The sequence below is a fragment of the Cannabis sativa genome, chromosome 4 (genome assembly GCF_029168945.1).
Source record: "Cannabis sativa cultivar Pink pepper isolate KNU-18-1 chromosome 4, ASM2916894v1, whole genome shotgun sequence".
NCBI classification, from domain to species: domain Eukaryota; kingdom Viridiplantae; phylum Streptophyta; class Magnoliopsida; order Rosales; family Cannabaceae; genus Cannabis; species Cannabis sativa.
In genome coordinates, this window is record NC_083604.1 from 80,928,561 (window position 1) to 81,055,766 (window position 127,206).

The window sequence follows — 127,206 nt, forward strand, 5'->3', positions numbered from 1 at the left end:
GGTGTACAATGCGGTGACTAGTTCATGCCACTTGTGATATTGCTGATATGACTTTAGTTAGTTAAAACAATTAAATTCACTTATCTTAAGCGTAGTTTGGTAATGAAATGGAAAGTTATTTTTATTTAATTGCATTTTAAAATATTAGAATAGAACAATTTTTCCATTTTGTTAGAAAAGAATGAAAAAATTATTTTAACGCAAGATTTGAAAAAATTTAGTAATTTTCTATCAATTTTCTTTTCATGCATTTAAATTTGTATTCCATTTTTCATTACTATTCCGGTGATTTCATTCCTCCAAACCAAACGTCACCTTCGTGTTTATTAATTCAGTTAACCTTCTTTGGGATTTTAAAATCAGAGAAAAGTTTTGAGACTTGATGTGAGTATTTTTTTAAACAAGAACAAGACTTCTTTGGTGCTCGATTTGTACTATTCTTCTTGATAGTAAATGAAATTCATAAGCCATTGTTGTGGCCTTAAATGTAAGTAGGAAAAATTCATTGTCATTTCCTTGTTCATCATTCTACACTTTCTAGTTTTTATGTTCTTGATTGGTGTTAGTTTGATTATATCACATACAATTTCACTAACACAAAAAATAAGTGTCATAAAAGTAAAGTCATAACCAAAAATTTCACAAACCAATGTCAATGTCCTTGTGCTTATATATTTAAATAATATATAGTAAATTTCTTTTTACAACAAAAAATGAGGTGGAGAGAGCAATTCCTCACTCCACCAAACTACAAAACAAATTCACCTGAACTCCCTAAAAAACAAACCACTGGAAAAAGAAAGAAAAGAAGAAGAAAAAAAAAACTGTATACACACCTCAAAATATATTGGTGCCCCTTTCAATGCCAAAACGAGAAAAGAATAAATAAATAATTTTACAGCAGAGGCATGAATATAAGGGGAAGGGTTCTTTTGCAATTTTGTTTTGCTTTTTTTTTTTTTAATTTTTTCAGCTTTGGGGAAAGAAGGATTTACAATAACCAATGAAATTGCTATAGAATTATAAGTAAAGCCTACCTTTAACTTAAAAAAGAAACACAGAGAAAAGAAAACAGGAGCTTCCTTTAGCCTCAGTCGTGTAAAAATTCGAAGGCTGGCTGCTCAAGAAGTTCCTCTGCTGGTGTTACATCTGAAAAATCCTTCACATGCAGCGCCGTAGATAGGTCGTCGACCGAGAAGGGTATGCTGTCATTTGAAGCAAAAGACCCTCAAAATCCGATTTTTTTTTCTTTCATACACTTTATAGCACGATACCGATTCCAGTTATTCATGCACAAGCATTGACATATGAGAAAGAGAATGTATATTGAGATAATAAAAACTAACCTGGAATTGTCATCCAACAAAAAGGAATTACTGACAGCATTATTGGAGTCCTCAGTCATGAGTACTCTCATGCTGGAAATGACCTGAAAAGTGAAAGAGGGTATGGTTGCTAAGCATTGGGATTCAGATACAGTTACACATATGTTAATGGCAAAGTAACTTACATCCGGCGATACACTTCGAGTATTATAATTGTCGTCCCAGTAGAGAGTACATATTCTGTATAGTTGCTGAACACTCAGGATCTGCAAAATAAGTTATGATTAGACAGGAACTGGTGTAATGATTTTCTGTGTTTTATAAAGATGTACCAAAGAAGAGAGCCAAAAAATATGTGCTTGGAATTAAGCACGTGAAATTGAAAATATTTCCAAGAGATAGTTATTGGTTTTGGCTGTATAATTTTGAAACATGTTGTAAAAATCCTCTTTTTAATTGAATTTGGTAGTCTATCATCATTAATGTCCAACAATAGAAACTACAGAATGTGAGATGGAGAAACTCACAGGACACAAATCATTAGTGATTTCATCGTAGGAGATCCTATATTTCTGATGTATAACCTGCAGATAAGGATTTGTGGAGATAAAGGAGTAAGCTAAGTAGCTGCAGAAATGTAAAATACTGCTTTGACATTAAGGATGGGAAACATACCAGGAATCCAACAGCCTGTCTGATGTGTTTCAGTTCATCCCAAGATGAACCAGCATACTGCAAACCAAGGGTAGCTCGTGAAAATCCGAACATTAATCAAGGCAAAATAAAATCCGTCATGTGCATATGGATGGCCAATAATGCATTGAAAAGGTTGAAATTTAAATTAGCTAAGAAGAGAAAATCATTTACTTCATCTTTTGCCTGGCAACACCATAATTCCAACTCAGCTAATCCAGATTTCACATACTCCCCGTTGCTGAATGTACAACACTCACGACGTAGAAGAAGACTGAAAAGAATAAAGGTTAATTATTATTTATTTTTTCATTAAACTCTCCATTTTAGTGTTTATACAATTCACGTATGTATTATTGTTACCTATTGAAAAGTTGCACATTGATAAATGAAAATGTCTGAGTGAATATCTTCTGTACAAGAATTGGAGGCACCTGAAAGTAGAGATTCCCATAAGAATGATTAAATACTACTTCTAAGTGCAGAAAAGTAAGTGATGCTATAATTAAGCACAATTGATTCTTACAAAGTTTTCTTTCAATGTGCTAAGGAGAGTGTTAAGGCTTTCAATAATGGTTTGCCAGTGACTGGTGGGAGAGTCTTTCCCAAAGGATCTCCCAGATCTTAGTGCTCCCTTTGATGCTCTTGGCGCCTAAATATTATGCCATCCAAATGAAACTCAGCAAAATTTCAAGGGTTATATTGCATAAATCAGACCAGAAGACCAGAGTTGGAGCTTACGTAAAGGTAATAAAATGGCAAGAATCAGTAACCTATTATACGAAATTTGGATTACCTGAATACATAATGAAATTAACGAAGATAACTCCTTTTTCAGGTTATCTCGAACTATTCCATATATTTTTTCAACATATGCTGTCAGCTGCTGCTTGAATAGCAAAGCAGGATATTTTGCTTCTACTTGGCGTATTACATCTACTGCAGGGGCAGGAAGGTTTGCAGAAGAGGGAGATGAACGGAAACCCTGAAATGTAATGCAAGAACATCGTAAGTAAAATGATAACTTAGCAACACAAAAAAATCGGGTGAGCCAAAATAAATGGATAGAAGTGAACCAAATGAAGAATTTTTAAATACCAAGGTCATCCTTCCAAAGAGAGATGTTGCAGGAGGCAATTTTCGTTGTTGAGTTGCACCACTCCCAGCACCCTTCATACTTCGTTGGAGTAAAAACAATAGTGCAGATGTATTTGATAGCCAATAAGCCATATGATCGTTGTTTTCTTGATTCTGACGTCCAAAACAAATTAACCAAACAAAAAACATCAAAAATCTCTCGTTATTTTATTTCAAATCTAGATTGATCTGACCATAAACAAAATTCACCCAAGTACGCATTTCTTTTTACCTCAATTTGTGAACCAATCATTTGAATGAGACGATCAAAAACACTTGTCCTTTCAGCCTCAAAAGATTTCCAGTGGAGAAGACATTTGTAAATGGTAAAAGCTGCAATAGGCTTTCCCTGACTGTACCCAATGTTTTTAACAACACAGTTGATTAGAGCATCGACATTCTCCTGCATAGAAATGTCAGAATTTATAATGTTAAAACTCATAAACAAGCACTTCGTTACTGAAAAATAAAACAAAATAAACAGACACTCAAACCACATACATGTTGACGTTCAATAAGAGATCTCCTCAACTTGCTATCAGCTTCTGTACCGAACTTCTTAACTGGAGTAGTACTTTGTGGTTCCTGCAAAGAAAACTCTTCAAAATTATCACAAAATTGAGAGGATAATGTGGACCTTTTAAGATCATAAGAATATAACAGAAACATATATTAATAAATCAATTACATCTGCTCTGCTCTCCTCATTAGCATGATGACCATTTGCAATCTGAGATAAGAGGTGAAATAATTCACATGAGAGATAAATTGATAGAAGATGAGGATCTATTTCTTAGAACATAGTAGCTAATCATTACCGGAGTAGCTGGAGTTGCCGGAGTTGGTGGAAGTCCTGCTGTACTCTTAACAGGTGTTTTTAACAAGGTCTGCTGCCGAAGAATTTTGTTTTCAGTTTCAATGTCAGAAAACTTTTCTTCAAGCCTGTTTTCAGTTTCAATGTCAGTTTCAATCACCAAGGCAAGAAATTAACTATTCAATTTACATTTATATGCATTATAATATATGTAATGATATGTACACCTAAAATATGTACCCAAACATTACAAAATGTAACGTGCCACTGTTTTAGAAAACAGTGATCAATGGTCTCAGTTTAGATAAATGTGATTGGTTGAAAAAACTATCATATCAGTGTGTGTATATACATACACACAGGGAGAGAGGTCGAGTTTGAAAATATGGAAACAACATTAATTATTAAATTCGTTCAAATCTCATAAAAGAAGTTTAATTGTACCTCTGCATCACAGTCTTCAAATGAATGATTTTAGATTCAGCATCTAAAGCTTGCTTCAACCTTTCTTCACTAATTTTGTTCGACTCTTCATATTTCTTCTCTGTTTCATCAATTTTCTTTTCCAATGAGCTGACCAGAGCCTACATGGATTTCAATAAATTAACATTACAAGAAATAAATTAAAAATGATACCGCATTCAAAATATTTGGAATTACAAATGCGACCACCTCACCTTGAGTTTTTCATTTTCACCATTAAGTTTCTCCAACATTGCATGGTCAATAACTGGAACCTCCTGTATAACTGGAACTTTTACAGCTTCTCTTTTTGCAGCCTCGCGTTCTTTCTCAAGCATTGCTTTAGTTTCCTTGAATTGATTCTGCATTTCTTGCAAAGCAGAATGTAGTTTCTCATTTTCTTGTGTTTTAGAGTGTTCCAGGTCAGCCTGCAAGATTACAATAGAAGGGCAAAGAGAAGTCAACAACAAATATAAACGTTCGCTGCAAAACATTCTTAAAAAATGTGCATTAAAATACAAATTTCCATCAACCTCTTTGGTCTCTCGCCTGTTTTCTAGAACAATATATACTACATTCTATGCAACTACAAAGCTCATCCTGAACTGTGTAAGCTTAACTGAAGTAGCATTTATAATTTAGAGAAAGACCACATTTCTATTGAAAGCTACACATTCAGAGTATGGCACAATGGAAGTCATGAGGAAGGATTCACACAAGTAAAGAAAAATATATAATTACCCTTATGCGTTTCTCCAGTTGTAATCTCAATGTCAAATCTTCAACTTGCTTTTCAAGTTTATTTTTGGCTGCCTGAAGTGCTCCAGTTTCTCTTGCAGCCTGCATATGAAACATTCAAGATTTAAGAAATCCTAAAATCAATCAAACAAATATCATTAACAGTAGGGTGCTTTAAGAGACAACAACAAAAGAATATTGAGTATGCTTCATGCAATATATTTTTATTTTTATTGAATTCTGATAATTAATATATATGATGCACATGTTGACTAGGATTGAAACATATGGTAATTTCAAATAAAGAATAAAATAATCACCATCTTGAGCGCCTTAAGTTCTTTACGAGCAACTTTTCCTCTCCATGCGCACTGTGTAGTAATTGCTGCTTTCTTCAAATTCATGAAATGATTACGTGCCAAGAATTTGCGGCATTGACTCTGCAATAGAAGAGAAAAATGGTCAAAATTTGGGTAGAGAAATACATCAAATAAATAAAGATTGGAATATGTATAGCAACAGAAAGGCGTGAAATTATCTCTAACCACCTCTACACTTTAAAATTACTTCTTCGCATTATAAATATTTTGCCTCACCTGAATAATAATTGCTGCTTTGGTCTGCCTTCTGAATCGTAACACATTACGAGCAGCCATACCACGCATGCCTGTCTGGATGGAGACAGCAGAGAAACACAGTTTTTTGTATGCTGTTCTTGCAACATGCATGTGCCAATTCCTCTGGATCTTCAAAGAAGAAGCTTCTCTCCGCAATCCCTCATAAATTTGCCGAGTAAGTTGTCCTGCAGTTGTAGAATATAAAACCTTATAAGCATTGCAATAAATTCCTACAGCCTCGTTAGATTAAGAGACTATAATACATAAGTCTTCGGATGCTAAAGAAATATGCAACTTACCTCTACAAATAGCTTGAATTTGAATTGCAGATCGACGAAGAGAAATGAAACTTCTCCGTGACAAGTAGGAACGGATCTTCCTTTGAATTATACTAGCTGACTTCCCTAAGACCTCGCTCCTACGGGCATCGAGATCTGCCATTTGACCAGCCCTCAGAAAAACCTTTGTCTTACCAATCTGAAAATGACAATAGGACGTGTTCAGTTCAGAAAACCACATATCACAGAAAAATAAAGCATATATAATAGCACAGACAAATCAGTGACAAAATATACAGCTATTGAAGCAAGACTTGAACAACATTATCAATGAATCAATCAATGAAATCAAGAGAGTTAATTTGATTCAACTGTATGAGTTGGAGGCAATAAAGTACAATTGTGACTAAACAATCGGTGATAAAATTATGCCGCAGCCAAGTTTTCAGGTATGAAGATACATGAACAGACATTCAAGTCACAAAGCATACAGTATACATTACACTTGTGTTGATGCTGTTGACTCAAAAGCACCAAAACATTGCAAGGAATGCATTAAAACCTTACTACAAACTTACAAAAAAAAAGTTCCTAAAATCCAATTACAACAATGATTTCACATGATCAATGAACAAAAGAACAAGGTACATGTATTTTCTATATCATTTGAAATCCATGCTACGGCCACAAGAGTTTACAGCAATCAGGAACAGTAGTAGAACTGCAACTTAAAAAGGATTTTTAGTTGGTGTCAAACATTACCTGATAGCCTTCAAGTCCCACCCTTTCCAAGAGATTCTTGCAAACTGCAACTTCATCAGTACTACTTTGAAAAATACAGAATAAATAAATTAGTCAGTACTACAAATGACAAATGAGAAAATTAGAAATGACAGTACAGCAAATAATGAAACAGAAAAGAGAAAGGTCTACCTCCCATCCAAAACTTCAGGTGCAAGGAGACCAAATCGGTCTACAAATTCATCAAATGTTTTTCTAGTAGGATATCCAGCACAGCTAATCCTAATTGCCTCCATAACACCCTGAAAAATATTTATTGAATATAAGTAGGCAGCCTTAATTACTAAACCAAAACAATATATGCAATGACCAAGATATCGGTATCAGCATCCTTACCCCACACCGCAACTGTTGTAAAACGTTCTTGCTCTCAAAAATTGATGGCTTAAGAAGGTTATTGGGTTTTACACAACGAATGTAATGTGGCTCCGTGGAACTTAAAGTTTCAAGCAATTGTTGCAATTGTGACTGTATGGAGTATAAATAAATGATTCATAAGCCAAAATACTTCAGAAATTTATAATTTGTTACCATTAGAAAAAGAAAAAAAAGAACACTCGGACCTTAAACCGAGAACCTATCGACGAGAACTTTGATGATTTGGATGAATCCTCAGCCAAAAGAGGAAACAATGATGTCACAAAAGAACACTTTGAAGCACTTAGAAGTGCTTGATGTTCAGCAACCACATAGTCTTTGTTTTTGTCCAGGAACAGTTCTGTTTGATAAGTGACCTGAAAGTTATATTATAAATAGCCACACATAAATATCATCCAACTAAAATATTTATCATCACTTACTAAATCTAAATTCTATAGCTTACATCCCCAGCATAATGGCAAATTGTGAAGTCACTACGTGACAATTTTGGTTTGGTAAAGCGCTTGTGATTTTTAAACGTCTGGTACAACTTTTGGGCAAATGTCTCATGTGTTGATCTTGGAAACATACTACAAAACAAAAATACAGATATTTCATCAATATGACATACAAATCTAGTTCATAGAAATGGTATGGAACAACTGAATAATAGACCTAATGTCACATGTCAACAAAAATTATATTAAAAGTCGAACTCTAAAATAGTTTACTTACCAAGCTTCATCTAGAAGAGCAATAATGCCACCGGGTTTCTGAGTTTTAAAAGGATAAAAATATTAAATATATAATATATGCAAGTGGTTGAGAAAAATCAAGTACATATGTACATACGTGGAGTAAAAATCATAAAATAAAAATAGAACCCATGAGTACTAGCAGTAACTCAATGACAAGTGAAAAATCATACAAGAGTTGTACAAAAGAAGTTCTCTATACCTTAAATTTTAAATGAATGGATTAAATAAGAATAAAATAAAAAATCACAGAGACAACTCAAACCTTTTCAATAAGATCAAGGATATCTTGATTATCAACAAACTCAATGTAGCTCCAATTGATTTCTTCTTTTGTATATTCTTCTTGCTCCATTTTGAAGACGTGCTGCCCAAGAATATAATACATATAACAAGGTTACCGTGATATACAAGAGAACGACTAGAACACTAAAGAAATGAGAAGTGTGCACAAACAAACCTGATTGAAATGCTGCTGAAGCTTCTCATTTGTCAAGTTAATGCAAAATTGCTCGAAACTGCAACATGTAAGTGTCAGATGAAAATCAAACTTCCAAAAGGATAAAAGTCACTTTAGACAATCTGTTCTTTCAATTAGTTGACTTGATCTTATTGTTTCTCAGATGTTACTGCCACCAATTTCTACTTACTGCAACAAATATAGGCCATCACCCGAGAGTAATAGGGATGCACGCATATATTGCTTCCCCTCGAGATACCTAGAATCTCAACATTCAGCTCACTGCACCTAATGTCCAGCTTCAACACATATTTTTATTTTAGACCAACTACAAAATAACCTAACTCAAAATATTCTATTGAGCAATTTGAACTTGTAAATGGCATTATCTACCACAAAAACTGTACATAAGAAAACATTCCATGAAACACAAAGTAAACTGCCAGCCACATTTCCCCCTTTTTTTTAAACCATTTCTCTCAATGAACCCTTTTATCTTACAGGGAGACAGAAAATTCTACATAAATTGTAGGTACACAAATTACTTATGAGGAATCAAATCCTAGACCTTAGGATAGCAAACGACAAACCTAACCATTCATCCTAACTCTCACAGGTGATAGGTACATGAATTTTGATCAAATGTTAAAATCATGTACAGAAGACTTGAAAGACATAGGTTGATCATTGGACTATCTAAAGGCCAGAAAAATAGAAGACACCACAAGAAAACCAGCACACAACACTAAGAATTTATGTTCCAAACCAATTGTACTCATACTACTTACTTTTTAAGAGTGATGCCTTTCTAGATAGTTTTAATCCTAAAGAGGAGAGGTACAAGAAGAAAATGGTTCCCCCCAGTACTACTAACTGCTCAAAAAGAGCGCTAAAAGCCTTCAAAGCATTTACCAACGTTGACGCGTTTTATTTTGTTCACTTTATGTTTTATGTCAATTATGAAAACAAAAGGCATACCAGTTAAGCACCTGTTTGTCTTGAAACTCTCAAATCCATAAATATCCAGAACCCCAATTAAATACTTGGACTCAGGATCTTGACCAATTGAAGTATTAATCGTATCCACAAGCCTGCAGAAACAGGGGCAAAAAATTACATCGAAAGATGAAAACAAAACCCATTACCAAATTCAATGATTTTTTTATCTTTGCTAAAGCTAAATTTAAATCAAAATATAAGTAGGAAGAGGAATGGGTAAAACTTACTGTTATACTTAACCATACAAAAGCTTACCAGTCAAACAATCTTGAATAAACAACTTTAGCCAAAGCATCTCTACTAACAGCTGCAGAATCTGGATCAAGCCACTTAGTGATTGTTTCATCACGAGTTACAATGATACGTTTGCAAAGTGAATCTTCCAGTGCCTTAGCATCACACCTGACAAAACATATAATTCAATAGCTAAATTTTTTAAATACAGAAAATATATGCAAAATACAATCGAATTGCATGAGGCAAAGACTGTAATCATGTTAATATATGCATACATTAGAAGCTCAGCAGCAGTGTTAAGATGGAACCGAGATTTTTCATCTTTTGGCGTAGATGAGTCCATTTCCTTCCCTTTTGCAAATTCAATGTTTCCAAGGTGAAGAACAGCAGCCACAACTCGAAATATTGCATCCTAAAAAGAAGAAAGCCAATTGAGACAAGATTTCAAGTAGACATCGTGTTTACAAATAGTAACTATCACTGCTGCCAGCTCCAACAAGTTACCTGCTGATCAGAATTAATTCCAACAACATCCATTGCCTTCCTTGTTGCAAAGTACTCCTTAGACTCGTCAAGACCATCCAATTCATAGCAGTTTGACTGATTCAAATAATGAAATGTTCTAGGATGTCCCAATTTGTATTTTGCAATTTCCTGTAAAAATTGATATGAAATAACAGGAAACTTAGTTAAACAAATATGTTTAACCATCCTATAAAAATTAGAAGAAATCTAGTTTATCAATATTAGATGGCAGGTTAAAATTACCAAATTCCTTCCAACTCAAAAACAAATAAACATTTACACATAAGGATGAAATGCTCAACATGCCCAACCGTTTCTTATAATGAAGCTGAGAGATGAATCAGTCAAAGATCCTTTACCTCTGGTGGTGCAGCACAAAGCATGTAGAAACAATGATAGTTTCTCTCAGGATCAGACAACTGACAAACACGTGATCTTTCAAGCAAATAAGTTCTTATGGCGGCTCCTGAGATTCTTCCATTCTGATCAAATTGAATCTCCACAAACTTACCAAATCGACTGCAATGTGACATGCAAATGAGAAACAAAATGTACTCAAGCATATAAACTAATACCAATTTGTAATAAATGCAAAAGGAACAGATAGATCAATTTTCAAACCTTGAGTTGTTATTTCTCACAGTCTTTGCATTACCAAATGCTTCTAGAACAGGATTAGACTGCAAAACATACAGAAATAAATAAAAGAGCAAAATATTCCAAATTCACAGTACAAACAGTTACAATTACAATGAAATCTCATTGCCACTCACTGCACAAATAAGAATCTAAACCTCAGTACCTCCAGAACTTGCTGTTCAACAGTCCTACTGCCCTCAACAGCAGCTCTCCCTCCCATGTAAGCAAGATAACGCATAAGCAATTTTGTGCTTTCCGTTTTACCCGCACCACTTTCACCGCTTACCAATATTGACTGACTTACTTTGTCGTTAATCATTAGTCTGCAACCAAAAACCAATTTTCGATAAACAAAAAAGAAAAAACACAAAGAATTCAAGGCCCAAAAGCTAAAATATACCTATAAGCTGCATCTGCAACAGCAAAAGGATGCGGACTAAGCTCACCAAAGGCTGCACCTTTATATTGTGCCATCATATGGCTGTCATAGAGGTGAGGCAGTCTACAGAAAGGGTTCACAGCAATCAAAATATTCCCTGTGTAAGTCTGGAGACATAATTTATTGTATTAGACTTATTAGATCAATGTCACTAATAAGATTCTGAAAATTCCACACCCAATCCAAGATACACCCAGCTTCCCCCCACCCCTATCCCCATTAAAACATTTGAACACTTACGTATATCTCGTTGATATCATATCTTGACCTTAAATTGTCTAAGACTCCTGGTTCATGCAAATAAGCGAGTTTTGTCATATCATCCACTCCACATGGCGGAGCTTCTGCATCTTTAGGATAAACATTGGAAGCCTTAACAACAACCTGCAATTTTCCAAGAAAAAGACAGGAGGTAGTCAAGAAATTAACAGAACACAATAAGATCTCCCATATTTAAATTCTCTTGCCAATAAAAGTAATAAAAATAGTAGTCAGAATTGTTAAAGGACCAATGTTGCCAAAAACAAAACTACACCAACGGCCATATGACCAAAAAGAGTGGCTAATTAAGAAGAACTTAGTGAACCAGAGATACATAACATCAAAAAAATGCTTAAAAGTAAATCTTACCGTTTTCCCTGATGTGCAGAGGACTTTAATATTTTCACCATTGATCTCCAAAACTTCACCATCTAGCCAAGCTAAATCGGGATCTTCTATCCAGACTAGAGATCCAACCACAGGGTTGAAGGCACCAGCCTAAAATTACATTGCAAATAGTTGAATTCACCAAATAGATTTGTATAATTGTATTACAAAATATATGCATGTGCAAGATAAATCTTCTACCAGCATGTGCCACTAAATTTCAGTAACATACTATGCGAAAATATAACATTGTTTTTTGCCTCATTTTTAAATAAATAAAAAAATTACTTAAAAAATGTAATTAAAAAGTAAACAAAGTTTATTTCCACATTCAAGGCAACAGGTAAAACAAATTGAAGATTCAGTGGCAGTACTCAAAGAGTGAACAAATAGTTTATTTCCATGCAAACATGTAAAGAGTGAACAAGAAAGCCAAAGTCACAGAACAATCAAAGAAAGCAACAACAAAAAATCCTGGCAGTACTCAAGAAAATGCATTGCCTGAAGCCTCAAAGTTGTTATCGAAAATCCTTAGTATAGAAATGTAAGCAAGCAACAGAAAAGTAGGACGCCCTAATACCCAAAAAAAGTTACAAACCCAGTAAAAGACTTTAAGCTATACTGGCAATGACATAAGTTGTAGAAAGGGGGGAAGTATGTGTACCCGTAGAATGTACCATGTGTTGTAAGATTTCTTGTTCAACAAGTGAGGAAAACCAGAAAGAGTTAAGAACAATACAAAATTAATTTTCTCATACAACAATAAATTCTTAAAAAATGGCCCAGAAAAAAGAATCTAGTATTGTCTCCAAAATTATTCAAGTTCCAGGTTTTTTATTTAATCCTGAATTAAATTTATGAAATTCAGTCTCTACTTCAAATTCACCCATATATCAACTATGCTACTGTACAATCAAATCACTAAGTCTATCCAGTATGACAAGCAGACCGCATTAGTATTTTACAGTTGTGGTCACTGGTCACATCACATTAGTGACACTAGAGCTGAATTCATAATGCAACCATTAACAAAACGTCAAAAACAAAATCTAAAATCCCAAATCATTATCAAACTAAACAATTTCACTATCTTGTCAATGCCATTTCTAAAGTTCCAACTCCATTCTCAGTCAAATAGTAAAAGACAAACTACTCCACAGTTCACAATTTTTCATAAATTCAAATAAATCTGAATATGAATCAGAACATAAAAACAAACAAAAAAAAACATATTACAGCAACACCATTACTACCACAACAACAATCCACTGCCGCTTCATCAACACAGAAAACTTACATCAACAACAACAACCTATTAACCAATCGCAAGCATTTCCACAACATAAATCTTCAAAAACAAAACTACAAACAAAAAGAAAAATACATTACAATACATATCAATATCAAATCAAAATAATACCATATTTTTTTCCACAAGGAAACGAGATTTTTCCGATCAGATTCTCGGATTGCCTTCCCGGATCTACTTCCAATAACAAAAGATCTTTCAAATTCAGTAACCAAAAGCTTCCGAACTCCTTCCAGGACTAAAATTACACCCAAAAAAATTCAAAAAAATTATATAAAAAATTAACGATGAATAATAAGAAGAAATGAGAAGCTTAAACCCTTCAACAAACAAAATTTTTGTTGAAGAACGAAGATTAAGCCTCTTTCTCTGTTTCTCTCTCTCTCTCTAAAGAGTTGAGGCTAAGCAGATTCGGTTCTGTTCTTGCTTGTTTGTTTGAAGAGAAGAGTTTATTTTAGTTTTTATTTTTATTTTTATTTTTATTTTTTTTCTGAGTCTTCTAAATTTTCGCTTACTTGCACCGTCAAAAGGATTTTCTTTGTCCTAAGTGATTTTTTATTTATTTAAACTTAATTAAGAAGAAAATACTTAAAACGTTTAATTATGAGCAATGAAATTACGAGAATAACCTTTAATAAAACTGAAATTACGAGAATAGCCTTTGACATTAACGCTAATTGCGGGGACTTTAATGACAACTCAGACGCGGTCATATTAGAGTCTATCAAAGTTGTCTCAAATCTTTTTAGAAACTCAAATCACGGAGGCGGTGACCTTCTTCTTCTTGTGTGTGTTTCTTTTTCACTTATTACGACATCGTTTTGAAAGAGTCAATGCATTTTCTTTTAGGCTTTTTTTTAGAATAAAAGAAATATTTTAATAAAAAGGCACAAAAGGCAAGTGGATCAAAATATTAGTAATTTATGAGGTAAATATTTAATTTTAATTTATAGTTGCAACTTAATATATACGTAATTTTTTGAATGTAAAAATACTATAGTTATACTTCTTGAACTTTCGTAGGTACCTGTTTGTTAAGTGCTAAGTCAATATCTACGTATCAATTTCTTATTAGTATATTTAAATGAATTTTTTAATAAAAATAAAAAATTTAATGACATGAACCAATCAGGATTGTCATATGGTCATTTTTTGATACTTAACGATTAAGTACTTACAAAATTTTTAAAAATATACCATCAAAAATTAAACTTAAGTATTTATATCGCATATTACTTAAAGATTAATACAAAAACTTAAAAAGAGAAAACAGGAGAAAGACCCGACCACCAAATTATAGGTTCATCCAATAAAAGAGTACGCCTAACTAAAAAATGAGCAATGCAATTATTGGTTTGATTCAAATGAACAAAGAAATAGTAGAGAAAAGTGTCCAAACACAGATAATATCACTCACAATCGTACCAAACTCATAAGGCATCTTTTCATTACTTGAAATGCCTTGCAATAAACAGAGATAATCAGAGAATACCATAAGGTTTGTATAACCAAATGAAGACATAAGAGCAAACCTTGTAGTAAGGCAGCCGCCTTAGCCACATGAGCCTCGAAGATAGGATTGGGTTTGCGGTCGAGTACATTGCGACACCCAACTGGTATGAGACAACTGCCCCAAGACTTACTTACCAAAGCTCTGATTGGATACCAACATTGACAAACAAAATCACATCACCCAAAGCTAACTCATCCTCAGGGGACACCATTAGACGACCTAACAACACCGCTACTACTTACCACATGAGCATGATCAGAACAATATTGAGCCTCCTTATAGTGCCAAAGAAAGCTCATAGACCATTGACTCACCATATCATCTGAAAGTAATTTATGATCATGAAGAAATGTATTTTGCCAATGCCAAATTCTCTAACAAAACGTAAAATTAGATGTATACTCAATCAACAATTCGTAAAAGCTTTAGGTTGCCTTCAAAGCTTCCAAACCCTTTAGACTCCATCCTTGTCGAATCTCCTTTGGCAAACGACAAAACCAAAGAGCATGGACAATAGTTTCATTATTTTGGAAACGAACAGGACAAATTGTAGTAGTATTCAAAGCATGACGAGAAAGATTAGCATAGCAAGGCAAGAAATTCCCTACTTTCCAAATAAAATTCTTAACCTTCTGAGGAATCGAAAGAGTCCACAAACGCAACTAAGGGGACAACAGACGCCTAAAAGAAATAATGAAAATACAAATAATCAATCGCCTAACCGGTCTGGTCGCCCTCCACGTCCACCACAATGACCTAGGAGGGAAGAAAGAGATAATATGTGTACATACTTGAACAGAGGAAGATTTGCTAACCTATTTGAAAGGCGAAGACCTTCCCGAGAGTTACCACAAGAATCAGAGGCTAATACGGCCCAAAGTAGATTGAGGAGTCGGGGGCAGACTCAATCCTCAAGGTCACGCACATAGGAAAACCCACCAAGAGGGGAGAGAACACCTCGATATGAACATCGAGGTGAGCAAGAAAGTATGAGTAACTTTCAAAGTTACCAATCAGAAAGTATTTCCCCAAGTCGATCAGTGAACAATTACGATGATAGACAAGATCGACACCCAAACATGCGTGATCAGCCTGATTTGCGAGACCATCTAAATCGAAGGCGTCCTGATCTATGTAGGCAGATAAATAAAAATGCACGAGATCTTTCTTTGATTGGTTTATTCATTTGCTCGTTGATCATTTCTATTTATAATCTCTCTCTGATGTTGAGGTATCATATTCCAACTAGGGCTCACATTTTTCCACAGTGCTTAGGAATAGTTGGTCGCGTTAATTATGTGAGATGTTTCTCCTTGCTACTACCTTTTATGACAAATTAATATATTAGTTTTTCAAGGAACTCTGAGTGTGGTCGATACTGGCTCATTTTTCTTAATCTTTCAACATACTTAGAGTATGTGGGTCAATGAGTTACAATCTCTTAAAAAAACTAATTATCCACCATTTCTACTTAACTTATTCCTTCATGCTATTCGTTTGCCTCGTTCATACAGTAAAGTTTCCTATGATTTAACTTGTAATTCTGTTATCCTCGTGAATTACTGTATCAGCAGTGTCACACGAAATTATCACATCTTCTAAAGATAATTTAACTCGAGGCGGAACTTTTATTCATTCATCGCATTTATCATTCTTTTTATACTTTTGGACTCATTTGATAATGCATAATTAATTTTATTAATGATTTAAAAAAAAACTATTAATTAATATTTAATAGATCTGCCGCTCAACCTTCTTTGAATTCAAATTAACGTAACTTTAGTTTCATTATAGCTGAAATAAAGGTAAATTGAGTACCCGAAAAACTACAATAAAGTTTGGAAAAATTAATTAGTTATAATAATAATAATAATAATAATAATTAAATACAAAAATTAATAAAAGAACAGAACAGAGTAAGTGTGGCCAGTTAATAATAAAGAATTTTGGATATGATTATGGTTGCCCATCTCTACTCTAAATAATTCTATTTTTTTTTCTTTTTCATTAAACTTTTCATGTCGTGTTTAGAACATCCATGGCAATTATAATTTAATTATTTATTTTATTTAATAGATCAAAAGGATTGGTCTCTAATGTACCACGATGTCATGTTATTTATTAATTAATTTGTATATATTGTGTTATGAATCTAATTATTATTCATATAATCAGATAACGTGTGTCTTAAGTAATAATATTTCATCTACAAACACTAACTCTCTTATTGTAGGGTATATTAATAATAAAAACTTAATATTGTATAATAAAAAAATTATGGCATAAATAGTCTTTTTTACTTTCATTTTATTTTACGATAAGAAAGAGTAATTGTGACACAAAACATAATAATAATAATAATAATAATAATAATAAGTAGGTTAAGTCCTGTACTTAGGACCTACATTTTTCGAGAACCCAAAAATAAAAAATAAAATTTTTTATTAGCCTTTTATTTAAATAAAATTAAGTGTATTATAAATAACAAATATTCATAACTTGATTAATTGAGATGTATTACCTATTACACAATGATGTGGGTTCGAGTCACATTACTCTATAATAATTATTACAGAAATTATTACATATACTATTTTTTAACTTTTATTTTTCCAATTTACGTTTTCGATTTTTCTGATAAATTTTCTGGTGGTTTCTATGTAGGTTACTATATAGATTTTCGTTGCGATTTATGTACTGCTCCGTTAGTTGTTATAGAAATTTCTATGTAGAATTTCGTAAAAATATAAAAAAAAAAAAAAAATATGTTTTAAAGTGTAAAACCTCTAATTATTATTATGCTTCACGTCCTATTAAAAAATCTTTAATTTCTTGAGATTTAAAGTGACCATCTTCTTTTTTCTTTAATTATTTGATAAAAGTGTCATTTATAGATATATGGTCTCTCTCTAATCTATACCTTTTAAAGGAAAATTAGTTAAAAACAAATAAAAAACTTAAAATGTAACGCCCTTACTTACGTAAAATAAGATGCCATAAATAAACTGGCGTTAAGATACTAATGTTGCCTTTATTTAAAAAAAAAAACACTTTTCAAAACATGGGTACCCAGTTGAAAATAAAGTATTACCACTTAGGGAAAAGTAATAGAAAATTTAAACGACAACATCCTCGATAAGTTTAATAAATTAAAAAAAAACTTTCAGCGGAAGATGGCCAAGACCACACGCAGTTACATGATCACACGAGATACACCCCATGCCGCCTGTGACTCAACTTGTCACCGAAAGCTTACAGGCTTACTTATCCGCACATAGGGGGTAAATAAGGGGTGAGCCGCAAAGCCCGAAGGAAAAACACAATACTATGTACCAGCATTCACACATCATAGCACAAACATATACATCAAACATACAACAACCTAATCATAAGTATAAATAGAGGCAGCCACACAAATACTGAAATACCACACACTCACACTCACAATCACACTCCAGCTTCCATACAAATCTGGAGTGTCTTACGTTCTTAACCAGAACGCAGTACCAATAACCAGTGCACCCTTACGTACACTGCCTCACTTACCACATCACCATACATGTGTGGTTTCCAACCACTTCCAAGTACCTGGAACATGATTAAACAACCATATACAATTCATCGATAAAACACTATTTCACCGAAACTATCACATTCCACAGTTTCAATACAATTTATTCAAGCAGTCATACTAGATACTCAAACCATATAAAAAGCAAGTATAAAGTATCATTATTTTTCCTTACCTCAACTCCGCTGTAATTAACTCTTACGATACCTTCTAGGCCCTATAACAATTAGTGAAACCCTTAGTCCACCGATAAACTCAATATATTTATTACTCTTACTGTACAGCAAGTTTAACCTAGAATTTGACATATAAAACGTTTGAATTAGAAGTCCTACTGTTCACAAAGTTTTTAGTTAATTGAAAGACCTTTCTAACGGTATAAAGATCATCAAAATCGGAGCTATAATCTAGGAGTTATGCATGTTTTCTCAAAACAGTTTCTTTAAAATCCTGGATCACGCCGATTTCTGAATACAGCCTAAAAATAAATGTTTTAAAAATATTTACACCCTGATCTAGACAATACTTTCTTCATAAAAAATGTAGCTATTTTCCTAAGCTTTAAAACGAGATAAAGATCTTTTAAAATGGATCGAAATTGAGAGAGATATTGAATTTTTACTGAAGACACTTTTTCTGAAACGAAACTTAAAACGAAATACCATAACCGAGTAAAGATCCTAACTTTTGACTGGTAAGAACTCCGAACTAGGGAAAGGTTTCTTCAAAGAAAATATGGATTATTGAATTATCTTTCTAACAGTACAAGAATCGCTTGAAAATAATAGATATCGAGAGAGATATGACACTTTTACTAAGGCAATATCGAAAAGAAATTTTAAAAAAAACTGTAAATCGACAGTCTGTAAAACATGAATTTTTTGACATCGAAATATTCAGAATTAGGAAAGAGTTTCTTCATAGAAAATATAGATCATTAAATTATCTTTAAAACGGTACCTAGATCACTGAAAACGGACCTATGGAGAGAGAGATATGATAGTTTTATGAAAGCCTATTTCTCTGAAAACGAAAATAAAAACAAGTACGAATTTTACCTGAAGATTTCGAAGACACGGAACGATGATCGGTTGATTGCTAACCCCGAAGCTCTTAAGATTAAAACAATTGATTTGGTTCAATAGAGAGAATAAAAAAAAAGAAATTGAGAGATGGTGAGAATAAGGGAATACGATACTATCTGGCTGCTAGGGTTATAGAGTATATACGTATATAACATATCGTATAATAGGTTTAAAACACCGGGTAAGCTGTGCAATCCCACACCGCCTGGGGAAGGTCAAGTGGGATGATTCTGAGACTGTGTAGGTATGGGACTACACAGTTGAATAGAGCTTAAATGGATTGATTGGTACTACCTATATCAACAAGGTGCATCTTGTTTTTCGGTAGCCCATCTCGAAAGAACTCCACAGTTAAGCGTGCTTGGCTTGGAGCAATTTCAAGGATGGGTGACCTCCTGGGAAGTTTTCCCAGGATGCGTGTGAGTGAGGACAAAGCACGCTGAAAATACTCGTGTTGGTTTGTAGGGTCAGTCATCAATCCAGGAAGCAGCCAGAGTGACGTACTCGTGTATAAGAGCCATTATTCCGTGGGTGTAAGGGCCCAATGGAGGCTTGAAGCGGGGATGTTACATAAAATTAAATATTAGACCATTTTGCACTAATATATTTATTTATTTTTATTTAGAAAAATTTCTGAAATACATCACTTTTTAAAACACTAAACTCTAAAAAAAGAGACTGAGGATTGAAATTTATTTATTAATGAGTTCGGCCAAAATTAAATTTCTAATATATAAAGGGTATCTATGTATCATACAGCACTATAAAATACCGACGAAATAACATATATTTTTTTTTAGTGTAGCGTAATAGTATTTTTACAATTAATTAATAGCTTAAAGCTTAAAGGTCTTGGGTTCGAACCCATGACCTCTCTCTTTTCCCATTCCTTCCTCACCACTAAGCTAGTCTTAGTGACGAAATAACATATTTAGTTAAAGGTAACTAATTTTCTAATAGTTTTGCACTAGTTTATTGACTTCCATCTTAGCCCAAAAGCCTTCAATTATCCTTTTATTGATTTTATTTTCTTTGATATATAATCTACAATAATTTGTGTGAATAGTATTGTGTTTCTTATCTTTTTCAAATAGTTAATTTCAACTTTCCGGAGAAGGAGAAGCTATCTTAATTTCTTTTTTTTATATCTTAAATTCATTGACAAGGGGACAAAAATGTGCTTGATAGGGTCAATATTGTACTTAAAAGGTTTTTTTTTTTTCCATTCTTATGTAAAAAAGAAAACAAAAATATGTATTTTAAATAATCCACAAATGTGGATTCATTCAAACAAGTGAGTGCAAAACCACATTATTTGACATTATTATGGACTATAGTCAAAGAGAGTGAAATTTAATTAAGTATATTCTCTATAATTGTGAAAGAATTTTCTATAGGCCAATGGTTTAACCGGAAGTTAATAATAGTGACAACTAACACCATTTGCTTTTATTCCAACAAAAAAGAAAAGCTCCATCTAATTCCAACAACAACAAAAAAAATCACCTACTTTTACTTTAAAGCTAACACCTTACACTTCATTAAAGGAGGAAAGAAGAACATAAATGAAGCTTATAAAGGCTCTCCTTTGGGCTTTTATTTATGATTGATTTAATAGTGGTAACATTATTTTTCAATTGGTTGTCATCGTTTGCTTAAAAAATATTCCTAGCTTTCAAACTCGATATCTTCTACAGATTTAGACTTTAGACTTAGACTTGAGAGCGAACCCAAATTTTAAATTTATATTCGACTCTAACTTAGATCTGATCTTAGACCTTGACCCGAATCTAGCCTATGGCCCCGAAATTGGAATCAGACCCCAAATCCCAAATCCGAGTATGTAAAAAAAAATGTTAGATAAAAAATAAATTTATTTTTGAAATAGAAAACAATATCAACATGAAGTTTTTGTTTATTTTTTAACTCTAAATTTCATAAATATGTTTCAAAAAAATTTGGCCAAACACCTCTTATTATTTTTTAAAAGTAATTTTTTATTTTTATTAAGTAAAAATAATTCTTCAAGTTATAAAGTCAAACATCCATTCATCTCTAGCTATAATTATATATTAAAGAATTGCTGCAATTTTGCTTTAATAAGTTAATGAAATGTTAATCGAAATAAGTAATTTGTTCAGAATTAAATGAAATACAAAAAATCTTTAAGAAAAAAATAAAATACAAAAATTAGAAGAAAGTTAAGCAAATGTAGCATAATTTCTTTCTTTCTTTTATTTTTTTGATAAACATAATTTCTTAAATGATATACAACTTAAAAGGAAAAACCTATATTAAAAAAAAAAAAAATCCACACAAAAATTTATGAAAGCTAGTTATTTTACTGTCCCTTTTGTCAAATTTAGTGTTATATTTGTCAATATAAAAATTATTAACAAAATTGAAGGGAAAATTTATTTGCACCCCAAAAAGTTCTAAAGGCACCCCATTTTGATAATTTTTATTTTATATAAAATTTATATTTTTAATTGTACTAATTTTTTTTAACTTTTTTCTTTCAATTCATATTCTTAAAAAATATACCTATCAAGCAAAAATAAAGTGTATTTTAAATATTATGATAAAAAAATTAAAATAAAAAATTATGTGAAATTTTTTAAGAAAAAAATAAAAAAAAATACACATGAGTTAGAAAAAATTACGAAAATAAAATCAAAATAAGTATTAAAATTAACATAAAATAATGTGAAGAAAATTTTTTAAAAAAATATTAAGAGTAATTTTTAAAAATTATTTAAGTTTATATTTTTGGGTGATTCTACAATGCACCCCCTTAAAAGGGATGCATTGATACACCCTTGACTTGCTTCGGCATCCAGAAGAATTTTTTAGTCTAATTTTTTTTCATATTCGTGTACGTTATAGCTATTTAAGATAACCTATAAAATTTTGAGGAATTTTGAATAATTTACAATATAGAAAACAATGTTCAAACAGTCTATTTTACACGCGTATAAAATAAAATAGTCACGCGTGCAACACACTGTTTGAACGTAGTTTTTGGCATGTTAAACTTTTCCAAAAATTTTAAAATTTTGCAGGATGTCTTAAATAACTATAACATACATAACCATGAGAAAAAATTTGACAAAAAAATTATTTCGGGTGCTAAAACACACCAGGGTACATCAATGTATCCATTTTAAGGGGGTGCATTGTAGAATTTCCCTATATTTTTTTTTAATAATGGGGTGTATTTATAAATTTAAGGGGTGCAAATATAACTCCCCAAATTGAATTGGGCCTAAAAATTGTTGAGCCGAAACTGGCCCACTAAGCCCAACAAATAAATACCTATCTCCTCTTCTTAGTTGTCTCTTTCCTCACCGTCACAGTCCCCGCCGGCAAGGGAGCAATTACTCTGCTCACTCTTCTCTCCGGCAAGGCAGTTGAACCCTTAATCTCCCTACTTGGTAATAACATTGAATCCAACTCCAGTTTCTCGGTCTATATCAACTGATTATATGCTCTAAATAATGTTTTTTTTGTTGTTATAATATATATACACCAAGTGAGAAACAATATAGCAAATATATTTACCAGAAATCTCACAGTTTTTTTATTGTCGTTAGCTTAGTTGATCGTTCTTGACGAATTAAAAACCCACAACCGAGAAATCTCACTATACACAGTTCAGCATGGCAAATTTTGATAATTATGTGTCAAGAAAAGGCGGGAAATTAAGTTCCGTGTTCACTCTAGCAGAGGTAATTTTGTTTGTTTCATCTTGTATTTAGCAATGGGTACTTTTGTATGTTATTCTTTTTAATTACTTTAGGTTTTTCTGTTTGGGTTATCTTATTTGTTAGCAATTGGTGCATGAATCTTTTAGTTTGTTTGGGTTTTTTTTTTTTTTAATTTTTAATAGTTTTTTTGTGAGGGTTTTGACTGAAACTTTTGCTTGCCAATTATTCTACTTGGGATCAGGATATAATGATCTTGAATGTTAATTTTCTTGCAAATGGAATAGTTTTTTTGCCATTAATTTTGCTTAGTGACATGTTGATGTGATCATTTGAGGCTAAGCTCAATCATGGTTATGGTTAGGTTATGTTAGAGAGTTTCACATTTACAATTATTAGTCTACTCGTGTCGTTGCAGATTGATTTTGAGATGGAATACCGTGTATCTTACAATACACCTCAACGTATCTTTCTCAACCACATTTCCGCACTCTTAGCATAGTATTAGAGCCAAAAAAAAAACTGTAACGAGTATTTAAGATGTTAGAGAGTCCTACATTGATAATGTGTAGGAGCTTAAGTTGCCATACACCTCATCGGATCTTAGTTTCTCAACCGCACTTCTGCATTCTAACATAGACGGGAACATGTGAGTTGTGCAGATTTCAAACAAAATGTCTTAATTGGTATTATTTTGATTCATTTTGATGCAGATTGCTGAAATGGACAATTTATACCAAGAGATAGAAGATCAATCACTTGGTCAGCAGTTTTGTCAAGACCTTGCAATGAGTTTCAGGTGAACAACCATTTCAATTATATTGTATGTTGTAGCCATAATTTGTACAGCAAAAGAAAGTCTTTTCTCTTACCATAAATTTCTTAGCTTTTCAGTGGTGCGGCTAGTCGTTCTGGGAAATCTGCAATAACATGGGAACAGGTTTATGTTTTATACTGATAATTATTTCAATCTTCTTTTCTCCTAATTACAATTTCATTGTTTTGGATTTAATTGAACTTTTAGTGCTGTTATGTTAATTTCTGTATTATAGGTACAGAAATGGTTTTGGGATAAGCATAAGACATTGCACCCAGAAAGTGTTTCCACACCTGCTGGCCTCGAATTAGTTGTTGATCTTGATTCATCAACTCCAAACAATCCGCCTGATCTTAATACATCTACTCTAAGCAATCCGCCTGATCTTAATTCATCTACTCCAAACAATCCGCCTGATCTTAATTCGTCTACTCCAAACAATCTGCCAGATGTCAATTCATCTACTCCAAACAATCCGCCTGAAAGCTCTAAAAAAACTTTTCAAGGTCTTCATTTCTCCTACCACTGTTGAAATTTGATTCAGTTCTCATTCATGATTTTGTTTAAATAAGGAAAAAACATGGTTTTGAAAATAGGTGACAGCGTCATGAGTTTTCACGAGTTGGCATTTGAAGCTAGATCAGCTAAAGATCAGGCATGGTAAGAATCCTTTAAATCAAGTGATACAGAGGTTCGTCTAGTTTAAATTGCCACCTTTGGACATACTTTATTGTTTACTATAAGTAATATCTTTATGAAAATTGTATATCTTGGAGTTGAACATGTAATTATATCACCTTTTGGTTTTTTTAGGTACGATGTTTCTTCATTTCTCACCTACAGAATTATTAATACTGGTGAACTTGTAAGATACATCCATCCATGCTATCATTTTATACTTTTATCTAAGGAAAAATCGTTGCGTAATTCCCTTTTGCTTGATAATTTTATTCTTGCACGCTTTGTTTTATGTGCATTCGACATGTTGCTTGTTTTCCTTTTCTCAAGCAAGTTTTGGTTTTTCGTACTTGATGGATTTCAAGCTATTACTATCTAGCATTAAGCTCAAATCTCTTCTCCCAAAACCCGCATTTAGATTTGGTAGGATTGTCAATAGATGACGGCCGTTACCAAAGTTTCTTTCCAATTTTGTTACATAAGCTAGTGAAGAAAATGTTTTGATTGCATATATGTATGTGTGTTTATTTTCATTCCCATTATAGCATTGAGCAGCTCAATATCTTCTTCCCAAACCCGCATTTAGATTTGGTAGGATAGGATTGACAATGCACGACAGCCGTTACCAAAATTTATTTTTGGACTTTGTTACTTGATCTAGTGAAGAAAATTTTGAACTTTTGACAACTTTTTTGTTAATTAAGGGAAAACAATTAACTGTATAGATAAGGCGAAAAAAAGACATTGTTTTTTAGTTATATATATGTGTGTTTATTTTCACTGCCAGTATAGAATTGAGTGCATAAAGGGTTCATTTCTGTGCTTATTTAGAATTACTAGTTTTACGCAAGAAGGCTCCACAAATGAACTTCATGTCTACAATGTTATAATATTTGGAATGTACTGAAGAATACTTATTAACACTGACAAAAGAGTTTTATGTAAAATGTATCACAGGAAGTTCGAGTGAGGTTTTCTGGTTATCAGAAGGAGGATGATGAGTGGGTGAACGTGAGAACAAGAGTGCGGGAACGATCTATTCCTTTGGAACCTTCCGAGTGTCACAAGGTTCAAGTCGGGGATCTTGTCCTCTGCTTCCAGGTAATACCTTTTTAGCTTTCAGATTTTGTCCAATGATGCATGACAAAGACAATTTAAGTGCTTTAGAGAAATTTACAAGATTGTAATCCACCAACCATAGTCTTAACTTGCCCCAAAGTCTTCCTAATATTTTATTTAATGGCTTATTACAGGAAAGAGACTTTCATGCAGTCTACCATGATGCTCGTGTTGTCGAAATCCATAGGAAACAACATGATCAAAGTAGCTGTCAGTGTGTTTTTGTGGTTCGATACGACTATGATAACACTCGTGTAAGTAAATCCCCCCATCCCAGTGTCACTCTTTTTCTGGTTTCACTTTCGGGTCTTTTGTGCTTGTAACTAAAAATTGTTACTCGGTCATGAATTGTCGTAACACCAGGAAGATGTTCATTTGGGAAGGATATGTTGCAGGCCTGGTTCTTCAGCCGGTGCAATTACCCAAAGCCAGGATGAAATGTGTAAGGATGAGAATTGGAAGATGTCTTTTCTTTACTAAGGCATATTTAGTTCTTGTTTGCTTTTGGTTTTGGTAATGACTTGTAAAAAAGATGTTTTGCTATTGATTTATTCCAATGGCATGCTACTAATCTCTAATTGGAATTGGATAAACTATTAGAGAAATGAATGTGAATAAAATATTTATGAGTGTTCAAATTCGTAAATATCAATGAAAATATAAACTAGTTTAGTAACAAGAGAGGTGGTTCGACCACAAGTGAACATTTATTGTTATGTTGTAACACTTTGATAGTGGTGTCTAGTTGATTGCATTAACAATTAAGTTTTGGATCCTGAATAATTTGGTAAGTAATGCTCCTTTTTTTTCAATGACAAACAATTAGGTTAGAAATTTCCTCATATTATTTTAGAAAGTTCTTAAGAAAAATTAAACTGAATAGGGTAGGGGCCGCGCGAACGCAGGCCCCCGCTACAACAAATTATGACGTTAGCTCTCCCACTTGGGGAGACTATAAGCCAGCACTCCTCCAAAGTGCAATGGAGGCCACTGAGCCTAGGCCACGAGCCTTCTTGATCGCTCGTAGACCCCGTCCAGGTAAGTACCTTAACCATCGCCCTTTCATTCCACTTTATACCCTCACTTTTTTCTTTCATTTTTGTATCATTCCAATGTGGGACTTTCTGCTTACTTTAATTCTTGTCTTTGAAGAGATTAATTAGTAAACACCAATAATATGTAAAGTGAAAAATAGTAAAGAAAATTAGGAAGAAAAAAAAATGTGTGGAATTTATAAAATTTAAGTAACTTTATTTACTGTATCAAGAAAAAGTTGAAATATAATTATTTGTTGTAACACTTTGAGAATGGTGTCTAGTGTGATATATTGCTATCGCTATTGGTACAGTTAAATATTGACTCTTAATACTCCTATTTTTCAATGACACTAGATGTAAACAATTTAGTTAGGAATTTCTTCATATTTTTTTTGTTCAGTTCTTAGAATTTTATTAAGTTGCCACCAAACTTTTTTGAACTGCTGTAAGAAAAATTAAACTGAATAAGGTAGGGGCTGCGCGAACGCAGGCCCCCGCTACAACAAATTATGACGTTAGCTCTCCCACTTGGGGAGACTATAAGCCAGCACCCCTCCAAAGTGCAATGGAGGCCACTGAGCCTAGGCCACGAGCCTTCATGATCGCCCGTAGACCCCGTCCAGGTAAGTACCTTAGCCAGTCCCTTTCATTCCATTTTGTACCCTCACTTTCTTCACTCATTTTTGTATCATTCCAATGTGGGACTTTCTTACTTGTCTTTGAAGAGATTAATTAGTAAACACTAATAATTTATAGAGTGAAAAATAGTAAACAAAATTAGGAAGAAAAAAAAATGTGTGGATTGGTATTGAGGATTATTTTTGGAGTCGATTCAGGTTTCCAACACCAAAGAGCTCATTTTCTAGTGTCTTGTAGCTTTTGACATTTTGTTTTGCACTCTCTTGGAAATTTGGGATAAAAGAAATATGGTTTTGTTCCGAGGCAACCGAAAGTGGATTGCAAGCAAACTTTTACCGAGATTTCTAAAAGGGTAGCTGAATTCTCTCAGCACCAAAGAAAATGTTCACAAACTGCCGCAGCATAGGCTTGCGGTTTGTGTGGATGGTTCCTTGGTGGATCAATCAGGCGTTGGAGTGGCTTTCATCGAAGGAGGTGTCGGCCTTGTCACCTCTCCATGTTGAAGCCATGACAGTTCTTTCTTTTGCCTTGGACCAAAACAGGCATCATTTAACTGTTTTTTCAGATTGCTAAGTTCTTAATTGACACTATTGAATGTCTTAGGGATTAGTCCCAATGCTCAATCGCATTTGGGTGTTAAAAAGCTCGTTTTGAGTCTTGTTTTTTCAAATTTATTGTTACATCTTTGCTTGTTTTGATTATGGGGAGCTGTCCCCTTTGTAGTGGCTTTGGCTTAATGTCTTGCCTTATATATTTAAAGCAAAAATTACTAAAGAAAAAAATGTGTGAAATCATTCATAATCACTTTTAAAATTATATTCAAGTAACTTATATATGAAAGTACTTTTTTTTAGCAATTTAATTTTTTAACTCATATCTTACTATCTTCTAAATTGTTATTTCAATTTTTTCTTCTAAATTATAATGTACGTGCATTCAATTTTTGCTAAAAAAATAATTTGCTTTTAATTCTATGTATTTTCTTGTTATTAGTTTTGGAGGCTAATGATCATAATAAAATTAAAATTATATAAATTACATTTAGAAGTCTTGTGTTAAAATGTCAATATAATATTTGTTACTTCATTCGTTAGAGTATCTCTAACTATGTTCTCTAAACATATTTCTTAGATAAAATAGAGAGTGAGCTTTAAAAAAAATGAGTTTTAATTATGCAAAATATAACTCCCTATAATAAAGAATGAGTAGGGAGTTTTCTATTTTTTTTAATTTTATTTTAATCAAAAGCATTATTATTTTATTAAATTAATTTATATTTAACAAATTCAAAATTATAAAATATAATTAAAATAATCAAATATTAACTAATATATTGGAGCAAAAAAAATAAAAAAAATTGCCTCCTATTTTAACTCAAATTTGGCTAAATAATAAAGAATGTGATTAGAGATGCTCAAACAAATCACATATTTGAACTACACTTTCAAAAGTACAATATAAAGCACTATAATTTTCGAGATTTCTTTCCAAATATAATACAAACTATTAAAACATTTTTTTTTGTGGTTGAAATAAATTGTTTAACAGTCTAAAAATTATTAGTAGCACCTAGTTTAATCCACTATTAGTTATTACTCTATTAAAATTGCACTAAGAAAAGATGAACTAAATAGGTAGGGGCCGCGCGAACGCTGGCCCCCGCTACAACAAATTATGACGTTGGCTCTCCCACTTGGGGAGACCATAAGCCAGCACCCCTCCTAAGTGCAATGGAGGCCACTGAGCTTAGGCCACGAGCCTTCTTGATCGCCCGTAGACCCCGTCCAGGTAAGTACCTTAACCACTCCCTTTCATTCCATTTTGTACCCTCACTTTCTTCACTCTTTTTTCTATCTTTCCAATGTGGGACTTTCTCATTTCTTTAACATCAAAGCTTTTATTCATCTCTTTGATCAGATTAATTATTAGAAAATAAAATAGTAAACAAAATTAGGAAGAAAAAGAAATGTGTGAAATTATAATATTTAATTAACATATTACATTTAGTAATTTATATGTTTGGTGTGATTTTATAAAAATAAAAAAGTAACTTATTTATCATATCAAGAAAAAGTTGAAATAAAAAATAAAATGGGGTATGAAATTATTTTTTAATATTTTTCATTTTTATTCTGAAACATAATGTGCTTTCAATTTATTTTTGTTTTTCTTATTTATTTGATTGATGATGGAATGAAGCTTTATTGTTTCTAAATAAATTAATAAATTAAATTTGCCTATTTTTAAAGGGAAAAATAGAAAGTTTTTTATTTTATTAAATAGAAAAAAAAAAGTTTTATAATATTCGAGTCCTATGTTAAAGTTTCAATAATAATATCACTTTCCACCCAATATAAAAGAGAACTTTAACCTCATATTTAATATTTAATAGAAACAAATCACATACTTAAAAGAAAAGTGTGAGCTTTTAAATTTATTACAAACTATATTAAAGACCACAATAATCATACATTTTTTATTGAATTGTGTATGTAGCCCATATTGTAAATTTTGTAACAAAAATATCAGAGTCTAGACTCTGATGAGGCCAAATAAATCACAATCTTAATGAAAATATTAAATTAGATGGTTGTTCATTGACATTTGAAAGTATTATGCAATAAGTAACATAAATAGCATACTTGATTATCAAGCAAAAAAACAAAAGGCGTGCCAAGTTTAGTTCACATTTCATTCATGTTTATTTTCTTTGCTCCATTTTGTATCTTTCCAATGTGATACTTTATGATACTTTAACATCAATGCTTCAATTTCTTATTAACTAATAACTAGTTCTTTGCATCCCCCAATATCAACAAAAAAATATATGTATAATTAAAAGTGAAAAATATAGTTAACAAAATTGGGGGAAAATGTGTGGAATTATAATAATCACTTTAAATTATATCTAAGTAACTTTTTATTTATTTTTTTAGAAACAAATTGAAATAAAAAATAAAAGAGCATATGAATTTACTTTTTAACATTTTAATGCATACATCACATTCCTCTAATTTAATATGATAATTTATTTTCATATTTCATTCTCAAAAATATTGTGCGTGTTTTTTATTTTTTGGCCAAATAATGGTTAAAAAAGAAAAAATATGTTTTGAAAGAAAAAATAGAGATAACACTGAACAAAAAAAGAAAAAGTTTTATAATTTTCAAGTGTTACGTTTATATTACATAGCTACTAAAATCATAATTCCATAGTAGAATTTTGATAATTGGATCAAAATTTATAAAAAAAAAATGTCAATAAATTATCCCTTACTACACAATTTTAAAGGGAACCTTAACCTCATATTTTATGTTTTTTTTTTTTAGGAAAAATTTATAAATCCATTTAAAAAGGCACAAAGCCAAAGAGAACCCGAGATCAATACTACAAGCATAAATCATCTAAAGTAAGTTGGGCAGAAGATCAGACCACCAAACTTGAAAAATTTCTAATGAAAAAAAAAAAACAAATTTAGCAAGATAATATAAGCACTATAAGTGCTGAGAATTATTTTTCATTTGCATTGCATTGCCAATTGTAAATTTTGTAACAAAAACATCAGATTCTGAATTCTGATGAAGCACTACTATCTAAATGAAAACTACATGAAATTAGAGCATTGGTATTTAAAAGTTTTGTTTATGCAAATAAGTAACACAATAGCATAGCATACTTGATTATCAAGCAAAACAAAAGGGGAAGTACCAAGTTTAGTTCTCAACATCTCAAAGTCAAAAAATAAGATATAATAATTCTCAATAATCAATGTCACTATAATTATTGTTGAAGCAGATCGAAAACATTCTAAATCCGGGCCTCAAGAACTCGAAGAAGAAAAATAAAGCAATTTATACCTCAACTCAACCCTTTCAAGAAAAAAATGGGAAGAATAAGAAACAACTATTAACATAACTACGCTTCTACGCCATGTTAATTTGAACATTGTTTATGGGAAAGGACCGATTTTATTCTTCGTTGTGAAGAGTGACTGAATCTTTAAGCCGGGGCATAAGCCGGTAGGTATGACTCTAAGATCAACTGTTTAGGGGAAGGTGATTTGATATCAACAATCAAGTAAGTAAATTTCCATTGATTGTCTGCTTTGTCTTTGTACATCTCGGCAAAGACTTTCCCGGCTCCATTAGGTCCACGAATATAAAAGTTCACCTATATACTAATGTGATCAGCAATGCACAAATAAATTTCCCACAAAATAAAATGTTTGCTTCTGTTTAATATTGTATGTATTTGCATTACCTCAACATGCTCCACACCCTCTTCATCGGTCCATGCCCTGTTGGGAATGCGTTGGCGAGCAGCCCGATTTCTACTTTCTTGACCATATCCCGTGATAGGGTAACCAACTCTCACCCTGACCTGGTAAATAAACAGAGCAAAATATCAAGTCTCTCCAATTGCCATGGAAATCTTAATAAGAAGGTATATTATCATGTTGACTGATAATGTAAATTTTATGTTTTCTTTTTGGTTCTATGGGAACACAGCAATTTACTCACCTCAACATCATCTTGAACTCTCTTTAGAGCCTTGCCAAATATTTTATACCTATAAAAAAAACATGTTTTCGAATCAATGTTAAACTAAATACAAAACTGCTACAGCAACAGCCAGGTAGCCCACTATGACACTTACTCTTTGGGTTCGAATATGAGCTCCTTGAAAACGGCATATGCTGCAGCTGCAGCAACACCAAGTCCCGCAATAATGAGAAGACTGTAGGAAGCACCTTCTGTAAATGATAATGGCTTCTCGGGAATATTATATGTTGGAGAATCAAAGGGATCCTCAACGGTAGATATGTCCTTTTTAGTCTGTCAAAGGACATGTACAACAAAGTTATGAAGATACTTTAAGGGTTTAAACAACCAAATGCTATAAAAACTGATAATAGAAGGGAAACCAAATGCCAAAATAATAAAATCAAGAAACATGTCATATTCCCATCCCTATTATAAGAATATTTTCCAAGTTTTCAGAAAAAATAAATCAAATTTCAAAGTTTGGAGAAAGAACATATGTTCAAATGAAACAACTAAATTTAGAATGGATAATATCTATGGCCTATGACATAACAAATACTCAAATAACTTATCAACTACAAGAATTCAATTCAGACTCAAACCTCATTGGCCTTTTTTCTTGGTTCCTTTGGAGCCTGTGATGAAATGGATCTAACAAGGGAACAAGTCCTAGTGTTTGCACAATAATTTTTCATGAGTTGTGAATGCGACCACGGACGAACTGTACATTCTCTTGAATACTGCCTTTGATGAAGAAGAGTAAATTCTGTTAAAAACATTGTTGCCAAGAAAAACAAAATCATTGTCCCTCTTTATCTTTGGTATTAGAAACAAGTGAATTGATCTGGCAACAAGCTCATAACCCGAAATACATAATCGAGTGCCTGAAATTGCCAACAACTCATTCTCATCCACTATTTAGCTTCCTCAATAACACAATTCTTCTAATCAACACATAGTAATCAACTAACACAACAAAAGTAGTAGCAAATTCGAATTCACTAACCGTTATTTCTAAGTAGAACCTGCATAATGAAATTAACAAAAAAAAAAACATTCAGTTTGATTTTAACCAATAGAAGAAACTAAAGTAAGGAGCAAAAACCCACAAACCTCACCTTTGTGATATCATTCTTATTTACATTAAAATGTGTTTTTGAGCTTGAATTTATCACACCCGTAAGCTGCATTATTCAACAGTAAATTTGTATTGAATAAATAACAATTCAATATATATAAAAATAAGCCAACAAAAAAAATGGTACTTTATCTGGTTTGATCTCAGTTGAATGGAAAGCATGGTACTCCCGCCATCTCTGTCTCAATACTGTCCTCAAAACATCAGTCTCCTTCTTTCTCCATAACTCCATAGCTGATTTGCATGAACCTAATATCCTTCAAATCCCAGAAATAAGTATATTTTTTTTCCAGAAAACAGTATATGAATTTGAATTTGTTAATTCAAAAGCATTGAATTTGAAGAAGGTGTTGGTCACTTACCCATGGTGGCTTGGAAATTTCGGTTCGGTTGATCACAAATGGTGGTGGTGTTTCGAAACCCTAAGCCCTAACTCTGTTGAGCGACTCGAGAGAAGAAGGAGGACCGAGTAAAGCCCTGATCGGAGCCCCGACTCGTTTCGCTGGACTCGATAAGAAACCCGATTTGAATTGGGCTCGGATTCAATTAGGCCCACTTATTTTTCACTCTTTATTGGTCTCAGACTTAACACATTAGGTCCAAGATTTTTGGGATAAGCTGAGTAATATTTTTTTTTTTTGAGGTAAATTGAAAGATTCTTCTTTTATTTATCAATTAATTAAATCTACCTCTAATTTATATTCAATTAAAATATATTGTTTTTTATATGTATTGTACCTAAAATACTCTGACATAAGGGAATCACATAGAGAGTATATTAAATTAAAAGGGGCAAAATTGGTATAGTGTTTAAAAAAAATAAGTAAAAATGATGGACTTTAAAAAAAAATAAAAATAAAAGAAGATAATATAAAAAGAGTATAGAGTCTAATTTCCTTCTTTTTTTTTGTATCTATTAATTTAAAATATTCTCATATTATATTTCATTTCATTCAAATGGACTAAGCCCAGTTAAACACATTAGAGCCAAGATTTTTGGGAAAAGTTGAGGAATACCTCTTTTTGTATCTATTAATCAAAATACCCTCATATTATATTTCATTTAGATGTACCTACTTTTGTGAGTAATTTGCCCAATATATTCTTACTTTCCACTTAAGTCTAGCACATAATTTATATAAACTTAAAGGTTATAGTAGAGACATCATAATTAAAAGTAAGTATATCTCAAATGATATAAAAATAAAGGTAAAAATTAAAACAAGTAAAATAAAGTGAGTATACAATCAAATTTCCTCAAGATTTTTAAGGAATGGTCTCAGGAATGTTTAGAGAAAAACTAGTAGGATTATAACATAAAATACTTAAGGTAATGATATTTATAGTGTAATTTGCGGTGTAAATACTTAAGTTTAACTCTACTTAAGTTTATTTTTTTACAGTAATAATACTTATAAAACTTTCGTAGATAGTTGGTCATTGAGTGTCAAGTCAATACCCACGTTTTATTTTTTTATTGGTATATTTAAATAAAATTTTAAAAACCTGAGCAATCAGGAACTGTTATGTGACTATTGACTAATGTGTTTATGGAAAATTACACCCAATACTATATTTTCATTTTTTTTATACTGTTATACGATGATTTTTTACTTTTATACTATATTTTGTTTACTTTTACACTATCATATACTAATTTTTTCTAATGAGAACTTACACATTTTATTCTGTTCTATTAATATGTATCAGCCAAAGTTTATTATAACCTTTTTTTTTTATTTTTAAAATTTGTAAAAGTTAAAGTTTTGATGTGAGCGGTCATGTCGCTTTGTGACCGCTTTTCTTTTTAATTAAAATTGATGATTAAAAATTGAAAAATCTTCTCATACACTATTTATTATGTTTTTATCTTTATTTCACGTTCTATCTCATCTATTCATTTTATTCTTCGTGACTTTTTCTTCTTTTATTTTTAATGGTATTTGAGCCATCTCTTTCATGTTCATTATCTTCTTTGTGGGTATTTTTTTGTGTTTTAAAATTATGGTTATTATCTTTTTTATTTTTTTTTCACCGTATTCTTCCTCAAGTTCTCTCTCTCCATTAACACATAAGTTTTTTTTTATTATTATTTTATGTATTGTTCAGTCTTTTTTTTCTTATTTTTTTTTATTTGTTTTAGTGTTGTTTTGCTATGATTTATTTATTTGACGTCGATTTCACTGTTCTTGTTTCATCTCGTCAGAATTAATAGTTGTTTCTAGATTTTCTCATGTTGTTATGGTGTTATGTTAGTGGGTGTGGAAGATAGAGGTTATAAATACATTTCTTCTCCCTTCTCTATGGTTGTTTTTGTGCTTTTTTGATTCTGAATCTCTTATAAATACATTTAACGAGCTCACTAGCAAAAAAATTTTAAGGTGTGTGGTTTTTTTATGTTTTTATAAGTGGTTATATCTAATTCGTTTATTTTACATATATTTTTATGTTATTTTAGTAGTTTTTTTATTCAAACTTTTCAAAATTAGACTTACAAATATAATCATTATTACACCCGGTGTTGAGGATGTACATAAAATAGTTAGTATTATAAAATATTTAAATTAAACTAAAATTTCTGTTACATATAGTACTCAAATTATAATAGAATTTTAGAGGACCCTGGGCTTCCTAGACCAGTTACGTTCAAGATCTATGACAAGCCGCCATTACCGGAGCAACTTCGGGTAGCAGATTTGAAATTGGGTGATGGTACTTGGGATGAAGAATTCATTCAGAATGTGTTTAACCAAGATGATGCTAAACTGATTCTCACACTTCCAAGCTCTGGGTGGGATATTGAAGATAAAATCCTATGGCATTATAGTAAAAATGGGGAGTATTCGGTCAAGAGCGGCTATCGTATGGCAAGTGATCTGAAAGCGGAACGACAACAGTCGGATGATCATTTTGCTGTCCATTGGTGGCGGAAATTATGGCGCTTAAAAATTCCGCCAAAGATTAAGGTGTTTGTGTGGAAATTGGCTCATTCTTGGCTTCCTACTTCTACTGTTTTGGCTAAGCGCCATGTATCCATTCATGATGGGTGTCCGAGGTGTTTTATGCATAATCCTGAAACAATTTTTCATGCACTTTAGGAATGTAAGAAGAGCAAGCTTTGTTGGAAAATTTGTGATTTGCAACACGAAGTGAAAACGCCATGGGAATGAAGATGAGCTTGCCTTTTTGATGCGGCTGTCCACTGCAACGAGTAAGGAAAAATTTGAACTGTTTCTTGTTTTTACTTGGAATCTGTGGAACAATCGAAATGCTACTATCCATGGCGGTTTTGTGTCGTAACCAACTGAAGTGGTGGAGTGGAGTCACAGGTTTCTTGCTGATTTTCAAGGTGAAAAATGCAGCAGGACAGCAGCTGTTCGCAGGGACCAAGGGGTGTGGAAGGTGCCGAAGCATGGGGAAGCCAAAATCAATGTCGATGCAGGTGTTAAGGAAGGTAATGGGTACTCTGGTCTGGGCTGTGTAATCCGTGGAGAACATGGTGAAGTGATATATGCTTCGTCGACTGCTTTGCCTAGGGAATACACTCCATTACAATTGGAGTTGCTGGCTATTTTGAGAGGGCTGCAGGCTGGGTTACAGAGGCATATACAACGATTTAGCATTGAATCGGACTGTTTGGAAGTTATTCAATTAATCCAAAAAAAGGAAGATGGCTGCCGAGATGTTGATTGTCTATTAGATCAAATTAGATTGTTGTTGTCTCATGATAATGTGATTGGTATCTCATTTGTATTTCGCGAGGCCAATAAAGTTGCTCGTATATTAGCCAATTATGTTTTGGTTCACAAAGCTAGCGCCATGTGGATTGGGGTCAATCCCTCTTGTGCTAATCAAGCTATTTTGCTTGATTTGCCTAATCCTGTTTGATGTTACTGGTTAATGAATTCCCTTTCAAAAAAAATTATAATATAAATATAGATATATATATATTAATAAGGGAAACAAATTAAGAAAATGAGTTAGGTGAGATGTTTGTGAAAGTCAGAATAATACACATGATTGAGTTAGGTTTCTTAAATTTACATACGAGGGAATATATATATATATAAGCCATGTGTAATATGTGGCTATGGTGTGAACATTACGATTAGCTTTATTAGTTTCCTTTTACACTATGACATTTGATAATATAGCCATAATAAATGAATGTAACACTACCAATATTAGAAGAGGAGGAGACCAATAATGTGTTGACATCCCAACATTTTCCAATTAAAAGTGTATAAATTAAAGGAATTATTTCACATATACATAAAAATAACAAAAAATATAGTTGTATTGAATTTTAAATATTTTTATGATTTTATTTACAGAAAATACGGTCTTTTTATATTGTACTCTTGTTAATTTGTTGTCGATTTTTGTTATATGTATGTTATTTTTTGTTATTGTTTTGATTTTATTTGAATGTAGTTTCTTTTTATTTTCGTGTTGTTTTTATAAAAAATCAAAAAAATGTAAAAAAAAAGAAGATAAACATAAAATGTATTTTTTTTTAAAAAAAAATTAAAATAATCCTAATTATTCCTATGTTAAAAGACAAATTACCTAATTCCTCAAATATTTTTGAAAATCTCAAATCACCAATTGTTGAGCCTACCAATAAAATTGTACCTCTCGAGACTTTTGGTAATATTGTTAAAACAAAAAATATCTAATATTATTTATTTGAAAAGATTAAAATAAGTAATAAAATAATTTTAACTAATTAAATTAGAAAAAAAATACATCTAGTAACCAAAATTTTAAATTATGGACAAAAATAGCGTTCATTATTTTAATATCACCAATACCTATTTCTTTAGTTCAATTAATGGTATGCTATTTATGGTAGGTAAGAATTCTCTTTAATTTATGTGCTATGCCTTTCTATATTTATATTTTATTTTTTTCCTTTTTCCTTTAATGAAGGTAAGGCATTAATATGATCTAACTTTCTATTCCTCTTTTCACATCATTTTAAAAAGATTTTTTTTTGATCCTATCAACAATTGTTTGGACTTAAAAATTTTATATATTTTTAAAGTGATTATATTAATATATGAAAAGCATTTTTTTTTTAAATTAATTATACGTCCAAACTAAAATATCAATTAAATTATTAAGGTGACTTTTAATAATATTTTTAATAAGTTTTTTGTTTTTTAAATTAAAAAAATAAAAAATATTTTTTAAAAACATGTTTTTACTTTTTAATTTTTTTTTTTTTTAAAAAAATCACTTTTAATATTTTTTTAAAGAATTTTTTTTTAATCAATAATTTGTACTCCGACCAGATCCGGACCTAAATCTCACTACCCTGGTGCTGAACCAGACTTCTGACCCAAATCGATTATTTGTTAAAATTATACTAACACATATATCGCTAATAATGAGATATGTATCTCTCTTCTATAATACATGATGAACTTATTTTCTTTTTCTTGAACCACTCTTTATTTTGTTCGATATGCCTTTTTGTCTTTTGTCTATTTTTTAACAAACTAATATAGGGCCCGTTTGGCACAGCTTTTGGAAAAGCTAAAAGCTGCTTTTCAAAAAAGCTGTAACAAAAAAGTGTTTGGTAAGCAGTTAAAAAACAGCTTATTGAAAAAATTATGGAAAAGCTACAGCTAAAAGCTAAAGCTGGTACAACCCAACTTTTAGAAAAAGCTGTTTTGATTAAAAGACTTTATAATAAATTATTTTTACTAAAAATTTATTTAATTATTTATTATATATTATAAAAAATAAAAATATTTTTTAAATGAAAAAATATTTAAAAATAAATAATATTTAAATTTTTAATTTTTTATTTTATTTTAAAAAATATTTTATATTTATATTTTTATTATTAACAAATAATATCAATTTATGTTTCTTATAAACTACAATTTTATCTTTTTGCAAGTGATAAAAATATAATTTAAAAATATTAAAAATTATTTTTATCAAATGCATATAAATTTATAATATAGAAAAAAATAATTAAAAATATATAAAAAAATAAAAAATTTATATAACATATTTTTTTATATATATTTGTAATTATAATGAACTAGATTAAAATATTATCATTATTGTAATAGAATCTTAACAACTCACAGCACTTTAAAAATTATAATTTACCAAACACTAAGCTCAGCTTTTTTCCACAGTTCTGCTACAGCTGCTTTTTCCCACAGCACAGCTACAGCTGCTTTTCCCCACAGCACAGCTGTGCCAACTGGCCCATAATAGTGGGATATAGATGACTAGTTTTATTTTATTTTATTTTTTTAAAAGTTCTATTTTTTAATAATAAACAATCAAACATTCTCTTTCCCTTTTTTTTTTCAATAATTTTAAAAAAAAATTAGTTAGACTATTAATTATTTAGTTACAAGAATTGTACCTTAACAATCTATTTTTTAATGTAATTATTTAAAAAAAAAAATACATTTCACGATGTAAATATTAAATTATTTACAAAATTATTATTAGGTATTAATAAACTAGCTGTTTTTTTAGTGATTTCACACATGAATAGTGAGAATACACATGTTTTAGTAATTGTTTTGAATTTTGGTATGTATGTTTATATAATATAATATAATTTTTATAAATAATTTTCTTAAATGTATTTTTATAAATAAAATTAATTTTAAATATAATATTAAAAATATTTCATTAAATTAACAGCACTGTTAATTTCTGTATTATTATTCACCTATTTCTACGAACAGGTAAACCACTTGAGGTTAGCTCAAGTGTCATAAGAGGGTTGTTGGAGGTCCTGGGTTCGAATCCGAAATTATGTAATGTAATATATAAACGCTTAAATAAAAAAAAAACGAACAGGTAAAAATCATAAAATTAAAACTCTCTCTATAACAAATTATGTTACAAATCCCAATAGATAAAAGAGTTTTATTGAGTATTTTTAAAACAAAAGATTATAATTTACTAAAAAATTAGTTAGGTTGAGTTTTGAGTTGACTATTTGGTATTAATAACATTATATAAACATCAAATGACAAGTACTGATAATATATAATGAGTTCACTTTTTATTTTTTTTTGAAAAGAATATAATGAGTTCACTTATTATTATGAAATCGACAAAATGTACACATTTCCAATTCCACCCAAAATAAAATATATAATTTAATATGTATTGGTGGTGGTGACTTGATTGACTTCAGTTGCCACTTTTCAAAAAGTTCAAATCCCTATGCATCTAATTCTAAATCTATCAAGGGTCAGATGAGAATCTATTTTTATTTGGATGGTTGAGATTGAATGAGGGATTGCATAAAAGTCCAATACCAATTTCTTACTCCCAATCCCAAATCTCCCATTTATTCAACCAAAAACCCTATCTTTACTGTCTCATCCTCACTCTTTCTTCTCATACCTCTTATCTTCTTCTTCTTATTCATTTATATATATATATAATTTTGATAATTATTTGTTTCTTTGCAAAGACCTGTCCTTTTCTGATTTATACTGTTCTGGGATTTTTTTTATCCCTGAAAAACCTAAAACCCTTTTTGTATACACTCAATCTATTAAAACCCATGTTTGAATAGCTCCAAAATTATATTAATTTAATCTTTGTGGACTAGAATGGCTATTCATCTTATTGGGTCGGAGCAATCGGCCATGGAGAAGGGGATTTTGGCGCCGTCTTCTTCTTTGCCTCCTCCTGTAATTCTAACCCAAGATGAGTTGAAGAAGATAGCGGCTTACAAGGCTGTTGAGTATGTTGAGTCTGGGATGGTTCTTGGCCTCGGAACTGGGTCCACGGCCAAGCACGCGGTGGCTCGAATCGGCGAGCTTTTGCATCAGGGGAAGCTTAAGAATATTGTAGGAATACCCACTTCAAAGATGACTCACGAACAAGCTGTATCTGTTGGAATTCCATTATCTGATCTTGATTCTCATCCAGTTCTTGATCTCGCCATTGATGGGGCTGATGAGGTCGACCCTTATCTCAATCTGGTTAAAGGCCGAGGTGGGTCACTCTTGAGGGAAAAAATGGTTGAGGGTGCTTGCAAGAAGTTTGTGGTCATTGTTGATGAGACAAAGATGGTTAAGCATTTGGGGGGTAGTGGATTGGCTATGCCTGTGGAGATTATCCCCTTTTGTTGGAAATTCACAGCTCAAAGGCTTCAAAACTTGTTTGAGGATGCTGGTTGTGTGGCAAAGCTGAGGACTTTTGGTGAAAAGGTAGAGCCTTTTGTCACAGATAATGGGAACTATATTGTGGACTTGTATTTCAAGAAAGATATTGGTGATTTGAAGGTTGCTAGTGATTCCATTTTAAGGCTAGCTGGAGTTGTTGAGCATGGGATGTTTTTAGACATGGCCACCACTGTTATCATTGCAGGCGAGCTTGGTGTGACGGTAAAGAATAAGTAATGACTGGTATAAATGTTCTTATTTTTCAGTCAATATGACTGGTATTTGTTGTAACAAGGGAACAGTTTTTGTTCCCACTTGATTTAATCTATTTATGGGGTCACATCTAATTTTGATTATGTCTTTGGCACAATTTAGCCTCGAAGAATAGGAACATTGAATTTTCTTGACAGCTAAATGAGGGGCTTATATTGTTGGCTGTACTCAATTCACTCATTATTTATGGAACCTCCAGTTCCATTTAAACTAGTGTTACACATATTTGGTTATGAGATATCTTATACTTTATAAATGTCTCCTGTTGGAATTCTGAAAAATTGTATAGACTGTTCTTGGCTTTAATGTTTTGTCAATCAAAAGGTTCTGAGTCTGGTTGAATGGGATTTCGGCTATCATGCCAATACTAATCTTTTTTATTCTTTGGTACTCAAGTGTGTTGTGATAGAGAAATGCTAAGGGGCACCAATAATATAAAAAATTGTTCACTACTCATAACAAAATATATCAGTTTAGGCACTTTTTTAAAGTGTCTAATAACAACGCTGCTCAATATGATATTGTCAATGTTAATCTTCGTTTAGGATTGGTGAAATTAAATTAAATTTAACATTTTCTTCATGCCACATAAATTGGTTCAACTTTGTGTTTTGCATAAATTGGTTCATGCCACATAAATTTAACTTTTGGTTTGGTCGAGCATTTCTACATTGGACCAGAGTAGTGGGATCTTTTAAGATCTCCTTGATTTTTGTTACATTGCAGGTATGGATTCATTGGCTATAACTCATCAATTCCAACACAGATTGTTTTGCTCTATCCCTGTTTACACTGCTCAATGAGACAATTGACCTCTATTCTGGTTGGTTAGCTGAAGCCAAACCTGTTGTCTAGTATAATAAGCTTGTCTGCTATGTTGATATGTTCCAATAAATTTGTTTAAATCATGTTATGTCAATTGGTTTGACAACTCATGATTAATCACAGATTTGTTAAAGGAATTTAGTTGTGTGGCCTCTCCTCATGGGTAGTTGCCTTTGAGTGTATGTGTATACTTCATATTTATCCAGCTCACTGGTTGTTTTTGTGTTTTTTCTTTTTTAATTCTGAATCTCTTATAAATACATTTAACGAGCTCACTGGTAAAAGAATTTTGAGGTGTGTGGTTCTTTTATATTTTTCTAAGTGGTTATATCTGCTTCATTTCTTTTACATTTGTTTTTGTGTTGGTTTAATTTTGTTTTAGTAGTTTTTTTATTCTGATTTTTCAAGAAGACTGGACTTGCAGATATAGTTATTATTGCATCTGATGGTGTTGACGCCGTTCAAAAGATGGTTAGTTTTTTTAATTTTTTGTTTATTTTGTTTGATTTATTTTAATATCGTTTTATAGTTATTTTGCCATAATTATTTATGTGTAGAAGATGAAATTATTGTTCTTGATATTTATTGTATACAATATAAAAAGAAAAAAAAATGTTCAGGCAGTATAAAAATAATTTTTACCTCACATTAAAATTATAAATATTTGTCCAAAATAAGTTTCTGTTTAAGCCTGAGCCGAATAAAGAGTGAAAAATAAGTGGGCCTGATTGAATCTGAGCCCAATTTAATTCGGGTTTCTTATCGGGTCCAACAAAATGAATCGGGGCTCCGATCAGGGCTTTACTCGGTCCTCCTTCTTCTCTTGAGTCGCTCAACCGTCAACAGAGTTGGGGCTTAGGGTTTCAAACTCCACCACCATTTGTGATCAACTGAACTGAAATTCCCAAGCCAGCATGGGTAAGTGACCAACAGCTTCTTCAAATTCAATGCTTTTGAACTAACAAATTCAAATTCATATACTGTTTTCTGGAAAAAAATATACTTATTTCTGGGATTTGAGGGATATTAGGTTCATGCAAATCAGCTATGGAGTTATGGAGAAAGAAGGAGACTGTTGTTTTGAGGACAGTACTGAGACAGAGATGGCGGGAATACCATGCTTTCCACTCAACCGACATCAAACCAGATAAAGTACCATTTTTTTGTTAGCTTATTTTTATATATATTGAATTGCTATTTATTCAATACAAATTTACTGTTGAATAATGCAGCTTATGGGTGTGATAAATTCAAGCTCAAAAACACATTTTAATGTAAATAAGAATGATATCACAAAGGTGAGGTTTGTGGGTTTTTGCTCCTTACTTTAGTTTCATCTATTGGTTAAAATCAAACTGAATGTTTTTTTTTTGTTAATTTCATTATGCAGGTTCTACTTAGAAATAACGGTTAGTGAATTCGAATTTACTACTACTGTTGTTGCGTTAGTTGATTACTCTGTGTTGATTAGAAGAATTGTGTTATTGAGGAAGCTAAATAGTGGATGAGAATGAGTTGTTGGGCAATTTCAGGCACTTGATTTTGTATTTCGGGTTATGAGCTTGTTGCCAGATCAATTCACTTGTTTCTGATACCAACGATAAAGAGGGACAATGATTTTGTTTTTCTTGGCAACAATGTTTTTAACAGAATTTACTCTTCTTCATCAAAGGCAGAATTCAAGAGAATGTACAGTTCGTCCGTGGTCGCATTCGCAATTCATGAGAAATTATTGTGCAAACACTAGGACTCCTTCTCTAGTTAGATCCATTTCATCGCAGGCTCCAAAGGAACCAAGAAAAAAGGCCAATGAGGTTTGAGTCTGAATTGAGTTCTTGTATTTATATCTTCATTGTCTAACATGCTAATTTGTTTTGTTTATGTTAATCTAATTGATAAGCTATATAACTACTTGTTATGTCACAGGTCATAGTAATTATCCATTCTTTAATTTAGTTGTTTCATTTGAACATTTGTTCTTTCTACAGAATTTAAAATTTAAATTAACCTTTTTATAAAAACTTGGAGAATGTCCTTATAATAGGGATAGGAATATGACATGTTTCTTGATTTCATTATTTTGGCATTTGGTTTCCCTTCTATTATCAGTTTTTATGGCATTTGGTTGTTCAAACCCTTAAAGTATATTCGTAACTTTGTTCTACATGTCCTTTGGCAGACTAAAAAGGACATATCTACCGTTGAGGATCCCTTTGATTCTCCAACATATAATATTCCCGAGAAGCCATTATCATTTACGGAAGGTTCTTCCTACAGTCTTCTCATTATTGCAGGACTTGGTGTTACTGCAGCTTCAGCATATGCCGTTTCGAAGGAGTTCATATTCGAACCGAAAGAGTAAGTATCATAGTGGTTATCTGGCTGTTGTTGTAGCTTTTTTTTTGGCATTTAGTGTAATATTGATGCAAAAGTATGTTCTTTTTTTATAGGTATAATATATTTGGCAAGGCTCTAAAGAGAGTTCAAGATGATGTTGAGGTGAGTAAATTGCTTTACTCTCTCCCTCCTCAACTTAGAGCTTTATCTCTTGCAATGCTCAAACTGAAAGATCATTTTTCATGGTATAGAACCGAAAAAAAGAGAGATAAACAAAATGATGTTGTAAAGTGACCTATGCATTATTGTGCTCCCTGAATTTTTTAGCCCGTTAAAATAATCTCCAAACTATTTATGATGTTGTAAAGTGATTTTTCTGTCAGGTTTTGTCACATGTGGCAAACAAAATGATGATGTGGCTGTTCGGGTTTTGTCACATGGAGAAGGGGATTTTGGCGTCATCTCCCTCATCTTCGTCTTCTTCTTCTTCTTTGCCTTCTCCTGTAATTTTAACCCAGGATGAGCTGAAGAAGATAGCGGCTTACAAGGCTGTTGAGTATGTTGAGTCTGGGATGGTTCTTGGCCTCGGAACTGGGTCCACGGCCAAGCACGCGGTGGCCCGAATCGGCGAGCTTTTGCATCAGGGGAAGCTTAAGAATATTGTAGGAATACCCACTTCAAAGATGACCCACGAACAAGCTGTATCCGTTGGAATTCCATTATCTGATCTCGATTCGCATCCAGTTCTTGATCTCGCCATTGATGGGGCTGATGAGGTCGACCCGTATCTCAATCTGGTTAAAGGCCGAGGTGGGTCACTCTTGAGGGAAAAAATGGTTGAGGGTGCTTGCAAGAAGTTTATTGTCATTGTTGATGAGACAAAGATGGTTAAGCATTTGGGGGGTAGTGGATTGGCTATGCCCGTGGAGATTATCCCTTTTTGCTGGAAATTCACGGCGCAAAGGCTTCAAAACTTGTTTGAGGATGCTGGCTGTGTGGCAAAGCTGAGGACTTTTGGTGAAAAGGTAGAGCCTTTTGTCACAGATAATGGGAACTATATTGTGGACTTGTATTTCAAGAAAGATATTGGTGATTTGAAGGTTGCTAGTGATTCCATTTTAAGGCTAGCTGGAGTTGTTGAGCATGGGATGTTTTTAGACATGGCCACCACTGTTATCATTGCAGGCGAGCTTGGTGTGACGTTAAAGAATAAGTAATCACCGGTATAAAAGTTTTAATATTTCAGTCAATATGACTGGTATCTGTTGTAACAAGGGAACGGTTTTTGTTCCCACTTGATTATGTCTAATTTTGGTTATTCTTTGTCACATCTAATTTTGATTGTGTCTTTGGCACAATTTAGCTTCGAAGAATAGGAACATTGAATTTTCTAGACAGCTAAATGAGGGGCTTATATTGTTGGTTCCACATTGGTTATGAGATATCTTATACTTTATAAATGTCTCCTGTTGGTTCCACATTGTGTTCCATTATTTCTACGTTGGACCAGAGTAGTGGGATGTATTAAGATCTCCTTGATTTTTGTTGGGCTTACCGATACATTGCAGGTATGGATTCATTGGCTGTAGCTCATCAATTCCAACTCAGATTGTTTTGCTCTATCCATGTTTGCACTCTATTTGAAGACTACAAGTCAGAACCTACTGTCTAAATTACATTGCTCAATGAGACAATTGACCTCTATTCTGGTTGGTTAGCTGAAGCCAAACCTGTTGTCTAGTATAACAAGCTTGTCTGCTATGTTGATGTGTTCCAATAAATTTGTTTAAACCATGTTATGTCCATTGGTTCGACAACTCATGATTAATCACAGATTTGTTAAAGGGATTTAGTTGTGTGGCCTCTCCTCGTGGGTAGTTGCCTTTGAGTGTATGTGTATACTTCATATTAAGACTTGTTTCTTTCTTCTTAAAAAAGAAGACAACCCTATTAAATATACAGAGAAAAAATGATAATTAAAAAGCTCCTTTGGCAAAAAGTGTATATTGTTTAACAAAACTAATGGCATCTTTTAGGTGGGCTTTATTAGATACTACGGGCTCATATGCCTGATGGGCCGACCCATTGTGCCAGGCCCATAGTATCTATCCGTATAGAAAAAGGGGTAAGTTGAAAAATGCCTCTTTTATTCATCAATTAATCAAATTTACTTCTAATTTTATATTTATTTGAAACATACCTCTTTTTATATGTATTGTACCCAAAATATCCTTACATAAGAGAATCACATGGAGAGTATCTTGAAGTGACAGGGGCAAAATTAGTACAATGTTTAAAAAAAGAGGTAAAAATGATAGATTTTAAAAAAAAAGGTAAAAATAAAATAGGACAATATAAAAAGGGTAGAGTACAATTTCCTCATAGAAAAATGCCACTGGTTTGATTAGCCAATATTAGTCTGAATTTTGTGCAACTCTTCTATAAATATAAGTAAGAATAATTTGTGGTATAAATATCTAAGTTCAATTCTCGGTTGTAAATAAATATTTATAAGTTTAATTTTTGGCAATAATAATAGCTAAATTATAATTTTGAAACTTGTGTAGGTACCCGGTTGTTAAGTGTTAAGTAAATTAACATGTGGCAATTTCTAATTAGTTCAAGTCATTAAATTTTTAAGTACCGTTAAATGTTAAGTAAATTATCATGTGACAATTTTTAATTAGTTCAGTTCATTGAATTTTTATTGTTTTTACTAATAAGTTTACGACACGTGATAGTGACTTTAATAACGTACTTAGAAAGTTCCACAAACATAATGGGCTCGTTTGGAACGCCGTATTAAGTCGTATTGTATTGTATTGTATTATATTGAATTGGATTATATATCATATTTTTATATAATACTATGTTAAACTTTAATTTATACTTAAAATATTATATATTTAGGTGTCCATAAAAGTTAATACCACATATAGTTTTACATAAAAATATTGCATAAAATAAAATTTAATATAATACAATACAATACAATACGACCTAATACGGCGTTCCAAACGAGTCCAATAAGTATTATTTTTCCCAATTACTCTATAAAAAATGAAACAAACTCACTAATTCAATCCTTCCTAAGAAGAAGAGCTTGTTTTTGCTGACAATGGCCAACTTTCAGAGGTAATTTAATCTCTCAAATTACATAATTATGTGTTTATTATGTATACATTTATTTTTAATTTTGTTTTTGTATTTTGATTTTTTAAATAAATTCATGTAAAATTTTGGTGTTGTTCTGAGTTTCTTTTGGTGGATTTGATTGAATTGTGTTCATCAGATTTTCAAAACTGACAAAAACAAGATGCATCTCTTATGGATGGAAGGAACTTAACTCTTAACTGTAGGAATCTAAATAAAATTTGTTCCTATGTTGAATGAAGAATGGAGTTATGAAATTCTAGGTTTTTAGATTCAAGATCAATATTTATGTTTTTTGTGTTTATTGAATCAAGAACAATCAGATCACAAATTTATGCACCATAGTTACATTATTTTACTTTTGTAGGAGATAGATAGATAGATAGGGTTCATCATGAGATTGCAGAAATAAAAGAAAACATAAGAAACAACAATAACCATAAAAGACAGATTCAAAGTATGTGTAGTTTCAGTTTGGTTGGTTCATCATTGAGTAGTAGTAGTAGTACTACTCTATTGGTTGTCAAGTTGTTGAAGGATTGGAATAAAGAGGTTTGGACCAAAGGGCTTCTCAAAATAATGATCACCACCTGCTCGAAGAAAGCGCCATCGCTCTTCTTCAACGTACATTGCAGAGCTTCCCACAATCCTGCTCTGCACACCCATGTTTCGAAGCGATCTAGCCGTCTATCATCACACCATAGAATAAACAAGGAATAAGGTAACTTACTTGTATGATAAGTCTTATTAGATTCTATTATGTCTGATGATTGATTTGATGAACTTACCTCAATGCCACTTATGCCAGATAGATGTGGATTGATGACAATAAGATCAAATGTAGCTCCACCTCGGATGAGCTCAATAGCAGCACTACCACTCTCTACATCCTCAGTCTCAACTCCATAAGCAGATAGGAAACTCTTTTCGAGCATTCTGCAGAACGATTCGCTGTCCACAACAAGCGCAGTGAGCCTGTTCCTCCATGTCATGAAGGTGTTGGTTTCGGGGTTGAATTCTCCCCCGGGTGGATTCCTACGCTGAGGTAGATTCTCGCCCCTATTTGCACGTATTTGTCTAGGTAACAAGTATGTTGGTGCCATTGTTAATTCTTCACTCAAACCTGAACACAACACAAAATCAAGAGTTATATTCTTATGTATACTTTGTTTAGATTCTTTAGTGTGTAGAATGAAGAACTAGATAATAGAAAAGATTATAAGAAAGATGAATTTTCCTTGAACAATAAAAACCTTACAAGAATTTTTTAGTGTGAATTGTCTATCCCTCAAACAGGCTTTATATAGAGACTACAAGGCTAACATTTCCTGTGTCCTACCATTTCCGGTGGGTGACAAAAGAAAAGGAGAGAAATACCGCGATTTGCGGGGAAATTTTGCTTGAATAGGATCAAAATCCAGAAACCAGATTTTTTTTTTGCTTATCTGGACAAAATCTGAGATATGATGACATATTTAATACAATGAATGAAAAACACGTGTGTTCGTTTGTTCGTTCATTCGTTCACGTTCCTGGCGTGCTTCTTTAGTTTTGACTAACACTACGCGTCACCTGGGAAACCATGAAAGGAAAACAATGCCATAACTGGACTCAAATACAGACACTGAATTTATTTCATTTAGTTTCAGTTATGTGTTTTGAATTATTGTTTTACCATATTTGTTGAGTTTTCTTTCCCTATTCAGATAAATATGAGTGATCATGTGATATAATGAGATTTATTGATTTTCCTTTTGTTTGTTTCTCAATTGTAATATGACCTGAATCTCTACTCTCTAATCTGTAACAGAAAGCAATACAAGAGACTGATTGCTTTCAATGAACAATGTTTGAAACAAATATTTATATGAAAATAATGTTCTCTTAATTGTTCTGATATGAAAATTTGGGAATTATTTGATCTTTAAGATTAGAGTTGCTGATGATATTTTGCTATTCAAAATGCATCATTTGTACCTTCATAGATGTGAATGTTAGATGTAGTTTCTTCAAATTTATTATGTGAATGATTTTTCATTTCTCCTAAAAGGGTTGTTACATTACAAGAGTTTGTATTGTGAAGCATAGAAACCAACTCCTCATATAGCATTTTAGCTTTGCATTTATAATGCTCATGTTTTCATGGTCTACTAAGCCAAAACCAATGCTACTAATCACAAAAGTGGCAAGAGTAATAGTCACATATGATATACAATCTTACTTTAAAGCCAAAACCAATGCTACTAATCACAACATCTTTGCAGCTTCATCTTTTAGTGATACTTGATCTAATGCCAACTTCCTATCTCCTACTCCAATGTGAAACTAACTTAAGTAACCGAGTTGGCAAACATTCTGTTATGAGAGTTAGTATCGAGTTATGGAATCCTGCACCTATATGTGATTAGTTTCATTACGAGAATGTGTTTGAGAGTTCTGAGGGTAACCACTTGAGGCTAGTTCAAGTGGCCATAAGGAGTGCGTGTGTATTGGAGGTCCTGAGTTCGAGTCCCAGATTATGCTGATGTATTATATAAACGCTTAAATAAAAAAACTAGAGAGTTCTGAGGGTTGTTTCAAGAGATTAATGAGAATCAATAGTAAAGTAGTTGTTGCTATAATTTATAAACGCTACGCAAGTATACGCAATCAAGTAGTAAATCTCACACAGGTGAGGTCGATCCCACAGGGAATTGGATTAAATACCACTAAATTATACTTATGATTCTATTCGGCAAATCGAAAGCAATTATGATTTAAAAATCGTAAAATATGAAAGTAATTCAGAAAACTTAATAACACAATTGAAAGTTGAGCAAGATGAGATAATAGGGAGGAGAATCCTGTTGTTGTTTACCCAAATCGTTAGTGCTTAATTACTATCCTATTCTTGAAGTGAATGACAGATTATGAAATAACCTAGCTCCTTTCAGATCTTCTAGATTCTAAATCACATGTTATCTAATTAATTCCTTAATTAAACTAACATGAAATCAGCATTAAGTAATAATCTACTCGTCACATAAGTCATGCAAATACTTTCGTTTCACATAGAACATTGATTATCTTAATTTTAGCATTCTCAATTCTCACTTTTCAGATTTTGAATTGAGATCATAGAGCATGCACAAGGTGATCAATCTTAAACATGAAATTAAGAACAAACTAAGATAATTTCACACACAAGAATTGAGGAATGGTAATTAAACATTAACTAGGCAAAACATTAAACAACAATCATTATCCTCCCTAAATGGGAAATTTAGTTCAGAAATAAATCCATAACCATTCCTATAACAATATTCAACATAAATAAATTAAAGAGGAATAGAGAAAGAAACTGTTGGTGGATGAATTCTGGATCTTCACTTTGATTTCCTCTATGCTCTTCCTGCCGCTCTCAGCTGTGTTTTAGGGTTCTAAATCGCTCTCCTTGACTTCTAATCACAGTTTTCTATTTATAATTGAAATTTAGGGTTCGATGGACGAAAATGCCCCTGGTCCGTACGGGATCTCGCCGCGGCCAAGCTTCCTCTCGCCGCGGCGAGAATATTGAAATTTTGGGTGCTTTCTGTATCTCGTAACTCGCCGCGGCGAGCCTCTTCATCGCCGCGGCGACTGATGCCTTTCTAATTCTCGAGATCTAGCCGCGGCCAAGTTGTGTTTAGCCGCGGCCAGATATGCACAAAAACTCAAAAATTGAGTTTTCTTCGGCTCAGCACGCCTTTTAACGAATTTCTGCACCCGAGACCTCTTTTATTCCAAAGAACCTGAAAACATAGAAAACAAGCGTAATTCCGTCCCAACACAGCTAAGAATGCACATAAATTGGATCCAAAACATAGGCTAAAAATAGCCTAACAAACTCCCCCAGCGACTCTTTACTCGTCCCCGAGTAAACTAAGACTAAACTAAAAAAAACTGACAATGATAGCTGAACTTTCCAACAATTTAATTGTTACCACCACCTGCACAACTTCAATCCATCAATAACCAGAATTTCAACTTGCCAACTCTAAGAACTAAGTTGAATGTGCAATTTACAAGTAAGTAATTCATACAAACATAAAGCATCGCAATTTCCATCAATATCACAACTGTTCTAACTTTCCAACATCCCACTAACACATGATCAATAAGTTTGAATGACATACCTCTCTCCACTAATGTTGACAAATTTCTATTTGGAATCAATAGGTCTTTTTCGGTTAGCATCACATGGCTTAGGTACATGGGTAGGTGAGAAGTCATTTAGGCTATACTATACCATAAGCACAATTATACCAAACAAACCTAGACAATTCTTTTGCTTTCTTTCCATATATCCCAAAAACAGAAATAAGAGATTGTAATTTTTCTTATGTGTGTACCTCATAATTTTCTTAACTTTTTTTTTTTCAAGAAGACACATTTTTTCATAGGCACAACACACAATATTATTCTTTTTTTTTTTTCAATCTCTCATTCCTACACTTTATATTTTTTTCACTTACAGCACTTATTCCCCCCAAACTTGCTTCAAGGCTCATGGCATAATAAGATATGTTCAGGGTGAAAAGAGTTTAAGATAACGAATTTAGCTCAGTTAAGTGGTGAAAAATTTTTAAAACATGCTAAGGCTCAACTTTGGGTATACTAAGGATAAAACTTTTTTTTAGGTAGGCTTGAAAGGCTCAATCGTTCCAAAGAAAACTTGCCTAAATCACTTTCCAAACAAAAATCATCAAGGATTTCGCTTCAAGAGAGTATGTCAAACAAATTCTATTCCATGTTCAATCAATCATTCCACAAACCAAATAGAACAGAGGTGATATGTGAGAATGGCAAATGTTTTAAATCTACATGAATCACTTCCTAGCACACATCCAATTTAATTCAAACAGTTGCAAGTCAAGCACACAGTTATGTTTCAATCCATTGCACAAGTGAATAACAACAATTTAATCCATCTTTCAATTTAGCTATCACGCAAGACTAAAACAAACTAAACTAAAACAAATAAACGCGAAAAAATAAATTAAGTTTCCCCCCCCAAACTAAAATGCACATTGTCCCCAATGTGTGAAAATAAACCAGGGTGAGAGAAACTTACCTGAGCCCCTTAAAAGGGGTTTGGCGGCGGTGGCTGGTCATAAGGGTTGAAACGGGGTGGCATGGGAAAATAGTTTGGATCATCCACACCGATATTCATCCTCGTGACAAGTGTGTTCAATTGAGCCACCTGCTGCTCATCGAAGATACTCCTGGGGCCATGTAATTTTGCATATGCATGTTTTGCTGAATCAGATAATTCAGCTGATTGTGAGTGTACTGCATGGCAGGGTCAAGAGGCCCGACAAGACGCGGTGGTTCGATGTCCTCATGTTCCTCTTCTTCTCTTGCCGGAGGACCTCTTGGAACTGGCGGTTGACCATGAGGATGAGGAGGTTTGAAGCGAAGAACAGTCGCCAAGTTAATAGGGCGCTGTGGCGGTGCCTTTGTATCATATGAGTACTGTGGTACCCCATGTTTCTCACATAGATCAGTGATTATTCCAGCCAACCCAAGTCCTCCCTTAGGGAAGATCCCTCAACCATAATGTCAAAGGTCGTTCGAACAATATCCCCCACATTCAAATTATACCCTTTCATAATGCCGTAAACCCATTTAAGTCTGTCCATTTGAGCATCAGAAAAATGCTTGTTGGGGAGCATCCTTGCACTAACAAAGTAAAGCCAAGCCTTGGCCACTGGATTGAGTTCACATCGGTACAATTGGTATGGTTCTCCATTAAGCTCATGGAACCTAAGGCCAGGATACCCTAGAGTCTCAGCAATATCCACATAATTCGTACTTCTCTCATAAAATTGTCGTTTCAAGGGTTGTTCTTCATTAGTGAAAGTTTGGAGATCGTAAAGGGCATGAATAGCGGCTGTGGTAGCAGGCACTCTAACCCCCCTAACTCTAACTTTGCCCTCTTCTCTTTCAGGCCAGTTGGCTAAAAATTCCAAAGCTAGAGTTTGATTACCACGCTCAGTGACATCTACGAACTTAGTCCACTGCCTATGTAGGATTTGATCCCTAATAGATGCAAAAGCAGGGGGAATGTTGGCAGTTTGGCTTAGGTTCACAATGTCTATCCCTCTATCTTCAATGAATGCCCTATCTTTCAATTTCAAAAACCGCTCTTGAGCCTCCATGTTGGTAAACCTAACTCTATCAAGGTTAGAGCGTCCCCTAGGTGGGTTAGATGATGAAGCTCCCTCCTCATTAACTCTTGACCTCTTTGGACCCATCTCACCAAAAAAAAATTATATCCTAACTCCCAAGAATTTTCAAAATTTCGACAGCACTTCCCCTTAAAAATTGACTTCCCGGGATTAAAATCCCTTTCAATTTAACCCAATTCTATTCACACAATCAATTTCAACAATGTATATAGCAAAAATCCCAAATATCCACCAAATAATCCAAAATTATCCAACAAATTCACAAATTCTTCAATAAAAATTGGAGTGGAAGTCTTAGAATCAATACCTCAATGACAATTCTTCCTTTAATCATCCTCCATTGTTGACATCTTGAAGCTTTTGAGAAGAAAAGGATGAATAAGGTATTTGGGTGAGGTTTTAGGGATTTGGGGTTGATTTTGAGTGGGAATTAGTGTTTAATGAGAGAAATAAGGGTTTAGGATGATTATTGATGAAAGTTTATGGTTAGAGTTGGTGGAAAAGAGTTTAGAATGGGATTAGATGAAGAAAAAATGGTGAAAAGGGGTGTTTTCGGCGTGGAGAAGAGAGGGTTTGAATGGGGTGTGAGTTTTGAAATGTTAGGGATTTGGGATTTAAAAAGCAAAACTGACCACTCTCGCCGCGGCGACATGTAGCCTCGCCGCGGCGAGAATCCGTGAAAATATGGGACTTTCTGTAAGTCAAATCTCGCCGCGGCGGTATGTCTCCTCGCCGCGGCTAGAAATCGTCAAATTAAGGTACTTTCTGTAAGCACATTTTGGCCGCGGCCAGACATCCCATGGCCGCGGCCACTGAAAAAAACTTTTTTTTTTTTTTTTTTTTCAGTAACGAAACAGAATGAACATCAAGAAAAATAACAGTAAACTTAAAAAGAGTTCAACTAAATCAAAAGAACACTTGGGTTGCCTCCCAATTAGCGCTAACTTTATCGTCGCTCAGCTAGACGTTGATCGAGATCTTTAAAGTGGCGCCAGAATCATGGCGGACTTGGTTTGATCAAATTGACCTCCCAAGTAGAGCTTTAATCGCTGTCCATTCACTTTGAAAGTATTAGGACTTTCACCTTTTAGTTCCACTGCTCCGTAGGGAAACACTTTGATCACCGTAAATGGCCCTGACCACCTTGATTTTAATTTACCAGGAAACAACTTTAGTCTTGAGTTAAAGAGTAGAACTTGTTGACCGAGTTGAAACTCCTTCACGACTAGATTTGTCATGCCATCTCTTAGTTCTTTCCTTGTAAATCTTGGCGTTTTCATAAGCTTCAGTTCGAAATTCTTCCAACTCATCCAACTCGTAGTAGTCTTTTACGCAGTGACTTTTAAATCCATGTTCAAAGTTTTCATTGCCCAATACGCCTTGTGTTCTAGTTCCACCGGTAGATGACAAGCCTTTCCAAACACCAACCGATATGGTGACATCCCTATTGGCGTTTTGAACGCTGTTCTGTAAGCCCACAATGCGTCATCCAACTTTCTTGACCAATCTTTCCTTGATCTCTGCACCGTTTTCTCCAGAATCATCTTTATTTCCCGGTTAGAAATCTCAGCTTGGCCATTACTTTGCGGATGATAAGGTAGAGCTGTTCTATGACGAACACCATATCTCGAAAGGAGTGCTTCGAATTGTTTGTTGCAAAAGTGACTCCCTTCATCGCTTATGATTGCTCGGGGAGTTCCAAACTGAGTGAATATGTTCTTTTGAAGGAATCGAAGGACTGTTTTACCATCATTAGCTGGTGTTGCTGCAGCTTCTACCCATTTTGATACGTAATCCACAGCTAGTAAAATGTATAGATTGCTAAACGATGAAGGAAAAGGACCCATAAAGTCTATCCCCCATACATCAAACAACTCTACTTCCAAGATTCCTGTCAAAGGCATTTCGTTTCTCCTTGAGATGTTTCCTGTACGCTGACAACGATCACATGCCTTCACAAAAGTACTAGCATCTTTGAAAAGCGTTGGCCAAAAGAACCCGCTTTGCAACACTTTGGCAGCTGTTCTAGTTCCACTGAAGTGTCCCCCACATGGTAAAGCATGACAGTGATTAAGAATAGAGTACATCTCCTCTTCAGGCACACACCTTCTTATTATCTGATCTGCACAGTGCTTGTAGAGGATTGGCTCTTCCCAATAGTAATGTTTTACCTCGGAAAAGAATTTCTTTAATTGTTGACGAGATAGCTCAGGAGGAGTGACATTAGCAGCTAAGTAGTTAACATAATCAGCATACCATGGTACCATAAGACTCTCCCTCACACTAAAGAGTTGTTCATCGGGAAATTGTTCATTTATTTGTACCTCTTTCGTATTCTGACTTTCTTCCAGTTCTAGTCTTGACAAGTGATCTGCCACCAAGTTCTCAGTACCCTTCTTGTCTTTTATGTCTAGATCAAATTCTTGCAAAAGAAGAACCCATCGAATCAGTCGTGGTTTGGCATCCTTCTTAGTCATCAAGTATTTGATTGCTGAATGATCTGTATACACTATCACTTTATTACCAATTAAGTAGGGTCGAAATTTGTCACATGCAAACACTATGGCCAGCATCTCTTTTTCTGTAGTAGCGTAGTTTAGTTGGGCATCATTCAAGGTTTTACTTGCATAATAAATGGTTCTGAATACCTTGTCAACCCGTTGTCCCAAAACTGCTCCAATAGCATAATCACTTGCATCGCACATGATTTCAAAAGGTAGTTCCCAGTTTGGTGTAGTCACAATCGGTGCTGAGATTAACTTCTCCTTGAGAATTTGGAATGCTTCAAGACAATCTTTCCCAAATTCAAAAGGTACTCCACTCGCAAGAAGATTGGATAGCGGTTTGGCCACTTTGGAAAAATCTTTGATAAATCTTCTATAAAACCCGGCATGACCCAAAAAGCTTCGAACTCCCTTAACTGAAATTGGAGGAGACAAGTTCTCAATTGTAGATACTTTGGCTCTGTCAACCTCAATACCTTCTTTTGAGATTTTATGTCCCAGCACTATTCCTTCTGTAACCATGAAATGGCACTTTTCCCCGATTCGGCACCAAATTAGAGTCTTCACATCTTGTTAAAACCAATTCCAAGTTACTCAGACAGTGGTCAAACGATGAGCCAAACACTGAAAAATCATCCATGAACACCTCGATGCACTTTTCTATTAAATCGAAAAATATAGCCATCATACACCTACGAAATGTTGCTTTGGAGCATTACATAGCCCAAATGGCATTCGTCGAAAAGCAAAAGTACCATATGGACATGTGAATGTTGTTTTCTCTTGATCCTCGGTGCTATAGCTATTTGGTGATACCCCGAGTATCCATCAAGGAAACAATAGTACTCTTGTCACGCCAACTTGTCTAACATCCGATCAATGAATGGGAGTGGAAAGTGATCTTTTCTTGTAGCCTTGTTGAGTTTTCGGTAGTCAATGCAAATTCTCCATCCCGTGAGCTTCTGGTTGGGATGAGTTCATTCTTCTCATTCTTTACCACCGTCATCCCTCCTTTCTTTGGAACAACTTGGACCGGGCTCACCCATTTACCGTCCGAAATAGGATACGCTACCCCGCATCTAACCACTTCAAGACTTCTTTTCGACAACCTCCTTCATTGGTGGATTTAATCTACGTTGTGCATCAATGGTTGGTTTCACTCCTTCCTCCATTAAGATTCTATGCATTACGGTTGAAGGGTCGATCCCTTTAATATCTGCTAAAGTCCATCCAATGGCTTTTGAATGCTTCCTTAGAACCCGTAATAGCTTATCCGTCTCTACGAAGATAGGGAAGAAGCCACAATAACGGGAAGTGTCTTATTTTCTCCCAAATATTCATACCCGAGATGCTCGGTAGGACTTTTAACTCTAGTTGAGGAGGCTTTTCGGTAGATGGGGTAGGCTTTGTTGGTATGACTCCTAACTCTTCATAATATTTTCTATTCGGCGGTCCATAAGAATCGAGCCACAAAGCATATTCATAAGCTTCCTTACCATCTTGTTCCACCACCTCTTCTTGTACCAAAGTCGGATTAAGAGGATCTTCGGCATGTGTCTTTGTCTCCACCAACCGGTCCACCACATCAATTGCAAAACAGCTTGTCACTAGCCGTAGGATAGGTCATTGCTTTGAGCACATTAAATACAACTTCATCTCCTTGTACCCTTAGCTTTAACTCTCCTTTACGAACATCAATTAGTGCTTTCTTGTTGCCAAGAAAGGTCTCCCCGGGATGATAGGAACATTACCGTCTTCTTCCATATCCAACAATGAAATCGGTAGGAAGATGAACTTGTCCACCTTTACTAACACATCCTCAATGACTCCTCTAGGGTGAGCTAGCGATCGATACGCCAATTGAAGAGTTACGGTAGTTGGCTTTGCTTCACCTAGCTGCAATCTTTTGAACAACGACAAGGGCATTAAGTTAATACGGCTCCCAAATCGCATAGTGCATTTATCCACTTCAATTTTACCAATAGTACAAGGAATAGTGAAGCTCCTGGATCTACGAGTTTTGGAGGGAGTTTCTTCGTAGAATAGCGCTACACTCTTCGGTTAGAGCCACTTTGTCTCATAGTCTTCCATCTTCCTCTTCTTTGACAAAATTTCCTTCATAAACTTCACATAACTTGGCATCTGCTCTAGAGCTTCAGCAAAAGGAATGTTAATGTGAAGTCTTTTGAAGACTTCTAGAAACTTGGTGAACTGCTTGTCTAAGCTTGACTTTCTCAGCCTCTGAGGATAGGGTATCTTTACATGATGATCAATACTAATCGGTGGAGACTGTTGTGGTGGTGCTGGGCTATCAGTAGCCTTCTCTGCTGTCGGTGTTGGTGTCGGCACTGGTTGAGCATTTATTTCTACATCTACCTCAACTGGTTTTGGTAACTCAGGCCCATCATACTTCTTACCGCTCCTCAGGGTAATTGCCTTGCAGTTTTCTTTAGGATTAACTTCAGTGGTGCTAGGCAAATTTCCTTGAGGGCGGGTTGCTACCTGAGTTGCTAGCTGGCCCATCTGAGTCCTGTGTCTTTAATTGAAGATCTAGTTTCGGTCATGAATTGGAGCAAGAATCGTTCGCAAATTAGAACTTCCACCGCAGGCTTGTTGCGATTAAACCGTTGGTTCTGATTTCTTTGTTGATAGAACCCACTATTTCTTCGGTTGTTATTCTGGTTGAACCCATAATTGTTGTTGTTGTTGTTCTGTGAAAAATTCCCAATGGCTTTAGCTTCATCCATTGGCAAATCATCCACATCTGCTTGACACTCCGAAAAGTGATGACTTCCTCCACACAACTCACAAACAATTTGGGCTTGCTTAGCTTGCCCTGCAATGATTTTAGTTAATGCCTCAACCTGAGCTGTTAACTTTGTGATGGCATCAACTTCTAACACACCAGCTACCTTCTTAGATTGACTCCTTTCAGTTGGCCACTGCTGATTGTTTAGAGCCATCTCCTCCAATAGATCATACGCTTCATTAGCACTTTTTCTCATAAAAGCTCCTCCCGCTGCTGCATCTATTAAAGTTCTAGTATTACCAACCAGCCCGTTATAAAAGTTGTGAACCAGCATCCACTTCTCTATACCATGATGAGGACACCTCCTGATCAGATCTTTAAACCTCTCCCAAGCCTCATGGAGAGATTCATTATCTTGTTGGCAGAAATTATTGATTTCTCCTCTTAGCTTTGCAGACTTCGCTGGAGGAAAGAACTTTGACAAGAATTTTGTTGCCAGATCATTCCATGTAGCAATAGAATTCGGTGGCAAAGAATTCAACCAACTCTTGGCTCGTTCTCTGAGCGAGAATGGAAACAACCTCAATCTAATGGCATCGTCGCTAACTCCATTAACTTTAAAAGTTTCACAAAGTTCCATGAAGTTAGAGAGATGCAAATTAGGATCTTCAGAAGGGAGACCACCAAGGCGGGCGAAGGCGCACCATTTGAAGGATGGCAGGTTTGATCTCGAAGTTGTTTGCATCCACTGCCGGTGGCCTAATACATGACTGCACTCCCGTCAGAGTAGGGAGAATGTAATCTCTCAAGCTACGGCCATTAGCTTGATCTTCCACAGCGCCTCCATTATTACCATTATTACGCCCATTGTTCCCAACATTATTGTTCACATTGGCAGCCATGATTTCTGATGTTTCAGCAGTTGCTGAAACTCTTTCTTGCCTCTTGTTCTTTCGATTCTTCCTGCAAGTTTTCTCAATTTCAGGATCAACAGGTAATATGACTGATTGTCCTTGACGGCGCATGCACTTAGGATTCCTGAAATAAATCAAGAAAATATTGCAAGAAAAAGGTTAGAAAAATCAGCAAGAGAAAATATACCAAAGTAGAAGTTAGTATAATTTTATGTAATATTAATCTTTAACAATTCCCCGGCAACGGCGCCAAAAACTTGTTGCTATAATTTATAAACGCTACGCAAGTATACGCAATCAAGTAGTAAATCTCACACAGGTGAGGTCGATCCCACAGGGAATTGGATTAAATACCACTAAATTATACTTATGATTCTATTCGGCAAATCGAAAGCAATTATGATTTAAAAATCGTAAAATATGAAAGTAATTCAGAAAACTTAATAACACAATTGAAAGTTGAGCAAGATGAGATAATAGGGAGGAGAATCCTGTTGTTGTTTACCCAAATCGTTAGTGCTTAATTACTATCCTATTCTTGAAGTGAATGACAGATTATGAAATAACCTAGCTCCTTTCAGATCTTCTAGATTCTAAATCACATGTTATCTAATTAATTCCTTAATTAAACTAACATGAAATCAGCATTAAGTAATAATCTACTCGTCACATAAGTCATGCAAATACTTTCGTTTCACATAGAACATTGATTATCTTAATTTTAGCATTCTCAATTCTCACTTTTCAGATTTTGAATTGAGATCATAGAGCATGCACAAGGTGATCAATCTTAAACATGAAATTAAGAACAAACTAAGATAATTTCACACACAAGAATTGAGGAATGGTAATTAAACATTAACTAGGCAAAACATTAAACAACAATCATCATCCTCCCTAAATGGGAAATTTAGTTCAGAAATAAATCCATAACCATTCCTATAACAATATTCAACATAAATAAATTAAAGAGGAATAGAGAAAGAAACTGTTGGTGGATGAATTCTGGATCTTCACTTTGATTTCCTCTATGCTCTTCCTGCCGCTCTCAGCTGTGTTTTAGGGTTCCAAATCGCTCTCCCTGACTTCCAATCGCAGTTTTCTATTTATAATTGAAATTTAGGGTTCGATGGACGAAAATGCCCCTGGTCCGTACGGGATCTCGCCGCGGCCAAGCTTCCTCTCGCCGCGGCGAGAATATTGAAATTTTGGGTGCTTTCTGTATCTCGTAACTCGCCGCGGCGAGCCTCTTCATCGCCGCGGCGACTGATGCCTTTCTAATTCTCGAGATCTAGCCGCGGCCAAGTTGTGTTTAGCCGCGGCCAGATATGCACAAAAACTCAAAAATTGAGTTTTCTTCGGCTCAGCACGCCTTTTAACGAATTTCTGCACCCGAGACCTCTTTTGTTCCAAAGAACCTGAAAACATAGAAAACAAGCGTAATTCCGTCCCAACACAGCTAAGAATGCACATAAATTGGATCCAAAACATAGGCTAAAAATAGCCTAACAGTAGTCATTCTTTTACATTTGTTTATTTAACTTATTAAATTTAAGAAAGGGAGAACTTGATTAAAAAAGGAGAAAAGAAAGGAAGTACTAATGGGACGTTTACTACACAGTATTCATTTTAAAATAAGAGTAAATAAAAGAAGAAATGTAACGGAATAAATGAAACATATACATTTAATACATGGATTTTGACATGACACAAACATGAATTCCTGCCCTTAGTTTCAAGACTGTTTATGGCAAAAATAGCAGGATTATAACACAAAATATACCTAAAATAAAGATATTTTTTTTATATATTATAATTTAGTTTTTTTTAATGAATTTTGTTTAATTATATTTGTACGGAGACCTAACAAAATAATTTAGTAAATATATATGAATACAACATAAATAAATTTTAAATCCACAAAAATATTGAAAAGACAATAAAAATTTATCAAACTAACAACCTTGAAAATGAGCTTTATAGTCATTTTATAATCACACAACGTATATTTTTTTTGGTGCTTCGTGGGCAGGGATGCATAAGGATCAAAAAATTTGCGGAAAGTGTTTTCCCCGTCCCATCCCCGCTTATTCCCCACTAGGAATGGGTCGAGGACGAGGCGAAGAATCCACTAATATATAAAAAAAAAGTTTATATTAAAAAGTTTAATGTAAAAAAGATATTAAAAAACACATTATAGAAAAAGATATTAAAAAAAATTACACATTATTAATTATTCAATATATTAATTATAATACAAAACACTACTTTAAACATTATAATAAAAAAATACTAATATACTAAAACAATAGGAACACATATTATAAAATATTTATAAAAAGTAAATTAGAATATCATGTGGGTTCCCGTCGGGGCGGGGAGTATCATCCCTGTCTCTGCCTTATTCTCCATCTAGATAGGGAATTCCCGTTTGATTAGCGGATTCCATCGGTCCATCACCATGAAAAAAAATGTGTATCCCTGCAACTAAACATGATTATTATGGTAATAAATTGTGTTAAAATTTTGTAATGAAAGTTTTCAAAATAAGTCATTCTTACAAAATACTCAAAATTGTGTATTTTTGTAATAATTTTATCTTTTTTTGAGTATTTATAAAAAGATGTTCTCTTTCATTTTTGCTCTTCTTCAACTGCTGTTCTACTCGCGGCTCGCCTCGCCTCGGCCAACACCTTCATCAAGGTATGTATGTCAATTTTGAATTTTGATTATCATCTTTGAATCTATCCATGTTAATGATGATGAACAAACAAAATGTCGAGTTTTTTGTTTTGGAATTTTACTTAATTCGCCATTGTTTCTTGTTCGATGTGTTTCAGTGTAGAGTTCTGAAAATTTCAAAAGATGGATCCCGATTCAGTCAAATCGACTCTTCAAAATTTAGCTTTTGGAAATGTAATGGCCGCTGCTGCTCGCGATTACCAAAAGGTTGGATTTTTGGGAATCATAGGCTATCAGATCTGTTACTGTTCTTTGTAAATTAATTCAACATGTTGGGTTCACCATTTATTATATTTATGATTTTTGTTAAACCACACAGTTTTGTAGTTAGTGATTAATATGGAAAAACTTGTGTTTGTGTGTTTATAGTTATTAGTATAAAGCTCTAGCTTAGTGTCAATCTCCATTATTGGGGAACTTATAGTTGTGCTAATCAAAGGCTACTCCATATATATTTTTTTAGCTAAAATGTTAAAATTAGAAAACCATTTTTATTGTTTTCGTTCCATTTTTAGAGAGTTCTTTATCCATTCTCTATTATAAAGAGTCATTCTTTTTTATGGCTGGAGTTCATTTTTCCTACTCTTTATTTTAGCTAAATAATGTGTATAGAAAGTATAGTTGGAGCTGCTTTTATATAGTGACACAGTATTATGTTAGACATTAGGATTAGTAGTGTGAGATGGAGTTTAGAACAGTAGTAAGGGGTGAAGGGTGTGGAGAATCATTTGCTCTTACAAGAGTGATGGTTCTCTCAATACACATTAGTTAGTTCCATTGTTCTTACCATTTTATCGTCTAATACCACTATATACCAGTTTGTTTTGTTTCTTCTATTTGGCTACTGTTAGCTCTCTTTCTATGACAATATCCTATCAGATTAGTAGTTTGTAAATGCTACCTGCTGGAGGCTCCATGAAACTGATCGGTTGGCTGGTAATGTGAGACCCCAATATAGCATACTATGTGGTAGAAGACAGTAAGTAAAGGATTAGATGAGTCATTGTGAGTGATAGTTATAGGACAGGAGAGAGAGTTATGCAAGAATTGAGATTATTCTCTGCATTGTAGGTCCGAAAGGACCACTACCTTTTCTGTATTTCTTTCGTCTTTCCAAAATTAAAATGAAAAACCATGGTTGAGATGGCTTAGTTTTACTGTTTGCTACCGTTCTGTTTTACAACTACTGTTCTATTATTTGCTTGGTGAATGTGTACCCATGTGTAGATTTGTGAATGTTGCAGGAGGTGATTTCTCAGCAAAAGGCCCAGACATCGAGCTCTGTCAACGAGGAGGTTGATCTTGATGAGTTGATGGATGTAAGTATCTTAGACTTCCAATCTAACTCCCCACGCCATAAAAATGATGGCTTTTTATCTGTTATGTTTAACTTGGACTAAGTGATCTTGCTTAGGATCCTGAGCTGGAAAAATTGCATGCTGATAGGATTGCCGCGCTTAAGGTTTGATTTCAGTTTCCACCTAGTGAGTTTCATCTGTGATTTGCAGTTCAATGGGAAATTTCACAAGTACATATTTACTTTTTTCGATTCTTGTTTTGATTAGAAAGAAGTTGAGAAGCGAGAAGCATTGAAGAGGCAAGGTCATGGAGAATACAGAGATATTAGTGAAGGAGATTTCTTGGGTGAAGTTACCGGGAGTGAGAAAGTGATTTGCCACTTCTATCACCATGATTTTTACCGCTGCAAGTAAAGTCCACCCTCTCCTTCTATGTCTCTCTTTTCTCCCCACTCAAGCTTTGTGTTGCAAAAATTGATGTAGTTTTTAAAATGCTTCTTTCTAGGATTATGGATAAGCATTTGAAGACCCTTGCTACTAAGTATCTCGATACAAAGTTCATCAAGCTCGATGCTGAGGTCAGTATACTTGAATATTTGTTGTAATATTGCATTGCAACCTAAAGTTTTTCGGTGACTTGTGCCATGATTTATTAACAGTCTTGTCTGAAACGCAGAATGCACCATTCTTTATCACCAAGCTAGGAGTCAAAACTTTGCCTTGTGTCATAATATTCAGGTCAGATTTTCTCAACTGCTTCCATAATCGAAAGTAAGTTTGTGACAGTCAGTAGTCCCGTGATCCGTAAGGGGAAATACCGGGTAAGCTGTGCAATCCCACACCGCCTGGGAAAGGTCAAGTGGGATGATTCGGAGACTGTGTAGGTATGGGACTACACAGTTGAAGAGAGCTTAAATGGGTTGATTGATACTACCTATATCAACAAGGTGCATCTTGTTTTTCGGTAGCCCATCACGAAAGAACTCCACAGTTAAGCGTGCTTGACCTGGAGCAATTTTAGGATGGGTGACCTCCTGGGAAGTTTTCCTAAGAAGTGTGCGAGTGAGGACAAAGCACGCTGAAAATACTCGTGTTGGTCTGTAGGGTCAGTCATCAGTCCATAAAGCAGCCAGAGTGACGAACTCGTGTATAAGAGCCATTAGTCCGTGGGTGTAAGGGCCCAATGGAGGCTTGAAGCGGGGACGTTACAAAGTTGATGTGTCTTACTTATGAATGCATGTCCGATTATTAACATTGAATTTCTCTTTTCAGAAAAGGAATTGCAGTAGACAGGGTGGTTGGGTTTCAAGATCTAGGAGCGAAAGACGATTTCACCACAAGGGCACTCGAGAATCTTCTTATCAAAAAGGGTAATAATTCTTTTTGTTGTTCATTGTGTGTTTTTCTGGTACATATCCCACCATTGCAGTGTCTAAAATCATTATTCTTCTGCAGGTGTTATTAGTGAGAAGAAAAAAGACGACGAAGACGATGGAGATCATGAAGATAGACGCCGTTCAGTAAGAACCTCCATTGTAAATTCCGATTCTGATTCTGAGTGAAAGTTTTTACTAAGCTATTTTGAGCCTTTTATATTTCAAAATCATGAATGTATAATTTTATTTTCACTAGTTTATTTTTGACCAAGGAAGCAAATGTTGTTGAACTAAAAACTTGTGAAGAAGTACTTGAAAGGCATGAACAACCAGTTTCTTTTTTATTTTTTCCTTTTAATACTTTTATCTATGCTTCTAAATTCTAATGATTGCATTTTGTGTAACTAAAATTCTGGGTAGAAAAATGTTTTTGTGTAGGAAAAGAAAGAAAAACAAATACCTGGAAAACACTTGCCATTATAGTTTAATAATATAAACCTTTCTTCCTAATATACTATCTGCATTTAGCCATATATTGTGATAATTGAGAAATCTAACATTTTTTTTTTTAAAAAAAAAAATTACATAATACACTCAAAATTTGAAAAAAATTACAAAATAATATTAACATGAATTTTTTTTATTTTTACAATTTAAATTTTTTTATTTATAAAAATTTTTTTTAGTAAAAATAGTCAACTGTTTTTTTAGTTGTTTTATAATTATCATGTTGTTTTTTTGATTGTTTTTTTTTGTTGTTTTATAGTTTATTTGTAGTTGATTTAAAATTATCGTGGAGTTAATTTTTTGTTGTTTTTCTTATTTTTGTTTAAGCAAAGTATATTTTTATAATTTTAAAATTTTATAAGCGTATTTTTGTAAATAAAAAATTTAAGCCATAAAATTATAAATAAAATATATAAAAAAATAGTATTTTTTTGAAAATTTTCAATTCTTTTCAATGAAAAATATATATAATTAGAAAAAGCTTTTAATTTTGAAAAAAAAAAACGTTTATCAAAAGACTAGAGGTGGTTTGCTTCATAATTTAATGTTACAGCTAAATTATTTCTTTGGACAGGTAAAAAACTAGAGGTCGTTTGCATCATTTTGGTGTTGATCATCTTTCATTTAATTGCACTTTAAGTAGAATTGTTGGTTCTGAGTTGAAATGGTTCATTGGAAAAAAAAAAAAAATTGGCTCTTAATATAAAAATAAATAGTATTTTTAAAAATTATTAAAAAATATATATTTTTTTAAAAGGTTTTTTTTTTTAATTTGGGTCCCTAAAATAAGTAGATCCTAAGCGCGGGTCTAATCTGTCTATGCCTAAGGCCGATTAAAGTATAGTTTGGGGTGAAAAAATTGTAAAGGGAATGCTCATATAGATTGCTTAAATGATTACGCCATGAACATTCGGTTGCTGTTGAGGCATCTTTGGAGGTCCCGAAATGTTGCCTTTTTGGAACGTAAATTTCCAAGAGTTGAGTGTATAAGTGATCCAAATTAAGAGGGATGTCTTAGCTCATTGTAATCTTTTTTTGACAGATAAATCTTGTATATATAAAAATTGGGTGCAAACCTTACATGTATAGGATGTTTATTGCTTGATACTATCTTGTACATGTTCCTGTATTTTAGAAACTTTTATTGGTGTTTGTAGTTGGTTTCGTGAGCTATAAATTTTTTACTTGCTTACTGGAAAAAAAATGTTACCACAAAATCTATTAATAAAATAATAAAAATATCACAAAAGTAAATAGAAAAGTATGCAATTTTTGCAATTCGAATATTATATAATTTATAAATTTTAATCAAATTGATAGCATTAATTTTAATTACCAAAACTTAAATATTACATATTTATTATGTCTCAAATTTACATTATTTCTTAATGTGTTATTGAAACTTATTTTTGTGTTAAGTACCTTATATTTTAGCTTTAAATAACTTATTTACATCTCCAAAATATATTTCTTAAACATTATAATATTAAAATAAGGAGCAAACAAAATTTAGTTGATGGTAGTGTACAAATTTGAGAATGAAGAGAGAGAGTAAAATTTTGACAATACATTATGAAAAATTAAGTAAAAAAACTCTCATGCAATGCAAGTACTCTTAACATAAAAAAAATATTCATAATGAATAGTGGTCAAAACAAATCTCTCCTCTAAAAGTCTCTTAGAAAATAATAATAAAGATTTAAGAATAAAGAATACTTTGTTCAAACAAGAAAACCAATTGGTCTTTTATTATTATTATTATTGGTTTAGGGGCAAAAAGCTTATCACATCACAATGTTCAAAGTCATAGACTTATAACCATAGAGAGACAAATATGCAACATATATATCTTATGACTAACTGCATACACAAGTGTACATGTAATAATGTTTTTTTTCTTTTGATGTTTTTGTTCCTTTTTGCAGCACAAGTTTACCCAAAACAAACAGCTACCTGCCACAAGTAACCAGAAAGTAGATGTGACCCATATACCAAAATGCCCTTTTGGGACACGTGGCAATGCACTCTTGTGAAAAAACATGTGAATTATAGAAGGGTTCAAACTTTTGTTAATTCTTTTTTTAAAAAAGAACAAAAAAAGTTTGTCTTGGGGTTTGATTTGATAGGTCTCTCTCTCATACTCAACAACAAATGTTTCAGAAGAATAGAGATAACAATAAAGAGAGACATGCTTTTATAGTTTATGCTCTCAAATGTTATCCATTTTCACTACGACAAGTACCACATTTTTTCTATATATATTCCAATTTGGAAAAATCAAGGACTATTAATATTTCATGGTTGGAATATTAGTTAATTTGTGATAATGAAAAACATAATTCAAATTTAACTTCTTACTATTTTGTTCATAGGAAAATTAGGTTAAATCTCAAAGTGATCTCACTAACTTATTGAAGATTTATAAATTTGTACTTAGACATGAATAAGACATGTCACAAACATCCTAAAGAAAGGCACCAGAATTAGAATCGAAACACTTCTCGTTTGAGACACCTGGACTCCTAGCTCCCAAGTTGACAAGTTTCCAACCACGTTTTTGAAGATATTTTTCGAAAATTTTCTTCGTCTTCATCCAAAATGAGAAAATAAGTGCTTTCGGGAAACAAAATGATCAATTTAGAGGCCAAAAAGCACACCCAATGCCTAGATTGACATTTGTCAACTTGGACCATTTCTAACGAAGTCTTCCAGGTTCTTTGTTTTCATCTACAATTAAGATACTGGTGCTTTCAGGAAATAAACAGAGTCATCTAGTGGCTAAAAAGAGAATCCAGTACCCAAGTTGATATTTTGTCAACATAACCCACTTGTAAGCATTTTTCCTAGAAAGTTTCCCAAACATTTTTTTTCATATTCATCAATAACAAAGATACCAGTGTTCTTGGGAAGCAAACAAGATTATTTGGGGGCCAGAACAAGGACCTAGCGCTCAGGTTGACACTGAAGTTGAGTTTGCGACTAAGTTGACATTCAACCTACTTTGTATGGTTCTGTGGCTAAAACATAAATTCTGCCATGGGGTCTCAACTTTTGTAGATTTCTAACTATCCGGACAAAATAACAAAGTTCATTCAAAAATAAATAATGAAAAAAATCCTAAGTACTTTGAAAGAACTAGATCAAATTGGAGAGTCAAAATAAAACAACTAACTTTCAAAAACTAAAATAAATCCTAATTAAATAAAGAATGAAATTGAAAGGTCAAATCCAATCTATTTGTAAGTAGGTAGTAACTAGTAGCAAACAAAAACCAAATTTGATGACAATAAATAAAGTCCTAGAGAGAGCTTTTCCTTACCTAGTACATATAATATGAGAATTATTAAAAAATATTATTGGTATTTAACACTTTTTTTTAATATCACACCAGTATTAGTGTAATTAAATAGTAAATCTCATCTAACTTAAAAAAATAAATTTTAAAAAATATTACTAATCAATTGTATAATATCACTTATAAAAGATGTTAGATAACACTAATATTCAATAACAATATTTATTTGTTAAAAAAAATTAACAATATTTATATAATATAATAAAAAGAGAACCCACTTCATTTTCTTAAACACACCAGACTTTAATATTTAATTAATTAATTAATTATTTTTAGAAAGTACCAAATGGGAGTTAATACTCTACTCTAGAGTAATTAGTAGCCACAGCAATAGACATAGGTATTACTGTAAATAATATTTATGTTTTGTAGTTTACTGTAAAGAAATACAAGTTTTGGATTATTAATTAATTTAGTAGTTAGTACAGTTCTGATTGGATATGAGCCACAGGATCTGATTACTAAAGGAGGACCACTTTGAAATGATCAAATTTTAGGAGATGTCCTAAACTACCACAGAGATTACTTCTATAACAAGCAAAATCTAGTTTCACTTCCACGCGTGTGAGACTGAAAATTAATATCTTAAAATTAATTTATTAATACAAAATTATTTGCCAAATTTACCTCCATTTATAATTAAGAAATTTTTTACAATACTATCCTTTAAAAGAAAGAGGTACACTAATGTATTGTTTAGGTATTTGAAAGAATTTTTTTAATTTTTTTTTTTTTATAATTGTATACGTTATAGTTATTTAAAATATTTCAAAATTTTTAAAAAATTTTAAAAAAATTTAACACATCGAAAATAATGTTCGAAAACTCTGTTGCATACTTGAGTTTTTTATTTTATACACATGTGAAATAAATAGTTTAAACATTACTTCTTATATTATAAATTATTTTAAACGTCTCATAATTTTACAAGATATTTAACATAGGTGACTATAAGAAAAATTACACTAAATTCTTTTTTCTAGATGTCGAAACAAATAAAGAGTGTATCGGTGCATCCTTTTATAATAGAGTGCACTGTAAAATCACTCTATAATTAGTTTTCATAATATTTCTTTATAACAATTTATTAGGGTTGATTTTTTTTTACTTGTGGGGATGGTGAAGATTTTTTTATCGTGTAAAAATAATTTTTTATCCTCAAATGTCAAATAACGTGGATGGGAATGACACTTCTTCTCGAATCCAATTTACTAATAATTATAGAAAACTTACTATTTTTTTAATAAAAAAGAAACTTACATTAGTTCAAACAATCATCCAACAACAAATTAAGTAGGGGTGTTCATCCGATTCAATCCGTACTTTTTTGGTCAAACAACATCCAATCCGCACTAAGTGCGGATTTCATATTTTGGATCCAATCCGATCCGCATAAGAGTTTAAATCCAATCCAATTCAATCCGCAATAGTGTGGATTGGATCGATTATTTTTTTCATAATAAATTATTTAATATTTTATAGAAAAAAAAATTAAAAAAAAAACTATTGTTTTTTAATATTCAATAATAATCTATTTTCATCTCTATTTATATACAAATTAAACCAATATACATATATATCATTATACTAGTAAAAAGCTACGTGCGAGGCACGTATACTAAATTTTATGCTAGGTTTTTATTTTGTGCTAAATTTTTTCTATGTTATTTGAAAGTGATACAATTAAAAATTAAAGAAAAAATATTATTAGTTATTTGGTGAGATTATTATTATGTGTATCTAAATATTATAGTTTATAATGTTGTCAATTAAAAGTGAATACCGAATGCAATATATTAGTGTTTAAGAAAGCTTGATGATTTAAATATGTTCTTAAGTTAATCCAAAATAAACTAAAAATTGATGTTCCAATACTTAAAGAAACATTACTTAAATGGGTGTAAGATAAAAAGAAAATTAAAAATCAATCTCTAAATTGTTGATAATTGAAGATAGCATTTGTCTAAAAATTGCAGATAAGAAAACTAATGATAGTCATTGGTGGATTTTAATCTTCATTTGCTTCGATAGAGACAATAGTGTAATTTTTGTATTTTGCACTTTTCATTCTAGTCGGGTCCGCATATATCTGGATTGTCTATTTTTTCGTTGATAAATTGAATATGGTAGTGTCGATAAAGCGGCGGTGTTCCTGCAAATAGTGATATATTTTTATTTAAGATGATTAGACATGGTGTGCATAATATTTAATTAAAAAAATCAACTTATGAAAAGCAATTTTATTTTTTAAAAATTACACCTCTGCAGTATATTTCATTAGTTGGGCAGTAGTACACGAAAATATTTTTTGCACAATATCTGCGAACATGACAGCAGATAGGCTATTTGTATTGTCATCAAGTTCAACATATGTTATAGCACTGTAAAATGCATAATAAGATTGTTAGTATCTTTTTTAATTTTAACTTAATTTCAATAACATCATAAGTTTTTTGTAATATACCGTGGTGTAGGAAATCCTTCTTGGGCGCATGTTGGCTTGTTACATATGATTTTTCATTGCGATTGTATAAATCTATTTTTTTATGACATGCGTCACATGACATGTAATAAAAACTCTGGAGAGCCTATCAATCCAAAAATATTTTTTCCACATCCAAATCAAATGGTATTAATAATAGTAAGATATTGAAATAAAAGTTTTATAAAGTAAATATTGTAGTAGTTTTTACCTCATTCAGTTGCAGATTTTTCGCCAACTCTGAAATTTAGATGTTAGTTACTATTTCGTGTAATCCAACAAAAATTTTTGGAGAAGATTCACATGTCAAGCAGTTTGCTATTGAGTTTTTAATTTCTGTTTCGTTACTCTCCGCCCTTAAAAATAGAGTAAGTATGATAATAATTATAAATATAGTCTACAATTTTTTTTTTTTTTTTTTGTAAAATGTGTAGCTATAATAGTATGCGTATTTGATTTTATGAGTATTACCATTCCTTCAGTGTTTCTGCCTCGGGGAGTTGAGGATTGATTTTGAAGGTACTCGTGTCGCGTGACGATAGAGATAGCCTTAAATCAATATTATGAGTCTGTCTTTGATTACTTATTCTATTTGTAAGCATTCATCGTGGACTTTATGTCCCCACATCATCAAACATACTGGTTTGAAGCTACAACTTTGTAAAGAAATAAAAAAAAATGTATTAGCATAAATTTTATTAAATAGTATATAATATATCGCAATAAAAATGAACACGAGGGTGTATTTATAGTGGTAGTTAAATGTATAGTTTACCTTTCATCAATTAAGTATATCTCTTGAATTGTATGTGGTCCATAGAGAGTGTTGACTTCTTTTGATGGGTTCATTTTGAGAGCAATAGCCAAAATATCTAATAAATTGAAATATTAAATAGTTAGTCAATGAGGAATATATATTTATGAAAATCAAATTGTAAATACGTATTGTTAATGAGGAATACATTAATATAGTAAATGTACAACAGTAAAAACCCAATCTTATTTTTTGGATTTAATGGGATTCAAAAACCCAATCGTATTGATATAGTAAATCCACCTTCAAGCCCCAACTACTCTCCTCTCCTCTTTGGCTCCACATAAAATCCACCGAAAAACTATGAGAAACTCTCTCTAACACACCAATCAAACCTACTCTTCTGCTCCATATCTTAGATTGGAAAAACAAAACAAAATACATCATCAATTTCGCCAATTCATTATGGTTGGGGCTACAAGTATTGAAAAATTATAAGAATGCTAGAAGGCATGGGTTTCCTAACTGAGAAAATAAAAAATCATCTCAAGTTTACCTCTCTCCATATGTCAAAACCTGCCTACCGATATCTTCAGATGCAATCATCTGCAACAATTCAATAAGAAATAGATAAGAATGATTGAATACTCAACGTATCATATGCAGCCATAAATGAATATTCATCTCGAAGATAAAATTATCAAACTATATGAAAATATGTCAAGATATGTATATATAAGAAATAATACTCTAGATTCCAGATTCATTAAAACTGCAGATTTTGTGAACTCTTTAGCACGATTAAATAATAAATAATATAAATAATGGGATTTGTTTTATTTTTATTTTATTATTTTATTATATATAAATAATATTTTATTATTTTAAATATAAATAAAAAGTCACTTTTGAATTTCTCGAATAATTAACATCAAATATCAGTTCAAATATTAATGGGATTTGTTTTATTTTTATTTTATTATTTTATTGTATATAAATAATATTTTATTATTTTATAGCATCAAATATCAGTTCAAATATTAATGGGATTTATTTTATTTTTATTTTATTATTTTATTATATATAAATAATATTTTATTATTTTATTAAATATAAATAAAAAGTCACCCTTGAATTTCTCATAAACCAAGTTATATAGGCACACTTTATATAGAATAGATATATACTTATCTTTAGGTTTACACTAAAATATATATGTATCTATTACTAAAATAAATAAGCTAGTATATATATGTTTAAACTTTATGTGTATGTGTCTATGTGAATAAGAATTATTTGTTTTTGTATTTTTTATTACAAAATAAATAAAATACACCAACTCAATATATTACTAAAAAAAATTAATAAATTTGAAGTTTGTGTCTTTTTTTTAATTAATATATATTATATATTATATTTTTTAAAAAATATATATATATAATTTAGTGCGGATTGGATTTGATCGGTTACTTTTTGAGGTCAAACAACATCCAATCCGCACAAGTGCGGATTTTAGATTTTTCAATCCAATCCAATCCGCACAAGTGCGAATATCCGCATTTTGCGGATTGGATCGTGCGAATTGGATTGGATGCGATACTTTGTGAACACCCCTAAAATTAAGATGATATCATAGTAGGATATTTTTACTCAATTTTTATTGAAAGACCTTTAGTTAATTGTTATTGATTTATATGATCTAGGGGTGTTCACAAAGTATCCGATCCAATCCAATCCGCACGATCCAATCCAATCCAATCCGCAAAATGCGGATATCCGCATTTGTGCGGATTGGATTGGATTGAAAAATCTAAAATCCGCACTTGTGCGGATTGGATGTTGTTTGACCTCAAAAAGTAACCGATCCAATCCAATCCGCACTTAATTATATATATTTTTAAAAAATTATAATATGTAATATATATTAATTAAAAAAATACACAAATTTCTAATTTCTTAATCTTTTTTAGTAATATATTGAATTGGTGCATTTTATTTATTTTGTAATAAAAAATACAAGAAAAATAATTCTTATTCACATAGACATAGACATGTACACATAAAAGTTTAAATATATATATATACTAGCTTATTTATTTTAGTAATTATATACATATATATTTTAGTGTAAATCTAAAGATAAGTATATATATATGTATATTGGTTTAATTTGTATATATAGAGATGGAAATAGATTATTATTGGAGATTAAGAAACAATAGTTTTTATTTAATTTTTTTTATGAAATATTAATTAATTAATTATTAAAAAAATAAACGATCTAAAATAACCGATCCAATCCGCACTATTGCGGATTGGATTGGATTGGATTTAAACTCTTATGCGGATCGGATTGGATTCAAAATATGAAATCCGCACTTAGTGCGGATTGGATGTTGTTTGACCAAAAAAGTGCGGATTGGATCGGATGAACACCCCTATTATGATCTGTCATATGCTTATTCGAGATGAAAATCTAGTATTTTTCACACTATTTCTAACACTTACGGATAATTTAGTTGAAGTTAATATTACAATTTTTGTTCATTATAATATAAACGGCTTACTAGCCTATTTTTGTTAATTTTACTCAGGTGAACAATATTTACATGACTATATAAGTTTACCTGAAAATTTAATTGTTCTTAACAAAATAAATAAATACAATTCATTAATTTTTCATTTCAATAATCGTATTATTGAGAAAGGCCACGTCAGACAAGTAAGATAAAGAAGGAACGAGAAGTGGGACCCACATGTTAAACAGTAACAACAAAGACCGTGTTACACGCGCCTCGAAACTGGGAAAGACAAAACATTCTCAAAAAAAGAACTAATAAATAAATAAATAAATAATAGAAAATAAAAACCTCGGACATCGAGGCTATGGTATATGGATGCTTTATCTAATTTTATTTTTTTAAAAAATAAATAAATAAATTGGGATTCTTTGTGTAGATTAGATTCTGGGCACGCTCTTCTGCAAAAAAAGAATATAACTTCATTTGTTGTCTCCATTTGACCTTCAACGCGTGCCACTCACGCTTTTTTACTTTTTCCTTTCATCTCAAATTCTCTGCACAACTTTCCTCAGAATAATTCAAAAAATATTCCACCAATCCCTTATTAGATTTTTTTTTAAAAAAATAATTCAAAAAATAATTTTAAAAAATATACCTAAAAAAAATGCGTGTGAAGTTTTTATATTTTTTTTTACAATTTTTTATATTTTTATTATTTTGTTATTGATTTTTTATTATTTGTATATTACTTCTATGTTATTTTGATATTATTTGGTTATTATTTTTATATAATTTTTTTGTAATTTTATAGAATACCGTAAAAATTAAAAAATATACAAAAATTGTATTTTACAACATAATTATCCATTTAAACTTACTTATTAATGCTCTATGATAATATTGTAAATAAAAAAAAAGGTATATTTAACACAATATTATATTTTATACTAAATTTTACACAATTTTTTCACACTATTAGAGGAATATATGTTTTGTAAAAATACTAAAATATATCATTGCATCACAAATTTAGTGCTAAATGTGTATCAAATTTGACACATGCTTAAAATTATGTGTCAAATTTAATCACAATAAAATACAAGTTAGATTCATACCAAATATAAAATTGATTGTGTTTTTGCTAAATTTAACACAATTTTTTCACTCTTTTCCCTCTACCAAACATAGGCTAAATGGTTGCTTTTGCTCAATGGTAGATGGTGGTGGTTGTTGTGACTTCGTGTAGTGCTCCTCTGACCTTGGATAATTGTATGCAGTCGAGATCCATGCTGACCTTTCCCACTTTAGTTCTGTCTCGTTTTCGGGTGGTTCCCGTTTGGTGGCGTGTTTGGTCTAGATCATGTTGTGGGGTGTATTGTGTAATTTTTTGCCTTTGCTAGTTGGGTTTATTGTTTTTTTTTTTAGATTTTTTTGCATTGTGATAATAGTGTTTATCATCCAGTTTTCTTTTGTGTGGGGAGTGTCGTCTTCTCCCCAAGAGAATTGTGCAGTTTTATTTTTACCTCACTTGTTGGACTTTATTAAGTTATGAGAAATGTTAAATAACACAATGCATAATATGTAATATTATTTTATTAGTGTAATATTAATTATTTATAAAACCTCACTTTCATAATAATATTAACATTTTAGTACTACATAATAATGCTCTAAAGTTGTTCGTCTTTTAAAAAATAATAAATAAAACATAGGCTAAAAGTAAGTAATGAGAAATAAAAATTGGTGGGAGATATTTTACTTTTTTTTTTCATTGTTAACTAACTAAGATATAATAAATGAGCACATAAAACAATGTTAGAATTTAAGAAGATATTTATTAGGCAGCGATTTCAGACACACACTTTATTTTAATGCATATTAATGAATATAAAGAGTAAATATAGTTTAATTAATATTTAACTAGTGACACTCCTAGATTACACCTATAAATAAAAGAATAAATAAAATGTGGGTGTGGGGTTTTAAATATGAGGGAGTACACTTTTAACACCCTTTAAATGTAATATTTTATAATTAGCTAACGATACTAATTAAAAATTATTATAATAAATTATACAAGGCATGATAATTAATTGAGACATTAGAGAGTGATACACACAACTAGTAATTACAATATTCTATTATAACCTCTTAGTCAATTTTCACACCCGAAATTATATGCTAGAATATTATTTTTCATTTTTTTTATAGCGGTATTCATTATAGTTATAGTATCATTCCTGTAAATTTTTAAAAATTTCGAATAGTTTACAATGTTAAAAATAAAGTTTTTGATATTCCAGTTTACCACAAGTGCTTAAAAAATTTTAAACGTATTTTCAGTACTGTGAACTATCCAAAAATTTATAAAAATAACATTGTAAGTATAATAATAAATACTGTCATGAAAAGAATTTAAAAAATATTTCAACATATATTTTTAAACACGAAAAATTAATTAAAAAATTGTAATAAAATGTTAACAATAGCACTCTATTAAAATATTTGTGAATAGTGTATACCTAAACTAACCTTAATAGAAGTGAGATTTTATGGTCAGTATGATATATAACGTAGTTTAATGAGGTTATGTTAACGTTACTTAAAGACTAGTCCTAACTAGGGTGGGCCCCACTATATCCACTCTGTCGTATTTACACCTCATTGGTGCGTTACACTCACGCGCTTCATAGCCAGGCTTTCACTGTTCATCACCGTTGTCCAACGCCTCCAGTCAAATTAATTGATGTAAATGTTTCCTTTTTTATTTTTTAAGGGAATTCATTAATACCAAAAGAATTTGTTATTTAATATTTTTTTATAATTATTTACATTTAGCTATTTAATATATTTTATAAAATTTAAAAAATTTAATTCCTCTACAGTAGGATCAAACAATTTATTTCACACGCATATAAAATAAAAGACTCTTGAATACAATAGATTGTTTGAACCTTATTCTCAAAGTATTAAATTTTTGTTGAATTTCTTAAAATTTGAATGTCTTAAATAACTACAATGTAGACGATTATAAAAAAAAATAAATCAAAAAATTCTCTCAAATATCAAATCAAATAAATAGAGGATACATTGATAAACCCCTTAAGCTTTACGTTGTAAAAGCATCCAAACTTTAATTATTATTTTTTTTAGTTTTAAATATTGGTAAATTTATAGTAAAAAAAATTAGTCCAATATGGTAATTTTATATATTTATTTTTTTTTTTCCAAAAAATAGAATACGATAGATTATGAGTAAATACCAATTTAAAATTTGTATTTTACATAAATTATTGATTAGAATATCTATTTTACTATATGACAATAATCCTATATTTTACAAAATAAGACTCATAATTCAATTTTTGCTAAATAAAAAATTTAATAATAATTTAACTTAAATGTGTTATGATTAGACTAATTATATTTTCATATATTTATTTATGCTATTACCAGCTTTAAAATTAAATTCAGAATATTATTTATACTAATTTATTATTTAATAAAATAAAGTTTCTCATTTTAACTTATTCAATTTTTTATTTTTTTCACAAAAAGATTCTAAATAATTATAACTTAAAAAAGCTTATTTTAGAAATTTAGTCCCGAACTATTACAATTATTAAATTATGCTTCGTGAATTTTTTTGCTCGTTAAAAAATTTAGAAAATATATTTTAGTAGTCCTAATAATTAAAGGGTGAAATTTTAAAATAGCATAAAACAAATTTAAGAAAAACTATTCTAAATACTGAAAAAAAAAAGAAGGGGAGTTGTATTTAATAAAATGAAAAGTACACTCTAATATTTAATAAAATTAAGCTTAAAATAATTTTTAAAATAACTCTCAATATTTTTTAAGATTTTTTCTCATATTGTTTTATGTTAATTTCAATACTTATTTTAATTTTTTTTTTAATTTTATCTATTTTGGTATTTAGAAAAAAAAATAATCTAAATTTTTTTATGGTCGTATACGTTGTAGTTGTTTAAGACACCCAGTAAAATTTTGAAAAATTTAACACGTCAAAAATAAGGTTCAAAAGTCAGTTGTACGTGCAAATTTTGTTATTTTATACGCGTGTGAAATAGACGGTTTGAACATTAAATTCTACATTGTAAATTATTCTCAATTTCTTACATTTTTGCTGTATGTCTTAAATAATTATAACTTACACGACCATGTAAAAAATTGGACTAAAAATTCTTATTGATGTTGAAAGAGTTAGGGAATGTACTAGTGCACCCAATTTAATTGAATGTATTATTGAAGCACCCTATAAAAATTTTATGACTTGGACCAATCAAGACTGTCACGTGGTCATTTACTTGACACTAAACAGCCAACTACCTACAAAAGTTTCAAAAAAAATAATTTATGTATTATTACTGTAAAAAAATCAAACTTATGTATTTATTTGCAACCGAGAGTTAAACTTAAGTATTTGGAACGAAACTCGCTTAACATTTACAATTGTTACACATATAATCTTAATAAAAAAATTAGTGTGACGACCTATTTCTTCAGCTTATTTAGTACGTGGTTCAATAATTTGTTGTCATGCATTTTTGAGTTGATATTTAATGATTAAAGTAACAAAATTATAATATAAAATCCCTAATTTTTTTAATTAAAAATATATGTGTAATAATTATAAATATTAAATAAATTTCGTCGTAAATATTCTTATATTCTATTATATTTTATTAGTGTGAAAATAAAATTCCCCAAAAGGAATATACTAGAGAAAGATTTACCAAAATGTTTTTGAAAAAAAGAAATAACAGAAGCATGCTGTGCTGGATTACACACAGTGATTTTCAGCTACTACTTCTTGAGCCTCCCGCCATTGCTGCCCTGTCCACAGTGTCTTTTCATTCTCATCACTCTGCAAACCATCACCCATAACCAGTCTCTTCATCTCCTTTGTTCCCTCTCATTCTCATTCCCTCTCTCTCTGTTTTCATCTCCATTCTCTTTTTTTTTAAAACTGAAACAAAAAAAAAGAACCGAACTTTAAGCCATGAACAACACCTACGGCAAACAAAAGCTTGTAGTGGAAGTGGTCGGAGCTCACAACCTCATGCCAAAAGACGGCGAAGGGTCATCTTCTCCGTTTGTGGAAGTTGAGTTCGAGAATCAAAGGTTAAGAACACAAGTGAAATACAAAGACTTAAACCCCATTTGGAATGAGAAGCTGGTTTTTCATGTTAATGATGTTAATGATCTTCCGTACAGAACTATAGAAGTTAATGTCTTTAACGAGAGAAGATCGAGTAACAGTAGAAATTTTCTGGGTAAAGTTCGAGTTTCTGGTTCGAGTATTGGTTGTAAAGAAGGTGAAGAGGTTGTTCAGCTTCATACACTTGATAAAAGAAGTCTCTTTTCTCATGTTAGAGGTGAAATTAGCTTAAAGCTTTACGTTTCGAGTAGTGAAGAAGAAGAAGATGTTGTTGTTAATAAAGTTGTCTCCAATGGGTTTTCTAAGAAGAACAAGAAAATGCAGCTGGGACAGAATCAGAACTCGTTAATGGCGACTCAGCAGAGAAATCTTGTACAAGAAACTAAGCCAACTCAACAACTGGGTCAGAAGCATTTGGATCCCAATATGGGTGAGATGAAGCCTGTTGTTATAACAACTGGTCCTTCTCCACCTCCTGTCATGGCCGGCGCCGGCGCCGGTGCTGGAACGGGTGGGATGAGTTTGTACTCAAATGGGTCGAATGAGTTTTCTTTGAAAGAGACTCGGCCTCAACTCGGTGGTGAATCGCTTCAGAAAGACAAAACTAGCTCAACCTATGACTTGGTCGAACAAGTTCAGTATCTTTATGTTAGAGTTGTGAAAGCTAGGGAGATTTCCATGTTTGGTGGAGCTGATTTGGTGGCTGAAGTTAAGCTTGGAAATTACAGAGGAATTGCTAAGAGAATAAGCTCTTCTAACAATGTTGAATGGAATCAAGTCTTTGCCTTTTCGAAAGATTGTGTTCAGTCATCAATGGCTGAGATTTTTGTTAAGGAGAGTAATAAAGATGAGTTCTTGGGTCGTGTTTGGTTCGATTTAAACGAGGTTCCTAAAAGGGTTCCTCCTGATAGTCAGTTAGCTCCACAGTGGTATAGAATGGAGGATAAGAAAGGTGATAAGAGCAAAGCTGGTGAAGTTATGGTATCCATTTGGTTTGGTACTCAAGCTGATGAGGCTTTTGCAGAAGCTTGGCATTCAAAGTCTGCAAATGTTAATTTTGATGGGCTTTGTTCGATTAAGTCAAAGGTTTACTTGTCTCCAAAGCTTTGGTATTTAAGGGTTTCAATTCTTGAAGCTCAAGACATTCTTCCTGGTGATAAAGGTTCGAGCTTGATGAGGTTTCCCGAGCTTTATGTGAAAATACAAGTGGGAAATCAAGTTTTGAGGACAAGGGTTGCTCAGCCTAGTCCAACTCGAAGCCTTTCTAATCCTTATTGGTGTGAAGAGATGATGTTTGTTGTTGCTGAGCCTTTTGAAGACTACATTTTCATTTCGGTTGAGGATCGGGTGGGTCCCGGGAGAGAAGAGGTTGTTGGAAGAGCCATTCTTCCTTTGATGGCAATCGAAAAACGAAACAATGAGAAGCCTGTTGTGTCAAGGTGGTTTAACCTCGACAATGGGCATTTCAACAGCTCTTCTGAGGCGAAAATGGTGTCTAGATTCGGGTCTAGAATCCATCTTCGGGTTTCGCTTGATGGAGGTTACCATGTTCTTGATGAAGCTACTATTTACTGCAGTGATGTTAGACCAACTGAGAAGAATCTATGGAAGCCTCACATTGGAGTACTCGAAATGGGGATTTTGGGCGCCACGGGGCTTATGCCGGTTAAGCTCAAAGAAGGGAAAGGTGGCTCTACTGATGCTTATTGTGTTGCTAAGTATGGTCAGAAATGGGTTAGGACTAGAACTGTGGTTGATAGTTTATCACCCAAGTGGAATGAGCAGTATACTTGGGAGGTTTTTGATCCTTGCACTGTGATCACAATTGGGGTTTTTGACAATGCCAAAATTGACAAGAACATGTCTAACAACCCTAGTGTTCGGGATTCACGAATTGGGAAAGTTAGGATTCGATTGTCAACACTTGAGACTGATAGAGTTTACACTCATTCTTACCCTCTTTTGATGCTCCACACTAATGGGGTTAAGAAAATGGGAGAAGTTCATTTGGCTGTGAGATTCTCTTGTACTAATATGACTAATATGTTGAATTTGTACACATTGCCTTTGTTGCCTAAGATGCATTATGTGAATCCTTTGAGTGTGAATCAGTTGGAGAGTTTAAGGTACCAAGCTTTGAATGTAGTGGCGTCGCGGTTGAGCAGGGCCGAGCCACCACTTGGCCGGGAAGTGGTTGAATACATGCTTGATCATGATTCTCACATGTGGAGCATGAGGAGAAGCAAAGCCAACTTCTTTCGCCTAATGAATGTCGTGTCTGGACTCGTAGACATGGCTCGTGGGGCCGAGGCAATGAGGAATTGGCAAAAGCCTGTGTATTCAGCTCTCTTTGTTGCTGTGTTTCTCATGTTGGTGACATTTCCAGAGCTTATTATCCCAACTGTGTTATTCTACATGGCCTTTATTGGCCTGTGGAGGTATCGGTCAAGGCCACGCCACCCTCCTCATATGGACATTCGTTTGTCTCATGCTGAGAGTGTTTACCCCGATGAACTCGATGAAGAGTTTGATTCTTTCCCAACTAGCCGAAGTGCTGATCTTGTTAGGATGAGGTATGATAGGTTGAGGAGTGTGGCGGGAAGGATTCAAACCGTCGTTGGAGACATGGCTTCACAAGGCGAACGCTTCCAAGCGCTGATCAGCTGGAGAGACCCGAGGGCGAGCTTCTTGTTTGTGATCTTTTGCTTGATTGCAGCTGTTGGTCTGTATGCTGTGCCAATCAGAGTTGTGGTTGCTTTGTGGGGTTTGTATGTGCTTAGGCCGCCGAGGTTCAGGAGCAAGCTGCCTTCTCGCGCTTTGAGTTTCTTCAGAAGATTGCCATCAAGGGCAGATAGCTTGTTGTAGAAATCTTGTTTTGGGGTGTTTTAGATTTGGTGAAAGGATATGATTAGATTAAGGAAAGGGAAAGACTTTTGGTTCTGTTTTGGTATCATTTCCCTATTGTCTTAGTGTTTATTTATTAGTAACTAGTAACCATATTGTGTATCCATCCATCTAGCTAATACCATTATTGTTATTATTAATTATGTTCTTCACTGTTTCATTTCAATTCTCCTTCAATGTTAAATTCCAAGTTAGAATGTGATGTGTTATATGCAAGTTCTATTACTTTTTATGCAGTAACAAAGGGAAAGATATCACAAAAACATGATTGTAGCTTAGATTTGAATTTTATGATTGAAAAAGTCATCCTATTAGAATGAATCCAATCTAAAAATGAAATTGATTCTTTTCCATTCCATTTCATAAAATACTAAAGACCAAGCAAAGTAGATTATTAGAGAGCTGAACCACTATAAATTATGTTATAACAAATACTAAGATAAGAGTAAGGGATGATCAATACTAATATTAACATTGTTCAAGTACATACAATATCAAGTTATGTACTGTACTCAATATGGTATTGATGGTACATTAGTTTTATGTGAAAAGCAGAGTTGTTTCATTAGGGCTATAAGCATCATCAGCTGAAGCAGCATTTGCTCAGATAGTTCGCCTTTCAGTCCGCCGTTCTTGGCTTATGACAAATTTGACTCATTTTTCGAGTTTCTTATTTACTTAACCAACGAGGGATTGGTTTGTCGATCCAACTCAAAAAACGGAGAGAGGCATGGATTGGTTCGATGAGGAAGCCCAGTTCGAGCTCCCAACGCTCTACAGCAGGCTCCCGCCTGGAAATTAAGCATATAGGAAAAATAGGTGAATGTGAATGTGAATGTGAATGTGTTAGCTAAGAATTATTCTATCATCAAGGGTACTAATGAGTAAACTTACCACTAGAGCAGCAAAAGGCAACATTTTCTCCACTGGCATTTTGGCACAAAGAGCTACAAAAGAAATTTAGAATAATTATCATTGAGGATGATCAATCGAAATTTCACTACGGCCTCAGTTTGATCAAGAGTGCTAATTACAACCTTCTATTACAATCTTTTTCTTAATTTTTGTATTCGAAAACACATGCTAGAATATTTTTTTTTTAACATAAAAAATTCACGACTTCATTATAGTTACAACATCATCATTCTTATAAATTTTTTGAAAAATTTCTAATAGTTTACAGGGTTCAACAAGCGTGATAAACTGGAATATTAAGAACTCTGTTATCGATACTGTAAATTATTCGAAATTTTTTAAAAATTTACATCATGTTGTAACTATAACGAACATTACCGTGAAAAAGAAGAAAAAAAATATTTTAGCATGTGTTTTTTGATGCAGAAGTTGAGAAAATAGTTGTAATAAGAGGTTGTATTAGAACTCGTCAAAAATCAATATCTAAGACAGAAGAAAAACTTGGATGGGTTGTTGGCTTGGCAAAAAATGAAGAAAGTGTTCCAGTGAAACACAAATTCATGAAACTAGAAAGTTCATTGGGTACCATAAAGAACTGCTCCGATGAATGAATCACCAGCGCCGGTTGAATCAATGAGTTCCGAAGGGGGTATCTTCTCAGCTGTGCCCAAGATCAACCTCCCAGAAATTGTTCCTATCCCATTAGCTCTTATATTCTCCACAGACTGAGGTTTCACACAAAAAAGTATTAGAAGCTAACAAAACATAAAGCCATTGTAGTTGTAGTTACCAAAAACATTATAAAAAGTTTAATACAAGCCATATACATTATCAGAACAATAACAAAAAAACCGTTAAGATTCTGAGCTTTTCGACACACTTGGATATCTCCCCAAGTAAATTTTACTCTTAACAGTACTATTAGCATAGCTCACTTAAATGTTAAAAACATTTCATTTCAGCCGCTAAGAATTTGACAACTCGGCCTTTATAGAGATGGTGATATTGTAACTATAACGAAATCATAATATTCTGTAAAAAAATTCGAAAGAGTCCCTAATTGGGGTTAACGAAATTGATTTACCGATGAAACGCACGTGGGAAACGTTGTAGTACCATCCTTTTTTTGCTTTAGAGATTCCAATAAGCTCTCTACATCAACTTCTTTGCTGGGAGTCTCTGTCAAAATCAGAATATTATATCAATATTCACATCTTCTAACTCTTCAAACCATATTCCTACATTAAAAAGATTGAACTAAGATCTACCATTTACACTTCTCTCCAGCATTATACACCCCTCTTCACCTAAAGTCACTATCACAAATTTCAATTTTGGCAATTTTAAAAGCATGGAAACCATTGCATTTGGAACCGATTGGGCTCCCGACCATGCCTGTTACAAACAAGTTGCTACATCAAATCTGTAGATACAGAAAACCATGATGGAATAGATATGTTTTAACTTGAAAGAAATCATTTGATAATGATCAACTTACCTTTGGAAATTTAACAGAGCATACAACATAAGTAGACAAGTCTAGAAGTTCATCCAACCCTTCTCTTACTCTTTCTGCATCAACTAAAATAGGGATATTTTTGCGAGCTGCCTGCACTAGAAATCGTTATGCCAACACCGAAACAAATTACAAATTGACCGTTATACAACAACTTCACCGTTATGATTACCTCCTGTGCTACAAGCAAAGCACTTTCGTGGAGACGACCATCAAAATAGGCGATTCTTGCACCTTCCACTAAAGATTGCACACTTGATTGGGAAAGCTCGTCGGGTTTCATGGAGGGATATCCCGGGGTATGAATACAAGTACGAGTTTTCCTACAGTATCACTTTAGATTAATGAAATGAGCAAAAGGAGAAGAAATAAATGATTGCAAAACAGGTTTATCATCTCCAAACTTATTGCAAACAATTCAAATATAAGTGAGTGATAAAAGAGGAGAAAGTAGGGCCTCACTCACGTTTGATCATCAACAATAATATAGGTAAATGGTGAATTACCATCCTTTGCAACCTGGAAAAGTAAGCCTTAATGAGTCAAAAAGTGCAGGCGAAATGCTTCTAACTGTCATTTTTCTCTTTCCATTCTCGAAAGAAATGAATAATTTATTGAAAATTTGAAAATATTGGCGTAAACATCTTAAAGAAAATATGAAAAATCATCTAGCAAAAATAAGTTGTTTATCCCACGAAAGAGCATGCACAACTAATCTATGCAAAGCCACATTAGCAGTCCAACGAACATGGATTAGAGACACTCCTAAAAATCTCGGTGACAAACTTGCTAAATCCTCAAAGATCCAAGATAAAACGAGTCGCTTAGCGAAAGCAGACACAGCTGCTAAACTACAGTAGTTTATATCTACTTCAACGAAAATATGTGAGTCTATCTATACATGCAATTTGTAAATGATTCAAGTAAAAGACATTAAAAACTCATCATAACTTACAACAAAAAAAGAAGTATCTACACCATCCGATTCTAGCTCCTCCAGTATAGCCTTGCCTTGAGAATCATTAGCAACCTATTATATCACCAAAATCAATAACCAAAAATCCTCTAAAGAGAACACAAGAAAAATTGAAAGATTGTTCATTTTTTTTTACATAAATAAAGCTGAGAGGAATATGTGAGACAACAAATTTAAAAACCTTGGAAACTAGCCTTGGATTTAAGCCCAACCGAGCTGCACAAGTCAAAGCGTTCGCGGCGTTTCCACCACCTTGAACCTTTAGGAAAAAAGCAGTGAATGTAACACTTTTACTTTGGGCTTACATTAACGTTTTAATTATTTCTTGTTTAATGTATAGTTAACGAGCTTAACATATCTGTGAAATCTAGTTGAAGCAGAAGTGTGGATTTTTCTAATTAACTGAACTTGAGAGGCTCGATTCTCCCTAACTCTATAAATAATCTTTATTATTTCTCAATTATTGCTATGATTCATCACATATGTTTTTCTATATTCTTCAATTAAACAATGTTCTAAATTGTATTGTCCTGGGATTTTATAAATTTCTAAAAGTGAAAGCACCAAATTTAACTATTCATTTACAATTTCCAACCATAGCTATCTATAAATGTCTATAAAGCTTTAATGGGCAAAGTATTAAACATCCTAGTTACTGAGTAAACTCAATGACACACACACCCAAATCATAAAAATCAAACCTTTAAGCTTGTGCTTCTGATTTTATCATCTGGTTTAGGAAAAGAAGACACTGTAGCCAAGAAATCTACTCCAGCTGAACCAAGACCAACCTGTTAAACAAAACCCAAACTTCAAATTCAGTTAAAAATCCCAAAAACAAAACAAAGACTTGACATTTAGACACAAATGGGTTACTTACAACAATACGGTTTTCTGGGATTGGAAGGGAATTAGAAGATGACATTTTGAGCCTGGAAAATTTCCCAAGTTAAAAAAAAAAAAAACCAAATGAAAAGAAAAGAACAAAATGAAAGGAAAGAAAAGTTCAAAGGAGAAACCTTGTTGAGTGAGGTAGAGTTATGGAGAGAGAAGAAGAAGAGAGTGTAGAGCGAAAAGGAGTGGCATTGGGTGTTGTTGTTGTATTTAAGGAGAGCATTTTTTGTTAAGGTGAAAAAGCTTGGCTATGGTTATGGCTTGGCTCTGCCACTCATGGAAGCTGATTAATCATTTGGTTTTTCAGTTGACAGAGAAGAGTGTTTGGGACCGGTAATATAGTTATTCTTAGCCGGAATTGGATTAACACTATTCCATGATGGAATTAACTATACTCATAAGTCAAAGACCAAGGCCATATTTGTTTTTTGAATAAAAATAAAAAATGAAAAATAAAATATTATATGTTAAACTTATGTCATGTGTATACATTTATAGATAATAAAATATTAATGATTCTTAATTTTATCTATAATTCTTAAAGAGTTGTAGATTCACTTATATAAGAAAAGAATGTCGAATCTCTCCATGATAAAAGTGACAAAAATAAAAACAATAATACATATAATTTGTTAAATAAATATATATTTTTTAATTGAATTCAATATCCTGAGCTATGTGGTCATACGAGATTGGTCGGAGAATTTTTGTAAATTTTCAACTAATCTCGTGTGGCCACCTAAAGTCAGTATGGCATGTAACAACAAGACTATAGTAGAGCATTTTATTTCAAGAAGACATAATTTTGCAATGATTTTAGTGAAATATTATTTGTGTATTAATTATTATAACATAATGTAGTTCTCTAGTTCAACTTCAAATAATATTTAACAATTATAGATTAGAATATGGCATTATAAATTGGTTTTGTATTTGGCTTATTTAGCCATATTCATTTTACTTATTTGTTGTGTTAAGTCTTCCATATTGTTTATTTTATTTAGAATACTTAGTAATTTTAAGCTTTAAACTTTCGACAGTACTAATTCTGCTTCCTAAAATATACAGCTTCTTAAAAAAAAATTTGAACTTTTATATTTACAGAAATTTAATTCTTTTATTAGGTTCCGCTCTATTATTCTCTTTAAATGCTAAACTGTTTTTGTAAATTAGCAAATTTTTCCCCTAAATTTTGACAACTATCAAATTGTACACTATCAAAATAAAAATGGAAAAGATTTAAAATTCTTTTTAGTAAATCTTAAAATATTAATTTAAATCTTAAAAAAATTATTTTGAATAATTAAGAAAATTAAAATTTTAAAACTGATTAAGCGATTTAAAAAATAATTTATTTTTTTATTAAAAAATTCATTTAGATATAAAAAATATATTAAAAATTAATTTTTTGTAAAAACTAAATTTTACGAGAATAAGTTTGGGTATATTTTTTCTCTAAAAATTAGTTTAGTTTAATTTCTAACTTTTTTTTTCAAAATAATTTTATATTTTTATTGAATTTTAATTATTTTTTTATTTTTTAAAATATGAGTTTATAAATATAAATGAGCTTGATTTTTTTTTTCAAAAAAATTCTAATTTGTTTAAATTATTTATTAGGTTTTTTAATAATTTTAGTTTGATATTTTAAGATACGTGTTTATAAATAAAATAAAATTTGAAAATATATTTTTAGGAATAATTTAAATTTTTTAAGTAAATTTAATATATTTTTTAATTAATTTAATATTATTATTAGGTTTTTCTAATAATTTTTATCATTTTTTTTTTCAGAATTAATGCAACATCATAATTTTTAAATTAATTTTTTTAATAAAAGAGATAGAATTTTGTGGTCGATGTTCAGGGGATAAAAATATTAATTTTTAATGGTAGAAGAAACAAAACTTAATAGACGTGACATAATTATGTAACTGTTATATTTTGAGAAATTTTTAACAATTCGTATATTTTAAGGGGTAATATCAAGTATAAAAAGTTTAAGAAAAAAATAATGTATCATCTCCCATTCTAACCTTTATCTTTTCAAATAATGTATCATCTCCCATTCTAACCTCTTTTCCACATTATTTTATATCAAATGATTAAAATATATAATATTTAAATGAAGTAAAAAATAATAGTAATAATTATTGTGGGTGCAGTGCTATGCAAAGAAATGACAATATAATGTGAAGAATAAATATTCTTTTATTTATTCTCCAAATCTTTGTCTTTTCAAATAATGTATCATCTTATCTCCAAAAAAAAAAAAAAACAAACAAACAAATAATGTATCATCTCCCATTCTAATCTCTTTTCCACCTTATTTTATATAAGAAATGATTAAAAAATATATAATATTTAAATGAGTTAAAAATAATAATTATTGTGGGTGCAATGGAATGCAAAGAAATGACAATACAATATGAAGAATATTGTAGAAAATGACAATAATTATTGGGAGTGATCTTTAGGAGCTTTTGTTTTGTATAGAAGGTACATGAAAACTATAATGAAATCAAGATATATTTTATTATTTCATTTTAATAAAATACAATTAATCGAACAAATAACTAGCCAAAGCACTCACATTAGTGTTTTTAAAATAGAAAATCACATTAGTGATTTTAACTAAAAATACCTTACATCAGATACATTAAAATTTAAACTCTTTTTATATTTTAAATTTTCTTTAAAATTCACTACTCATATTCTACATTTATAGAATTCTATTAATTGTTTTAAACATATTTTATTAATTATTTAAAGTTTTAATTTTACTTTTTATGTAGGAATATATATATAAATATAAATATTATATGTTTGAAATGAATAAAATATATTAAAATTTGAAAAAATAAAATAAAATTTTAGTAATGTATTTTAAAGAAGTGGATATATGGTGTAATTTAAGAGTTTGAAGTAAAATAAAGAAAATAAAATTTTAATGATGTATTTTAAAGAATAAAGTAGAGAAGACTGCTATTTATAAAGTTTTAATTCCAAACAATAGTATAAGAGGGTAGAGTAAGTTAAAAATTGAAGAACTATATTGCCTTTAGGCTAGACAATGAGTTATGCTGGTTTGAAGAGGTTTCAGGAATATCCTAATGTGATTCTAATCACTTTTTTCAAAAAAAAATATCAGATTTATATTTTAATTTAATAATTATTATAAAAATTGTTAAGCATTCGTAAACCTCGTGATGATAATCGACATGATATTTTCTAATAATTATAGTAATTTTACTAAAAAAAAATCTATAACTCATTTTTAAGTATATATATATATATATATAATCCATTAAAAAAAACATCATCTGCATTTTCATTATTATTATTATGTCCAAGTGTCTATAAAAATAAAAAATAACCACTTTGTTAGGTATGATCTAGACACCCACTTGTAAAATAGTTTAAAGAATCAAGAAAATAACTTGTTAACAAATTGAACTCTTTAAAAAATACAAAAAACCACTACTTGTTCACCAATTATTTAGAAAAATAGGAAGAATGAGGTGTTAAGCCTCTTGCAGAAGATGTCAAAATCTGAAATAAACAAGGCAATATAAAACAAATAATTTGTGTTAACTAAGATATGGTAAACATATATTGACTTTTGACTTGTCAAACAAAAACAAAAAAAAAACTGAGCCATGAGACTGAGTTTGAGCTTAGCCATGAAGAGTCATAGACTAGTCAAAAAAAAAAAAACCAAATAACCCCAAATAGCATTGAGGTGGAGAAGAGTTAGCTACATGCTCAATTTCTCAAATCCCCTTATGGTGAAGTTGCGGTTTATCTGTTAACCATGAAAATTGCGGTTTCTTTGAAACACTATTTTGTGTTGATTAAGAGCGATCGAGAACTTGTTTCAATTGGGGTATTGATAACTATATACTTCAAATTAACAAACTATAGCATTGAGAACCATAATAATAAGAATTATAAAATTTGAGTGATATACAATACAGAAGAGGAGTATTACACTTACAAATCTCCAACTTGTATGGTAATGAATCAAGAATATCCAAAATTAGAAGAAGCCAAGGTTCTCTCTTTTTCCTTTCTTTTTCTCACATTTTCGCCGCCAAACAAAAGGGGAACCAAGGAAAATCCGAACTCCTAAACTACACCGACGGCTTATAACTGATAAAGCCCAGGTCTTTCAAGGAACTGTACATTTTTAATGAAAATGAAAATGAAAGAAACCTCAAATGATCATACCCAATTACCATCGTTCCAATCGCGTTTTGGAAGGAAGGCACCGTGCTCGCTCCTACTTCCTGTTAGTCTATAGAAAGCTGGTTTGCTTCGAATTGTTCTCAAGGGTCCTGACCTGTTCCCATGTCTAATTGGGAGAGATGTTTCGTCACCAATCAAACTCGAGGTTGAAAATGGTCTGTTATCCATTTCTTCAAGTTGGCCCGAGCTGTACTCCATTGTTATGAAGGAAGAAGCTTGCCCGAAAGTTAATCGGGGGCTTATTGCTCCTGCATTCCACCAGCTACTATCGGAAACTGCAAGATCGCCTTTGAAGTCTGAGTCTGGAACAGAAGACTCCTTTTGACTACAGCAGTCTCCGCAAGTCTCATCAGTGTCGTTGTATATCAACTTTAAAGCTTGCACAACTTCGCCCATAAATGGTCTGTGAGTCACCTCAGGGTGAACGCACATGGAGGCGATAGCTGCCACTTTAGCTATGTCATCGAAGTCACAGCATCCAACTAAAGTAGGATCCACTAATTGCTCCAAACCTTCCCTGTTAGCCAATAGAGGCCGAGCCCAAGTCACTAAATTCTCCTGTCCCTGAGGTTGGGACATATCAACAGGTTTCCGTCCTGAGAGAAGTTCCAGCAGCACAACTCCGTAACTATAAACATCGCTCTTGACAAGTAGGTGACCTGTCATTGCATATTCTGGTGCAACATACCTGAATTTTTTCGAAAGAATGCAAAACACGATAAGTAAGAACATCGATTCTCTTAACTAAAAAGTGGTAATAACCGATATGTGTATAATTGTTATTACCCGAAAGTTCCCATAACTCGAGTAGAAATATGCTGACTTCCTTCTGTGGCTTCCCTTGCCAACCCGAAATCTGAAACTTTGGGGGTGAAGTCATCTTCCAACAAAACATTACTAGCTTTGAAATCTCGGTGAATGACACGAGGGTTTGAGTCTTCATGGAGATAAGCTAATCCTCTTGCTGCACCAAGGGCAATCTTCATCCTTGCATCCCAGTCAAGAGGCCCCTTTGTCTTGTCAATACCTATAAAAACAATAATAATGACCAAATTATTTAAATGGCTACCGACCCTATTTAATCGAGCAATTGCATAAAACATAAAGAGATGTATGTGTTCAACAACAACATACCATGCAAGTGGGACTCAACACTGCCATTAGGAACAAGTTCATACACCAAGCAACGTCTTCGCCCTTCAATGCATATGCCAACAAGTTTGACAAGGTTACGATGATGCAATCGGCTTAGCATCTCAACTTCCGCAATAAATTCACGATCTCCATTTTGGTTATCCCTTGTAAGCAACTTTACTGCAGCTTGAGTTCCATCCTCCATAAGCCCACTGTAAACACGTCCAAATCCTCCTTCTCCTAAAATTCGTTTTGAACTGAACTTCTCTGTTGCCTTTTCGATCTCAGAAAGTGAAAATGTTCTAACTGAGAGGATGCTGGGCGCCATATTTGACATCAGGGACACCGAAGTGGAGCTTGCAATACTACTCGACAAAATTGACCCTATACCTGCATTACACGCTCATATCAATAAGGCAAAAGAAAAACTAATGATCTCAGATATACGCTACTTGGGAAGATTATTTCATTTGAATCCATTTGGAAAGAGAAACTTTAACATGTCTCAACTATACAACTCCCGAGACTTACCTGATCTTTTATGAATGGATGAGGTAAAGGCAGGACCAACAGCGTTCGAAGGTTTTCTAACTTTTCTCCATTTAATAAACACAGAGATTGCTCCAAGTAGAACCATTAGGAGCACAAATGCAGACAAAGCTATAATGGCAATGGTTCGAACATTCATTTTCTGATTCTTATTCCCAAAATTGGCGGTAATAGGTAGATTTCCAACACTTTCAGCTGGACCGTTACCAGTGAAACCTCCATATGGTGGAGAGGAAGGAATCCCTGATAATAACAGTTTTCGTTCTCAAACAAGATAATTATAGCAATGTAATGAACCAATCGAGTTAATTAGTCGAGGTAGTTACCTGGATAACTAATGTACACGACATCATAATTACCAAAAAGAGTCATGTTTAAAGGCACTTTTTTATGTCGAAATCGCTGATATGTTAGTATTGCTGTGGTATTATCGAACTTCTCTCCTAGTGGAACTAAGTTAATGTCCACTACTGTCATTCCTTGATTTTGGCTATCAGCACTAGCACCCATTATTTTCACTTGACTTTGCTCCAAGTATGTGCCTGCAGCAACCTCAATCTCTAGCTCATTCATTACGGGAAAAACAGCAAAAGGAGCAACATCTAGTAGAAGTCTGACTTTCATTGGAAACACACATCCACACGGCGAACCAAAGGGGGTGGCAGTAAGTGGCTCCACACAGATTTGACCACAGCCTGCTATAAAATCGATAGCAATGATGAGTAAATTATAGGATACAAAAAAACTTTTGAGTGTAACAAACAATAGCTAAACGAAAAAAGGTTTAATCTTTTTTAACCATGCCTCAGTGTACTTAAAAGGTATGGCTACAAAACTCAAGCCCAAAAATTACCTTGGTCTTTTGACGGAGCTGGAGCAACAGCATGGGCCCTTCCATGATGTCGATGTCGATGATGACCACCATGCCTAGGGGAGATAGAACCAGTAGGACCTGATAGAAAAGACATCATAATGTCAAACAACAATGTTGCCATCTCATCTTATTTAAGATAATAAAACTAAATTCAATAAAGAAAGAAACTACAACGAATGCAAATCGTGCCTTGATAAATTGGAGAAGGTGCAGGAGCAATAGAAGGTGCCAAAGAGTGTTTGAGCAACTTTGTCTTGGAAAACTTTGATGACCCAAAAGACAAACTCATCAAAATTGACCTTGCTGCAGCCAGCCAAGAGTGTAAAAATCATAACTTTAGTATAGTTTAATGCATTTATTGTAAACTAAACCGAGTTTTAAGCAATGCTCAACTTACCATGGTCAATTGAGAATTCTTTTGATGATAATAATCGGTGTGTAAATTGAACAGGAGACAGGTATATGTGCAGTAAAGAATGCCCTGACATAATAAACAACTATGTTAAGTTTGTTCTAAGCCAAATTCATTAGAATAAATACGATTTTCACCCCGAACTTTGACAGTTATAGGTTTTGCCTCCTTAATTATTGTTCTTTTGTAAAAAATTCCCCTCGAACTATAGAAATAATTGCAAATTTGCTCCTTAGGTTGAATCTCATTCAATTATTTCCATAATTGGGAGACAAAAATACCATATATTAATTCATTATTATAAGCAGTAGTACTATGGAAACGCCATTGATATTCTTATCAGCTTCAATCCTATCTTATTATATAAATTTAAACATTAGATTCAACTGAAATCCACTTACTTAAAAATACCAGCTTTAAAACAAAAAATAGTTCAAGAATGGTGTTTTTTTTTCCTTTAACAGAAAATTCTTAAATGATGATAATGAACTTTGGAAACAGAGAAGAAAAACAAAAAAAAAGCAATTATTAAGTATAAACAGTAGTCAGACCAGACAATGTAAACTTCCATTAATCATAAACAAAGGTTCTTAATCTAAAAATACCACTTTTACTTTTTGACTTTTACACACAAAAATAAACGCACTTTAACTTTCAGGGTTAAGAAAAAGCCAAAGGAAAAAAAAAATATAATGTGAGTAAAGTTAAGTTAACCCAATAATGCTTTCTTTCTCCACACTACTTTTTGACTCAAACCCCAATTCACACACAAAAAAAGGAACTTTCTTTTTCTTTTTCTTTTTCTCGGCGACCAAACAAGCTCAAACAGTGAGAAAATTTACCTGAGGAAGGAGGAAGATGAGGAAGAAGAACAACACAGAGAAGCAGAATTAAAGTTCGCATTTTTCTCTGACAAAACCCAAATTGCCGCAAACCATTGTCAAACAGCACCGAGCTGGAGATTTCTAGGTTTCCGGTCAAGCATTGGCCGACAACAAGCTCCCCCAGCTGGTTTCACAGAAACTCACTACTTCCCACTACTACTACAAACTCATTAAACCCAAGAAGAAGAAGAAGAAAAACCCTAGGAGAGAGAGTATGAAGAAGAAGACAGCAATGCGGGTAATTGGGGTTGCAGATCCATAAAATGCGGTTGAAGATCTATCAAAGCCGAGACATACTCAAATGCTTTGTTAAAAGAAAAATGTGAGGTGAGTTCTAGAGAGAGAGAGAAAGAGTGAAGTTTGAAGCAGAAAGGTGAGATCTTGGAGTGGTAGGAGAGAGAAAGTAGAGAAAGAGAGAGAGAGTAGTGGGGTGAGAGAAAGTTGAAGACTTTAATGCTTGTGGTGCTAATATGACTATGAAGCTCAAAGCTTTAATATTAATATGAATGATGATCTTCTTCACCATCATCATCATCATCATCATCATCAAAAAATTTCAGGGCTGTTTGATTCACGCGCCTCAACAAACACCACCACTACCTAGTATTATTGTCGTTTTTTGTCTATAAACGACAATATTTATTATGTCGTTTTTTTCCCATCGTCGTTCTGAGTCTCTAAGCGATAGTTTTTGTGTTGTCGTTTTCGTTTTTGAGTCGATAAACGACAATATTTGTTATGTCGTTTTTTTGCATTGTCGTTTTTGTTTCGAAACGACGGTTTTTTAATTGTCGTTTTGAGTTAAACGACAGCGTTTTCTTAATAATAATGTTTTTCAGTTTTATTATGCCAAACTTTTCGGTCGTTATATTAATAAATCCTGAATATGTTCTCCAACAAAAAAAAAATAATAAATTCGATTTTTTTTAATAAGGAAAATATATTTTCTTTCACATAATAATAATAGATCCTTTAAAAAGAAATAATTAACTAAGGATTTAGTCCTTATCTGAAAAAGACAAAACAATAAACTAAAAATAGGTGTGTGATTGGTTTAGGATTTGAAAACTATTTTATGTTTTTGAAAATTAAAATGGTGGGGGTCCACCTAAGAATTCTTGATTGGTTGAGTGTTTTCAAAAACAAAATTTGAATACTATTTTGAGTTTTAGGCTAAAAAATGAAAACACCATTTTTATGTTTTTTGTGTTTTCAAATCATTGAATCCAAAAACACTCCAATTATTCTCTTACTTTTTTATTTTGAAATTCCCAACCAATCACATATTCACTTTTTTAAAACTCAAAAACATTAAATCATATTACAACTAATCACATATTTAAAAACAATTTTTCACTTACAAAATTTAAATTTTTGTTTCCAAAACACATTTTTAAAAAACACAATTTTTGAATCACAAACCAATCAAACCCTAAATTAATAATTAATCTCAATGTTTTGTTCATGTCCAAAAAAAAAAAGATAAATTAATAAATCCTGAATATCCACCTTAAATTCGATTTTTTTAAATATATTTTCTTTCACATAGTAATAGATCCTTTAAAAATAAATAATTAATAATAATAATATGACTATAGATTGTCTTATAAAGACAAAATAAATAATTTAATAAATTATTTATATATTATTATTAATTTTCCTTTAAAAAAAATTAAAAGATTTAAACAAAGGAAAAAACAGTGAAAAAAGAAAACGGAGAAATCGGAGTCGTAATCGGTAACGGAGAAGAACGATAGCGAAAGTTAGATCTGCTCTGTAAATTTGGTGTATGTAATGTAATCTTTACTGTAAGTCAAATTCGAACCCATTTTCAATTCTAGAACAACCCTTTCTTTCTCTTCTTCAAGACGCCATTTTTATTTAACTTACCCAACAAACGAACGATTTGCTGGTGAGTTAGTGAGTGAATTAATCTCTCTTTAATTACAAGTTACTCTTTTAACGAACCTTAACATCTATGTTTTATCTTCTGAGTATTTTAATTAATTTTTTTTTTTTTTTCTGTAAAAGTTTGGTTTGAGTTTTCTATTGAGCTGTCAGTAATCTAGGGTTAGTTGGTTTTTTGAATTGGGTATTTTATTTTCTTCGATACATTAGCTCAGGGTTTTGTTGTTTTATTCTATATCTTATATGTGTTTTTATACTGTTGATGGGTTATTGAGTTTTTGTATATTTAAGCTTAGCTTGTATTTTGGGCAATGGTAGTTTGAAGTAATTTAGTTAATTGATAGGTTTTTATGTTAATTTGGGCAAGTTTTTGCTGTGGGTTTTAGATGTTTTTTGAGGGTGTGGAAATTGGGGAACTGTTCTTATTGCTTATTAGATTTTAGTGTCTGTAAAGTGTAATTGTAAACATTCTGAGATTTAGGACTTTTGGGAATTCTGAGGGAATTGAAATTTCTGAGAATGTTTACCTTTGAATTGGATTTTACTTCTTTGTACTAAGAACTTTCTATTGTTTAGGTTACTTTAAGAGGAATCATGGCCAGCAGAAGAAATGGTAGCCTTTGACTTTGAGTGTGTATAAGATTAGAAAGTCACCAAAACATAGATTTGCTGTATATCAATGTCAGAGGCTTCGCCGACGGTGCTTGGTACAAAGCGCCTAATAAGAAAGCATGAGTTTGTAAAAGTAATAATTCAGTGTCTATACTCATTAGGCTTTGGAGAGTCAGCTTCTTGTTTGGAATTAGAGTCTGGAATTTCGGACAAGTCCCACGATTTTGAATTGTTCAAATCTCAAGTAGTAAATGGGAATTGGGATGGTTGCATTCAGACTCTTAAGGCATTTAGTGATTTGAAGGAGGATACTAGAGCTGCAGCATTGTTCTTAATTTTCGAACAGTGTATTTCTGAGTATTTGAGTCATGGAGATTACTTGAAGGCATTGGCTGTTTTGCGGAAAGATGTTTCTGCATTAGATGTGGGCAGAGATCTTATTCACAATCTCGCTCATAATATTCTTTCCTTGAACGAAGAGCTGGGAAAGAATGATGATAACATTGTAGGTGGGTCGCGAAGAAATTTGTTGAGAGAGTTGGAAAAATTGCTTCCTCCACCAATTATTATGCCCGAAAGAAGGTTGGAAAGTTTGGTAGAAACCACTGTTTCAGCCCAGATTAATTCATGTATGTACCACAATTCACCAGGTGCAGTATCACTGTATGTGGATCATTTATGTGGAAGAGATCAGATCCCGACAGAGACCCATCAGGTGTGCGTTAGTTTTTGGTTGATTAAGATTTGTTAAAAGTTTTACTAGTTTGGTAGGATAAGCTAAAATTTAAATGCTGATAATGCCTCTATATTGTTACTAAGCATTATTGTGAAAATTTGATCAACCACGTTAAACACAGCCTCAACATGTTTAGCCTCATCGTTTAATTTCATGTTTGTTTCTCACTCTTGCAGATTTTGACTGATCATAAGAATGAAGTATGGTTTGTTCAATTTTCTAACAGCGGGAAGTACTTAGCCTCTTCATCAAGTGATTGTACAGCCATCATATGGGAGGTATCTTATTGATTCCTTTTATAGATAAAAGGACAAGAAAAATAGCATTAGAAGTTTTAGTCCCAAGTTAATGGTGTTGCTTTTGCATTAAACAGGTTGAGACTATGCACTCTTATCTTTTTACATCCCATTGAAAAGCATCACCGCATAGTCTGAGTTGATTTTGGCATTTATTCTTGGTCAGAACTAAATTATCTGTTTTAGTTTTGATTGAGAAAAGAGGAAATCTTTTGTGATGAAGTCTCACTATTTTACCTTCTCCTTTCTTGGGCTAGGTACCGGATGATGATGATAATAAGATAACACCAAAACACACATTATGTGGTCACCAAAAACAAGTTTCCTTTGTGGCATGGAGCCCTGATGATAAGAAGTTGCTCACTTGTGGAAATTTGGAAGTCCTCAAACTTTGGGATGTGGAAACAGGTACATTAATGCACACGTTCGGGGATCTTAACTTCATTGTGGGCTCGTGTGCTTGGTTTCCCGACTCTGAAAGACTTGTATGTGGTAGTTCAGAACCTGAAAAGGGCATCTACATGTGGGACTGTAATGGGAATGAAATAAAGGCATGGAGGGGAACGAGGATGCCTAAAGTTATAGATCTTGCCGTGACATCTGATGGAGAAAATCTGATCTGTATATTCTCAGATAAAGAAATTACAATAGTAAATGTTATAACAAATGCTGAGAGAGTCATCTCAGAGGAGCACTCAATCACATCACTTTCACTTTCAGGAGACGGTGAATTCTTCATCGTAAATCTTAATAGCCAAGAAATTCATATGTGGGATATTGCAGGGAAATGGGAGAAACCCAAAAAATATATGGGCCACAAGCAAAGCAAGTATGTGATAAGATCGTGTTTCGGTGGGTTGAATAGCTACTTTATTGCCAGTGGTAGTGAAGATGCACAGGTAATAATTCTTATTTCTCACGAGTTTAGTATTACTAGTTCATTGAACTAAATTGAAACTTCGAACACTTCATCAATATAAACTATATTAGCAGGTCTACATCTGGAACCGGAAAAATTCCAGCCCAATTGAGGTTTTGGTAGGTCACTTAATGACTGTGAACTGTGTTAGCTGGAATCCTAGGAGGCCTCAAATGCTGGCGTCTGCAAGTGACGATCAAACAATCCGAATATGGAGGCCTAGTCTACCTAGTAAAATGCAAACTAAGAAGCTTAGTTAAATTAACAGATATCCAATTTTAACTCCCGTATAGTCTTTATTGTGAGTGAAAATACATAGGTAGTCTTTTTTGTTCTACATTCATGAGTCTGTAAATTTCTTGTGAGACCTTGTCTTTTTTCCCTGCTGCATTTGTTGCTCTACTTTTTGTTTAAAAACCTTAGTACTTTAGAAAGAGGAGGGAGTTCAATTTTGATTCATATTATGTAATGATTTTTTTTTTTTTTTGACATGTTTAAGCTATTATATCTTTGACATGTTCACACTGTTTGATTTCTTTTACAATCATATATACACTATATATATATTAATTAATTAATTTAAAATACATATAAAGCAATTTATTATTCATGTCTCATTTGTCATATGGATTCACATAACTATGAGATGGTTAATGTAACTAACTATGCTTGGTTATTAGTTAGCATATTGAGCTAGGATTTACATTTTGGGATTTTGAGGGGGCAAAAAAAGATGTAGGGATGGGATAGATGGGAATGTGTTGTGCATTTTGGTGTAAATTTTAAGGTGGGAATGTGTGATTTTTTTGTTGGTCCATACAATTTTAGTGGATAATATCAACTTAGGTTGAGCTTCACATTACCCCTTATTCTATGTTTAATCACAAATTTCAAGACAACTCAAATCTTCAATTTTGTAAAAATTAATTTAGACCATCATGTAAAAATTAATATTTTTATTAAGAATAATAAATTTATCAATGTATTAAAGTAAATATAAAAGTAATGTGTTTGTTATATAAATTTTGCATCATATTATAATTTAAATTTGAATCAAGTTTTATTAAGTGATAATTTTAGATCAATTTTTTGCACATCATTAGAGTAAACTTTTAATAAAAGTTATATTTAATAATAGATCATCAATTTACATTTTCATTAGAGATACTCTTAAAAGAACTGGCTTCCTTTGGCTCTTGTGTAGTTGTTGTATGGGTGTTAGGCAGTGGAGAATGGTGATCTTCACTAGGGGTCACATTTACACTTACCTTGTAAATCCACGTGACTCGAAACCCAAGAAAAATGGGTTTCAAAAATAGGGGGTCGGGTTTGGGTGTAACCCAATTTGGCACCGGGTCGAGTTTGAGTTTAAGAATTTTGAAAACACAAAACTCGAAACCCTATTACCAATTTTTATATATATATGTTTTTTACCCTAAACTATTACTGCGAACTATGGCATAGATTTTATTTTGTTTGGATTTTAGACTATGTAATATGTATGGATTTTGTTTTTTGGACTTTTGAGTTTGAATTATGAAATTTTCTTAAAAAATTTAATAAGTTTATAAGTAGTTAAGGATTAGGAATAGGAATAATTTTTTTCTTATAATATGAAAATTAAAAAATACAAAGATTATATTGTAAGATGATAAAAAAAATAGAAATTTTAGAGTGATAAAAGTTGCTAAAATTTTGTGTACTTTTATGCAAAAATGTTAAAAAGTCATATTTTTCAAGAAAAAAAAAAACCAGCCCAACCCGAAACTCAACCCCAACCCACTTGAAACCTGACCCACCCGAACCCAAAACCCAAAAAACCCAGTCTACATATGGGCGGGTTCGGTCCCAAGATTCTAAAACCCGAACCTGAAAACCTGAAAAGGATAAGTTAAGAACTATCATTTTTTATTACACAATAATAAAATATAATTGTAAAATAATTTTAATTGATAAATACTCTTTTTTATAATCAAAATACCAAATATAATTTCACATAACTTATCAAAATTAGAGTCTCTAACGCATATAATGAGAATATGACTTATAAATCTGAGTATAAATTAAAGAATAATAAAAGAAAAATAAAAATTAAAATAAAAATATGTGTATTTTATAGTTTTTATATATTTTTTTTCAATAATAATTACGTACAATCATATAGAAAAATAATTATGATTATTATAATTTGGACTATTATTTAGAGAAAAATATAGTATATTTCAAAATCAGTAAAAGAAAATGTATAAGTTTAAAAGGGGACAAATTATTTTTGGGCTCCTGAGTTAGGTAGGTGGGCCCTAGGCATAAGGCTTGCCTTACTGATTCCGTGTTATGCCTAAATTTATATTGGGAAATTTACAAAAATACTGGAATTTAGATTAACTTTTACAAAAATACTGTCACACGATTCTTTTTTCAAAAATACTGTGTTTTTATAAAACACTAATAAAACACAAAGCAGAACAACTCAAAACAACAGTAGAACACTAGTAAAACACCAGTAGAACACCAGTGAAAACTTAACACAGTATACTGCAGTATGAAACTTATAAAAAAATACAGTAAAAAAGTAAAAAATACTGCCTGACAGTATTTTTGTAAAAAAATAGTAAAAGTTAGTATACCATATAAATTTCTCTTTATATTTTTTGTGTCATGTCATGTCTAAATTTATATTTCTTTCGTATCGTGCTTTTAGGCTTGTCGTGCTTGAATTATATTTTTCGTGTCGTATTATGTTAAATTCATATTTTTTTTAGGTGGTGCCATGTGTTACATAAATAATGCTAACTCATATTTACAAGAGTATCACTTAGCATTATTTATTGATTGGATCATAAAACGCTTAGGGAAGACCATGTATAGGGTGGCTCCACTTGGACTAAATTTAAGTGAATTTTGGTTCCAAATAAAATGAGTTAAAATAAATAAAGTCATTCAACAATAATTAATAAAATTAATTAATTAATTATTAATTAATATAATATATGACTTGTTTTATTGTAGTCGTCTTCCTTAATCCATTTTCCATCTAACCTTGGTGGCCGTACAATCCACGAGAGAGAGAAGATCAACGACTCAACTCTCTCTCTCTCTCTCTGCTCTTTCCTCCTTCCATGAATAATATTGCCATGAAATTGCCACCATGAAAATACCCAATCCCATTTCCCCTTTCCTCGATCCAACAACAACTACGAGCCCTACCCATACCCAATTATAGATGTTTTCATCTCTTTCATTCTTCTTTTAGATTCATCGCTTTGGTTTTGCTTTCTTTACCCTTCTCCTGATTCCCCCATGGAGCCTCGTTCGAAAATGGCGGGACCCTCTAGACTTCTGGATCGGGACCAAGTTTCTTCCTCGTCGTCTCATAATTCCCGCCATGGGTAAGGATTTTATTGACTTCTTTTGTTTAATTTTTCTACTTTTTTTCTGGGGTTGGTGAAATTTGATCTGGGGTTTTCTTTAGGTTTCGTAATTCGATTACTATGGCTTGAAATTTCGACTGTAAAAGCTTTCAAGGGTGTTTTTGAGAGTTTTTAGCTTGATTTGTAATTAAGAAGTTGCTTATGAACTGGAGATTTTTTTTTGGGTTGTTTTCTTGAAACAACTTACTTTAAAGCTTAGATCTTATGATGTGTTTGGTTATCTTCATTTATGCTGAATTTGAGTTAAATATCTATTTTTTATAGGATTTAGCTACTTTGTTTTGGTAAGTTTTGTGTTCATTTTCTATGAACTTGGGTTGACTGGTTATATAGAAAGCTCAGTTCTGATTATTGAAGTTTTCATCTTTTGTTAGTGGAAGAAATGTTTTTAGCTTGATAGCAAGGAGAGAAATTTCTCCTAGAACAAAGCATATTCCGAGAAGGAATTGGGGAGAAGCTTCTAGAAAGAAAGTGGGATCTCCCTCTGGGTCTCAAAGTGAAACAGCAAGAGATTCTAAGCGTGGTCTCCTCTCATGGTATTCAATGTTTTCCTTTATTTATTTATTGGGGCATTTCATTTGAGAACAATTCTTGTAATATCTGTTCTGTGTATTGAAAATTCTCATGTGTTATATGTGTTGTTGTTAGGGTTGAAGCCGAATCTCTTCGGCATTTATCAGCGAAATATTGCCCTTTAGTGCCTCCACCGAGGTCAACTATCGCAGCCGCATTTAGCCCTGATGGAAGAACTCTAGCTTCCACACAGTAAATTTCTGTTGAAAAAATTCTGTTTTAGCTTCTTAAGACAATTTTAACTTGTTTCTAATTTAACTTGCTTCATGGTTGCAGTGGTGACCACACTGTAAAGATAGTTGATTGCCAAACTGGTAGCTGTGTAAAAGTTCTAAGTGGTCATAGGAGGACGCCATGGGTGGTAAGTTTTATTTGTGCAATGTGGCTTATAATTGCCAATTTCTATGCTTTATTATTATTTTCGAGCTGTTCGTGTTAGTTAGTGCTGTCGGTAGGTTGGTAAATGACTGAAATAGTGCCTGTAGTTTATGTCATTAGGTTTTAACATTTTGATAATTGTGCAATTTAGTTGATAGAATGTCAAACACTTTAGTTGCTAATAGGGTACCTTGTTCATCTTCGGTTGCTAATAGTAATAGGGTTTTTACAGGTTAGGTTCCACCCATCGTGTCCAGAAATTCTTGCCAGTGGGAGTTTGGATCATGAAGTTCGCTTATGGGATGCAAACACGTCCGAGTGCATAGAATCTTACAACTTCTGTAATTTCTAGCCTTGATATCATTTTCTGTGTTATAACAAAAAGATTCTCACCAACCCTTCATACTGATTATTTTTGTGGCCTTTCTTTTTTGACACAGATCGACCTATTGCATCAATTGCTTTCCATGCCAAAGGAGATCTTCTTGCTGTTGCATCCGGTCACAAGGTGTTGATTGTTTTCTTTAAACTTTTCTGTATATAAGTATAAATATATTATTGCATTTTTTTTCTATATGATTACAATTTTTACCTGTGAAATATTGTTCAGCTGTTCATATGGAACTACGACAAGAGACTTCCCCCAAATATTGTATTGAAGACGAGGCGTTCCCTTCGAGCTGTTCATTTCCACCCACATGCTGCTCCATTTCTTTTAACTGCTGAGGTGAATTATATAAAGTGTGTTTTCATATGGCGGTTTTACTCAAACGATCATGTAGGTTACATTATTGGACTGATATGCAGGTCAATGATCTTGACTCTTCAGATTCACAAATGACAAAAGCAACATCTCTGGGTTACTTACGATATCCTCCCCCTGCTGTTTTTGTGGCAAATTTTCATTCTAGTGACCGTCTCAGTTTTGCTGCTGAATTAGCACCAATGTCCTTACCTTTCTTGTCGGTGCCATCACTAGCTATGGATGATTCCAGAGGGGAACTACATCAAAATATCCAGAATGCTAGTACAAATACCATGCGGGTGGAGTCTTCAGGTTTAAATCAGATTCAAACAGATGCAAATACAGACGAACAGTATGACAATTCAGTGTCTCCTATGGAAACATTTCCCTTTATTCCTCCTGGCACTCACTTCGGGGTTGGAGGTATTACAGATAATTCTATTCCTAGCAATCAAACATCGGATGTGATGGATAGTGACGAGACACTTTCACTCGGGAGAACCCTTCGTGGAGGCCTTACTAACCTAGATACAGTAACTGTTAGCGGCGGTGATGGACAGTCAGAACATAACCAAAATAATGTAGGACTCGCTGAACCTTCACAACTTCATCCAATTTTGCCTGGTGGAGACTATGCTCACTGCTTTCTGCAAGGATGGCTTATGGGCCAAAGCCAAGCTGGTCTTCCTTCAATGATTTCTCCTAATGCTGGTAATCGTAATTCAGCACCATTGATGGGTTCTTCTGCTTCGACATCTCATCTGCCAACACATAATGTGGAAACAATGGTAGCTTCTTTGGCAATGGCAGGCAGCAACAACTTATCTGGGGTTTCAGGAAGATCTGCCATGCAAAATCGTTTTTCAAATGTACACTTCTCTTCATCTGAACCAGGTAATGGTCCTTCCCCAATTACCCTTCGTGAGGGTGGTGATGCCGAACCCATTATTAATAGAGTTCAGGCAGAACTTGCTACATCATTAGCTGCTGCAGCAGCTGCCGAGTTACCATGCACTGTAAAGCTAAGAGTTTGGGAACATGATATAATGAATCCTTATACCACGCTAACTTCTGAAAAGTGCCGCTTAAGCATAGCCCATGCAGTTCTCTGCAGGTAATTACAGAATTAAGCAATTTACTTTCTTTCATTATTCATTTTACAAGGTGTTGTGTATCAAATAGGTCCTTTCAAAACTATTTTATCGAATTTGTGTATGTGATTACCTCTTTATCACATGATTTTGCAGTGAAATGGGTGCTCATTTTTCTCCTTGCGGGAGATTTTTAGCTGCTTGTGTTGCATGCTTGCTTCCTAACACGGAAGCTGACTCGGGATCACAAACTCTAGTTCAGCAAGATTCGGGGGCTGCAACTTCTCCAACTCGCCACCCAATCTCAGCTCACCAAGTTATGTATGAACTTCGGATATATTCGCTCGAGGAGAGAACGTAAAGCTTCAATGCCTTTCTTCCGTTTTTTTACCTATGAATATTCTTCCGTTTCGAATGTTTTGCTCATATGCTTGTTTCTTTAACTTGTACAGCTTTGGTTCTGTGCTTGTATCACGGGCAATCAGGGCTGCACATTGTTTGACTTCAATTCAGGTAATTTTTACGTGTAAATAGAACTTTGAATCTGTTCTAATCGCTATGATTGAAGTAAATGCTGATGCATAGATTTGTTCTCTTACGTTTCAAACCTGTATGTATAACGGTGCAGTTTTCACCAACTTCTGAACACATTCTACTTGCCTATGGCCGACGTCACGGTTCTCTTCTCAAAAGTATAGTCATCGATGGAGAAACAACATTGCCTATATACACTGTTCTAGAGGTAAACATTAGTATTGATTACTTGTGTTTCTTATATGCCTTACAGAAACAATCAAAAATAGAGCTTAAAAATCGCCAAAATGTCCAAACCTTCTACAAGATTAGTTCATGCTATTCAAAAAATTAAGTACGTAAACAAGTCCATTAGAAAAGAAATAGATTGCTCGATACAGTATAGGAGTGAGATGTTCTTGGTATTTGTAGTATAACTACTTAGCGTTTTGAGTTTGTAAGTGGCATAAATCTAATAATTTTTTAGCGGTATAAGTACCCATTGTTAGTAAAATTGTAATTTTTGTTTACTTCAACCAGTATAGACTCTACTAGTGTCTTAAATTTGTAATTACTCTATTGAAAGAAGATTCAAAAATAACTGATACGACATGTTTCTTCCAAATTTAATATGTGCTCCGTTTAAAACAATAATAGATTCTAATAACGAAACTAGATAAAAATTACTATTTACTAACATTTGTTGTTTATGTTACTAAGAAAAATTATTAAGTTTATGTCTGTTACAAACTCAAAACTTGCTGCAAATTTATTATTATTATTACTATTTAATGATAACTCTTTACTTGACATGCTAACTGTCATTCTTTCTGCTACTCTTTTCTATCATTTTAGGTTTACAGAGTTTCAGACATGGAACTAGTGAGAGTACTTCCTAGTGCCGAGGACGAGGTTAACGTTGCTTGCTTTCATCCTTTTGCCGGAGGTGGTCTAGTCTACGGAACCAAGGTCTGGTTGACATTGTCAAAGAAAATTTCATTCGCTTGTTCCGAAATTTGACTCAAAATGTTATATAGAGAAAACTGATTAAGTTAACAAATATTTTTATTTTGTTCTGTAAAACGCAGGAAGGGAAGCTTCGGGTCCTCCAGTATACCGGTCCTTACGGCGAACATTGCACCAGAACAAATTAGACCCCCCAACAAAAGATTGAATTGTTGTAGAATATAATGACTAAAAGGTACATACATAAGTCCTTAATAGATTTCCTTTTCATTCCAAACCATAACATTCCCGATCTAGCGATCAGAATTAGGCTGCGGCATAGAAGAATTACATTTTTTTTTTGCTTTTTGATATCCATTTATTTGCTGGTTTTAGGTTCAAAAACAAATTTCAATATTGATCTGACTTAACATGATGAGATGCATAACCGGTGCTAAATGGTATGTGTGCATTTATTCACTTGTTAACAATTCGATTAAATTACTTAGGCGAAATGGTGTAAATTAACACTCGATTAAATTATACATGGTTCGATTTCGACTAGGGGAGAAATAGTTTAAATTAACGTTCGATTAAATTATATTTTTGTCCGGTTTCGATGTTATTAATTTATAGAGGTTTTACATTACTCCACAGGAACTACCTACATTGGATTGGATTCAAAACTTGCAAAATTGATGTAACTTTGTACATTATAATTATTATTATTATAACTCTTCTCGTGTAGTTGTAACACTAGTTTGCTGGTTTTTTTTTTTTTATTATTAGCTTTAACTTGTAATGGAAACTAACATTTGTTTCGTTATTAAAAAGAAAAAAATTAATGTTTCTTTAATCTCTCATGAGAATAGTATCAGCTCAATATCAGACCTCACTTGTTTTGTTGTGAATATTACTATCTACGAGATACTATTTTGTGGTGGTATTTGGGCACCAATATTGCCTAATAACTATAGATATAGTTAAATTCTACATATTTGTGTAATGCTACTACTATAACTATACATATGGGCAGATCGGTTCGGTCCAACCCATATTTTTTATAATCCTAGCCGCCCATATAGAAATATGGGTCGTGTCGGGACTATATTTTGAAGGCAAGGTACAATCTTGTCCAAAGCTTAAATTGCTTGTCTAATGTCCTACTAGCTAAGGTATGTTACTGTGTTAATTTTTGCTAATTAAATGATTTAGTATAAAATTGTAATTAATAAAAACTTTTGTAATATATAAAAACTTTACCAAATATGCATAAAGTTTACAAATCTTAGAATTTTAAATCTATTTTTCAAATACATACAAAATATAACATAACAAAAAGATCGCCTAATGACTTAACAAAATTGAGTTCAACTATTTAGATATGTATAATTTTTTAAACTCATTATTGTTTAGTTTTGGCATTGCCTTTACTTACAGATGAAAATATAATTGCGAGTCAATTGACTCAGTAAGAAAAATATAAAATACAAACATATATCTAACTTGTAATTAAGTGCTCATACACTTAATTATCATGAGTTTATAACTCGCGTCCAACACATATGAATGAGTCTTGAACGTACTAAGATTTACCATAATATCACATGTACTTAGTACTCGACACTAGTGTTGGGAGAATCAATTCATACTATAAGTACAACTAGCTATAATACCACATGCACTCAATACCCTAGGCGTACTAGTCTTTGGTAGCATTAATTCGTACTGTAAGTACAACTAGCCCTAATACTGCATGCACTCAACACTCTAGGCGTGCTAGTGTTGGCAGCACCAGTTCGTACTATATGAAAAGCATGCTAAATATGTGCATGTGTATTAGTTATACTAATCTTATCTCAATTCTGTAATCAGGTTTGTCAGTCAACCTGAGTAGAAAAATTGATCAATGATTGGAAGCTCTAAGTCACATTAACGTAAAATTGTTAAGTGTCTCGCTAAAACATTTTTGGGGACTTAAACTCATAATCTGGAGTTTCTATATTGATAAATAGCATGACATACCCTAAATATCAAGAAAACATGAAAATCAAGGTACCCAAAAATTACCCCAAATGAGTAATCGGATTCCTAAACTGTAACCTGTTTACCCAGGGATTTCAAGATGAAATGGTTACTTGTTTCTCCAAAAACGGTAAATCATTTCGCTACAGTTCTAAAACTCGAACTTTTCTTTCTCAATTCTAGCCTAAACCTGCTCAAACTTTCCAAAACATCTCAAAAACATATTCTAAACATAATTCAACAAATAAAAACACCAAAAAATCTTTGTAACAAAAACCACCATTGTTGAGCAAGCTTTGAGTTCTAAAACTCAAGCTCACTCAACTCAACCACATAATCATAATTCAATCCCCAAAATCAATTCTAACCTCCCCAAACTCGAACAAAGCCAAACTCATAAAACCATGCATCAAAACCAAATCTTTTCTTAAAAATTCAAAGAGAAGAGATGAGCATAGGGTTACTTTACTCTTCCTTTCAAAACCTTGTAAAGTTCTTGCTGAAATCCTTGAAAAAGTGATGAGTAATCTCTTAAATTGGTTTGGGTTTTCTTAAAACTGAGAGAGAAAGAGAGGGTTAAGAGAGAGAGGGAGTGTGTGTTGATTTATGTAAGTGATGCTTGCTTTATTATTAACTTTCATAATTAAGAATTACTAATCAAATACTACTTGAATAAACCTAGGTGGTAAAAGACAATACTACCCTTGCTTTATTATTAACTTTCATAATTAAGGGTAAGATGGTCATAATCAAATACCACCATGTATAACCTTGATATTCTAACTGTTGATATATCTTGCTCCACTAAATTTAAGATACTAAATCGCATCAAAGTGACACTAGTGGCCAACCGTCGAATTCTCACTGTTACCAGGCATAAAATATAAAAATGCCAAATTGCATAAATAGCATTAGGGCTGCACATGGGTTGGGTTGGGCGGTTTTTGGACGGTTTGGCGGTTTTTTTATTTGGCGGTTTTTCAAAATCTCAACCCATACCTGCCCAATAAAAGTTTGGGTTGGGCGGTTTTTTAGGGGGCGGTTTTATGCGGTTTTTTGGGCGGTTTGCGTTACTTAAAAATCAAAACTTCCATGAAAAATTTATACATGTTAATAACAATGCATAAAAGTCCTTAAAATTTCATATCAATTTTTATAAACTCCATAACAAGGTATAATAATAATCCATGAAAATTTCATAGCAATTCAAGTCCATACTCCATAACAATCTAGAAAAGATCCTTAAAAAGTCCATACAAGCTCATAACAATCCAAAAAAAAAAAAGTCCATAATTTAAGTCCATAACACAATCTAAGTTCATAATAATTCATAAAGTCTTTACAATTAAAACAAAAGTGACTTCAAAAGTTGGCTCCAAATGAAATGCAACTCTGTAAAATAATAAAAAAAAATTATTAACATATAAATAAAATTAACACATGCAATCAAAACAGAGTAAAAATCTAAAAAACAAAGGAATTTAACACATGCATTCACACAAAGACTTAATCATCTAAAAGAAACTATATTTATATAACAGGCTTCAATTTTTTTTTTTCTCAGATTGAAAACAAGTCAATACCCTATCCATCCCTTGAGTCCAAGTCAAGCCTCTCTAACCATATATTTAAGAGACTCATAATAGCATTCATAGTATATATATATATATATTATATATTATATATATATATTTATACAGAATAAAATGAAGGCAAAAGAAAAACAATCATAAAAACCATTGTTGTTGGCTTGTAATAAGAACTGAAGTTCATAAGCTTACAAAGAGGCAGAATGTATACATTCAATCCCATTATACCTTTTAGCTTGTTGAATACCTATCTTGCCTTTTCTTCAACAGTACTGGAGAGTGACTGAAATCATGAAATTAATAGAAAAATTCAATAAAGAACAATTTGATATAGTTTTATGTATGTAAGAATTCCAAAAAAAGAAAAAAAAGCCACAACTGAAAACCATTTAATTAGAAACTAATTAGTAATAACACAATACCGAAATAAAATGTGGGAACTTTAATCAAATGTGCAATAAAAAAAATAAAAATAAAAGGATAGAAAAAAAAATGCATCTTCAACTCTGTTTTCCAATGCATAAATGTTATAAATTTCTACCTATTATCTGTCACATGGAAAAATATTCAGATCTTAAAAAGCCATGAAATAGACAAGTTGTTAGAACCAGCATTATTACACGAAACAATCCAATTCTAAACAGTAAAAGTAAAAACAGAGTGTTGGTTTACATACAGAGAGGTCCTCAGTAATATTGGAGATCTCCTCTTTGGCCTTTTTGGAAATCCAAAAACTTCCAACTTTGGTCAGAGCTTTGTCCATTTTTGGCTGGTATTTTTCTCACTCCAGTTTTCTCAAACCAGAGAGTTTTATAAACTCAAAACTATTCTCTGTACAAATAAAAAAAAAATCAAATAATATATATATATAATATCAGACCTGAAGAGATCGATTAAGATGTGGACTGTGGAGTTTCGACTGTCGCTGTGGCTGGATGAAGGTCCGGCGAAGTGGACGGGAACTGTGGACCGGCGTTGTGGCTTCGTCGTTCAGGCTGAATGAAGGTACGGCGCTCTCCACGACCGTCTACGCTGGCTGGAAGTGGAGAAGGGACTTGAGTGGGTTGAGTCGTTGATGGCTTGAGGCTGGGCGGCAGATTGTCGACGATGGGAGAAGAGAAGAATGGAACGAGAAGAGAAGAAGGGGGACGAGCGACTGTGCGGTTTAAGAGCTTCAGACAATTAGTTTTAGGGTTTTTTTTTTGTTTTAGTTTTCTTAGGTATAAATTAAAAAAACTAATAATGATAAATAACGGGTACGGGTTGGACCCGCCCCTTTTTAGGCGAACCCGTACCCGCCCGCCAAACAGCGGGTTAAAATTTAACCCAACCCAATTTTTGCGGATTTTTAATGGGTGGTTTCCATACGGGCGGACTCTAATAGGTTGGGCGGTTCCCACGGTTTTGCGGTTTTTATGTGCCGGCCTAAATAGCATACATAACACACCTAGAATTCAAGAAAATCTCTATAATTGAGAAATTATATCACTAATATCTATTTCTGACAACAGAGCTTATTTTATACTAATGAATATATAATCATAAATAATAATTAAATTATTAATAATCTGTTAATTTTTATGTCTAACTATGCGGTCATTGCAGTCTGTGTTGTGATCAGATTTGATATTTTACACAAGTGTTTATATTTTTCAATAAATTTTTGAAGTTAAATAAGAAATAAATGATTTAGTAATTTTTAAACATAAATATATTGAGAAATGCTAAAGGGCACTCATAGTATCTAACACCCTTGTGTTGTGTAATATCATTATTAGTACAACTCAATATCAGATCTTACTTACTTTACTTTAATAAATATTATAGAAAATTGCTAACTAATTATACGACAATACTTCATCATAGTGCTAAACACCGTGAATATCTCATAGCAATGCTCAAATATCTCATAGCAATGTCTCATATATTTAAAAATAATTTAGATATCTTTAAAAAGATAGATTTAAGTTTTTTTAACTATATAAATTAATAATTAAAATATAAAAAGAAATATTTATTATGGATGTAATTTATGCTATCGTGTTTCTAGGTTGGTATATTTGTGCTGTGTTTTCGTGTTTATTGTGTCATGCTTAAGTTTATGATTTTAATATGGGTTAATTTCACAAATGCACAAAAACAACAAAAAAAATAACAAAAATACGGTTTCATGGAATTTTAAACATTTTTACGATTTTTTTGATTTTATTTACATAAAATACGGTCTTTTTATGTTGAAATTTTGTTCATTTGTTGTTAATTTTTTGTTATATGTATGTTATTATTTGTTGTTTTTTTGTTGTTATTTTGATGTTATTTTCGTGTTACTTTTATGTTGTTTTCTTGTTGATTTTATGTTGTTTTCGTGTTATTTTTTAGAAAACCGTAAAAATGTAAAAAAAACATTATTTGAACGTAAAAATGTAAATATTTTACAAAAAATGGTATCTTATGTAATTATTCCTTTTAATATTGTGTTTAATTTCATATTTTTATAAAGTCCACAATTTTTCCTTTATAGGCCGAATTAATAACTCTAATTGCTACTACAAAATAGCAATTTGACTTGTTCAATGTTTTTGTTCCTTTTATCTTTTTTGTCTTACTTTTCAATGAGCCAAAGAGCAAGAGCAGCCAAATAGAACTTCCCTTTTCATCAATCCAATCAAATATACAAAATTTGATATTAAATTAAAAATATTACATATCCACTCAAATTTACCATTTAGACTTTTTTTCCCCTTCATTTATTTAAAATTTAGATATATATTTTGTAAACACTTAATAATTTTTTTTATAATAATTAATAAATTAAAATATGTGAAACTTAATATTGAATTAATAATACTTTACTGATCACAGTACAACATGAATACTTTTCTATTTTTCTTGTCTCCGGTGTCAAAACAACAAATGATAGTAGACAAATCCACTAGTTGATTCATTTCTAATAAACTGATGTGATATGTTAAGAAATATTTCTAATAAAACTGAAGAAGTTATCAATACAAGACAAGTTTATTTACCAACAATTAATGCTTTAATTATGTCTATCATTGTATTTTCTTTCATTAGTAAAACATTTTGACGAATGAAATGCTTTATGCTTATAAAATATAAATTGGACCATAAGATTACATGTAAGAGGGCTCTTCTCTATCAGTGGTATTGCGTTGTGAACAAGGAGAAACTCTTATTATTAATTTGCCCTCTCTAATTTTTTGTTCACAATTTTTCCTCGTTCTATATTTACTCCCTCCGTCACCCAATATAAGTGACTAAAGTGAAGTAGATCCCGTTAATGATTGAACCACTCTAAAATAAACATTACTATGGGACACTAAAGTACTTAATAATACCACTATAAGATATTGTCTTATAATTAATTAGCGTTTTTTTATAATCTTTAATAAAGTAAAGTAAATGAAACACAATATTAAATTACACTAATAACAATATTATACCTTACAAAAATACTAGACACCATAAATATCATTTACCATTTCTCTTCTAAAACATATTATTATTTACTAGTTTTATCTTCAACCTCTCTTATTATTTAGTTGCCAAAAATTGGGATTAATAATTTTCTATTTTAACTTTTGACAAGAAAGAAAGAGATAAATTAATTTTGTCTTTTTTCTTTATTCCAAAAAAAAAAGTAAAAGAAGAAGTAATTAAAAGAGAATAGTGGTTAGAGAGAGCATTCAAGTAAAAATTGAGAGAAGTATTTTATAATTTCATTCCACAATCAACGCTATAACAAAGACATATACCACCTAACTTTAATCACTTTTTTCAAACAAATACAAATTATATATACACACAATAAAATATCTATTCAAGAATATACTTATATCAAGTAAATTATATTTGAATTGAAAGTTTATAACTAAACAGAGTTATATTAGAAAAATCAAACATAAAAAAATATTAACATAACAACAATAACACTATATAATTTTTAATATGATATTATAATAAAATTATTTATGAGTAAATATAATATTTACTAGTATATTGTTACGTGCGATGCACGTATGTTATGTTTTATATTAAGTATTATATTATGAGTTCGGAAGGAAATAAATGAATAAAAAATAAATAATATTTAATTTAAAGAGATTTGAATAATAAATTTAAATTAAAGTTTTATGTCCAGTAAAAACATATTGGAATAATAATAATAAGGTTATAATATATGTTGCATTTGTTCCAGTTCTTAAAATAATAGCAGCAAGAACATATTTGACCTGGAAAAACAAATATTACAAAATTAAAAATAAGCAAAGCGTGTGTAAATTAGACAAAGAAGGAACCCTCAATTCTCAAAGTCTCGATTATAAAGTAAAATAAGTATTAAAATTTCATCTGCTCATTATAAAGCTACCTTCACTCAAAATAGCACAACAAAAGTAACAAAGAAGTATTAAAGGTGTAAATTTTACCAAAAGCAATGAGAATTAACAACTGATGATTGCATTCTGTTTCAGTAGGTGAAATTGTGAGAGAGAGAGGCTTTTGTTGTGTTTGCCTGTATGGGTGATGAATGGGTTAATAGTAAAGATTGTTTAATTTTTTGGGTTTAATTATTGAGTTTATTTTTTGAAATTTGAATGAAGCAGTGTAAAAAAATTTCAAAAAATTGTAGTTTGTTAGAGAGATATGTAAGTTAATCATAAATATTATTTAATTTTTTGGGTTTAATTATTGGGTTTATTTTTTGAAATTTGAATTTAGCCGTGTAAAAAAATTTCAAAAATGATAGGATTTGTTAGAGAGATATGTGGGTAAGATATTTTTTTTAATTTGAAAAAAGATTGTTTAATTTTTTGGTTTAATTATTGGGTTTATTTATTTGTTAACGTTTAACGTTAACCGTCTGTTAAGTTAATCGTATAAGGCTAAATAAAAAAAGAATCGTTAAACCAAGAATCGTTAAACCAAGAATTGCCGTTAGATAGAGACTTTTAATATATAAAGATATACGTACCACAATTTAGAATAAAATTATTAATTTTACATAAATATTATATTTATATTTATTAAGATATAAATATTCTTATACAGATGTATATTTTTTAATACGCGATTTTAAAAATGTATAACTAATTACAATATTGATGTTATAGTCTCTAATTATTATATAAAAAAAATTAACTTATAATTTAGGTCAATTATAAATAAGAATAATTATATTTTTATAATATATATAAATTATAAATTTATTTATTTTACACTAAATTGTGATACATGTATAAATATTATATTTACTAAACAATAATTTTACTATGATATAATATTAAGTATTATTTATTATTATTGTTGTTACATTTGATTTTTTTTTTTTTTGGTATTTTTTTTTTTCGTCTACATCTATTTAATTATAACATCTCAATTAGAATATAATTTAATTGATCATAATTATATTCTTAGATAAAAATTTTACTGTATAAATATGTAATAATTATTTTATAAAAACAATAATATATCTAGCAATTTTACAATAAGGATTTTCTTTTTCTCACAGATAAGAGTATTTTAATTTTAGCATTTAAAAAAATTATTTTATGCAATATATATTATAATTATTTAAAACACCTAAATAATTTAAAGTGTGAAAAACTACTCACATATGAAATATTCAAACCAAGGTATTATATGCATGTTTTGACTACATTATAAATTATTTTAGAAAATTATGTAATACTAAAATAATACAATGTACATAGTCATATAAATCTTGTCGAAAATACAAAATAAGCTCTCATGAAGTTTGTTTTATACGTGTGTCAAATAAAATATTTTAAAATTTATTTTTTATATTCTGTGTGACAGTCAGTAGTCTCGTGATCTATAAGGAGAAATACTGGGTAAGTTGTGCAATCCTACATTGCTTGGAAAAGGTCAAGTGGAATGATTCTAAGACTGTGTAGGTATATAATTACACAATTGAAGAGGGCTTAAATAGATTGATTGATACCACATATATCAACAAGGTGCATCTTATTTTCTAGTAGCCCATCACGAACGAACTCCACAGTTAAGCATGCTTGATCTAGGGTAATTCCATGTGACCTACTGGGAAGTATTCCCAGGAGTGTGTGAGTGAGGACAAAGCACACTGGAAACACTCGTGTTGGTTTGTAGGATTAGTCATCAGTTTAGGAAGCAGCCAGAGTGACATACTCGTGTATAAGAGCGAGCCATCATTTTGTGGGTGTAAGGACCCAATGAAAATTTAAAGCAGTGGCGTTACATTATAAATTATTTTAATATTTTACAAACATTGAAAGAGGTTAAATAATTACAATGTAAACTGTAAAAAAAAATATTTATATTATAATTTTTCTACGTGACAGTTTGAATGTGGAAAACATGTCTCACACAAAACTATTTTCAAATTCCAATATATCTATGTTATATTAAATGTGATTATACAACAAAATTGTTGTTTTTTTTTTAAACAATACTATTTAAATTTAAACTTACTATACATTTTCTTTATATCTTTTGTCTTATATTAAATGTGAGTATATAACATAAAATATTTTTTCTTACATTCTGATTCAAATTTAAATTTATTGTACATATTTAAAAATTATCTTTCTAATATCATATATTTTTAATAAATTAATTTTTTGCCTAATTTTTTTTATATATATTTTTATATTTGTCTCGACAAAAGAAAAAAAAAAATTGTCTATGTAAATTTATATTTTTTATTTTTATTTTGTATATTTTTATATTTATTCTATAAAAAAATATTATTTATATTTTTATTCTCCCATATCTATATATGTCCCCAAAAATTTTATGTTTTTTCTATAAAAATAATATATATTTTTTATTAATAGACTATTTTTGCAGATTTTTTTTTCTTTTTCTCCTCCTAACATTTACTGTTAGCTTAGCCACTGCCCATACCAACCATGAACCAAAACATGTTCCTTGAACTTTTAAGGTCGTTAAAAATATCCCTTGAACTATTGAGATTGTTGGATTTAAGGACTTTTGTCTAATTTTAGTAAAAAAAGTCTAACATGGATGAAAGTTTGGGGGGCATGATTTAGTATATGTCAAAGTTCGAGGGGTATGATTTGGTAGATATCAAAGTCTAGGGAGCATGATTTAGTACATAAACAATCACTGAAATAGTAAAATTGAATGAAATTAAACAAAAGTTCTTAAATCTAACAATCTCAATAGTACAGGAGAATTTTTAACAATCAAAATAGTTCAAAGGATATAATTTGATACATGTTAAAATTTAGAAGGTAAAAATCCTAATTAACCAATAAAAAACTACAAAACCTATTAACTTAAAAAAATGTCAAAAACATAATTAAATTTCTACACATAATCAATTTAAATAAGAGTCACATTATTTCTAATTGAAAAATCTTGAAAAGCACCTAACACCACTTAAGGTGGCATATAGCTATATTAGTGCAATTAGTATATTTAGATTTGGCCTATGTAATAAATTTTATGGAACATTATTAACCAATCCTAAGACACTATTTTGTAGTAGTGCTAAACACTACTAGTATTTTATAAGAGAAATGATAAAGGGCACCAGTGGTGTCTAGCACTCTCCTATTTGTCAATATCGTTATTAGTCCAACTAAGTATCGGGTCTCATACAATTTAATATAATAGCTTTTAAAGAGTATCACTAGCCAATCACAACGCGACATGTCGAGAAGGTGTTAAACATCACTGGTGCCTAATAACAATGCTCATTTTATAATAATATTTCTTTTAATTATATAGTTGAGATTAATTGTACATTATTTTGTAAAACAAATATGTATAAGCCTATAAATGTATAGTACTTATTATTCTAAACTAAAACCAGCCTCTAACATTTTTTGATATTAGACACTAGTGGTACTTAACATTATTTAAAAGTTTATTTTATGATTGATTAGCAATATTCTTTAAAAATTATTAGTATTTATCATAATAATAATAATAATAATAATAATAAAGGATATAGTTGACTAGTCAAAAGAAACATTAATAACTAAGGACATAAAGACGTTGGGAAGGTTAGTTTGAATGGAGACATAGATATATTGACTACTAATGCTTTTTCTCTCTCTTTGACTACTAAAATAAAAATGCTACCGCATAAGGTATCACTATCTTCTAGCTACACACACACAAAACATAATAATATCCACAAAAATAAAAACAAATATTAAAATTTATATTTGATAATTTATAATAATTAATAATATGTATACTATGAAGATGAAGAAGAAGAAGAAGATTCAAATTTGTAATATTTATCAACTGCAACAGAAACATCCCAAGTGCAACTTAATCCTTTTGGTATTACAACAAGGTCTCCAGCTCCAAATTCAACCGAAAATTCTGATTCTGATTCTGATTCTGATTTCGATTTTGACCCTTTTAGATATGCCTTCACTTTCCCTCTTACCAAATAACATGTTTCTTCAGCATCAAATTTCAATTGGTATTTTCCAGGAGAACAACCCCATCTTCACAAAAAAAAAAAATTAAAAAATTTTAAAAATTAAATAAAAAATAATATATGTATATATATATAGAGAGAGAGAGATGAGAAATTAGAGGCTTACTTGGGCCAACACTTGATATTCAACTCAGAAAGCTTGGCTTCAGATGGGTTATTCTCAACTATAATTCTTAAGGAGGAAGAGTTTGATGATGATGAGTTAGCCATATATGATAATATGTATAAAACTTTATATATATATATATATTGGTTAATTTAGGTTTAAGGGAATCTTTTAAATGGGAGAGAAAGATGAGAGAGATTGTTTATATGCATATATATAAATGAGTACTGTTTGGATGTGAAGATATTATATATATTCTTTTTGCTTTTGAGAAATGCATAAATGGAAATTTAATTACATATTGATATAATTAGTGTGACTAGTAAAAAATTAAGTATTGAGTCTTATATCATTTAATGTAATAATTATTATAAAATAGAATAATTTGCAATATAAATACTTTTAGTTACAGATAAATACATAAGTTTAATTTTTGACAGTCATAATACTTAAGTTATATTTTTAGAATTGAGTAATTTGCGGCATAAATACCTAAGTTTTATGCCGAGTAGCAGATAAATACCTAAGTCCTATTTTTGGCGGTAAAAATACCTTCCGTCACTACTCTGGAACTTCCGTAGGTACCTCTCCGTTATGTGTCAGATTAGTATCCACGTGTCACTTCGTGATTAGTCCAGATATTTTAATTTTTAATTTTTAATTTTTATTTGTAAATAAATTTAAAAATTAAAAATTAAAAAATTAAAATCAAAATAAAATAATAAATATTTAATATTCATATATTTTAATTTAATTAAAATAAAACAAATTATTAATTAAAACCTAAAAACTAAAAACTAACAAATAAACCCAAAACAAATTGGAGCCGCTCTCTCTCCTCCCCTTTCTTTCACGGTCTCTCTTCCTCTACTCAAGCTTCAACAATGGTTTTTGTGAAAGCACAAAAATCGAAGGCCTACTTCAAGAGGTTTCAGGTTAAGTTCAAGAGAAGGAGAGAGGGAAAGACTGATTACCGTGCTAGGATTAGATTGATTAATCAGGAACACAAAAGAAATTGAAGTCCTCTTCTTCTTCCTGCCCTTCTTCTTCTTCAACCCTCACCAATGGCTGCTGCTGCTTCATCATCAGCCTCCACAGTTCGTCAGGTCAAGTTGGACCGAGAGAGCAAGCTTCGACTTCGGCACCAAAATCCCACCTGAAATAAACAAATCTTTTTCTCTTTGCTTGATGCCAGACGGAGCAACTCGACAAAGATCTCGGAGAGGCTTCGATGCTAGACGGAGATCTGTATTTTTTTTTTTCTGGGTTCGAGTATACAGTGTTGGTCTTGGCAGGCCTCTGTTTGCAGCTCTTGGCAGCTCTTGGTAGGCCACTAGAGGAAAAGAAGGATGCGGTCTTGGCAGCTCTGGTTTGCAAGTTTTCATTCGCAGAAGTGGAGGGGGAGAGAACGTGATTTTAGGGGTTAGGGATTTTAGGTTTTCAGATTTTTTAGGTTTTGAATTTAATTTTATATTTAATTTAATTTTAAGTTTTTGTGTTTAACAAAACTAATCCTCTTTTGTTGGATTTTTTTTTTTATTAACATAGGATTAAATTTTAAGTTTTTTTTTTAGATGAGATTAAATTTTTAGTTTATGTATTAGATAATTTGGTTATTTTTTATTTTAAAAATAATTTTTAAATATATAAGAATTAATGATAAAAAAATTTGATTATATTTATTTTTATTTATTTTTTATATTTTTAAAATCATTTTTAAATATTTAAATAATAAATAAAAAAAATTAATGACATGGACCAATGAACGAGTTACACGTGGACACTAACCTAGCACATAACGGAGAGGTACCTACGGAAGTTCCAGAGTAGTGACGGAAGGTATTTTTACCGCCAAAAATAGGACTTAGGTATTTATCTGCTACTCGGCATAAAACTTAAGTATTTATGCCGCAAATTACTCTTTAGAATTTTCGTAGGCACTTAACCATTAAGTGAAGTCAATGTTCACATAGCAATTCTTAATTGGTCTAGGTGGTTAAATTTTTTATTTTTTATTTAAAAATTAATTTAAATATATTATTTTTTAAAAAAATAAATTTAAATATATTATCATGTGACACGTGGATAATGACAACACTTGATGGTCAAGTATTTATCTACAATCAAAAATTAAACTTAGATATTTATGTTACAAATTACTCAATAAAGTATCGTTAACTATTCACAATGAGTCAACTTATAGTGATGTAGCATGATAGTAATATGCTTATTATGTAATATCGTTAACTATTTGCAATGTGTGTTACTTTAGCTAAGTATCACTTGTGCTTAATAAGAATAATTTTGTTATATATTTTATTGAAAATATTAAGTGTTATATATTTTAATTTTAGATTTATTATGAAAAAATATTGTTAATTAATCGCGGTAATAATTTTTAATTTTTCTTTATTATTATTACTCTTTTGACTAATCATATTTTGACATGTCATACTCACTTATAATATGTGTAATAATACTTTGAACATGTTGTTATATATGTTAATACACAACTTTTAGAAATAATCCAAATTTAGTAAATAAAATTAAAATATATTTTCTTAGAAACGTAAAGAATGGGTCAAAATAATAATATTGCATATATTAATTAAGCTAGTACTGTCACTATACTTTCACGTTGGCAATTTATATTAAAATATATATTTACTCTATTTAAATTTATTATTATCATTATTTTTGGGTGGTGCCATAGCTGCAAATACAGTATATGTGCGTGTCGGTTCGGTTCATATTTTGAAAAATTCACAATAATATAAGTTGTGCTGTATTAATATTTTAAAAGGTAAGTTAGCACGGTCTGTAAGTTCATATTTTGGTGTCGTGTTTAGCGGACTCGTATCGTGCTTTATTCGGATCGGTTTATTTTTTATAAATGAGTCAGCCTATTTTCTTATATGGGTTAAATTTAAGCTAATGTATTTGTGGTTAAGTGTTAGTGCTATAATAATAAATAATAAAAATAAAATAATTGAAAAAGTGAAAGCGAAAACCAATATGGGTTAAATATTGTGTCCAAAGATGATTCACATGGAGAGAGATTTGATCTGATCTTATTATTTTTTCGGTCAAAGGGTAGGGTTGACCATATATCCAACTGATAGTTGACACGTGGAGAAATATGATTGGAGAACTGCATTCATATTTGACTGGAGAATCATAATCTTAAAGATGCCGACATGGCAGTCCGACAAATTTAAATGTTTGACTCATGTATATATTTATTTTTTAAAAATTTCACTAAATATTTTTACTAATCATTTATAGTGTCCTACACTTTTTAGACGCATCATATTAGTTAATAATATTTTGTATGAGTTTTTTTCATTTTTACATTTTAAATTAGTTTTCTTTGTATTTTTACGAAATTTTACATAAAAACTCCTATTACAATTAGCGCTGCAACTTAAATTGCAACAAAAAATTATATAGAAATCCCTATTGCAACTAGCACTGCAACCACTTTAGAAACCCAAACCGTAAATTTGAAAAAAAAGTTAAAAAAATAGTATATGAGATAATTTTTCTATTTTTTAAATTATTATATTAAATTATATGAGATTTGATGTTTAATTAGTTGTACTAATAATAATATTGATACGTAGAAAGATATTAGGTACCACTGTACTTTTTAGTATATTTCTTTAAGAAATACTAAAAGACATCCATAGCGTGTAATAATCTTGTAATATGTAATATTGCTATTAGGGCAATTCAATATCGAATTTCACATATTTTACTTTAATAATAATTATAAAAAACTACTAACTAATTATAAATCGTCATTTCATAGTAATTTATAACAACTTATATTAAATTTGTGTATAAATTATATGTGTGCACATATCAGTAATCTTAGCTATACTTGTTTTGACAGAATCATAAACAAAACGAAATTACCATTACAAATTCATCAATTGATTTGGTTTTGAAAATATTGTAATTCTTTTACAATGTAATCCCTATTACATTGTTTTATGAATAAAGACCCAACTCTATATTTATATAATCACTTTTCATTACTTATATAAAAGTAAAATTGCCATCATACCTTTTTTTATATACTCTTCCATATTCAAATAAATTGAAGAAAATTTTTGTCAATCCGCCATTCATTTTCATTACTATTCAAAAAAAAAAAAAAAATTAAGCTAAAATTTACAATATCATTTTCATTATAGCATTGCTATTAGGAACTAGACACAAAGTCTAGCACTAGTACCTTGTAAATAGTTAATAATATTCTATAATAATTATTAAATTAAATTTTGTAAAATTTGATACTTAATTTCATTAATAGCGATATAAGTAGTGCTACTGTTATCTTTTAATATTTTTCTTATATGAGCATTTTTATTAAGTACAATAATATCTAGCACCATTTACTTATTTATACCAACAGCAATACTCCGCATTTAAACGATACTAGGCACCATTAATACCTTAGTACTCCTAACAATTTCTCTATTCTATCATTTAAAATACATTACTAAAATTTATTTTCTCTAACATACTTTTACATTATATCATACATCAAATTCTTATAAAAAATCTCCTTTAAAATATATCATCAAAATTTTAATTTTTTAAAATGTTATTATATACACATATCCTCATATAAAATAATTATTAAAACCAAAAATAATTAATAAAATATATTTTAAATAATAAATAATATTATATGAATGTAGAACATGAAAAAAAAAAATTATAGCATTTACTATAAAGTGTTTTTAGTAAAATTCTTTTTAACTTTTTAAAACTTTCTTACCATTTATCTAGTTACTATTCCTATTACAATCTAACCTCATAAATATCTTTATTTGTATTATTGTACCTTTTCTCACACGTGCAAAGATTGGATCAAAATTCAGTCTCTTCTTCACATGTTTTTGTCATTGAACTGTCCTTATAGTCTTAAAACGACAACACAATGTTTCTACGACACGTGTGGAGAGAGAATCTATACATAAAATTCCAAATTCCTACATTTTTTTTTTTTTATAAATATATAATTATGAAGTGATTTTTTATATTTTGTAATTTATGATTAAATTTAAGTTAATAATACATTTTTTCTACTCAACTTATAAAGTGTAAAATATCAAAGTCAATTTCTTAAAACAAGAACATAATCAAATTATTTTATTTTCCTACTATTAATTAGCTTTTTTTAATAATTTATGAGGTAGATAACACAATTCAAAATAATCAATTACTATACATGTTAAATGTTTAAATTTTATTTTTCACATCTAAATTATTTAATTTTTTAAAAAACTTACACTATTATAATTAATGAGAGAAAAAAAGTTACCATTCATTTAAATATCAAAATATATTTGTCCCTATCTATAGTTAAGGACAAATATTTCATGAGAATAATGTGTCCATTTGAATTTGCTTTATTTTATCTATTACGGTATTATAATAATTTAGCAACTTTTGTTTTCTTTTGTTTAAAATAATTAAAGATATATTAAAGCAATAATAGAAGCATTTAGTTAGTAAGATTGCTTACACTTAATAAAATAAGAGGAGTGTTGTTGGTAATTTTTTATTATAATCTCTTAGTTAATTTTGCTTAAAAATATATATCTGTGACAGTCAGTAGTCTCGTGATCCGTAAGGGGAAATATCGGGTAAGCTGTGTAATCCCACATCGCCTGGGGAAGGTCAAGTGGGATGATTCTAAGACTGTGTAGGTATGGGACTACACAGTTGAAGAGAGCTTAAATGGATTGATTGGTACTACCTATATCAACAAGGTGCATCTTGTTTTTCGGTAGCCCATCTCGAAAGAACTCCACAGTTAAGTGTGCTTGGCTTGGAGCAATTTCAAGGATGGGTGACCTCCTGAGAAGTTTTACCAAAGTGACGTACTCGTGTATAAGAGTCATTCATTCCGTGGGTGTAAGGACCCAATGGAGGCTTGAAGCGGGGACGTAACAATATCGAAATATTTTTTATTAATTTTTTATTGCAATACTCGTTATACTTACAACATCATCCCTATAAATTTTTTAAAATGTTTCGAATAGTTTACAGTATTAAAAATAGGTTTGAGGTTTTTCAAACATGCATTGTAAACTTGAATATCAAAAATTCTATTTTCGGTACTGTAAACTATTCGAAAATTTTTAAAATTTATAAGGATGATATTATAGCTACAACAAATACTTGTATGAAAAAAATATTCCTGCATGTGATTTTGGGTGCGAAAATTAACTAAGAGGTTGTGATAGGATGTTGTAATTAGCACTCCTTAGAAGAGAGAAATATTAAAAGGCCCTAGTGGTACCTAGCACTCACTAATGTGTCATAACGTGATTGATACAATTAAGTATCATGTACTATATAATTTAATGTAATATGTTTTATGAAGTATTACTAGCCAATCACAAGGCACTACCTTTAAGTGGTGCCTAACACTTTTAGTACTTTATAACAATACTCATATACATGTATACATTTAGAGTTGGACCTAAGCTAAGCTGGATTAGGCTCGCGCCTCAAGCCCACTCGGCCCAGAAACCCAAAAAAATATTATCCTTTAAAAATAGAGCAATTTGCGGCGAAACCCCCTTATGTTTTGATTTTTATACACTTAACCCCCTTATCTTTATTTTTGGTGGCAAAACCCCCTTATGTTTTAATTTTTATACACTTAACCCATTTATCTTTTTTTTTGGTGGCAAAACCCCCTTATGTTTTAATTTTTATACACTTAACCCCTCTATCTTTTGTTTTGGTGGCAAAACCCCCTTATGTTTATTTTTCTTTGCAAATTTAAAGTTTTAGTTAAATATTACCGTTAAATACTAACTGGATTACTACTGTATCGACTTCGAGGTTTTACCGTTACATATACAAACAGTGACGAAGCCAGAAATTTAGTTGAGTGAGGGCTTGAATAAATATTAAGTCAAAACTAATAAAAATAATGATAAATGTATCTTTCAAATTTTCATCTTCAACAAAATAAAATAATACTGTTGACAAAAATAAAATAAAATATTGTCAATGGTATTATTTTATTTTTTAATAAAGTATTATTTTTTTTATTATTTGTATTGGACTACT

At 31.8% G+C, this 127,206-nt stretch overlaps 13 protein-coding genes, 3 long non-coding RNA genes and 4 other non-coding genes across 33 annotated transcripts; 9 read left to right on the forward strand and 11 right to left on the reverse strand.

Annotated features, from left to right (window-relative positions):
* Nucleotides 1-637: 637 nt before the first annotated feature.
* On the reverse strand, nt 638-13,776 carry LOC115715088 (myosin-6). 2 transcript variants are annotated; one of them, XM_030643887.2, is made up of 39 exons: nt 13,348-13,776; nt 11,910-12,038; nt 11,520-11,663; nt 11,241-11,386; nt 11,004-11,163; nt 10,823-10,881; nt 10,561-10,720; nt 10,181-10,330; nt 9,952-10,088; nt 9,695-9,841; nt 9,430-9,531; nt 8,441-8,498; nt 8,246-8,347; nt 7,961-7,998; nt 7,689-7,815; nt 7,429-7,599; nt 7,202-7,333; nt 6,998-7,107; nt 6,827-6,887; nt 6,086-6,263; nt 5,766-5,971; nt 5,490-5,609; nt 5,173-5,271; nt 4,647-4,859; nt 4,414-4,553; nt 3,974-4,097; nt 3,844-3,885; nt 3,657-3,740; nt 3,388-3,558; nt 3,117-3,269; nt 2,815-3,003; nt 2,545-2,670; nt 2,382-2,452; nt 2,193-2,292; nt 2,001-2,057; nt 1,853-1,909; nt 1,511-1,591; nt 1,347-1,429; nt 638-1,205 (listed from the first exon to the last, which is right to left on the reverse strand). In XM_030643887.2, the coding sequence occupies exons 1-39, from the start codon at nt 13,348-13,350 to the stop codon at nt 1,091-1,093; spliced, it is 4,545 nt and encodes a 1,514-aa protein (XP_030499747.2). In that variant the 5' UTR covers nt 13,351-13,776; the 3' UTR covers nt 638-1,090. The 2 variants fall into 2 exon arrangements, with proteins under 2 accessions (XP_030499747.2, XP_030499748.1); XM_030643888.2 differs by having other exon boundaries at nt 6,827-6,890; nt 13,348-13,768.
* Nucleotides 13,777-22,691: 8,915 nt separating this feature from the next.
* LOC115712092 (protein SAWADEE HOMEODOMAIN HOMOLOG 1) lies at nt 22,692-26,402 on the forward strand. Of its 2 annotated transcripts, none has more exons than XM_030640324.2 (10): nt 22,692-22,839; nt 23,004-23,133; nt 23,823-23,908; nt 24,004-24,049; nt 24,162-24,432; nt 24,523-24,586; nt 24,740-24,791; nt 25,562-25,705; nt 25,858-25,977; nt 26,087-26,402. In XM_030640324.2, the coding sequence occupies exons 2-10, from the start codon at nt 23,065-23,067 to the stop codon at nt 26,201-26,203; spliced, it is 969 nt and encodes a 322-aa protein (XP_030496184.1). In that variant the 5' UTR covers nt 22,692-22,839; nt 23,004-23,064; the 3' UTR covers nt 26,204-26,402. The 2 variants fall into 2 exon arrangements, with proteins under 2 accessions (XP_030496184.1, XP_030496183.1); XM_030640323.2 differs by having other exon boundaries at nt 22,696-22,839; nt 22,999-23,133.
* Nucleotides 26,403-26,607: 205 nt separating this feature from the next.
* Nucleotides 26,608-26,769, reverse strand: LOC115715521 (U1 spliceosomal RNA). The gene has a single exon (XR_004011388.1). It is a non-coding gene; the product is annotated as a U1 spliceosomal RNA (small nuclear RNA).
* Nucleotides 26,770-27,229: 460 nt separating this feature from the next.
* Nucleotides 27,230-27,391, reverse strand: LOC115715339 (U1 spliceosomal RNA). The gene has a single exon (XR_004011215.2). It is a non-coding gene; the product is annotated as a U1 spliceosomal RNA (small nuclear RNA).
* A 1,643-nt stretch (nt 27,392-29,034) lies between these two features.
* Nucleotides 29,035-29,195, reverse strand: LOC115715450 (U1 spliceosomal RNA). Its single transcript, XR_004011321.2, has one exon. It is a non-coding gene; the product is annotated as a U1 spliceosomal RNA (small nuclear RNA).
* A 1,908-nt stretch (nt 29,196-31,103) lies between these two features.
* LOC115712002 (probable mitochondrial import inner membrane translocase subunit TIM21) lies at nt 31,104-33,588 on the reverse strand. Of its 3 annotated transcripts, none has more exons than XM_030640200.2 (9): nt 33,445-33,588; nt 33,210-33,331; nt 33,063-33,128; nt 32,951-32,969; nt 32,547-32,710; nt 32,057-32,235; nt 31,921-31,969; nt 31,661-31,780; nt 31,104-31,570 (listed from the first exon to the last, which is right to left on the reverse strand). In XM_030640200.2, the coding sequence occupies exons 1-9, from the start codon at nt 33,446-33,448 to the stop codon at nt 31,400-31,402; spliced, it is 894 nt and encodes a 297-aa protein (XP_030496060.2). In that variant the 5' UTR covers nt 33,449-33,588; the 3' UTR covers nt 31,104-31,399. The 3 variants fall into 3 exon arrangements, with proteins under 3 accessions (XP_030496060.2, XP_060970663.1, XP_060970664.1); XM_061114680.1 differs by having other exon boundaries at nt 31,104-31,577; XM_061114681.1 differs by lacking the exons at nt 33,210-33,331; nt 33,445-33,588 and having other exon boundaries at nt 32,547-32,828; nt 33,063-33,126.
* A 6,605-nt stretch (nt 33,589-40,193) lies between these two features.
* On the forward strand, nt 40,194-41,867 carry LOC115714038 (probable ribose-5-phosphate isomerase 2). Its single transcript, XM_061114683.1, has one exon. The coding sequence runs from the start codon at nt 40,690-40,692 to the stop codon at nt 41,482-41,484; it is 795 nt and encodes a 264-aa protein (XP_060970666.1). The 5' UTR covers nt 40,194-40,689; the 3' UTR covers nt 41,485-41,867.
* Nucleotides 41,868-42,931: 1,064 nt separating this feature from the next.
* On the forward strand, nt 42,932-46,530 carry LOC115714036 (probable ribose-5-phosphate isomerase 2). 4 transcript variants are annotated; one of them, XM_030642553.2, is made up of 8 exons: nt 42,932-43,263; nt 43,376-43,497; nt 43,578-43,643; nt 43,736-43,754; nt 43,996-44,159; nt 44,525-44,703; nt 44,796-44,844; nt 45,066-46,530. In XM_030642553.2, the coding sequence occupies exons 1-8, from the start codon at nt 43,260-43,262 to the stop codon at nt 45,897-45,899; spliced, it is 1,437 nt and encodes a 478-aa protein (XP_030498413.2). In that variant the 5' UTR covers nt 42,932-43,259; the 3' UTR covers nt 45,900-46,530. The 4 variants fall into 4 exon arrangements, with proteins under 4 accessions (XP_030498413.2, XP_060970665.1, XP_030498414.2 ...); XM_061114682.1 differs by lacking the exon at nt 43,578-43,643 and having other exon boundaries at nt 42,933-43,263; XM_030642554.2 differs by lacking the exons at nt 42,932-43,263; nt 43,376-43,497 and having other exon boundaries at nt 43,572-43,643; nt 43,878-44,159.
* A 1,199-nt stretch (nt 46,531-47,729) lies between these two features.
* On the forward strand, nt 47,730-49,723 carry LOC115714039 (uncharacterized). The gene is made up of 3 exons (XR_004011019.2): nt 47,730-47,817; nt 47,975-48,556; nt 48,644-49,723. It is a non-coding gene; the product is annotated as an uncharacterized LOC115714039 (long non-coding RNA).
* On the reverse strand, nt 48,338-48,938 carry LOC133037414 (two-component response regulator 24-like). Its single transcript, XM_061114684.1, has 2 exons — nt 48,624-48,938; nt 48,338-48,522 (listed from the first exon to the last, which is right to left on the reverse strand). The coding sequence occupies exons 1-2, from the start codon at nt 48,936-48,938 to the stop codon at nt 48,349-48,351; spliced, it is 489 nt and encodes a 162-aa protein (XP_060970667.1). The 3' UTR covers nt 48,338-48,348.
* Nucleotides 49,724-59,641: 9,918 nt separating the features above from the next.
* Nucleotides 59,642-59,748, forward strand: LOC115708366 (small nucleolar RNA R71). The gene has a single exon (XR_004009866.1). It is a non-coding gene; the product is annotated as a small nucleolar RNA R71 (small nucleolar RNA).
* A 2,950-nt stretch (nt 59,749-62,698) lies between these two features.
* Nucleotides 62,699-65,971, forward strand: LOC115712021 (thioredoxin domain-containing protein PLP3B). 3 transcript variants are annotated; one of them, XM_061114990.1, is made up of 9 exons: nt 62,699-62,716; nt 63,057-63,160; nt 64,198-64,272; nt 64,368-64,415; nt 64,519-64,661; nt 64,757-64,829; nt 64,928-64,989; nt 65,524-65,621; nt 65,707-65,971. In XM_061114990.1, exons 2-9 carry the CDS (start codon nt 63,077-63,079, stop codon nt 65,811-65,813), a joined length of 690 nt encoding a protein of 229 aa, XP_060970973.1. In that variant the 5' UTR covers nt 62,699-62,716; nt 63,057-63,076; the 3' UTR covers nt 65,814-65,971. The 3 variants fall into 3 exon arrangements, with proteins under 3 accessions (XP_060970973.1, XP_030496084.1, XP_030496085.1); XM_030640224.2 differs by lacking the exon at nt 62,699-62,716 and adding an exon at nt 62,757-62,914 and having other exon boundaries at nt 63,052-63,160; XM_030640225.2 differs by lacking the exon at nt 62,699-62,716 and adding an exon at nt 62,852-62,914.
* A 5,393-nt stretch (nt 65,972-71,364) lies between these two features.
* LOC133036580 (uncharacterized) lies at nt 71,365-73,530 on the reverse strand. The gene is made up of 6 exons (XR_009687173.1): nt 73,475-73,530; nt 73,029-73,331; nt 72,747-72,843; nt 72,443-72,627; nt 71,750-72,327; nt 71,365-71,641 (listed from the first exon to the last, which is right to left on the reverse strand). It is a non-coding gene; the product is annotated as an uncharacterized LOC133036580 (long non-coding RNA).
* A 6,451-nt stretch (nt 73,531-79,981) lies between these two features.
* Nucleotides 79,982-83,473, forward strand: LOC115714857 (multiple C2 domain and transmembrane region protein 10). Its single transcript, XM_030643623.2, has one exon. It carries the CDS (start codon nt 80,271-80,273, stop codon nt 83,292-83,294), a length of 3,024 nt encoding a protein of 1,007 aa, XP_030499483.2. The 5' UTR covers nt 79,982-80,270; the 3' UTR covers nt 83,295-83,473.
* Nucleotides 83,474-83,661: 188 nt separating this feature from the next.
* On the reverse strand, nt 83,662-87,989 carry LOC115712013 (uncharacterized). Its single transcript, XM_030640217.2, has 13 exons — nt 87,760-87,989; nt 87,621-87,672; nt 87,442-87,531; nt 86,922-86,999; nt 86,720-86,794; nt 86,231-86,283; nt 85,937-86,087; nt 85,747-85,857; nt 85,517-85,643; nt 85,333-85,427; nt 84,835-84,973; nt 84,228-84,280; nt 83,662-84,124 (listed from the first exon to the last, which is right to left on the reverse strand). The coding sequence occupies exons 1-13, from the start codon at nt 87,855-87,857 to the stop codon at nt 84,008-84,010; spliced, it is 1,239 nt and encodes a 412-aa protein (XP_030496077.2). The 5' UTR covers nt 87,858-87,989; the 3' UTR covers nt 83,662-84,007.
* Nucleotides 87,990-91,560: 3,571 nt separating this feature from the next.
* LOC115714265 (receptor-like serine/threonine-protein kinase ALE2) lies at nt 91,561-96,290 on the reverse strand. Of its 2 annotated transcripts, none has more exons than XM_030642898.2 (9): nt 95,694-96,290; nt 94,837-94,920; nt 94,629-94,742; nt 94,419-94,517; nt 93,892-94,263; nt 93,548-93,808; nt 93,017-93,406; nt 92,669-92,909; nt 91,561-92,570 (listed from the first exon to the last, which is right to left on the reverse strand). In XM_030642898.2, the coding sequence occupies exons 1-9, from the start codon at nt 95,752-95,754 to the stop codon at nt 91,859-91,861; spliced, it is 2,334 nt and encodes a 777-aa protein (XP_030498758.2). In that variant the 5' UTR covers nt 95,755-96,290; the 3' UTR covers nt 91,561-91,858. The 2 variants fall into 2 exon arrangements, with proteins under 2 accessions (XP_030498758.2, XP_030498759.2); XM_030642899.2 differs by having other exon boundaries at nt 93,892-94,260; nt 95,694-96,289.
* A 1,085-nt stretch (nt 96,291-97,375) lies between these two features.
* Nucleotides 97,376-100,722, forward strand: LOC115714090 (WD repeat-containing protein WDS homolog). 3 transcript variants are annotated; one of them, XM_030642626.2, is made up of 5 exons: nt 97,376-97,522; nt 98,220-98,970; nt 99,168-99,269; nt 99,545-100,186; nt 100,281-100,722. In XM_030642626.2, the coding sequence occupies exons 2-5, from the start codon at nt 98,323-98,325 to the stop codon at nt 100,464-100,466; spliced, it is 1,578 nt and encodes a 525-aa protein (XP_030498486.2). In that variant the 5' UTR covers nt 97,376-97,522; nt 98,220-98,322; the 3' UTR covers nt 100,467-100,722. The 3 variants fall into 3 exon arrangements, with proteins under 3 accessions (XP_030498486.2, XP_030498485.2, XP_030498483.2); XM_030642625.2 differs by having other exon boundaries at nt 97,390-97,647; XM_030642623.2 differs by having other exon boundaries at nt 97,391-97,543.
* Nucleotides 100,723-103,217: 2,495 nt separating this feature from the next.
* Nucleotides 103,218-108,738, forward strand: LOC115712823 (uncharacterized). Of its 2 annotated transcripts, XR_004010950.2 has the most exons (15): nt 103,218-103,595; nt 104,012-104,173; nt 104,286-104,402; nt 104,487-104,571; nt 104,821-104,929; nt 105,029-105,096; nt 105,199-105,315; nt 105,396-106,447; nt 106,581-106,781; nt 106,877-106,937; nt 107,053-107,166; nt 107,793-107,906; nt 108,026-108,138; nt 108,279-108,343; nt 108,540-108,738. XR_004010950.2 is itself a non-coding variant. In XM_030641208.2 (13 exons), the coding sequence occupies exons 1-13, from the start codon at nt 103,507-103,509 to the stop codon at nt 108,089-108,091; spliced, it is 2,355 nt and encodes a 784-aa protein (XP_030497068.2). In that variant the 5' UTR covers nt 103,218-103,506; the 3' UTR covers nt 108,092-108,738. The 2 variants fall into 2 exon arrangements, 1 of the variants encoding a protein (XP_030497068.2); XM_030641208.2 differs by having other exon boundaries at nt 108,026-108,738.
* A 2,344-nt stretch (nt 108,739-111,082) lies between these two features.
* On the reverse strand, nt 111,083-112,303 carry LOC133036581 (uncharacterized). Its single transcript, XR_009687174.1, has 3 exons — nt 112,173-112,303; nt 111,725-111,779; nt 111,083-111,299 (listed from the first exon to the last, which is right to left on the reverse strand). It is a non-coding gene; the product is annotated as an uncharacterized LOC133036581 (long non-coding RNA).
* A 7,272-nt stretch (nt 112,304-119,575) lies between these two features.
* On the reverse strand, nt 119,576-120,328 carry LOC115714622 (uncharacterized). Its single transcript, XM_030643368.2, has 2 exons — nt 120,106-120,328; nt 119,576-120,006 (listed from the first exon to the last, which is right to left on the reverse strand). Exons 1-2 carry the CDS (start codon nt 120,207-120,209, stop codon nt 119,748-119,750), a joined length of 363 nt encoding a protein of 120 aa, XP_030499228.1. The 5' UTR covers nt 120,210-120,328; the 3' UTR covers nt 119,576-119,747.
* Nucleotides 120,329-127,206: the final 6,878 nt, after the last annotated feature.

Bases quoted from the DNA above. Each gene is read 5' to 3' on its own strand.
- LOC115715088 (XM_030643888.2), bottom strand. The intron at 6,264-6,826 runs GTAATGTTTGAC...TGTCATTTTCAG, and splicing joins TGGGACTTGAAGGCTATCAG to ATTGGTAAGACAAAGGTTTT. The intron at 5,272-5,489 runs GTGATTATTTTA...TTTCATATGCAG, and splicing joins AACTTAAGGCGCTCAAGATG to GCTGCAAGAGAAACTGGAGC.
- LOC115712092 (XM_030640324.2), top strand. From the start codon at position 23,065: ATGGCAAATTTTGATAATTATGTGTCAAGAAAAGGCGGGAAATTAAGT. The intron at 23,909-24,003 runs GTGAACAACCAT...TTAGCTTTTCAG, and splicing joins GACCTTGCAATGAGTTTCAG to TGGTGCGGCTAGTCGTTCTG. The intron at 24,587-24,739 runs GTAAGAATCCTT...TGGTTTTTTTAG, and splicing joins TCAGCTAAAGATCAGGCATG to GTACGATGTTTCTTCATTTC.
- LOC115712002 (XM_030640200.2), bottom strand. The intron at 33,129-33,209 runs GTACCATTTTTT...TGAATAATGCAG, and splicing joins CTGAGATCAAACCAGATAAA to CTTACGGGTGTGATAAATTC. The intron at 31,781-31,920 runs GTGAGTAAATTG...TTTATTTACCAG, and splicing joins GAGTTCAAGATGATGTTGAG to GTCAGGGTGAGAGTTGGTTA.
- LOC115714038 (XM_061114683.1), top strand. From the start codon at position 40,690: ATGGCTATTCATCTTATTGGGTCGGAGCAATCGGCCATGGAGAAGGGG.
- LOC115714036 (XM_030642553.2), top strand. The intron at 44,704-44,795 runs GTAAGTATCATA...CTTTTTTTATAG, and splicing joins TTCATATTCGAACCGAAAGA to GTATAATATATTTGGCAAGG. The intron at 44,845-45,065 runs GTGAGTAAATTG...TTTTTCTGTCAG, and splicing joins GAGTTCAAGATGATGTTGAG to GTTTTGTCACATGTGGCAAA.
- LOC133037414 (XM_061114684.1), bottom strand. From the start codon at position 48,938: ATGGCACCAACATACTTGTTACCTAGACAAATACGTGCAAATAGGGGC. The intron at 48,523-48,623 runs GTAAGTTCATCA...GTGTGATGATAG, and splicing joins CTGGCATAAGTGGCATTGAG to ACGGCTAGATCGCTTCGAAA.
- LOC115712021 (XM_061114990.1), top strand. From the start codon at position 63,077: ATGGATCCCGATTCAGTCAAATCGACTCTTCAAAATTTAGCTTTTGGA. The intron at 64,273-64,367 runs GTAAGTATCTTA...GATCTTGCTTAG, and splicing joins ATCTTGATGAGTTGATGGAT to GATCCTGAGCTGGAAAAATT. The intron at 64,662-64,756 runs GTAAAGTCCACC...GCTTCTTTCTAG, and splicing joins CATGATTTTTACCGCTGCAA to GATTATGGATAAGCATTTGA.
- LOC115714857 (XM_030643623.2), top strand. From the start codon at position 80,271: ATGAACAACACCTACGGCAAACAAAAGCTTGTAGTGGAAGTGGTCGGA.
- LOC115712013 (XM_030640217.2), bottom strand. From the start codon at position 87,857: ATGCTCTCCTTAAATACAACAACAACACCCAATGCCACTCCTTTTCGC. The intron at 86,088-86,230 runs GTGAGTGAGGCC...GTGATACTGTAG, and splicing joins ATTATTGTTGATGATCAAAC to GAAAACTCGTACTTGTATTC. The intron at 84,281-84,834 runs GTACCCAATGAA...TTTCTTTTGTAG, and splicing joins CATCGGAGCAGTTCTTTATG to CTCTTTGTGCCAAAATGCCA.
- LOC115714265 (XM_030642898.2), bottom strand. From the start codon at position 95,754: ATGCGAACTTTAATTCTGCTTCTCTGTGTTGTTCTTCTTCCTCATCTT. The intron at 94,264-94,418 runs GTAATTTTTGGG...TCGATTTTATAG, and splicing joins AGCTCCGTCAAAAGACCAAG to CAGGCTGTGGTCAAATCTGT. The intron at 93,407-93,547 runs GTAAGTCTCGGG...CGTGTAATGCAG, and splicing joins ATCCATTCATAAAAGATCAG to GTATAGGGTCAATTTTGTCG.
- LOC115714090 (XM_030642626.2), top strand. From the start codon at position 98,323: ATGTCAGAGGCTTCGCCGACGGTGCTTGGTACAAAGCGCCTAATAAGA. The intron at 98,971-99,167 runs GTGTGCGTTAGT...TCACTCTTGCAG, and splicing joins TCCCGACAGAGACCCATCAG to ATTTTGACTGATCATAAGAA. The intron at 99,270-99,544 runs GTATCTTATTGA...TTCTTGGGCTAG, and splicing joins GTACAGCCATCATATGGGAG to GTACCGGATGATGATGATAA.
- LOC115712823 (XM_030641208.2), top strand. From the start codon at position 103,507: ATGGAGCCTCGTTCGAAAATGGCGGGACCCTCTAGACTTCTGGATCGG. The intron at 104,930-105,028 runs GTAATTTCTAGC...TTTTTGACACAG, and splicing joins CATAGAATCTTACAACTTCT to ATCGACCTATTGCATCAATT. The intron at 106,448-106,580 runs GTAATTACAGAA...ATGATTTTGCAG, and splicing joins GCCCATGCAGTTCTCTGCAG to TGAAATGGGTGCTCATTTTT.
- LOC115714622 (XM_030643368.2), bottom strand. From the start codon at position 120,209: ATGGCTAACTCATCATCATCAAACTCTTCCTCCTTAAGAATTATAGTT. The intron at 120,007-120,105 runs GTAAGCCTCTAA...TTTTTTGTGAAG, and splicing joins AATATCAAGTGTTGGCCCAA to ATGGGGTTGTTCTCCTGGAA.